The 144,179-nt window shown below is 33.6% G+C and overlaps 2 protein-coding genes across 2 annotated transcripts; one reads left to right on the forward strand and one right to left on the reverse strand.

Moving 5' to 3' along the window:
* Positions 1-929: 929 nt before the first annotated feature.
* LOC143235531 (RYamide receptor-like) lies at positions 930-73,194 on the forward strand. The gene is made up of 6 exons (XM_076473767.1): positions 930-1,781; positions 52,746-52,846; positions 63,628-63,718; positions 65,789-65,827; positions 70,237-70,368; positions 72,905-73,194. Exons 1-6 carry the CDS (start codon positions 984-986, stop codon positions 72,992-72,994), a joined length of 1,251 nt encoding a protein of 416 aa, XP_076329882.1. The 5' UTR covers positions 930-983; the 3' UTR covers positions 72,995-73,194.
* Positions 73,195-75,591: 2,397 nt separating this feature from the next.
* LOC143235695 (protein FAM200B-like) lies at positions 75,592-82,526 on the reverse strand. Its single transcript, XM_076473910.1, has 5 exons — positions 82,512-82,526; positions 80,497-80,674; positions 80,173-80,333; positions 79,308-79,902; positions 75,592-75,698 (listed from the first exon to the last, which is right to left on the reverse strand). The coding sequence occupies exons 1-5, from the start codon at positions 82,524-82,526 to the stop codon at positions 75,592-75,594; spliced, it is 1,056 nt and encodes a 351-aa protein (XP_076330025.1).
* Between the last annotated feature and the right edge of the window lie 61,653 nt (positions 82,527-144,179).

The following is a 144,179-nucleotide window of genomic DNA, read 5'->3' on the forward strand; positions in this document are numbered from 1 at the left end:
TTTTTAATAACCTGTAAGACGAGGAGAATAACATCTTGTTATTTAAATATTTGAAGTCTACTTATTGAACTTGTGAACATAGAGGTTAAATATTTTTAGACTAACCTACACATTCTGTACCTTTGAACTGGAAGCTATTTTGCAACTTGCTAAAACTTCGCAACTAGTTCAGTGTTGTTCAACATTAACTTTAAGAACTTTACTTGCCTCAGTGCAAATTTCAAGACATAAATGAAAGATAGAAACATGAACACATGAAGCATTCTGTCCCACCATAAAATGCAGACCCGGCAAAGCCAAGTAGTTTAAGCACTTGACTCATCATGCAAGGGTCATTGTTTCGAATCCCCGTCGCACCAAACATGCTCGCTCCTTCAGTCGTGGGGGCGTTATAATGTGTCGGTCAACTACACTATTCATTGGTAAAAGAGTAGCCCAAGAGTTGGCGGTGGGTGGTGATGATTAGCTGCCTTCTCTCTAGTATTACACTGCTATATTAGGGACACGTAGGTTAGATAGCCCTCGTGTAGCTTTGCACGAAATTCAAACCAAGCCACTTTGTCTTCTTCTGAACTCTTTAGTTATATAACAAATAAAGCTTAAAATATAGCCATGAAAATTAAAACATATTTAAGGTCTGGTACTTGTTTCAGGATTATGCATTCTTATATATTAAATTTCTTCGTTATCAATAACGCTAAATGAAGAGTTTGCCTGTTACTTCTTTTGAATCGATTACCTTTAAATAGCTGATCAACTCTAGAAACGACAAACATCGTCAGCCAGCCAACCATATACTATTTACTTTCCAATCAGCCAACAGAACCAGTAATCATCAGTGGTAACGTGCATGCGTTGATCTTAAAGACTGTAGGCGCTCTCGTTACAAGACAGTTGTGATCAGTCACAGGGAAGTGGCACTTATTGAACATACTTGTCTTGGCACTCTCTCAGAACTTCTACTCACTAAACCAGCTGATATCATGAATACGCTTCTATCTCATGAGTATGTTTTATTGAATGAAACTTTTCTCAACAGTAGCGAAATTGTTATAGCTATGTCTCCGAACTCTTCTCTTCCACCAGAGGCCTCTATAGAGATTTACGATGTCCCACTTTCTATAATCATTCTCTTGTCCTTCTGCTATGGAACAGTGTCACTCGTGGCAGTAGTAGGTAACTTCTGTGTACTGTGGATTGTTGCCACAAGCCGCCGTATGCAGACGGTCACCAACTTTTTCATTGCTAATTTAGCCTGCGCTGACATAATTATTGGGCTATTCTCTATTCCCTTTCAGTTTCAGGCCGCTCTTCTTCAGCGCTGGGTCTTGCCTAACTTCATGTGCGCCTTCTGTCCATTTGTCCAGGTCCTGTCAGTTAACGTAAGTATATTCACCCTTACGGCCATTGCTCTTGACCGCTATCGAGCCGTCGTATATCCGCTGAAACTTCGCACTACGAAACTACGAGCTAAGCTGATTATCGCCAGCATCTGGACATTTGGAGGAGCCGCTGGCATTCCCTATGCCCTTGCTCTGCGCGTCAGGCAAGTTTACGATTCTACTACAAGTAACTACACCAAACCATTTTGTGACAACGTGGAAATCTCACCAACGGCTTGGAAAACCTACAAACATGTCCTGGTTTGTTTACAATACTTCGTACCTCTTTTCATTATTAGCTTTGCCTACGGCAGAATGGGGCTCAAACTCAAGGGTGGCCAAGCTTCGACATGTTCTCAGAGAGTCAGAGACAAAGGAATCATGAAAAATAAGAAAAAGGTAATGCTTACATTGTATGTTTAAATCCATTTTTTTAGGTTTTAACAATTTCTAGCTTTAATTCATGGACAAAAATTTTAATAGTGATAATGGTAATCAGTAAGTAGGTTGCTCAAAAGAAACCGTGAAATTTAAAGTATGATCGAATTCTAAAATTTGAATTAATCATTTCATAGTATGTTTGATATTTCTTTACTATAACAGTGTTCAGTCTTGTAATTACGTATGTATATATACATTACAGATTTCTTTTCTTTTTCGCCGAAGTAAAACTAAAAAGATTATTTTTCACATAGAGCCCAAATGCATATATTCATCATCAACTCCTCGCAACGTGAATTTATAGCAACATTCGTTTCTTGAGGTAAAAAAATTTAAAATTATCTTCATTTTCAACGTTTCAAATTGGCGTTTTTCCATGTTTAGTAAAACTTCATAAGTAGTCTAAAGGGAAAACAGCTACTATTTATTTGTAACCATGTTCAAAGGTAGATGCTGTGTTTGAAGAAAGTAAATAAATAAATAATCCTACTAACAAACACTTGATTCTTTAACATAATTCCCTGTATTTAATTGTAACCATATATCAAAGATAGATGCTGTGTTTGAAGAAAGTAAATAAATGAATAATCCTACTAACAAACACTTGATTTTTTAACATAATTCCCTGTATTTAATTGTAACCATGTTCAAAGGTAGATGCTATGTTTGAAGAAAGTAAATAAATGAATAATCTTACTAAAAACTCCTGATTCTTTAGTACAGTTCCCTGTATTTAATTATAACCATGTTTCAAAGGTATTCTAAAGTCGAACCTTGAAATAATTAATTGTCGATGAACTACGAAACAAAACCGAAATGGTTCTGCAACCCAAAGATGAAAATGATGTCTGACGTCTTTCCACATTCAAGGTACGTTCCATATTTACAACAGCAATCAAAGTATATGACAAACCATCTATAACTCACTGTCACAAAAGCGCACAGGGACTGAAACATGAATGTTAAATCATTATAAAATATTTCACCAGGGAAAAGACGAAACTAAAAATAAGGAAAGGTGTATGTGACTAGAAAACGTAGGATTATGATGGCGCATCACAGTTTAACTCTTTCATGCGGATTTCTCGTGTTTTACAAACGTACTGTTTGTAAGAAAAGTTCATCAGTGAACCAGCGATAGATTTGAGGAATACAACAAAAAAACCTTGGGTTTGATTCCTATTGAATAGAGCACTGATAAAACAATTGAAATGTATTTGAGAATATTCCTCTCCATTCCTCAGTCGTAAGTTTGGTGGTTTATAAGGATAGAAATGTTAATACTCGTGACCAGCACAGTGCAGATGACCTATTTGTGTAGGTTTGTGCTCAACAACAAATTAAAAACAATATAAATCGAATATAAAAGAAAACTAGAATTTTGTCTTAACGTTTTGTAGCATAGTATTGTAATATCTGCTCTATATATTTGCCTTCTGGCTCAGTCACCTGGCTGTATAAAGTTCTTGGCTTACAATAATATAGACCGACCCTAAACTTGTTGGGGTTAAAGTCGTTACAGAAAAAAAGTATTGTAACATAAAAAACTTATTGTTTTCCTATCACTTGAAATGTTATACAAGCAATAAGAATTCAAGATATTTTTTGTTATTTGTAGTTAACTTAAGACAAGGATTTTACACCCTAATACCTTACGTATTACTTTACTTATAAGTGAAATAATTCGAAAAAATTATGATAATAAGTAAGAGATTCCACATTAATACGTTAATATTAATGTCAAATTACCCTGTAAAAAGTGTTGTATTTTTGTCATGAGAATTAAGGAACTCCTGACACAAATTATAAAAATAAACAATTGGTTGGTTACCGATATTTGGGTAAAACTTACGGCAATATGTGCTAGCCGATATTAAGTTAAGATCAATACACTAGAGAGAAGACTGGTAGTCAACAGTATCCACTGACAACTGTTGGGCTGCTCTAATAGAGCATTAATGGTTCTATGGCCCGAACTTGTGAAGCACGAAATTTTCATATCAACCAGAAACGAACCAAAGATTCTCAGATTTACAGTCTGGAACGCGTACCACTAGACCGCCATCAATCATTTTGCCAGTAATAAACAGTTCTCTACTATGTATTGATAAACATGGACACACTTATTAGGACTTATTCATCCATGATGCTCTTTGGAGGTCAGAAGCAGGCTAATTACAGTTTGTATAAATTGTGTCTCTCGGTGACAAAATAGTGCGCTTATGGACTTATTACTTTTATTTTCTCGGTTTTGATGTAAATTACAAAAATACATGTTGTTGTTTTTTATAAGTGCTTCTCAGTAAATTAAAATATGCTATTTTAAATTATTAGTTAGTTAGTTTAGTTATCACCATTAAATTCCATCTAGGAACATAGGGCCGCAATCGCTTGCGGATTCTTCAACAAGTATTTAAGTTTCAAATTTAGATTGTATATATGGCAAAGTAACGTGATAAAGAATATATTCTCCTTGACAACAATATATCTCCTTAAATAAGATTCATCATGCACATTTTTCAACTGTTTTTATACGTTTTAGTTAAAAATAAAAAATATACTTTGCTTAGAATATAAAACAACTATCCACTATCCTTATTCTGTTTGACCCGGCAAGGCCACGTGATTAAGGCACTCGACTCGTAATTCTAAGGTCACGGGTTGGAACCCCTGTCACACCAAACATGCTCGCCTTTTCAGCCGTGAGGGCGTAATAATATGACGGGCAATCCCACCATTCGTTGGTAAAAGAATAAATAGCCCAAGAGGTGACGGTGGGTGATGATGACTAGCTGCCTTCCTTCTAGTATTACACTGCTAAATTAGGGATAGCTAGCGCAGATAGCCCTCGTGTAGCTTTACGTGAAATTTGAAACAAAACTAAACCACAAGTGACTTTCTGTTTTTCCTAAGACAATATTTCTGTTAGTAGTTCAAATATTATTTTTGAAAATTGCTATCAAGATTTCTTTGAGTGTTATGGAGAATGATTTTCACATTGAGCATTATTTATAGAAAATCGTTGAGCCCAAAAGCAAAATTTATGAGCCACCCTCCTTAAGAAGGAAAATCAAAACTTTGTCCTTTAAAATATTTAAATGTCCATTTTTACTAGTAGAATATTTTTGAAATACGCATAAAAATAATACACTTCTGAGAACACTCAAGCTTGCTTATGACAATATCAAGTATGATTTCTTAAAGCACAGAGACTAATCTAGAACATTTGTCTATATTGTACAACTTGGTCATAAAGTAGCTGTTATGAATCCAAAAATGTTTTTGTTATTCGCAAATATCAATATTGAAGGAACAAGCCTACATGTATGTTTTATTTGTGAACTGTAAATAAAATCCTTTAACTCATACTTTATGAAAGAACAATATTTAGTTATTTTATAATAGCAACGTATCGGAGTTTATTATAGAAAAAAATCAGTTAATATTATAAAAACAGTATGAGAACTCTTTCATAACTTACTATACTTTTCGAATAACGTACAAACATTTAAGACAGTTATTATAAGGGTTAGTTCAGAGTAAAGTGACTGGAACAAACTTATTTCGCTAAGGCCTAGCTTGTTTGTATTGATTAGTAAATATAAAAAAATGCACTAATAGTAACCTTTAACCTTAGGAAATTTTAAACATTATCTAGAAATGGTGATTTAAGAAGAAGAGTCGAGTCGTATTACGTGCAGTTATCTGTTTGATTTTAGTTTTTCTGATGTCTTTAGTAATCTTATATCATTGCAGTAATGCTATACAATAGATTAGAAAAGTTAGTAGTCTTGGACAATCTTAACACGTCGTACCGTATTATGTTTTAGATATTTGTATTTATTAACATTTAAATCACTATAAATAATGAAAATATTCTAGTGGTTTTGCGCGAAATTTCAAACACAAACAAACAATTAATTCAAAATTATTTATAAAAAAATATCTTAGAAGGAGATCGTAAAAGCTCCATGTAATTGCAGGTACATTTTTTTTTTCATATCCTTATTTTTATTGATAGGAGGAGCTACTTTCTTCTAAGACAACTGCCAAAAAAGGAAACACAAAATCTTAATAGCTTCATCTAACTGGGTTGTGTCTTCAGGCTACGATAGTTAATTACGATAAGCTAAAATTAATTTCTATCATTTATTGCGAGACTGGAGCTCTGATATTTCTTGAATACCCTATATGTCATTTAATAAGCGTAATACAGTTAGTTGCATATATTTGCTGTTTGTTACATAGAGGAACAAATAAGTTATGTTTAAAGGAAACATATTTCCAATCGTATTTAACGTAACAAAAGTGGAAAAACAAGTAGACACGACATTCTAATTTATAACAACGTTAAAGAACACTTCTAAAGATCTTAATGAGTTAATTTCTTTAAAAAATTTGGTGTTAAAAATATTAATTAAAAGTTGGATTAATTTCACTACTTACGAAAAGCTTCAATGAAATAAAAATGGTGGACAAAATGATAATTTTATATTTCTACCGTGTTTATTGTAAAATACCTTTGTTTTTTTTGTGTACCTTATGAAAAATAAAAAGAATTGCTAAATGAATGTAGCCTATTCTATCTTAAAGGTGTTTTTCTTATAGCAAAACCCACATCGGGCTATCTGCTGAACTCACCAAGTCGAAACGAGCCCCTGTAAATCTGTAAACTTACCGCTGTAGATATTATTTATTCGCACTGCTTTTAATTAGTTTGTTTATTTGTTTTTGAATTAAACACAAAGATACACAATAGGCTATTTGTGCTACGCCCATCACAGGTATCGAAACCCGGTATGATTCTGCAGACATATCGTCGTACCACTGGGGGAGCTTTAAAATTATAGTTGTGTAATGTGTTTTTTTTTTGTTAGCCACATCGAGCTCTCTACTGTATGCACAGAAGGAATCAAACCTCTCACTTTAGCGTTGTATATCTTTAAACTTATCGCTGCCTTAGCAGGGGAACGAGAAGTGTGTTATTTATACCTCATAATATACAAATCATTGTCTAAATGGCTTTCATTAATTCCAAACCATACTAACTTAGCCATACCTGTGGCAGCGAAAAGCATATTTGAAATACTACTGAGACGTTGAATTCAACTAATTTACTTAATCCGTTATGATTTCAAAATTTAAAAAAAGGAATGTAAATAAATATCTCAATGTTCAACCATCTTTGGAGTTTTGCACCAGTGCATTAAAAGCAGTTTAATGAAAACTTATTATAAAATTATGTTAAATACTACTTTAATGGGTACTTCATCGCTGTGTCTCTCGAAATGGCACGAAAACTAAAACTTCTAACTTGCTATAATTACGCAGTTTACGATTCTTGAAGTTTTTCTGATTTCATGTATTTTTCTTCTTTAACGTGAAAGATGGTTTGTTTGTTTCAAGTTAAGCACAAAACTACACAATGGTCTAGCTGTGATCTTTCTACCACAGGTATCGAATTCAGCAGACAAATTGCTGTACTACTGGAGGACGTAAAAGATGAAAGTTATCTTTATGCAGTATACAAACATAAACGAGTCATGACGAACTTCCCTACAGCTAAACTAACGACTTCAATTCTGTTTTGTTCTTGAGACTTTTCGTGTGTTGATTATCACGTGATCTGGTGTCACGAACAAACTCACTCCAGCTGGATAGTTTTTGCTGGAGAATCAGTGTGACTTTACGAAATCTAAGCTAAAAATAATTAAGATTTTTTTTTTTTTCGCAAATACATCAGCGAGTCATTTGGTCCCTAGTTCCTGACCTGCACAGATTTGCTTTTGGTATCTGTTTTAGTATTCATAAAGGTGACAAACGCTTAATATTTGTAATGTCACAGCGATCACAAAATTGAGATTAATCATAGAAAACAAAGAAAAATACGTTGCTGTGCAACTCGTAGTTTTGCTATGGCAACGTACTAGTATAACAAAAAGATCATTGTCGAAAATAGACTATGAATAACACGTTGAAGGATCTAATAAAGAAATCAGTCATATAGCACTTACTATAGATAGTTTAGTCAAAAGAGGGTGATTTATCATTTTCGTATTTTCGTACCCGTACTAATCAAATCCCTAAAACACATACATGTTTTGTGGAATAAAGGAAACATAAATTATTTCACAGATAGCAGCAGTATCGCAGTGGAAAACAGAACTATTCCTGTTGACATAAGCTTTGTTATGTAACTAAGATGATTATAATTAATTACATATGAGACTTGTACTACAACTTGAAACATAAAAATTTCATATGAAGCTTTGTTTAACGGAAAACGAAAGCTTTATGATTAAGTTAGGTTCTTAAAGGAAAACACAATTATTCTATCAGCATAACGAAGACAGAACATCCCCATCTGATACCAACTTCGTTACATATTCTGTCTGATTAACATCTTCACTGAGTGATGGAAGACGAAAATATTCCTTAAGGTTTTCTGCGTTAACAACAAAGGGAAGTCAACGTTACACAAGTTTCTCCGAGTAAACAGCGTAGAGTAGCATTCCATCTAGAAACGCGCTAACAACAAGTGCCTCCGTTCGTATTACACTTGAGAACATCTGAGTAATTTCTATAATATAAACCCATTTACGCAAAAGCCAGATATATATATTAATGTTTTGCTTTCAGCCGCGACATAACAACTCATAGGATGGTTCCGAGTTATTTATAACAACTCACAGGATGGTTCCGAGTTATTTATAACAACTCATAGGATGGTTTAGAGTTATTTATAACAACTCACAGGATGGTTTAGAGTTATTTATAACAACTCACAGGATGGTTCCGAGTTATTTATAACAACTCACAGGATGGTTCCGAGTTTTTTGTGTGTTGTTTTTTTTCTATATACAAACATTTAGCTCAGAGCTGCGTCACTTTTTGATCGGTTTGAGATCCAGTTACAGTTTTGAACTCAGCAGGTTAAACCTTTCGATTAGTGTATTTAACCATGCTCTAAGCTTCATAGATTAATTTTGTCTAATCTTGCCTAAAACAATTTTAATTTGAGGGTAAGTTTAGAAATCTTAATGAGTAATAGAACCGAATTAGGTATATGTGCTCTCCACCCTTGATGTTGCTGGCGCACAAAATCTAGCTAATAAAAATGGAATAAAAACGTCGTATGTATTAACTTATTCTAATCCTGCCTAAATTAATTTCAAAGTGCAGAGGCTATTGAATGTTCCCTCTTGTTTAAGGTATCACCTTGGATTAATAATGTCAAGTTAAACTGTGTTTAGCATGAATTATATTACTTAATAAGTAAATGATAAAGGATATTTCGTAAAATCATTTTCTGAGGTAAAAATAAAACACTCTTTGCAAGTGTGTTAAAACCTATACATGAATTTTAAACCTAATTTATGAGTACGTTTAAATAGTTGTAAAATAAACGGATTTACAACCCTAAAATGAGAGGTTCGATTCCCCTCGGTGGACTCAGCAGATAGCCCTATGCGGCTTTGGTATAACAAAACACACACACACACACACACACTCGTAAAGTAAAAGAATTATTGTTAGTAAAAGAAGAATATGTTATTGTAGTTTTAGACAATATTCATGATAACATAATACGGATACGTCTCACTAGTGAGTATACAAAAAGAAAATACAAAATTTGGATACAAGATAAAAAAACACACAACGATATCCGATCTGAATTTTTATTGGACTGTGTATTATAACTTCAACCATTACAACTTAACTGATAAAAATAAAATACGAGTTAAAGTGTGATTATTTTAAAACAGTTACCCTGATCGAGATAATTTACGAGTGATAAAATAACGAGTGATGTCGTTTACTTTACATCTGAAGTCAGCATTATCGGAGCACAGACGTCTCAAACCTTGGAATTGATCCTTAGGAATGGCGTGTTTGTGCTCAGAGGGATAGAAATAATTAAAATATAAATAAAAATGGTTGTTAGCAGCTTTGTAATTTATACTGTTGGTAAATGTAGATGTGGAAAGGTCAATAATGACGTCTAAAACTGTTAGCTTTCTCACTAGACAATTGGAAAGTAAAGTTAAGGGATGGGTGATAAGTTTTGGCATAGTGAATGAATAGGTCGAGTTTGTCTTTGGATCCAGGAAAAAGACCCAGAATATAGTCGATGTATCTGATAAAAATATAGAAAGTTTGTGGATGGAGGTACTGACAAGTTGTACTTCTACACAACCAACAAGAAGGTTAGTATAGGGTGGATTCATTTTGGTCCCCATGGTAACACCTTATAAGTGTTAGTATGTTTTTCCACGGAAATCTAATAGCATTTAAAGTCGGTACCAAGTCAGTCAGTCAGTCGAAGTATGGTGTTTATGGAATAATATAAGTTTGAACTACAACATTTTTCTTTTATCTAGTCACGATACTTGCTGGTTAGACGATCAAATTATTTTTACATAAAGATTGGTTTGGTTTGGTTTGAATTTCAAGCAAATCTACAAGAGGCGTATCTCCGCTAGCCGTCCCAAATTTAGCAGTGTAAGACTAGAAGGAAGGCAGCTAGTCTTTACCACCCACCTCTAACTCTTAGGCTGCTCTTTTACCAACGAATAGTGAGATTGACCGAAACATTATAACACTCTCACAGCAGAAAGGGCTAGTATTATTGGTGTGATTTGAACTCTCAACCCTCAGACTACGAGTTGAGTGCTTTAATCACCTAGCTATGCCGGGTCGGCCCAGTGGTACATCTGCAGACGAAAAACGCTATAAACCGAGTTTCGATACCCGTGGTGGACACAAAACAGATAGCCCAGTGTGTTGCTTTATGCTTAACTTCAAAAGAGCTTCCAGTGGCACAGCAGTATGTCTGGGAACTAACAACGCTAGAAACTGGGTTTCGATACCCATGATGGGCAGTGCAGAGATAGCCCAATGTATTAATTTGTGCTTAATTTCAAACAAACAGATCAGGAAGACAACAATAATATTTCGCACTTCATGGTTCGTGCAGAAAGTTTTCATCTAATATATTCAAAATTATTTATTAATTTAAACTGTATTACTTAAATATGGATAAATTTAGAAACAGTATTGAGATAGTTCTATTTCGTCGGATTCTTATTCTCTCAGACAGTAATCGTTGTCAAAATTGGTATTGGTTGAATTGGATCTGTAGTTTTTATCTGAAAGTGCTATTTTCAAAACTCTTTTCTTCTTTTTCTTCGTACTGTAAGTTATACAAATACTTTTGTATTTTCTATATGTCAAAGTATTGTATTAAGTGCTCCATTAATAGCATACATTTTAAAAACAGAAACTGTAGCAACTTGGTATTGATAAAATTATATCTCTGGAAACTAATTTGCAAAAATACACGCCTAGAAATATTTTATTTCTCATTTTGTGAAACATTTTGTATTTAGCTTGTACACAATAGAACCAAATTTCGTTACGTATTCAAATGTTTTACTGGTTCTATTCTCAATTTTTATTTGATCTTGTTTCCAAAGTCGATATTATTTAAACTAATATAAAATAAAACCAAATACAGAAAGATTGTGATAAAAACTGTTATTTTTCACTTTTAACACTAGTTGTGTAGCCGACAGATTCACATACAATGTAAACGTAGGTTTAATAGTATACAAAGCTTAGTTTATCCTAACACTTATATCCATTTGCATAGGACGAAATCTTGGTTTTTCTCTTGCAGTCACCATTGAAGTACATTTAAATACGTTCTTTCATTTGGTGACCTCTCGTAGACTCGTCAACACTGGGGACAAATTATATGGGCGTTCATGAGTTAGAATTTATTCCTCAAATGAAAACATTTGAACTAAACGGAAAAAAGGCTTCGTGGAAAATTTAAAACCAAGTTGTATATTAGTTTGTTTGTATATTTTGTTGATAAACCATCTTAAAATGTTATTAGTGAAATGGATGAGGAATTAGCTCTTTGTAACATCACTTCTTAACGGATTTCATATTATTAGTTTGTTTTAATATCTATTTTGGTTTCAATTTAATGTATATTTAGAAATGCATGTTACTTGTACTGTTAAATGTGTTTTGCAAAAAACACACATGTTCTCTACATTTATAGAAATTTTCGAGGATAAAAATCAACAGTATACGATCTGTGTGTGTAAAATAGCAGTATTGGTACCAACTGAACTTTTGAGAATATCGTCTTGATGTTTATAAATCGCAACACTTGGAGAGACAGTTAATATTGTTGGTTTTCTACAGTAAGAAAACTATAAATCTCGGAAGCCGTAATTATGATAAATGCTTATTAAACAGAAAACTACACATATTTAACCAAGAACGTTTATATATTTCGAACATTACAAAAAGTTCAACTTCATAGAATTAACTTCGGACGTTAGATATTTTTTCTCAGGGAAAAGTGAGCTTGAAAACCGCGTGAGGCCAGCAAAGAATATATATAGCCAGTCGCGTCAGGAGAGGTGTACCTGTGTATCAACATAGAATTAATTCACTCTCCATGAACCGTCGATAAGAGATTCAGTTCCAGACCAGATGGAAAACTAAGTAATATTTGTAAGTTTGTAAGACTTTTATGTATAAACCATTATTTGTGATATATATTTTTAGCAACCGTTATTATAAATTGCATTGTTGTTTGTAAATTAAAATATGTTTTTTTTAAGAAAAAAGACTGTGTGTATTAATCTTTGTTTCTTTGTTTATAAACAAGTACAAAGCTATACAAAATGCTAGCCCATCACGCGTATCGAAAGTCCACTGACATACCATTCTACCACTGGAGGGAGGAGTGTATCAATTTTCTTGGCAAATATCATATATTTGATACATATCAATATTTAATTAACTTCTAAAATTTAGTTAATTTTAATTAATTTGATTTCAACCCACTTGAAATCGTAAACTAGTCCGAGATAAATCATAATACATACCAACTTTTATGTTTTGTATTTCTTTAAAAAATTTAATAAGTCAATTTGCAGGTAATACACATTATATATAATACCATATTGCAGTCCAGTGGCAAAGCGGTATGGCTATGAACTCACACCGCAAGAAACCAGCTTTCGATACCCCTAATGGGCAGAACACAGATAGCCCACTGTGTGCTTAATTCTAAATAGGCCCAGCATGTCCAGGTGGATAAAACACTCGACTCATAATCCGAAGGTCGCGGGTTCGAAACCTCTTTGCATCAAACATGCTAGCCCTTTTAGCAATGGGGCGTTATAATGGTACGGTCAATCTCACTATTTGTTGGTAAAAGAGTAGCTTAGAAGTTGACGGTGGGTGGTGATGACTAGTTGCCTTTTCTCTAATCTTGCTGAATTAAAAACGGCTAGCGCAGATTGCCCTCGTGGAGGTTTGCGCGAAATGCAAAACAAACAAACAAATAATTCTATACACACACACTTGTAATAAAACGGTAAGTTTACAAGATTTTTAGATTATTGCTTTTCAACTATGAATGTAATATTTGGGGGTGATTACTTAAATACTTCAGAATTAATTGATGAACTACTCAATTTCTAAATGATACAATTTGTCATTTATATTTCGTCTGATGAATTCCGACCTATTGTAGATATAACTGAAATGAAGGCACTTTAGTTAAGTATAAGCCACAAATTGGTTTAGTCTGCTCACTAGAAGGTATCGGAACCCGGTTTCTATCCGCAAACATAGAACTATACCGCTAGGGGGACAGGAAGATAGTGAAATAACACAAATGTTGATTAATTTACTGTAATTAACATCGTAATATTAAAAAATTATTCAAAAAATTTCGCATCATTCGTAATGCTTATAATGCAATATTCCTAACAGAAATATAATGAAAATTTAAATAAAAAATTTAAAAAATACATTGTGAGACTAATAAGTAATTTGGTAAAATAGTAATTAATAAAATTAGTTTTTTATTTATTTGCTAATGTTTCTACGTAATTCAACTTTTTTCAAACATTTTAACTTGTTAAAATACTATTTTGTTTTGAATTACCAAAATATTCTCAAGTATTTAGTTAAATTCATGTTTATAATTATGTTTTAGTCTACATAGTAATAATATAATTACGTTTAGTGTTTCAATAAGTGAATAACATTAGTCAGTTAAACACATAAGGTTTTTAACAGAATATCAAACTTTTTATCGTTTTATTCTACACTGGCTTCGAAGTTATAGGTGTTTAATATTTATGCATTCGGATTTGAGAACGAAGATGACGCGTCGGTTAACATGATTAAAGTCTTATTAAATAAGGATTTCTTTTTGTTTGCTCTTCAAGGTGTGATAACAGTATCATTACTTAGCACATGTTTCAGTAAACAAGAAATCTTATTTTTAACATGTTCTTTGCAGCTGTTTATAAATAATGTATACAGTAATTTAAACTAGCAAACTGTAAAAATAAGCATAAACTACTAAATGTTTAATTAAATACGAAAACGTATCTTCCATGGAAATCTTGCTTTCAGAATGTTGTCGGATGTATGTTTCTAATTCTCTTTTATTTTTTTCACTGTGCAGAACTTCGTAAACCAAAAGTAGGTTGTTGTTTTTTTCAGAAGATAAGGTGAACTTTGTTTTATCATTATTCCGCTGGTTTTAGAGAGACGCTATCTTTTCATAGTTGAAAATAATAACGAAATATTTGAAATACATTACAATATATCTGACAGATCAGATGATCAACAAAATGAAAATTCCAGGAAAATGTTTGAAGTCGCTAATTATTTTTTATGGAGAAATTTCATCCCGAAGATCTACTTAATTTTCGATTATTTTCAAAATTTTAAAGAGTAAACGTGGCGACAATGAGAATAAGCTGATAAGGTGTAGTAATGAACCATAAAAGGAAATTACACAAAATTACAATAAGATTACATAAAAATAGCTTCATATATTCGAAAAACTGTATTTTGTGATTATAACGACAACTTCTGATTCATGCATAATTATTTTTATATTATATTCGCATAAGTTTCAGTTCATTATAATAAGGCCCAGCATGGCCCGTAATCTGAGGAACAAAGGTTCGAATCCCGTCACACCAAATAGGCTCGCCCTTTCTAGGGGGGACTTCTCTATTTCTCTAATTGATTATTTTATTAATAACAGTATTTTGCCGTTTAAGTTCAGACGTGAATTCCTCGAGTCGTTTACATACCTTGAACGTCTAGTTAAAAAAAAACTACAACAACAACCTCTTGAGTAAAGCAACAGCCTGAACGAGTAAAGGCATTTATTAAATTTTTGCAGCGTTCCTTTCCTCTCGTGCACAGGCAAAGGAAAGATGGAAAATTCATCACGATAAAATTATGTGTTCTAATGTCGTGTGGATATATCATATTGTTTGTTTTTTTATCTCTAATACGTTAAAACTAGAATATCCATAACAACCAAATGGGCAAGTCGAGGTAAGGCTGGCAGTGAAATGATTATACCAGAAAAAAAGGTTCTTACTGTTAGGTAAAATTTGTACCGTGTGTAACTAGACTCGAAAGAGAAAGACCTGAGTTTCAGTTCACACAGGCTGCATCATAGTGCTATGGTCACGTGGTTAAGACACTCCACTCCTAATGTGAGGGTCGTGAGTTCGAAACACACCAATCATGCTAGAGCTTTCAGCTGTTGGATCGTTATAATGCGACGGTCAATCCCACTGTTCGTTGGTAAAAGAGTATCTCAAGAGTTGGTTGTGGGTGGTGATGACTAGTTGTCTTCCCATTAGTCTTACATTGTTAAATTAGGGACGGCTAACGCAGATTGCTCTCGTGTAGCTGTGAACAAAATTCAAAACAAACCAAATCTAGTAGTACAGCGGTATGTCTGCAAACTTACAACGTTAAAAACCGGGTTTCGATACCGGCGGTGGGCAGAGCACATGGAGTTCATTGTGTAAATTTGTGCTTAATTTGAAACAACATAAACAACCACACAGGCTGACGAACCAGTCCTTTGTCCAGGCTATAATCTTTAAATATCTTTAAAATGTATGTGAATGTTATAATAAATAACACAATAATCCTACCTTTCACACAATTTATTTACAATTTATTATTACAATATTCAGTATTACCTTACACAATGTTTTGTTTAAGCTTTGTATCAGAAGTCAATATGCATATAATTAAAACATGATATACAACTAAGTGAGGGTGGCTTTGTAAAACGGGTAGTGGCAAGGTGACGCTTGTAAAGATGCAACGCGCTTTCAGCACACAGCTCCTAATGTCCTTCCGCTGTGTGCCAAGTGATTTAAATGGTCGCAGACTCGTCTTACTGACCGTAGTTGAAAGGTCGCAGGTCAAGGTAGGGAGTTGATATAACTCAAAACACGGCTCTTATGGTGGCTGTTAGAACAGAAACGTCAGGTGAGTATATGTGTTATTGTATTAAAGACAACAGTTTTCGAGTATATGTGTTATTGTAATAAAGGCAACAGTTTTCTTCATTGCATTTTTACAAAGAGAGTGCTAGCATACTCTTTATGATATATAAGAGAATTTTACGAATCCTCCTCACACTGTGTATATGTTATGTTTTAGTTTGTTTTTTCAGTGTAAGATGTGGCGCTCACTTACATCAAATATATTACACGCCTGACAACAGTAATAACGGAGTAGAGGGGATGTGAACCTCTGATAACATCCCCTATTGTTTCAAAACATCATTCCATAAAGTTTGTCTAAGACTGTTCTAGTGACCTAGGATTAGTTAGATAACGGGTAGACAATCAGACACGGATATTTGTGCTTTGTATATACACATATCCATGATGAGTAGGTATGGGAAATGTTGAATCTGAAAAATTTATATAATTCAATAGGCGTAATCTGAGGGTTGCGAGTTCAAATCCCCATCGCACCAAATGTGCTTCCATTTTCAGCCGTGGGAGCGTTATAATTTGACGGTCAATCCTACTATTCGTTGGAGCCAAAGAGTTGGGAGAATGATGACTATCTGCCTTCCCTCTGGTCTTACACTGCTAAATTAGGGACGGCTAGCGCAGATATCCCTCGAGTAATTTTGCGCGAAATTCCAAACCAAACCAAACAATTCAATAGGGATTATGTGTATTAGAAAGTAACTGAACTCTCTGTGCCTAACAAAGCAAAGTATGTCGTATAAAATGTGTAATCTTGTTATGAATTATAAATTAATTTTATAAAAATAATTTTGCTGACATTAAATTTCAGTAAAATTTATGTGAAATTAACATTTGCTTGAGCTAGAATAGTCAGCTGTAATGTGTATCTGCATAATTATGACACTTAGACACGACTGATATTTCAAATGATGTTGGAATTATAATGAAAATTTTGTATTTAAAATACCATTCGTTACATTTTTGGTGTTCTACTCTTTGCTCTGATATAACATGTTCTATTTTACACTGAAAGGTTACTCAATAATGTATATAAAATTCTATATACAATGCTTAACGCGTATAAGCCAAGATACATATTGAAGAGTTTGTGGTCTGAAACGGAATAATGCTAAGCACATGATGCACTTTCATCGACGGGTGCATAATAACATTATAAATCGTTCCATTATTCATTTTCATGCGTAAAAAAAGGTTTTGATGCGATAGATGTTTCTGGTTTATAGTTTTGTTTTTTATCTCTCTCTGTTAAGAAGTTCAAAAATGTGGGTTCTATGTTAACAAATTCTAACTCGAAAATTTAGCTCATGTGGGCATAAAGATTGCAGATTAATTACCATTAACGTGTTATTTTGTATTACTACAGAGTTTTGAACTATATCAAAATGATTTCGAATATATACATCAAAAAGTCGAATAAAAAAACCCACCAAAACCGATATAAAGTCACAGTGGAACGGAATGTATCAAAACTACGTTTTGAGATTCTTTGTTGTTTTGTAGATAGTATGGTGCCATCTATAATATATTTATTGTTCATAACAAGTAAGTCATAAATATTGATTTTAAGATACTAAAACTTTTCAATTCCTTATGTTAACACAAGATCCATGAAACAAAAATATGCATTACATTAAATTTTGAAAGAAAAATAAAAAAATAAATTACATTTACTATTCTGATATTCGAATTACCATAATTTTATGATTCTTTCACATAAATAAAAAGAAACTTCTTACTTCAATACCAGACTTTCCTAATTAATAAAATTCTCCGATATGTCATCGATAATACAACGGTCTTTACAAACTAAAACATGGGGTTAGATTACTCGCAGTGGACACAGTAGATAGCCCAATAAAAACAAAACAACCATAACTTATAAAGAAGTACTTTTAGTTAAACTGAACATTGGTCCCTGGGGAAGGAAGACAGCTAGTGGCGAACCGGCGTTAAGTATCTTTCTAGATAAGTTGGTGGCTATCTGATCATCTTAGCTTAGCTGCAACGTTCATACTAAATTCTTGTAACTCATTTACTGGCTAGCATATAATAAACACTTTTTACCGCATTAAACTAGTTATTCCAGGTGTGAGATGATGTATGATGTGAACTACAAAGTTGTCCATGAAATTTGCACAAGAGTTTATGCCATGATATATTATTCTAAGTACATGTGAGCAGAAACTTTGATCATTAACTGTTCGTTTAGCTAGCATCTTTAAAACTGACGTAAACCTAACAACTAAGCATTTGCTTTCCTTCTGTTATATACTTTCTCAAACTTTACTTTGCAACTAGTCTCTTTTCTGTATCAGTCGCTTTTCAATTCAATACTTTATCGGGCTATGTCAACCAATCTTCGACTGTTTATTTAAAATGCTGTTCCGAGTCTCTGATAACATAAATGATTGTGGAAATATCACATCTATAAACAGTGACCATACATAAATTTTTCAAACCAGGCTCAATATGTAAATATTTCTTCTGTTGTTTTTTAAAGCATTTTCCTTGACCCTACTTCTCTAAAATGAAAGAAAGGTTTATTTTTAGAAATAAATAAATAAGGTAACTCGTCACGTAATTAACGTGGGATTAAAGAAAAACGAACATTCATTAATTAAACTTCCTTCTTATCAAAATATGTTTACAACAGTTTTCACAATAAGCTCTTCATTATTTGCCCTGAATGGCCAGATGGTTAGTGCGCTCGACTCGTAATCTGAGGGTTGCGAGTTCCAATCACACCAATTCTTTTCAGCCGTGGTGGCGTTTTAATGTGTCGGTCAATCCCACTATTCGTTGGTAAAAGAGCAGTCTGAGAATTTGCGGTGGGTGATGATGACTAGATGCCTTCCCTCTACTCTTACATTGTTAAATTAGGGACGGCCAATGCAGATAGCCCTCGTGTAGCTTTGCGAAAAATTCAAAACGAACAAACAAACAAGATCTTCATCATGTTTAAATTCTTCTAATGACTATTTCCGTAAAAGACGGCCCGGTATGGCCAGGTGGTTAAAGGCATTCGACTCGTAATTCAAGGGTCACGAGTTCGAATCCCCGTCGCACCAAACACGCTCGCCCTTTCAGCCGGGGGAGTGTTATTATGTGACGGTCAATCCCACTATTCGTTGGTAGAAGAGTAGCTCAAGAGTTGGTGGTTGGTTGTTGATGACTAGCTGCCTTCTCTATAGTCTTAAACTGTTAAGTTAGGGACGGCTAGCGCAGATAGCCCTCGTGTAGCTTTGCGCGAAATTCTAAAACAAACCAAAACCATACCGTAAAAGACAAACCTATGTATCTTCAATACTGAAAAACATAACATCGTTACCTTCCATAAGACATGATACGTAAGTACATGTAGGTTATCGTATGTTTTTGAATTAATTTGATGTAGACAATCTAAATCAAGGTAAACTATTATTTAACGACTGTACTTTTAAGTCCTCTTTGTCTTGAGGCTGAAACTTCAACTACTTTGGGACACAAAATGTTTTCACATTTCATATGTTAGATGTAGGACTCCATTCCCCTTTCTAAATTTTTTTTCCACACATAAATAATACTATTCGTACTTTTCTTCTAGAGGGCTTTACAGTCACCATTTGTCTTGTGGTTATCCTCTATAGCTGTATGCATTATACAAGTCATATGCTCTTCAGCCTTACACAACTCAAAGGTCAATAAATGTGCATTCACAATGAACTGGAAAGTCAATAGGCCTATGTCGTATCATTATACGAAACGACTTGCTCGAGACCTAATACATAAAACATATCAGTTTTTAATCTTATACAAAGGAATCAAAGCATAAAGAACTAGCTCTGCTTTATGGAAACAGCAGCAAAATACGTATTAATTGATAGTCTTTGTTCAAACCATATTCGTAGCAATTGCGTCTATGAAAGGAGCAGGTATACTGATGACGACATTATGTATTTGTACAGTTTCGCTGTTTCACATGACTTTTGCATTTGTGTTTTAGGGATGACTTTAGTTCTTGATACAGATGTTTTATCTTCATCTCGGCGTTACCTCTTCCCCCAGTGGCACAGTGATATGTCTGCGGACCATATACAGCTAAAAACCAGGTTTTGATACCATTGGTGGGCAGAGCACAGATAGTCCTTGGTGTAGTTTTGTACGTAATGATAAAAGAAACAAACTTCTTGGTATCCCAACTTCCCATACAAATACTTTAATTTATCAGCGAGCGACACAATCTCACTCTGTATATATATATATTATATAACAAAAAATGTGAAATAAATTTTGAAAATAATACTGGCACTACTTTTTGATACTTGTAATTGGAACATGCTCATATTTCGTTGGTCTCAAGACACTTGACATTGAATTCATTAACGAAGTAATTAAAAGCTATTTAAAATCCTTCCCTGTACATTAAAGTGGTTATTTATGGATGTTCTTGTTTAGCTACGTCATCGGCAAGAGCTCTCAAAATCCGTCCATCAAATATGGTTGATTATTCTGTTACTGCGACTTGTTTTCAGTGAATTAGTTAGTGATGTTCTCCATAACAATGTTTTCTGATGGCGGAATAGTTACCATTGCATGTGCATTTATCATTACATTTGTCTTTTATTTCTTCTAACATATAACAATATTTAGCTTTCAGCAGGACCATGTATACATACGCTTTCCTATTAGTTCTATATTGTCAAACACGTTCTATTGAAAATGTTGCTTGCAGTTTGTAGTCCACATGTTTCGGTTTATTGTTCCACTTAATAACAAGAGAACATTAATTTCATGATATGCTTTTCGTTCAGATATGGGTGTTTCTGAGCAACTAATACTTTTCAGTATTCCAACATATTTATATTTTACTATCCTTATCTGTCAGTTGTTCCTGTAGAACTTCGGTTCCATATGAACAAAAAATTAACTATTTCTCTTATTGTGATCATGTGATTTATCAAAAGTCATTTTCTATTTACATTATTTCTCTTTCAATTTTTATTTACTCCCAAACAATGGATTTCCTGTTTTCTCAAACTGTATTCTCCTGTATTATCAAAAAGCCGTTTGGCTTTTCCATGGAACCGATACAACAGTGTGCTTATAGAATCAGTACTAAACACAGTGTTATTGATATTTAGGTCGCGAGTTTCATTGAGTTTCTAAAATATTTTGTCTATGACTTTTTAGGCTTACTCACACCTCACCGAATTATTTAATTTTTAATCTTGACTTATCTGGAAGTAAATGCATTGTGTTTCCCAGTGTATTTTTAATTTTTTAGAAATCTGAAATATATCACAGTGTTTTAAAGCAAATTCGTTTTCCTGTCTCTTTAAACAATTTCATTTCTCTTGTGTTTGATTCTGGGATTGTATACTTAATCCTAAAACTGGAAAGTCAGTTTATACTTAGGCCGCGGGCAGAGCAGTTTCTAACTAATTTCAAGAAACCGCTTTTTTACCTTTATTTTGATTATTATTTTTGATCGATAGACAAATTAACATGCATTTTAATATGGGTAGATAAACGCTATTGATAATTAATGTTGAGCAGTAAATAACCGTATATCTTGCATTTGAGTTCTATAAAAGTAAAACAGCTGAAGGTTATTTTGTTTCTCTCCACAGTTAATGTTTTATCCCGTATTCACTTAAATAGCAGCACATAATAGCATTGGCATCGAATAGATATTTGAGTTTCGATTAAAAATTCTAATAGACCCTTCAATATAGCCTAGTAAATTATTTTAAATCATTTATAAGCGTACTGATCGCTTGAAATAGCTAAATAATATTTCTCGAATCATGTTACATACATTAGGAAATTGTTCATTTTAACTGACAAAGAAACAGTTCTATATAATTTAGATAATCTGTTGCTTTTATGGGTATTTCACTAAACATGTTCAAGTGGCTATTCTGTGTATCAGTCCAAGTATAATTCAGAGTTATATGATCATTATAGCTCAGGCTTTCTTAAATGTCCAATTTGATGTCGCCAGTTTTAAGGGGTCAGGAACATTTATTTGAGTACGTACATTATACAATTTATAACAATTTCTAAATGGTAGACGTAGAACAAAGCTTTCCAAGGAAATACATAATAGTGGAGTGTTAAGAGCAGCATGTCGCCACAAGAAAAGAATAATAATTTCAAAACAATAACGCAGACACAAAGATTATAAGTACGACTCAAGACTTTATTGTAATCGATTAGTAAACCTTTATGTTTTGAAAACTAGTTATAAGTTGATTGTCCCATTACTTTTTCACAAAATAATGTATCGACGTAATCATGTGTTCTTATTTATTCTTTCTTATTTTCAACTGTAAAAACATTTCGAGTAAATAAAAAAAAAGACTAGAGTGTAAAATCAAAGCGGGGAATAAATAATTAGATTTTATCATACTCGAACAGGGGATATAAAAATATATTGTGAGTATATGCATTTAGAGTTTGTAATAAAATTAGTTTTTAAATTCGTGATATATTTAGTATTGATGTTAAATGTACGTGATTTTATTATATCACTATACGCAACATCTTAGACGTTTGTTATTGTCAATAACTGGAACGTGAGAGTAAATTGCATTCTACAATAAAAATCACTGAACATGAAGTTGGGTGAGCTTCTGTATGTGTTCTACCTTGTTTCAGTTTTATTTAGGAGGGAAATAGAGTGCCTAATGCTTTTCCCACCATAATTTGTTTCATCACGCGCAAATGATTAGGGTGGGTAGGATTTAAAAGCAAGAAAAGTCTTTGAATTTGGGATTACGTAACAGATGGTAGTTTTACGTTTAAATGACTGATATGTTAAAATATAACTGAGGGCATGGTGAGATATATATTTGTGTGTGTTTTCTTATAGCAAAGCCACATCGGGCTATCTGAGCCCACCGAGGAGAATCGAACCCCTGATTTTAGAGTTGTAAATCCGTAGATTTACCGCTGCACTAGCGGGAGTCCATGATGAGATACATGTAACGGAATTCACTGAATGGGCAATAGAGATTACCATTTTAATTCAACTCCATATGTACGACGTTCACTATATTATGATAAAAGCCTAAATTTATAATCTGTGAAAATAATTTTATAAAAACGTAACTATTGTTATCAGCCAACTGAATTTATTGTGGGAATATAAAGGAGCTCACATTCATTTCTACACCTGGCTTTGCTAATATATAGAGGTAGTTTGTATTTGGTTATGGTTTTATATTTGTGTTGTTAGAATGAATGCTAAACAAAGTTTTCAGGTAAAATACTATTACAGAATTAAGGCAGCACGTGGGAAACCTTCCAACTGTTTTTTTTTTTTTTTTGCTTTTTGCCACTTTATTCTACTAGGTACAATATAATCTGATAAACGAGAACATGTTAAAAACAGTAACCATCTTCATCAGGGTGGTAAAATATGACAGAATATAGTCTGAGTGGTAAATGTTTGACATAAAAATCGTGTATACCTTACTTATAAGTTATTTTTTGTACTTAAACACAAAGCTAGACAATGGGCTACATGTGCTCTGTCTGCCACATGTATTGAAACCAAGTGTCTAGTCGTGTAACTCTGAGGGCATTTCGCTGTGCCACTGGGAAGGTCATACTAATAGGGGAAGTGTTTTTCCTAATATTTTTCACTTCAAAGCCTGGCTCGTACTTGTCGAGGCGACAGACTGTAAATGTGGAGTATGCCTTTCAGATTTGTATTGTATCTTACTGCGTTTTATGTAACAAATAATTTGAACCCAGTTTCTTCTTGATATTGCATCAAGTTTTTGTGTTAACTGAAATAATTCCGTTCAACGTTTGCTTGTTTTCTTTGTGAATTACTAGTTTTTGTGCCGGCCGTATAACTGACTTGAAATAATTAATCCCTAGTGTTGTTTATTAATGCATTCTATACATTCACAATTTCCTTATCCTGTAGTTCTATCATTTAACTCAGGAAATGTGTTATAATTGCCTCTTCACCAAACATATGCACCATTTCTTTTGATATCTATATTCTCTTAAACCCTTTTACATTCTCTGATGTAGAAATACCAATTTAATTTTCAAAATGTCTCATCCATCATCAGTCAGTCCTCTTGTTCATCTATGTCTACCCGAAATGGACGTAGTATTTTTAATTCCAGTAGAATGCCGTCTAGGTTTTGTTTGTTTATTTGTTGATTTTTTTCGCAAAGCTGCGTAAGAACTAATTTTGCTAACTGTCCCTAGACTAACGACAAAGCAGCTAGTCGACACCATCCACCGTCCGCTCTGGGACTGCTACCTAGTAATTATTAATGTTATTAATCGCCACATTATAATATCCATATTGCTAAAACGGGTTGATCATGTTCAGCAATCTGCTTCAATCCCGTGAGCTGTATTTTGCGAATTGAACGCCATAACCGCCATGCCATATCAGCACTCACATCTTTGTGATATACTCCTGGGTTAATGGCATATAAGTTTCTTTTAGTGCTATTTTGAGCTATTTTCATCGCATATATATCTAAAATTCCTGTATGTGTGTAATTACTTATTCATGTATTTGTCAATTTCATCTTGTATCTCTACCAAATGACAACCTATAAAGTATTCATTCTTTGTTTTATTCAGGCGGACATATTGTGGAAATGTTCCACATTATCTACTTGTCTCTTTATAATATAGAACTTCTCCCTCAACAAGTGCTATTTCTATCTTATTCTTTACAGGATAAATACCTAAGTTCACTGCAGACTTTATTAACATTAACAAGACAAGTATGTTCTTATCTTTGTTAAAGTCCAGTGATGTCACTTAGCGGTCTTTGCTTTACTTATTCCAGTGTGTACTTTAGTACATGTTTCCATTAGTATGTTTTTGGAATGTGTGTTGGAAGGATCATGGATGTCTGTCTTTCATTAAAGTTTGCTGGACCTTGTCCGTATACTCTACTTAGACCAGCTGTTTCGCTCAGGGGTGTACGTTGTTTGTCACCTAGACACTTAAACATAGAGCAATATGCTTGACTCGTCCATTTCTACTGGTTCAATCAATATTTCTTTATTTTAGCTTGAATAACAGAGACATATTTTGCCTATTCTGTTTTGTATAGTGATCTGACTATCCCATATAGTCACTTATACGTTCGGTATGTATTTTATCTCTCGTGACTTTATTACCATTTGCTGCTTTATTTTTAGCTAGTGGTTATTTGCTTATTTTAGTTCTGACCCCTAATAAGATCGGCGTTTTTCTCTTTACTATCAGTGGCTTTACCTTTCTTATGACCCATAAATTAACTACTATTCTGACTACAAAGGGGCCCGGCATGGCCAAGCGTGTTAAGACGTGCGACTCGTAATCTGAGGGTCGCGGGTTCGCATCCCCGTCGCGCCAAACATGCTCGCCTTCTCAGCCGTGGGGGCGTTATAATGTGACGGTCAATCCCACTATTCATTGGTAAAAGAGTAGCCCAAGAGTTGGCGGTAGGTGGTGATGACTAGCTGCCTTCCCTCTAGTCTTACACTACTAAATTAGGGACGGCTAGCACAGATAGCCCTCGAGTAGCCTTGTGCGAAATTCAAAAACAAACAAACAAGACTACAAAGAGCTGAGGGGCTGATAAGTTTTCACTACTGGCCAGAGAGTCTTTCTGTTATACTCACTACAGTCTTAGTCAAACGCTAATTAAGGTATCTTAAGGCCTTTAAGCTGCGTCGGCCTAGACTGCTCACGAGTTGCTACATTAGCACGTACGTAAAGCCTCTATTGCCATACGTAGCTCACCTCTGATAACGTACCTATCATTGTAAAAATTTCTTAAAACCCAACCTTAACCTACAATACCATCTGACTTTCAATTTATCTGCATGCAGATATAAATCTCTTCTTAAACACTATTTTTATCCCTATGTGTTGACTGTGTGCTCCATAATAAAGGAAAATATACTCTTGAAATTAAGATTAGGACGATACTCGTTTTCGCACGGATATGTGAAAGAAATAAAATAAACGCTCTATAGTACAAAATAAATTCCAGTCTCGAAATACAGTAAAAATAGTTTTACTTAAAAGTTTTCCTGTGTAAAGATATTAAGTGAAACAATTTGTATGGTGCCTTGAAAGTAAGATAGCATAATTTAAAACGTATTGTGTACAATTTCACATTGTTTCTTTAATCCAGCTGTGTGATACTGTTGGAAACTTCTTCCCATGCATTATTCGATAATGACAAATATTACTGTATTAAGTGTTAACGTAGCGTTGAAGTTCAGAGGTCCGTGTAAGCTAATAGCCAATGTTATATATCCCTTAGATTAACTTTTGGAGTTATCTCACTAGTAAAGTGAATGCTTGACCTATTATTATTCACTCCCTAAACTACTTGTGTTTCCTTGCATAATCCCAGTTGAATTTAGATTTCTTGTTACTACTGCTACAAACTTCTTTGCTACCAACTATCTATGTGTTGTAAAATTCGTGGACGTACACATACGTGAAAAACAAATGTAAAATATTCTACTTGTATGTTTTATTCTTCCAGCTCTCTCCCCGCAAGCATGTTTTCCACGAAAACTAGATTTGTAACATACTCAATATTTTCTTTTTTTGTTTTGCTTTAATACCTCCATTCTTCTATATTGCTAGTTTTAGTTACCTTTTAATCTGATTTTATTAGGCTTATATATTTATTTGCTTTTATCTAAGCTCTTTTCTCGTAGTCACCTCTAATAAGTTTATGCATGTATCATGGGGAATGCTAGCCTCATTTATATATTTAAAATCATTAGGTTACTATTTAAGCCTCTTTCATAATCCGACTTTCATGGATTTTATGTCATTAGTTTGTTAGGGTGTATGTAAGTTAAGCTTAATTACTTTACGTTCGTTACTATATTTCCAATTCTTGAACTTATGCCCAAATGAGCAGACAGATATACACTTTTGTTGAGTTAGAATACGTCCGTATTTAACAGTTGTGTTGCACATTCTCGTGTTCTCTCAATTATCTGTCCCTTAGGAACCAATAGTCACGGATTATTTTTATCACTCCATATGCCTTAATAACACGCTTTGCTCGACTACAGCTCTTAATATTAGTATGTCTGTAGTCTGAACGTCTGTTTAGTCGGTAATATGAGCTGCTTCACTATTGCATCTAAAATATCTTTGAACGGCTTCCTTCAATTCACTATAAATGTCACAGAGGCACTTCCTTACAAGCGCTCTTGTTTTTTTCGTAGATATAATTTAAATAACTTTCATAGAAAATCACCATTTCAGGTTTCTGGTATTTTATTTATATCGAAGAAACTAATTAAAGCCAATCTTTTGTATAAAGTCAAAACAGAGGCATAAACGCATGTATCTTACAAGCATAGCTATCATGATCAGCGCCATATGCAACACAGCCATTAGGTTACATGATAAATTAAACAAAAAACAGCAAACATAAACATTTTAAAAATCAGTAATTAAAGCAACACCGAATGAAGCCCAAAATGGCCAGGTGGATTAAGGAGTGCGACTCGTAATCTGAGGGTCTTTGGTTCTCATCCCCGTCGCACCTTTTCAGCCGTGGGGCGTTATAATGTGACGGTCAATCCCACTGTTCTCTGGTAAAAGAGTAGCCCAAGAGTTGGCGGTGGGTGGTGATGACTATCTGCCTTCCCTCTAGTCTTACACTGCTAAATTAGGGACGGCTAGCGCAGATTGCCCTTGAGTAGCTTTGTGCGAAATTCAAATAATCAAACAAACAAAAAGCAACAGCGAAGTATCAGTTGGTTTGTTCGGTAAATACTTGAAAAAGAAACTTCTATCAAATTAAAACGCACAATTTATTTGAAAGCTTTTTGTTTGTTTCCTAAAAACCAAGGAAACTGTAATAAAGGTATTTATTTGTTGCATATTGTATTTCTTCCCAACAATTAGTGCGATACTTGTTCTTAAAGAAAATAAAAGGATATATTTGAATATTCTAAACGCAAAATGTGACTTTGTCTTCTAATGTATGATTTTTATGAACGGCATCTTATTAGATCCATTTACTTATTTGCGTTATAACAATATATCCATGTGTTAAGCTCGAAAATTTTGAATTTCTGAAAATGCAAAACATATTTTAAAGTGTTAATTATTGTGGTTTGGTTTGTTTGGAATTTCGCGCAAAGCTACACAAGGACTATCTGCGCTAGCTGTTCCTAATTTAGCAGTATAAGAGTAGAGGGAAAGCAGCTAGTCATCACCACCCACCGCCAACTCTTGGGCTACCTTTTTACCAACGAATAGTGGGATTGGCCGTCACATTATAACGCCTCTACGGCTGAAAGGGCGAACATGTTTGGTGTGACGGGGATTTGAACCTGCGACCCTCGGATTACGAGTCTAGTGGTTTTACCACCTGGTCATGCCGGGGCTTACTGATGTGCTTGAGAATTCTTCACAATAACTATCTTTAATTACTTTTGGAAGTGAGTAGAAGACAGATACATTGTCATAGTACAAAGAATAAATTTGTGTTCTCTTCACAGTTCATACTTTATTAATTATTATGAAATGTATGAAGCATATGTCGATACTATGATGTGTGACCATGATTGTTTGTTAATGTAAAAATCTTTTCATAAATTAGTTTATAATGAATGTTTATTGGTATGTAATTGATAAAAATTTATAGCTTTTCATGGAGTTGAGCTGCTTGCAGTATGACAGTCCTATTACACTGAATGTTTAAAGGTCGTAAACATGTAATAATCCTTTTAATCAGGTAGAACTTGGTAACGAGAAAACAATTTTAAGATTAACTGTATATATATATTAAAGTTTAAAAGAACGTTTGAATAGATAAGAAGAAAGCATTTATACAGATTTAACATGATAATAAATCCATAGTATTTCGACAAAGTTTTTTTCTACATTTGTTATCGTGTTAAACTTGTAATATAGCTTATTCGTTAACCAATAAAGTGCCTTTAAATATTATCACGAAAATATGCCAATGGCTATAGCCTCGTGTTACTTTTGCTCTATGTCTGTCATCCCTAGGAAAAGGCGAGCCAATCTTAAGGCGTGACACAGATACTTAAACAAACTGGTATCAGTTATGAATTTTTATTACTGTAAATGTTATTTTAAGTAATTGGTAACGTAGGAAATGTCTGATTTTGCTACAAAATATCTATTCTTTAGTCTGAATTTGGGAAGTAAATAATACTTCCTCTATGTCTTTGTATTGTGTGAATGTTTCAAATAAACCATCTCAGCTAGTATTACAGAACAGAAAGCTATAAGCCAGTATATGAGATGGAGAACTATTATGAATATAATTTTATTTCAGTTGTTTACTTGTGTTTGCATTATTTTCCTGTATTGTCCGTGTTCGATACCATCTCTATGTAACATTTTAAGCATATTTTACAGCTAATACTCGAGATATTGGTAGATTGTAATACCACACCTTTGTTTCATGAACGCTTTGTAATCAATATGTGAGATATCGTTAGAGCTAAATACCACATTAGTTTCTCACACTGCCAGTGTTAGTGACATAACTTGAGGGCTAAAACGTGTTTATTACTAGAAGCCATACCCATTCGCTTTTGTATTGGCTCTTCCCAAAACTGATTACGTGTGGATCAGTTCATGAACCTGCTAACTGTAGATATCTGTGGTATCTATCAGTTTTTCGATTAGAGATATTTTGGAGTTAAGTTTCATATCCATAGTTCCGTTACTACAGGTACGTTAGAGGCATGCTGAACATACATACATAAGAGTTACATCAGTATCACATGCATACAGAACCATGTATTGAATTCAATTTTCACTTAATATACAGAAACAATTTTGATAAATAATTCAAATAAATAAATAAACTCAAAGGGTGCTTTTCTTTTCTTAGTTATCTGCTATTTATAAAGTAATTTGATTTTTAGTATGGCTTACATATCAATTTAACAATTAATCCCTGACGTATACTTCTAAAATTTGTATTCTACTAAAAAATATAAATGGCGGTTTTCGTCTTATAGCCACTGTACCTTGAATTTTTGTCTCTGTTCAAAGGTCTTTGCCAACTTTCCTCCAATTTAAACGATAAAAGTCAAATACCCCCTACGAGATTTTATATGGGGCCAATTGTGTAATAAAGTACCAATAATTAATCATTTTTCCTCCTCACTAGTCCTTACATCAGAACAATATATCTATTTTACACGTGAAGAACACTTTTATACTGTCCCTGCTTCATTAGAATAATTATGTAATTATACATAACTGAAGCTTCTCATCACCGTCTGTATGTAATTATACTTTAATAATTACGAAGTGTTTTCGTCAGTGAAAAAGAACGAATCCTTATTCACATTCTTTCAATACATTTCAGCGGTAGTTTGTTGTTCGAGATGCATCGTTTTCGTGTAAAAATAAAACAAAACACATTACACCGTGATCCTATATTTCACTGGTGTATGCGTCAGGATGATTTTTCTCACTTTACATTAATAATTTATCTTCATTAATTAAAAATAGCTTTTCTTGATGACGAGAAACCTACTTGAAATGAAAATGTATATCAGAGCTGCTGGTATGGGTATTAACACTTTTATTGATAAGCAGAGAACAACGTTTCGACCTTAAACAAAGATCCTGAAGATGACCAAGGAAGGTCAAAACGTTGTTGTCTGCTTATCAGTAAAAGTAGCTTTTATGTTGCATACGCCGAACAATAACGTAATAAAAACAATAATATTAGCATAACATTATGAATTTTAGTTCAATGCCAGTAAAAAATAAAGCAAAACTTCAGCTGTTTAAACCAGTAATAGTAAAACATTTTACTCATGAAAAATGTTCCACTAAAATCTTTATACACGTTAAAAGTGACGGAAACATCATAAAACTTTTCTCAGCAACCTTACTGAGGACTGATAAAACGTATTTATGTTATAAGAAAGTAAATACGATGCAACTAAACGCCTGAAAGTATTATTTTAAAAAATGTTTACGTAAAATGTTCGCCATTCAAATAACTAACAAGAATGAAATACCATAAGATCTATTGTGTATAGAACACCAATAGAGTACTTACATATTTATAATTGTGTAATGTGTGTTGTTTATCATCTTTTTTCTTTTTTGTGATTTTTTTTGCAAAGCGACACCATGCCTATCAGTGACATCTGTCCTCAATTTAGCAGTGTAAGACTTGAGGGAAGGTAGCTAGTCATCGCCACCCACCGCCAAATCTTGGGCTACTCTTTTACCAATGATTAGTGGGATTGATCGTAACATTTAGCGCCCTATGACTGAAAGGATGACCATTTTTGTGTTACGGGGATTTGAATCCGCGACCATCATGTGTAGTCGAGCAGCCTAACTACCTGATCATTTCGGGCCATGTAACATTTAATGCATAAAAAACCACTTCAGTTATAAATATGGCCGAATGAAATACCATAAGAACCGTTGTCTAGAGAAAAGCAATGAAGTAATTACATGTTTACAGTTTTGTAATGTGTTTTGTTTAATGCTTCTTTCACATTACAACCATAAAAAATGGTTGACGATTGAATCTATTCTTTCCTGTAAAATACATAACTTCAGTCTGTATCTCAAACAGTGCAAATACCATTGACTCCTCTGTAGATTAAATACTCTAAGAGAGATTCGGCTACCCGCTAGTATAGCGGTAAGTCTACGGATTTACAACGCTAAAATCAGGGGTTCGATTCCTCTCGGTGGGCTCCGCAGATGGCCTGATGTGGCATTGCTATAAGAAAACACACACAAAGAAGATTTGTATTTGAGCTTCGATTAAAAACTATTATGGGCTTTCATTGGATAACTTTCATATATTTTCTGATTATGAGTTTGTATTTAATAAAATAACATTTTATTGTTAAAAATCTTGGATCTCCGCTATTAAAGTTAAAGTATTTTTAAAAAGCGTTATTTTATTGCATATTGTAAAAATAAGAAGATATTTAAAATCTACTAGTTTTATAAATTTCTGTTCACTCTGGTAGATTGTGTTCAACATGGAAGTATTTTTCAGTTTCCTGATGTGTTGGAAACATCACTCTATAGGTTTCTATGCTTATACCTACATAACAGTGAGTTTAAATGCAAAACTAAGCTGTTGTATTAACCGTACCTGGGCGTTGTTTTTGGTTAATAGTTTATATTATTTATTTCAGCTGGAGCACCCGTTCCCTTGAATTAAATTTTATAAATTCGTGATTAATGAAAGGTTATCTTAAAACATGAAAAGTTGCTTCCCTTTATATGTTAATTGCAAAAAACGCACACAAAAAGCTGAAAACCCCAAAATGTGTAATCGCACGTTCATGCCGAATTTGATAAACATCCATTAACAAAGAAAAAGTAATAGTAGAAAACGCCAGTAAAAAACACAAAACATGTATTTCCACAAAGATCCAACAAACGTTCATGCCAAATATAGTGAAGGTTAATTGACAGGAAGAGAATTAGTGGCATAAAACGCCTACAAAAAACACAAAAACGAAATTGAAAAATTTTATGCACCTCCGCGTGGATCCAATGAACTTCCATACCAATTTCGTTACGACTCCTTAACATCCTGTGAAGTCCTTACACGGGTATACAACAGACAGTACTTTTATATTTATAATGTTCCCTCATATACTGTAAAAGCACACTTGTGTAATAAGAACACGACTTGCGTGGAACACGAATCTAATTTTTGAACGCTTACATGTTTAAATTAAACGTAATACAATCATTGTCGCTTAATAAAACAGGGTATACACCATTTTTGTGTAATTTCTTACAGTATTCCATAACATTAAAATATTGGCACATTACAACACAACAACGTACTTAAATTAACATACTTTTAAGATGAAATTTGTGATAAACATTTGGTAAACTACATATTTATTTTTTACATTTCTTTCAATTTAGCCATATCGGATTCAAAATGAGAGACGTACAAAAATAGCATTTCAGGTTAGTCTTTTGATTTTCAATAGTTACTACTCAAGAGGACTTTCGTATAATACCAGAACTCGTCAGTTTGGCTTAACGATGACTCAATAGACTTTCACAACAGCAGGTTTTGGCATTTAAATTGTAACCAGTAAACAATCAGTTATGTTACAGTTCAAACAAATCTGTGTTTGAGGAACATAATTTGTGTTGTGTTCTCAGGGCCACTCTGGTGAAAATACACATAGAATAGGCAAAAGAACATTCCAACGAAATATGTTTCTGTTGTTGAAGCTAAAGCATACGTTCCTTTCAAGTAAATAAATTGCACACGCGTAATAGTCGTTTTAGGCTCCGTGTTCACACATCATAAAATGCTCATATATGTTTCAATCTCTTTTTGTCTTTAGTTTTGGGAACGATTTTGTATTACTTGGGGAAAAAAAAAGTTATCTGTGATCCAACCTTCATTCAGTGTATACCGCTGTTGTATGTACTTCCTTGTGTCAGCAATATTTTATTTGTATATATGACGTTCACTCCTCTGTTCAAGTTTCTCATTGTATTTACCGCAGTCAAAGTTTGTTTGACATCAAAGATAGGGTTCATGGAGAACTTCATTTTATGAACTATTTTGTTAAAACACCAGAACGATAATATCAGATAGATAATGCACCGTGTAATCAATCACTATTATAATTTTTAGGCTAAAAATAATAAATGGTGACGATTTGTTGTATAAATTATGTGAATATGTAGAAATTCAAAAGATATGTTTTCTCTTTTTTTTTTCTTAAAAATGTAACAAACTAATCTCTTACTTAATCAGTAATCATTATGTGAGGCCGGACGTGGCCTGTTGCTCACCGTATTAAAAGTTTGGACATACTATGCATTTTCAAGTATGGATGTGTTACAGATGTGATGGTCAGTACCGTTACGTCTCCAGTGGCACAGCGGGATGTCTACGGATTTACAACTCTATAAACCGGATTTCGATATCCGTGGTATGAAGAGCACAAATAGCCCATTGTGTTGCTTTGTGCTTAACTTCAAACAATTAAAAACAATCCTGTTTTGCTGTTCAAAGCTTATTTGGCTGTGAATGCTTAGAACTGACCACTTTGTCTTCGTTAGTAATTTAAAATCACGAACCGAGTGGTTTTAACTCACTAATGTAGCACTCACGCTCATAATTTAATATTTAGGTTAAAGATACCCAAACCTGACATGTGACTAATAAAGTTTGGTTTGTTTTGAATTTCGCGCAAAGATACACGAGGGCTATCTGCTCTAGCCGTCCATAATTTAGCAATGTAAGACTAAAGAAAAGGCAGCAAATCATCACCATCCACTTGGGCTACTCTTTTACCAACGAATAGTAGGATTGACCGTAACGTTATAACACCCCACGGCTTAAAGGGTGAGCATGTTTGAGGTGACGGGGATTCGAACTCGCGACCCTCGGATTAAGAATCAAGTACCGGGCCAACTAATGAAGTAGAGCAGGGTCGTAATTTAATTGAATGTTTAAATAAAAGATTTTTTATTTGTTTGTAGTTAAGCACATAGCTATACATTGATCTAGCTATGTTATGCTCACCTAGGGTATCGAAACCCGGATTCCAGTGTTGTTAGTTCTTTTATAAATTGTTGTGCCACTAGGGGATTAAGAAACGAGCAAGAATAAAATCTCGTCAAATTAAAACAACATTCAACCAAGTATTGCTGTTATTGATCGCTTATTTTCTTTGACGTAAATTAACACCAGCTGCACCCGTAGATAGCGCTACACTAAACATAAACTTCATCACATTTTTTCGTCCCACATTGGTTCAGCGATAACTCCTCGGACTTACGACGCCAAAATCAAAGGTTCGATTCCTCTAAGTAGACACAGCAGATAGATCGATGTGTCGTTTCCATAGCACAACATACACACAGTGTAGTAAGGCACACAGCCATCTTATACATATCAGAGAGTGCGCAAGTATTCTTTATGAAGGAATGCAAATAAAAAACACGGCTGCCATGGTTACAATAATACATAAACTTAGATGAAGTTCATACTACAACAGCCACCATAATGCTGATTGTAAGAGCCGTTTCTTAAAGTATACCAACTTCTATTTTGATCTCTAATTTTACAACCTGATCTCAAAAGACATTTCTGTGGCCAATGACCGTCAATTAATTAACAACATGAAGCAGTATGGAAGGTCATTGAAAAGACGGATCTTGAAAGAAGAATCAGAAAGCGTTCCTACCGCCACAACTTCTTCTGCTTCCTCTTCATACAAAGTCACCCTGACCACCACACTGTGCATATCGAGTTTCAAGCATGTATTTATAACGAATTCTTAAATCTTACACAAAACTATTGGTGATATAACAATGAAATCTGTAATAATATGTTATGTTATAAATACTTTGAGTGAAACTTGAGGTTTTATGTTATTTATCATATCATTCACCATTCTTCAAGTACCTTACCCCAAAAAAAAAACCGGCATCTCAGCCTTTGTGTGTATGTTTACACTACAAAGTACGGATATATGAGCTTGTATTTACACGTTTGTTCTAAAAACATTTTTAATACGGATCTAATGTATGTATTTACTCTTCTGTGTGGACATTCTGTGTAATAGGGTTTCTATTACGAAGTTTTCCGTTTCTTTACTTATTTCTAAGTAAACTCAAAGTCAACAACTATGAATGTTAGATTATTCCATTTGTACCTTTTATGATGTATTCGGTATCGGACTTTTAAAGTGTATTAAAATTAATATTGTAACTCAGAAACATGAATCATGTAGCAAATATTTTACGTCATGTTATCATACATTATCAGCTTTTGTTATTTTCTGGGAAACATTTCTAGAAGTTATCATTCTCAGACTGTTTTAGTGCAAATATAATTTATATTGATATAACAGTAATGACAGTTTATCACTGGAATGTTAATGTGAAAAGTGTTAATGTAACTAGTCCTGTTACTGATGTCCAACTTGCGTAAAGACTAACGATTTCTTATTAACAAGTCCTCCGGAGGGAAGGCGGTAATAATACGGAGTACAGTGCTAAAGTCCGGTGTTTGGTTCTCCACAGAACACAGCAGATAACTGAATGAGGAGTTTTCTAAAGATCCAATCTCGAATATAATTAGAAACAAAGATACAGACTATTTAATATTTTAAAAATACACTATTTATTTATTGCTTTATTATATATTATATAAAAAACACTGCTTGTGAAAGTCATTAAAATTAGCTGTCATAAACAAACATAGATGATTCATATGGATGAATAAATATACACTTTATTTGTACTTGTGTGAACATTACATATTGTTATGTGTTAAGTATGTCATTCTTTAAATAAAATTATTTAGTTTAAAGTCTTGCAAGAAATAGAGATTCAGTTCAGTGAAACATTAATAAAAAGAAACTAATAGCTAAGGAGAGATATCTAGAAGAATTGTTTATATACCCTGTATCGCTGCTAATAGACCAACTCAAGCCTTGTGCTAGAAGACGTATAGTGAATACCAACATACACCAAGTCTATTTTCTATGACTTTCTGAAATGAAGCTAATGCATGTATTACTGAAACGTGATTACAATTTGTTTTGATATTAGACACTTTTAACCTATGAAGATTACTTTTCATGAACTAATGTATTGCGATGAGTTTCTCTTTGAAAACTATTTGAATATTTACAAAATGAATGCAGAATCTGAGCAGTTTGTTACAATTTTAGCCAAAGTTTGATATTTGTGTGCTGACATAAGTGGGTCTTCTGGAAATGTTATTGTCGATATATTGTTTTTATTTTGTCTTGGTAATGATAACGAGTCATTCCACTAAGTTTCGAATTTGTTCACTTATTTCCGCGTTTTGGTAAAGATGATCGCCTCTGATATTCTAAATACGGAGTGTTATTTGTGTATATTACTATTAAGTATCTGAAAATACATTTGGTAATCTTGATAATTTCTAAGCATGATTTTACATGTATTTAAATGCAGAATGTAAACCTTTTACGTGTTAATAATAACTAAGCGAAAATGTTATTTATTGTAAATGGAATTTACTTTAAGTCTAGTGTAATAGTGAATACATGTTATATAAAGCGTAACTTACGTATATAACTTTATGTTTATCAGATTTTAGATGCTTAAATAATACAATATGTAAAAATACTTTCTCTCATATCTAATGAGAATAACCTAGAGAGACACAGAAAGATAATTAGAGTCATATAACGATGTACCTTATTGGGTGATTATTATTTGATGAATCACTTTGTGTACTAATATTTTCCACTCTTTATTACGTATAAAGTAATTATATCGTCTTCAGATAATTTTCTCCTATTCATTTCTATCCTTACCTTAACAACCTCATTTACTTGTCCAAATGTCAACTGAAACTATACATACGCCCAAATACACACATATGCTAATTTGGTAATCTGTGTTTTCCAAACTCTAGGTGGAAATGTAGAAAGTTGGCACGGTAGGTTAATCCGTGATTGTCAATTTTTATTATTCCCTGACTAATATACATATTGGGCGGCTCAGCTGTGAGTTTTCGAACTGACGACGCTAAGATCTTGGGTTGATTCTCTATAGTGGTCAGAGCACGCTCGGCTCTTCGCGTTGCGTTGCAATAAAAACAACTGTTTCTCCTTGCCTATTACAAAATTATTATCGAAATATTGATACTGTAGGATTTAACACATTGTAAGTAAATCATGCGGCAATGATCGTAGCTGATCTTTGACTGCTTACGACGCAAAGAGTCAAGTTACATTATCACTGAGCTAGTATGTACATTATTTAAGGTTCTTTAAACACACATAGATAACATACTTGTTAATGCATAGAAACTCTAGTTCTAGGACGTATTAAGCATAGTCACTAATGCACGCTTTGTGCTTCTTTTGAAATGGAAGCGATGATAGTGATATACAAAAAAGATTTGTTTTTTAACTTTACGCGACGCTACATGAAAGCTAACTGTGCTAACCGTCCCTAGTGGGATTAACCGTACCTTTGTAACGCTTCCACGACTGAAAAGGCGAACCCGTTTGATGTGACGGCGATTCAAACCAGCAACCCTAAGACTGGGAGTCGAGCGCCTAATCGGCTGGCCATGCCGGGCCCCTCCAGTTGTTTTGGTCACTTAATGTTAATGCTGCAGTTTAGGCACACAATATAAACTTGGAGTTATGTGGAGTGAACATTCTCCTGTATATCCGTGATGACGAGGAATCAACTAGAAGTAAAAATGTATTTTCAAGACGACCAGTATGAGTATTAACACTTTAATTAAAATAAAGTACAGAAGAACGTTTCGACCTATTTAGGTAATCTTCTGTACTTTATTATAATTTAATACCTGTACCAGCCGTCTTATATATTATCCTGCATTCCGTTGTTTTATGACTGATGCTTATTTCAGACTATTAGTTTTGGTATATTTCTGAGCCAATGGTTCAGTGGTTTTCTTGGCAGTTACACGTGAGCTGGAACGTCTTTGTGCTAACGTGTCTCTTACTGTTCTGTAAGTAACAATCACGGCTTTTAATTATACTATTCGATCTTAACGCTATATTATTAATGTTTTATGATATGATCATATCAATGTTTAATTTCACGAAAAACTTGACATAAGCTTGCCTTTGATGTGCTTAGAAACTGTATTATGACCACAAGAACCAACATAATGAAAACCAACTTATATGCTTTCTTCAATAGTTGATATCTTATCCCTGTGGACAGCACATTTTAGTTTTCAAAATGTGAAAATACTATTTCGCTAAGCCCTTGTCTTTATATAAAATTGAAAAAAATGATAAATTTGGAAATATTTTATATTTTTAGTTATTACATTTCGCTATAAAATAAAAAAATGGTTTTACGGTAATTTCGGCAAAATAAATTAGGTGAAAAACTGTAAAAAGCATACATTCATTTTGGTTCTTAGGCTTAAGGTTAAGCACGCTTTTGTATACACCATTGAGAAACTTTATCATTTAAATGTTTGGTTTATTGTGAATACTCAACAACTGATCATGCAATGTCACTACAAATAAACGATCGGTTGGAGGATCATGTAACGTTTTTCAAGGAGTGACATTCGAAGATGACGTAGAAATAAGATAAAAGCCCCACAAGCTCACATTTATGAAAACTACAACTAGGTAATCATACACCAAACCAATATGGAGCATCATCCTTCTGTGCCTTCTACTAATAGATAAAGATCCAGAACTGACAGCTACTTACAAGTTTCCAACCACATTTTGATCGGACTGGTTATTTTTATGACAAAAATGACCCAAAAAAACGGAAATCAAAGTAATTTCACTTGACCGCGTAACTGTTACGTTCTCTGATGTTTTGGTCTGATTAAATGTGGTTCTGGAAGGCGAAGTGAAAGTAAAGTGGTGGGGTTGTGGAAAACATGTCAAGAGGTATGATTTAAGAGTGACGTATCTGCTCTTATAGAAGCTTGTTACAGATGAAATTATGATGATGGGAAATGGCGCGTGATCATGACCACCAGGTTACCACAGTAGACGAAGGAAAAAATAATTTCAAGAGCATCACATGATCTGAAACATTGTTCTGATGAAGATCGATTTGGAATTAAGTCGAGTAAAATAGTAAAGATGCCCTATGAGAAAAAATATTAAATATCTCTTAGAGCATATATTAATTCATATAAGTATAATTTATTCTGCAACTTCCAGCTGGACATACGGTAAATATAATAACCATAGGTTGGTTACCTATTCTGCATTGTTCAATTTTATAATCGTGCAAAAATAATGCACCTAAATCTGAATCTTACCTTGTTTAAAGCCTTTGTTTCAGAATTACAGCCCCACTAAGGATGTTTTTTATAAATGGCGCACATGTTCTCATAATGTTTTCGTAACTTCAACATTATCAAATATTCTGAATATTGTATGGATATCGCAATATCACGCTTTTAAAAATATCCAAACCATAAGATAAAGAATATTAATTTCTTACCAATATTCTGTTTACTGAATTCAGAGTTTATATAATGAATGTTTATGTTAATATAATGAAGTTTCTCATATTATTAATTAAAAAGTAAAAAAAAAATATTTAAATTGTTCCAATTTAGTCGTATATTTATCATATCTTGAAGACCTAATCATCATATGATTTATTTCTATCGCAAAACGATCCACGCTAGCACAGCGGTAAGTCTCCGCATTTACAACGCTAAAATCAGGGGGTCGATTACCCTCGGTAGGCTCTACAGATAGCGCAATGTGGCTTTGCTATAAGAAAAACACACAAACACTATCCCACAATAGGGTTTAAAAACTTGGGGCTTAAAACAAGGAACCCGTTTAATTATTTCTCCTTCAAATATGATTTGTATTTCAAATAGAAATGATTTTTACAACATCTGTAGAACGTATAAAACTAAATGTTTAATAATTATTTCTTCCTTTATTCTATTTCTCAGTTACAGTTGATGTGTTCTAAGGTATTTTCTTGATCTATTCTCAGTTTCCGTTTACACTGATGAACAATTCTTCAGGATGTATCTAGAAACATAGTCTCATAACCGATATAAAACAGGCTTGAAAAATTATTAAGAAACGATGTCTAAGTCACTCCTTAACGTTACAATGAATAGAAGTTCCCTTAGGTGTTACTTATAGTACGCTATATATTTTTAAGCTAACTTTCGATGCTAATTTGTATTTAAAATTGCCTATTTAAGCCAAATTGTAATTAAATATTTCCTGGTAATAGATTAAGTGAAAAGATAAAAAAGATGAACCAGGAAAAGACCCAGTTGTTGTTTGGAATTCGTAAAAGAAGTTAGAGCTGTCGATTCTGTTATCAACAGTGCTAACGACGCGAGATATATATATTTTAAAATCTGATACTTCTAGTTTACAAAAAAAGAACAGGACACTGACGTTAATTTTCGATATGGAATCGTGGTAAATGTTTTTACGTCTCTCTCTCAACGTTTCGAACGTGAATATAAAATAAAATAAAACGAGGTGATCCTAAACGAATTGTCTCTTGATGTATTTGTTTTCTGTCTTAAAGTTAAACACAATCTTCTATTTTTACTTACGCCTGTGAATATCTTATTAGATCAGACAAGTGAAATAGTAAAATCAATATTTTCAACGGCTGTTACATGAATTATGTTTTATATTACATTCGAATCTTATTATAATATATGTGTTTCACTGGCAGTGTTATGTTTTGTTCTTTTTTAAAATAATAAGTCACTAAGCAAAAGAATAGAAACATCAAAAGCAAATGAAAAACGTTTGTTGGATATACAAGACTGTTTAGTATAATAGTTAATATTTAGTTTATTTAATGAGTTAATAGTTAATGATTGTTTAGTTTTTTTAACAAGTAGTCCACTGCTGGAACAGCCGTAAGTCTACGGATTTACAAAACTAAATAAGTGGCTCGATTCCGTATCAATGTGGCTTTGCTATAAGAAAAACAACACACTTAATTAGTATGTTAAAAGTTAATTATTTTAAAAGTGATAGTTATGACGAGTTTCGTCAAGTAACTTTGAACGAAGTTTTTTTAATCTTGTTGACATCTTTTTACTCAAAGCTTCTAAATGTCTTTATTTATGTTTAATATTGTTGTCACTAGAGGGCTAGATATTTCTAGGTTTTTTTGACGTTTGTTATAAATACATGCAGATAAAGAGAACACGCTAGGTAAAAAAGTGAAAATAAAAGTGTAGTTAAGCTACGTGTGAGATGAGAAATAACGATCGATATCTAAAGTGAGTTTTACAATTTATATTGAAACAACAGATATGAAAAGGAACAATTTGTCTTGTCAAAGGTAATCAGAAGTAATTGAACCAGTCTGTGTGCACTTTACATGTATAAAAAAATATTTAACGTTATTAGATTTGACTTTGAAAACCAACAAGATAACGAAAGTGAATTTATCACTGATTGTATTGTGATAATAGAGAAGAGAAGAAGTAATTCGTTTTGTCAATTAGATTCTAAACTAATTGAACCATCCTGAGCTTTTGATGAAAGAATTATTTAATGCTCCAGATTTAACAATACTGTAAAGAATGTTTGTATTTACGTTTGACTTGTTTTAAATATATAACAATTACTGTGATGAAATGATTATTTAAAGCTCCAGATTCAACAATACTGTAAATAATTTTTGTAGTTACGTTTAACTTATTTTAAATAAATATTATTTTAAAGCAAATGGACCGTGCGCTGTTCGTTTAATTTCTAAATTTATCGCTAGGAAGTGATAGACACCTACTGTAATAAAATCCGCAGCCCTATAAAAACCTGACAAAGTTTTCGACAGTAAAAAACTCAACATTCAACGTACAAGTTGAAATTTTGTTTTGCATTGGCGCATTAATGCTTAATAATGTGAGACAAGAATTACAAGCACTTAAGTTATTGAAGTGTATAATGGTAGAATCTAAAGTCGAATAGAAATATGAATGATTATCAAGTTTAAGAAAATAATTTCATCAAACTGTACAGTTTGCCTACTGTATCAGCTTTAATAACAAGTTAGCAACTTTCCGGCTATTGGACCAGTTGCATGATGCGCAGCACCTCGATTTGATTACTTTTATCAATTTCTAGTGTACTAAATAATTTTCAATATCACTTAGACCTGTTATTGTAAATTTTAATAAATTTCAATATTACAAAAAATTACATTAGGATACAACATACCTAGCTTTTCCATAATCTTTATTTCTCACCTACGAGTCCCCTCCCAGTGGTTCACCAGTATGTCTACGGACTTACAACGCTAAAAACTGGGTGTCAATACCCGTGGTGGGCAGAGCAGAGATAGCCCATTGTGTAGCTTTGTGCTTAATTCAAAACAACAACAAAACATATCACCTACGAAAATCTCAATTTTTTCAAAGATATAATTTTGGAGCAAACTACGCCTATCTGAGATCAAGTGCAAAATACAACTTTTTTTTTTTTTACTTTTGGTTGGTAAAGAAACTAACCTGATGTTATGTGAGATATTTGAATTGTATTCTTCTTGACTATGGGGGAACACCCTACAACTATAACATAATGCACACATGCCTTCATATTTCGATGTCCTTTTTTTCCCTTATTGTCAGCTCCAGAGAGAACATGTAATGAAAATGTATTTTTGGGGGACACACGCCAGATTTGTCCCAACTTTCTAAGACGATTTTCTGTCTTTGATCTGAGAAAGTCAGAATATGTTATGGAGGTCCAGTTTTCGTATCGCCTTATTTCTACTGCTTAATTGTGTACATTTCATTTTAACACCATTTCCTGCCCTTTCAGTGTTATTTCGTCGTTTCAACTTGCAACACATGTCACACAGGCGTAAGTAGAGCGCAAAATACTTCATTGTGTTCGTCCACTTGTTTGTTTCATCTCTTCTGCACTTGTTCTCAAGTTTTTTTAAAGTTCATGGTTTGCAGCCATATGACGCAAAAAAGCGCGCTCCGTTCTTTACAACAGGGTAGTTACTAAAAGAGTGATGGTTAAACCTGGTTTTCAGTCAAATAAGTGTAGCTATAACGTTGTCTGTGGAAAATGTCTTTCCTTCAGATTATCATCTACAAATTTGAAATAACTACGTGCAGACATCACTTTGTTTATCTAAGCTTAAAAATATTGAATTAAACTGATAATATATATATATATATACATTAAAGCGAACAACCGATAATGGTATTTTCAACCTCAAACACATTATACGACATACGTGCTAAACAACTGGTCAAAGAACTTGTAAGACTTAAGTATATCTAATTAAAAATCTGATCAAAGGGAGGACAACCAGTCAGCAGCATTTGCAGGTTATGGAGCAACACTTAATAAAATAAAAGGATTAACTATCACGTTTATAACTTACCCTACAGCTTAAGCTATGGAGAGTTTACAGTAGTATATCACGACTGGAACATTGGACTTTTCGATCTGCAGTCTGGTATGTTAGCTATTCGACAACGACCAGCTAAGGACATTGGTATATCGTTACATTTGTCTAGAACAGGGGTCACCAAACTACGGCCCTCGAGGTCATTTTGTCCAGCCCGCCAGCAGCTAGCCGCTTGGAAATAAAAAGTGACATTTCATCAAATGTTTGACTGTCATAACAAAATAAATCACACCGATGGCCGCTTTAAGCTGCCAAACACAAGACGTTATGATAAAAAGAAACAAGGCTGTCACGCGCATTTTTAACCAATAGGAAAATTCTTTCGTCCTTGCTGCCCGTTTATTCATATCGAGGTAGGTATCTATGAAAGCATTAGGATTTCGAAAACAAGTACAGACTTAACCCTCGTCCTATCGACTCGTCTTGTAAATTCAGCGGCCTAGGGTTATCGCTTCAGCAAGCTCATTTCTCTTAGTAGTCGGGTTATGCGCTTTTCGTAACTCGTTCTTAGATAAGTGTCATGGCAAACGTACGTTTCAATATATTTTGTTTGTGCGTTCTCGGACCAGTACAATACTTTTCTCACAGCGTTCTGTGTTTTTCATTTTCAGATCCTATTTCTTTTCACCCATCGTTATGGCTGCTTTTAAAAGAAGAAAAGTGGACTCTGAGTGTCGTGCTTTCAATGAAGAATGGGGAGAAAAGTACTTCTTTATGGAAACAAAAAACCAGAAAGCTACTTGTGTGATATGCACCGAAAGTGTTGCCGTTTTGAAAGAGTACAATCTTCGGCGTCATTATGAAACAAAACATCTATCAACATATTTGAAATTTTCAGGAAAGTTCCGTTCTGAGAAATTTAAATCCATGAAACGTGTTTTTGAATCTCAAAAGAATCTCTTCACGAGAAAGTTTGTTGAAAATGAATATGTCACTCGTAGAAGTTACAAAATAGTGCATAGGATGACAGAGCGAGGAAAACCTTTTACTGACGGCAACTTCATCAAAGAGTGTATGATGGAAGCAGCAAATGAGCTGTGTCCTGAAAAATCCAATTTCTTTTAAAGTATCAGCCTTTCAACAATCAGATACGCCAAAGAGCTAGAAACTTCCTGTGGTATTCTCTGGCACTGGATGAGTCTACTGATCTCTCGAGTACGTCACAACTTCTCGTGTTCATTCGTGGAGTTAATTTGGACTTTCAAATCACGGAAGAGTTGGCATCAGCTAGCAGCATGCACGAAAGAACAACTGGAAAAGACATTTTCATGGAAGTGCATAAAACTTTGCAAGACTATAACCTTCAGTGGAATCAGCTTAGAGGTGTAACAGTTGATGGAGAAAAAAAACATGGCTGGAGTAAAGACGGGTCTGGTGGGGCTGATCAGGAAACAGATGGAAGATCTTCAACTCCCAAGCGCTCTGTTCATACACTGCATCATACATCAGCAAGTACTCTGTGGAAAAGACTTACATATTTTTTGCGTATTAAAACCAGTCATTTCTGCAGTGAACTTCATTCGGGGTCATGCACTTAATCATCGCCAGTTCAAGGTGTTTCTTGAAGAAATTGATTCGAATTTCTCTGACTTGCCTTATCACACAGCGGTGAGGTGGCTTAGCTGCGGTAAAGTCTTGTCTCGTTTATATAAGCTGAGAAGAGAAATAGATATATTTCTTATCGAGAAATATAGAGCCGATCCACTTCTGTCGGATCCAGCATGATTGTCAAAGTTGTCATTTTTGGTTGACATCACATCCCATATGAATGAATTGAACTTGAAACTTTAGGGGAAGAATAACCTTGTCTGTGATCTCTATAGAATCATTAAAGGATTTCAGAGAAAGCTGTCATTGTTTGAAGCACATTTGGAAGGAGGAAACCTCTCTCATTTTCAGTGTTTCAATGAGTTTCATGCTGGAATGATAGAAGATGTCAACCTGGAGTTTCAAAAAAAGATTATTGGTGATTTAAATAAGCATTTTTAGAGAGATTTTTGGACCTCGACAGAATTGAAAGTGACATTCTCCTTTTTCAGTATTCTTTTGATTGTGTCATTGATGACGTGCCAGTGGAACTTCAGCTGGAGGTCATCAATTTGCAAGGAAATAACTTGTTGAAAGCAAAACACAGAGAGGGACAACTTATTGAATTTTACAGCTGCACATATGAAGATGATTTTCCAAAGCTGAAGCAGTTCGCATCTGGTATGGCATCAGTGTTCGGAACAACTTATGTCTGTGAACAAGTATTTTCAAAAATCAAGTTTGTGAAGTCGGTACATCGATCAGGGTTGATTGATGAACATTTGAAAGCAATTCTAATGATTGGACTCAAAACCGAACATTGAAGATATTTTGAAAGCCAAACGCCAATTTCATAAATCTCACTAACTTTTTTGCAGCTTAGTGAAATTCAGATATGTACTCACTATGTGTGATGTGACAATTGTTTTTGCTAATGTCACCTTCTTTGATAACCTTTTGGTAAATAAAAATGTTGGTTGTATTTCTGTTTGTTTTTTATTATATGTGTGTATTGCATGCTACTCTCACATGACTAATGTGGCATCCTAAACTTAGTGTTAAGTCTTTTACAGAGAGCTTTCGTTCTAACTTATGAGTATTGAACATAATGATCATGTGGCCCGTGCTTCTCATTCCCCAAGTAATCTGGCCCCCTGTGAAAAAAGTTTGGTGACTCCTGGTCTAGAACCAGAATATATAATTTTTTAGCATCCTCAGCAAACGAACAACAAAAGAAAAGAAAGATTTGACAACATTTTGTGTCTGAAAGACCTTGGACCTGAAATTAAAGTCGATACATTAAACAAGAGACAGAAGTATAATAATATTAGGTATAGTACAATAGTTTGAAAAATATATGATTCTTTTAATTTACTCTCATTTTCACTTACTCAACTGCGCCAAAACTCGTTTTTTAAAAAATTAACAACATTTATATGTTTATCTCTCTCTTTCTATATATATATATATATATATATGTATATATACACATGCATTAAAATACAAAAATTATGATACATTAAGAATATGTTAAAGCTCGAGTTCATCATAACATTATCATTTCAATTTGTCAATAAACAAGAACCGGTAATAAAAACAATACTGTAAATCAGAAGTAGAAAATCGTTCAGCTATGTTTGATTTGAATAGCTTTGCATCTTATAGCAACTAAACCCACATCAAAAACAATATTCATTGCCTAATCACAACGTAAAGTCGCATCACGACGTCATGCTAATTTGACAAACTGTAGCATATTATTTTTGAAAATAACCAATGTAAATAGTTCATGTTCATACAAAATGACGAAGATGCATTTTTTTTCTCGCCCGTTTCAGAGTTCTCCAATCATACATCAAATAGATTCGGTTATTTTCAAAGATGGGGCTATCTGTGAACTTTGAAACTACTCAGATATTTGAAATTCGATTTTTCTTTGAATGTGAAATATATAAAAGACAGAATAATATCTTCTTCGTATTGTAAGTTGAAGTGTGGATTAAGACTTGATTCAGTTGTGTGTGTTTTTTTCAAGTCCTAGAAATGTGTATTCGAAGTTTAATACTCAGTGCATTTGTTTCTTTCTTTTTCCAAGAAAACGTTGGACATCAGCAATACCTGAAAGACGTTTTTCTAAAAGATTCAACAGATACACTAACATTGCCAAGAGATTCGTCACATATCTCTTGTATAAAAAAAGTTCGTGCAGGCTTATGTTTTTCTTATGTCAAATATGACATAATACATTATATGTTGAAATGAGTGTACATTAATAATAATAAAGACATTTTGTACCTTTATAGAGGAAATGCAATTTTATAAAGTATTTTCAAAGTAAGCTGTGAGGTTAAGTTAAGACTTACAGTAAGTCTTTCAGTTGTTAGTTTCCATTTTTTATAGCATTACCTACTAAACATTAATTTAGTACGAAAACTCCTTTAGCAAACTTTAGAGATGGAGATAAAAATATTAATTGTTAATAGAGTGTAGCATTTAATTAACAAAATATCTGTCCTTTTAAATTACTACTGTCACTGAGACCTGTAATCGAATGGTGTTAGATGTATCTGAGAACGACTGGTATGGATATTGACAGTTTTACTAATAAAGCAGAGAACAACGTTTCGATTTTCCTAGGTTATCTTCAGTGTAAAAATCAGCAGTTGAAGTAACCCAAAGAAAGTTTAATTGAAAGTCTTGAGTTACTTCAACTGCTGATTTGTACATTGATTGTGGACTGTCGATATGACCAGAACTATATACCTGTAAGTAAAACCTAACTGTTGACCAATCGACTACCGTCACATAGTTACAACAAGGCTTGGGCGTGTGTGTTCTTTAACACGTGTTTTGTTTATTTGTTTGTCCGTTTCGAAAAACCATGAAGAGCTACATAAAACGATAAATACAGATGCGCTAGTTCTTAATTTTGAACGGATAGACCAACTAGTGAAACTGATATAACTGAAATATAAAAAAGTTAAACGCCCAAATAATTAATAATAACTTCTGATCGGAACAAACTATCTACGTAAAGCGAAACTCAAATGTTAACATGGTAATGACAATGTCCACTTAAAAATGGTTTCCTTATTTTTCTTTCTTATAAAGTTTAGAATTCATTGCTTCACTAGTTTGGAATCACCGCTGCGAAAGATATTTTCTCAATAAAATGTCTGTAAAAATGCAGTGATGATATAAAAACAAATTGATTTAATGTAGTGAGTTCAAAGCAATTAGTGTTGTCAGTCTTATTGAAGGTTGGTTTATTTCTTTGTATCTAATCACACTCCCCAGTAACACAGTGGTATGTTTTGGGACTCACATCGCTAAAAATCGGGTTTCGATACCCGTGGTGGGCAGAGTAAAGATAGCCCATTGTCAAACCAAAAACCTAAACACAAATGTACACAATGTACACAAATGGTCTGTGCTTCAAGCAGGTATCAAAACTCATATTATAGCATCGTAAATCTGCAGTCATACACCTGAGCCACTGGGGAACGTGAAAGCAATACATTTATTTCTGTTTCAGTGTTGTGCTTCTACAGAGATAGTATTCTGTTGAATTAATTTTCAAACGTTGTGATCGTCTGGTGACATTTTTGGTCTAAAACCTAATAATATCTCACAAAGTTCGGCCAGGAAAGGAAATTTGGCTTATTGCCAAATACATATATTAATATAAAAATGCAAGACGGTTTATATACTAAAATAAATTATACACGTTAATTATCTATATTCTAACATTTGTTTGAATTATATACCACGCGCTCAATCTTGAACTAGCTGCCTTCCCTCTAGCCTTACACTGCTAAATTAAGGACGGCTAGCGCAGATAGCCCTCGAGTAGCTTTGCGCGAAATTCAAAACAAACAAACAACCAATCTTGTATTCTGAAGGAATATATACTTATACCAACGCTCAGAACAGCTGGTATGGGTATAAGCACTTTTACTAATAAAGCAGAGAACAAAGCTGTTAACCTGAAGATGACCTAGGAAGGCCAAAACATTGTTCTCTGCTTTATTAGTAAAAGTGTTTATACCCATACTGGTCGTTGTGAGATACATTTTTACTTTAAAAGACTTTCTCGTTTTCGAGAAAAACCAATGCTCTTTTTAGCTTTATCCGGTTTGGACAGCGATAAGTTTGCTGATTTACAACTTTGAAATCCTGCGTTCGATTCCCCTCAATAAATACAGGACGTAGCCAAATGTGACTTATCTCTAAAATAAATAAACTGACTTTACAGCTTAACATCTAATGTATAACTTAACAAATACTAAAAACAATGAAAAGCTGTACACAAAAGGCGATTGTCTTTAATTTTACAAATCAACAATTATTTCATGTTTTCCATAAGCAAATGTTGTTTCAAAATGTTTCTTATTATTATTTCCCAAGTTTTATAGTAAGTATTTTTATTCTTAAATTGTTATATTCTTTGTTTATAATAAACACAAATCTACACAATGGTTTATCAGTGCTCTGCCCACCAAAAGTATCGAAACCCGGTTTCCAGCGTTGTGAGTCCGCAGACGTACTGATGTGACAGTGGGTGTCAGCAATTACATATAAGTATTTCGAAATAATTAGAGACATATCATTCACAGACTAGTGTCACTGTGTATTTGAGAAACCTACATAGTAATTAGCGATTTACAAACCGAACATTTTATCGCAATTCAAAAAATTGTAATTTTTTATCAGTAAAATTAAATAATAGAAAAAATCACTCCCATTAAATCTAACAAGATGCTCGGTAGGTGGGTTAAGGCATGCTCGCTTTTCCAGCTGTAGGTGCGTTATAATGTGTCAGTTAATCCCACTATTCGGTGGTAAATGAGTAACCCAAGAGTTGGCGGTAGGTGGTGAGTTTAAGAATGTACATCAGTAACATCTGATGCTCGATTTCCCACAGTAGAAAGAGCACAGATAACCAAATTTGTAGTTTTACGTTAAAAAAACAACAATATAGGTATGATTAGCGCTGTTACTTTTCATTACAATGAATGTGTATTACGCATGGTATAGTAATGTCAAGTGAAAACAACTGTTGGGAAAGCTTTCATTCTAACGTCACAATGACGCGAAACGTTGATAAAGGGATTTCACGAAACGCATTGATGAGATTGACATGATAGCAAGCGGTAAAGACAAGGATTTCGAATAAATTTGTTTGTTTGTTTTTGATTTCGCGCAAAGGTATAAAAAGGCTATCTGCACTATCCATCCCTAATTTAGCAGTGTAAGACTAGAGGGAAGGCAACTAGTCATCACCACCCACCGCCAACTCTTGGGCTACTCTTTTACCAACGAACAGTGCAATTTGCCGTCATATATTAACGTCCTTACGGCTGAAAGGGCGAGCATGTTTGGTGTAACGGGGATTCGAACCCACGAATATTATTTGGTATCCTGAAGAGAAAGGTCAATAGTCCATACGTTGTTCTCATCACCACGTTTTAAATGCAACCCTAAATAGTTTGTTATTATTAGCAATTCTTAAAGGAACGATTATTATAACAATTTAAAAGCTTTTAAGCATTGACAATTCAATTTCTGTAAAATTCATTATTTAATTTGGATTTGATATCATAATGTATTATTTTAGTAATTACAAAGGCTTTTAAATTTAAATTTCATAAAAGTTATTTTGGTTTTAAAAATGAATGTTTTTCATAATTCATCTGTAGAGAGTTCGAAAATGATATTTATTCTTTCTAATCAATTTTAAGTTGTTGTTTTTTTTTACAAATCGGAAAAAAACCTTTTATTTAGATCAAATTTACAACAAATATAACAGAATATGTTTCAGTCACTTACATAACCTCTTCTTGTTAAAAAGACGAATAAATAATATTAAAAAGAAAATAATGATAAAAAATGCACGCACAAGCAAATACTATCCAGAACTGAAACATCATGCTGTTTGTTACTAGTTTATATACTAGTGGCGTGTTCTTAATGGGTTCTCTAACGATCAATAAGACTTTTACGTCGCGATTGTTCTAGAGAAATCTATAGCCAGTGATTGTGAACGTTTTAAGAATAACAATATGTGAGCAGATTTCAATAAAAATTGTTCACTTATGTAAAAGTACATATGACGTTTCGTGAAAAAGGGTACAGTGGATATCATTTTCGGATTCAGTGTGCAGGAATTACTGTGGAATATATAAACATTTCACGAAAATAAAACCATCGTGGACCTGTGATATTAGTATTAACACGATTTAAATAAAAAAACTATTAACTTATTTTTGGAATATCGTAGAATAATATTTTGGCATAGCAAAGACAAAAATGATACCTTGGATAAAATGATTATCATAATATGTTTTATTAGTATCTGAAAATAAAAAACTGTTTTCATTAATTCAATAAGGCTTGATGGGAAGAAAATTTTAAAAAATTAACCTGCTTTCAGCTAGTTTAGAAAATTAGTTTTGGCATAACCCAAGTATTAAGTTGAGGTTAAATATAATTCTTGACTGCATATTCGATTTTTTGTATGCAAACGTCGAATTTAACATAGTGTTCGTGGTTAGTACTAGGCCCCCGAAATACTGAAGTACCTAAAATACTAATACCTAATAAAATACTACTTAATACTTTAGTATTTACTATACTAAATACAAAAATACATGGCTCGATACATGCAGTGCACACGGCACACATAATTTTGTTTTTGAACAACTAAAGTTTGGTTTGGTTTTTGGAATTTCTCACAAAGCTTCTCGAGGGCTATCTGTGCTAGCCGTCCCTAATTTAGCAGTGTAAGACTAGAGGGAAGGCAGCTAGTCATCACCACCCACCGCCAACTCTTTGGTTGCTTTTTTACCAACGAATAGTGGGATTGACCGTTACATAATAACGGCTGGGAGGGCGAGCATGTTTGGCGCGATGGGGATGCGAACCCGCGACCCTCAGATTACGAATCGCACGCCTTAACACGCTTGGCCATGCCAGGCCCAACAACTAAACTAAAAATACAATATATCAGTGCTTGACATACATCCATTAAGTTACTGGTTATTAAAACTTGATGTTAACAATAATTTTGTACATTACATACAATACTGTATATGATGCTTTTTTTATTTAGGTTATCAAGATGCTGTTTATTGTCGTGGCCATTTTCGCTTTTTGCTGGCTTCCATTTCAGACATACAACCTTCTTCAAGAGATTTTCCCTAAAATAAATGAGTAAGTAAATCAATATTTTGGTATAATATTGATTAACGCTCCTTAAACCGTTTAAGAATTTTGAACCCAAAATTTTATTTTTGGCAATCATTTGTATAACTATAACATTACTTAATCGAGAAAAATAAGGAAACTTATTAAGATAAGTACCTGTGCAACATTCTAACTAAATATATGTACTTAGATTAAGTGTTATGACGAACTTTGTGCAGAAATATAATACATTTTATTTTTACTTTATATATCTCATGATGGCTGATATGGGTATTATACATTTTTTTTACTCTATATATCTCAGGATGGCTGATATGAGTATTAATATCATTTCTTTTTTTGTTAACCCGAAAATAACCTTAGAAAGCCAAAACTTTGGTCTCTGCTTTATTAGTTAAAGTCTTAATAACCATATCAAACATCCTGAGTCATATTTTTACTTCAAGTGGGTTTCTCGTCATCACGAATTTTTTATTCTGTCCAATGTAGATATAACAAGAGCCAAACAAAAACTTTTTCGGTAGAATACAATCTGGTTTCAGATCACTTGTAAACGAAATGATTTAATGTATACTTCCATCATGCAGTTTTGATAATGGGTACTTATAAATTTAAAAATTTTAAACGCAGAATTTACATAGCTATAGGCTTTATTAAATTAATACTCAAAATTAAAACTGTTCTCCAACCAAACCTTTATGATCTTAACCAAAATACCACGGTGCATGATCTAATATTTACATAGAATTATATGGCAGTAGGTTAAATAGATAAACAACAGAATATTGTATATGTAACGAATTATCATAAGCTAAAAATTTGAGCTTCCAGGCAAACTTCTTCCATAGTAAATATTCCATAATAAATAAATTGTTTGAGGAATACTTTATTATAATCTTCTTGAACATCTGCGCTTGTTTTAGGAAATATACACGATATATATATATTTGTGTGTGTGTGTGTGTGTGTAATATATGTATGTATAGTTCTGAATTGAACATATCATCTCAACAGAGAAACTAACATATATATGCAAAACCGGCTCGTTTGGGTTAAGAAAATATTGTACATAGAAGGTCGAAACGTTGTTCAACCTTCTATGTAAAATATTTTCTTAACCCAAACGAGCCGTTTTTGCATATATATTTCTCTACAAGTGGGTTTTCTCGACATCACGGAGAGAAACTGACAGAAAAACGTGCGATGTGAAACGTTTCTCTAAAGTTTTGGTGTGAGTCAGTTCATTGAGACAAAACATCGAAGTGAGGCTCAAGTAATTATTTTCTTTTAACTCACTGACTGCTCTACATATTACTGATCGATAACCGTGCTGTAGTGTTTTAGTACAATTCCTTTTGTTTCTAACCTTCACACTATAACGCCGTTCAAACTATAACATGTTTCAGACCCGCGACTCTCATATTACGAGTCGAGTGCCTTAATCACTTGGCCATGCCGGGCCCTAAAATTGAGGTTGAGATCTATTTTAATTATTAATAAAAATTCCAATAAGATTTTTCAGCATATGATTTTTAGAAATAATCAAAGTTACGTGTAGAGATCAATGAATGTGCAAACGTGTGTGAATTATACTGAACAATATAAACTACCACAAGTAAATATTAAAAAAAAACAACTTTTCATCCATATGACATCCTAATCATAGAACAAACTCATATGATTACAACAAATATACGATTTCAATTACGGATTTAACCAGAAGTTTTGTAATGTCGCTGCGCGTTTTTCAGGAAGTTTAAATCTTTGTGTGGCATAATTAGTTTCAACAAACCTTACAAAAATAAGTGAGCGGTATCTCTTACACGTTTTTCAAACTTACCTCTTCGATTCACGTGGTGTTCATATTTATGACTGCTTCAAATAAAATATTTATATCAGTTTAGAGCAGGTGTTTTTCGAGATAAGCTAGCTGTTCATACTTACTCCGACCTAACGTCATGGTGTTTACTCTCGTATTATAAACCTGAAAAATGGTGGGAAAAAAAGGCTTGTTTATACAGAATTGCTATCGACAAGCACTTGAGCCTTCCGTTACAAAAATGTGCACTCATTTGTGTCATTGCCAAGTAATGATGGTGCCATGTTATAGAAATAAACGTCCAATAATTCACAGTAGAACTTGGAATTGAAAACATTTATAATATTTTCTGAAAAAAAAAATACAGTTGGACGAAACATTCAGCAGAAATGTATAAGTGGCTTCATTGAAATTGAATCCTAAACTGCCTTAGTCCATATTTTTTTTCTTACCATTTATCTGCTGAGTCCATCGAGGGGAATGGAATCCCTGATTTTAATGTTCTAAATTCGTAGACTTACTGTTCTACAAGCGGGGGACATAAAAACTGTACACAAATATTTAGATTTAAAATCAAAGCTCTATCTCTATTTTTTATGACGCAGACAGTTTAAAGTCAATTTTGTAATATTTTGATATTTTAAGTTTAAAATTTTGTAGGAGAGTTTTGTAGTTTATATACGCGCAAGATGGCCGGCATGGCCTGGTTAAGGCGCTCGAATCGTAATCTGAGAGTCGCAGGTTCGAATCCCCGTCGCATCAAACATGCTCATACTGTGGAGACGTTATAATGTGACAATCATTCCACCATTTCTTGGTAAAAGAGTAGCCCAAAAGTTGGCAGTGAGTACTGATAACTAGCTGCCTTTCTTCTAGTCTTACACTTCTAAATTAGGGGCGTCTAGCGCAAACAGTCCTTGTGTAGCCTTGCACAAAATTCAAAACAAAAATCTCTCTCATTCCGCAATTGCGAAGACTGCGGAGCAAAAGTATGGTGTTCATAACTACTGTGGTGCTGTTATGAAATGAAACTTCAACGATAGTATAACGCAACTGCTATACTTGTTGACTGAGTTCTTATTCACTATTTATTTATGTTTATATCCTACAGCCTAAAACAACTATTAACATAACGTATCTATTTAGTTTAGTAACTTTAATTGCAAGAAATTCGTCAAAGAAGCAAGCACAGGTATTACTTTCTATTTTGAATATTTTGATTTATGTTTGATATAATCCTATTTTATTTTACTACAAGTATTCTTAGAATAATTAGAATTTTCAATTTATCGTTGTTTGCAGATATAAATAAAATTGACTCTAGAAGCTTATGTGTTGTTTACTTAACATCACTACATATAAACTGTGTTGTTGAAAGGGAATCAACTCACAGCTAATACAGATTACTAGCAACTAATTTCAATACTGACATATGACGCCGTTTCTAAAGATAAAATTAATAGTCACTGCTTAACTAATGTTCATTTGCGATACTTCTCTCGAAGTTAAGCCTACTACGGATGGATATATACAACTCCTGGGTTTGTTTCCTTAATGCTATACCATCTATGAGACACGGACTGCATGATCGAACATGGAAATGTATACTTATTATAAACCTTCAAAGTTACTGCTAAATCACCTGAAGATGGTTTGTGGGAACAACTCTGCTTGTAAATTAAACCTTGTTTAACAATTTAAATAAGATGACAGTAAGTTTGGATAGAAATGTATATTTCTATATATATTGCCCAACTGTTTATTGAATAGGCACAACATATGCTTATCAGCAAAGAGAAATGAAACATGCATGTTATAGTATCAGGAAATTAGTTCTATAAATTATTTCTTGTACACATTGTTTGTTTATTATTGAATTTTGCGCAAAGCTACACGAGAGCTATCTGCGCTAGCCGTCCCTAATTTTGCGGTCTAAGACTAGAGAGAAAGCAGTTGGTCATCACTACCCACCGCCGACTCTTGGGCTATTCTTTTTCAACGAATAGTGAGATCGACCGTAACTTTATAACAACCTCACAACTGAAAGGGCGAGCATGTGTGATGCTACGGGGATTCGAACCAGCAACCCTCAGATTACAAGTCTAGCGCCTTAACCATCTGGCCATGCCAGTCATCTTTTGCACATATAAACTATAAAATGTACCTACAAAGTTTTAAAATTAAAATACCAAAATATTATAAAATTGACTTTAAATTGTCTGCGTCATAAAAATATAGAGATAAAGCTTTGATATCTCCAGCTGGTATAGCGGTAAGTGTACGAATTTACAACACTAAAATCAGGGATTTGATTCCCCTCAGTCGACTCAGCAGATATCCTGATGTGACTTTGCTAGAACAAGATAACCACACACACAATTGTGACATATCTTTGGCATCGTTACAAAAGCTTTGCGAATAATATACACCGTAGAATACTGAGATGTATAGAAATATTTTTTTTATTTATTTCAAAATTTCCCGTTATCAAAACCATTAAAACAACTGTCTTGGCTTAGGAAACTTACAAAAATAATATCTTCAGATTTGAGTTTTGATGGGATAGAAGGGCAATTAAACCTCAGTAAGTAGTATTAATGATAAGTAGAAATGAATTGTACCTATAATAATTAAGAAATAAGTAACTATTAAGTGACCTATGAGAAAAACATTCATCAGATTTTTATTGCGTGTCTCATAATTTTATAGATCATACACTGTTCTTTTTATTTATTTAGTTTTAATATTATATTTGGCTATAAGGTTGACATAACGTTTGTTAATTAAGAACTTCAACCACATCTTGATGGCCATGAAAAACAATATAATATAGTTCTAAATCACATTTTTATGTATAATCATCCAGAGAACGACATGGTCAGGTGGTTAAGGCACTCAACTCGCAAACCGAAGGTCGTGGGTGCTAATATTTGTCACTCTAAACATGCTCGCCCCTTTCATCTGTGGGGCGTTATAATGTGACGGTCAATTCCACTATTCGTTGGTAAAATAGTAAACCAAGAGTTGGCGGCGGGTGGTGATAACTAGTTGCTTTCCCTTTAGTCTTATTCTGCAATATTAGGGACGGCTAGCGCAGATAGCTCTCGTGTAGCTTTGCGCGAAATTCAAATCAAACTGAACGTTAGCTAGAATGTTTATAGTATGTATGCAAGAAAAATATGTAGCAAACCAGTTGTTACAAAACTGCTCACCATGCGGCGTTAATGCACAGAGTATATGTGGCATATAAGCAACAAATAGTTTCAAGACATGGACAATGATTATCTCACAAACATTTAACCCGTTGCATTATCAAAATAAACAAATTTAGAACATTTCATTACAACTATATTTTATTAATCAAGTTGTATGACAGATCCAAATCACATCCCCAGTGCCCTCGCTCCTCCTACTCCACATGCATACATAATAGTATCTCCATTGCACCGGTATAAGACTTCTACTAAACCTACTTATCTGCAAACCTACACAGAGGCAATCATTATAATGGTAATGGAAGCTTATACATTTAAAAACTAAAGCTCAATCAAGTACGCCCCTTTATTTAACATGATTGAAGACTGTTTTGGTAACTGCACTGTTATGTTACCTTTTAATGAGATGGATGAGCTTGATGCATTGATATAAGTTTCTTCACATCAGGCTGCAAGGTACTGAGAAGAAGCCTGAGATCTTACGTTCAGTAATTTACAGTCTGGTTCTTTGTTTGGAAAGAAGCAGAGCTACTGCACTGAAGCCACGCTCTACTAAATACGATGTCAGGAAAGCAATAAAGTACATCTTGATTTCATTCTACAGTATAGTGTTCAGAAACTTTTTTCTGTATCCAAAACACTTGATATGATAGTTTGAACTTTGGCCTCAGTTCAATGTCATTTTGTAGCGAGATCAGTTCTTTCTCCACCCTTCCTGTTTGCTTGATGTTGATGTCCAAGAATGGATTAATCACCCAGTCTGGTATTTCGAGAAAAAGAAGACAGTGAAAGTTTTCAGACACGTCTCTGTGCTGTTTCTCCAGGTGTGTACAATACGCTTGAAGATCATCATCCGGTATCCTTTTTTTTTCTTCCAATTTGGAGAGACTCGGGAACTGGAAGAGCTCACGACGGTCTATGTTACGCTTAAATAAAAGTATCTTGGACTGAAACGTGGAGATGACTGATTTTATTCTTATAAGGTTCGTATATTTTCCTTGGAGTTGCAAATTAACTTTGTTAAACTGCGCAAATATATCTGACAAGTCGACAACGTCATGTTTGGTATTTCTGAGTCCCTCACTGAGAGAAACATCGGAATCTTGAAATAATTCTACCACCATTTCGAAAAATGATTAGAAACGTCTCAGGCAGTTTCCCTTCAACAGCCACCTGACAGCAACATGTGTTCAAAGTCTTCATCATTCTTAGTGTAGAGCTGTTGAAACAATTTGACATTTAGGTCATGTGCTTTGATTTTATTTATCGCTGTAATAACATGGATTTGTGAAATCGACCAATTAGATTCTTTGTGACTGGATATTACCGGTGAATTACACAATGGACTGTAAATACACTAGGCACAGCATTTTTCAGGAAAGTCTTGAAGCCATTGATGGTGCCCCGTCAATTGCACGAGCAAGAATGTCGGCTAGTGGGATTTATTTATCCTTTTTTAAAAAACAATTGTTAAACAACATATGGCTCCACTTTTGTATCTGTTTCTAGTTGTCTCGCAAAAAGTTGCACTTGATTCAAACTTTCATCTTTGATGAAGAGAACATAAACAAGAACCAAAGATTCATTGTTTGGTAGAGACGACTCATCCAGCTGTGAAACAAATTATGTTGTTCTAAATATGTTGCACAATGCATTTTCAACGTTTCTAGCCATTTCGTCCACCATCCTTTGGTCAGAGTTATCACTGAGAGGAATAGATTTAATAATTTGGTCAGGGGACCTGTGTAAAACGATACTCAGATCCTATCTTACTGCAGGCAGAATCAGTTATTCCCCAATTGTATGAGGCTTACAAGTTCTGGCTATCAACAACGAATTGTTGTACGAAGCATGGAAAATAAGTTATGTTTTTGTCTGCTGTGTCTAGTGAAATTTTTTTCAAATGTTTATAAAGCCTGAATGGTTTTATTGCATCATTTGAGAGAACACTCTCACATGAAAGGCACATTGGTTGTTGTTGGTTATTTGGTGCTGGTATAAATCCATATTTGACATAGTTACCGTTGTATTGTCCACATTTACTTTTGTTTTGTTTTTTGTGCTTCAGCTATCTTTGTTCTGGAACAAACAAAAACTTACAATACAAGACAGGATATCCAGTGAAGGAATTTACAATCTGCTGAGCCCACCGAGAGGAATCGAACCCCTAATTTTAGCGTTGTAACTTCGTAGACATACCGCTGTACTAGCGGGAGGCAAATTTACCAACATTTGAGCACCAAGCTTTTACTTTTGGCACTTCTCTTACTTATTCGGTTTGGATTAAAAGGTTTTACTCGCTTTTCAGGTTATCTTAGTGACTATAACAAAAAGCGCATTATTGTCATATGAAAAATAGTCATACACTAAAATCTCGTTCACTCAAGTTTACTTGTTCAGTACAGAAAATACGTTATAATTGTAACATGGTAAATTCACTTTCTGTGATCCATCATAGATCTGTGTTGGCCCGGCATGGCCAGATGGGTAAAGGCGTTCGACTCGTAATCCGAGGGTCGCGGGTTCAAATGCGCGTCGCACCAAACATGTTCGCCTTTTCAGCCATGGGGGCGTTAAAGTGACGGTCAATCCCACTATCCGTTGGTAAAAGAGTAGCCCAAGTTTTGGCGGTGGGTGGTGATCACTAGCTGCCTTCCCTCTAATCTTACACTGCTAAATTAGGGACGGCTACAATTAGTTTACAGTGAAATATTTTAGTTCATATACATATATTTATATTAGCATTTCAGACTTTTATGCTAAGAAAGTATTATCAAAATTACACTGTTTTATAATATAAATATATTTCAGCTTTTAAATACACTGTTTCTAGAGTGAAATCATCGATCTTAGCAATTTTAAATATTTGATATTAAACTCATTTCATTAAACACGGAGCAAATCACTTTTAATACATTTGGTTTATTTTATCTAAACAGTGAAACATGAAACTGATCATACCTATTTTATAATAAAAAAATTATATGATTTTTTTTAGAATTATTTGAAACAAATTATTTAAGCTTAATTGTTTGCATCTAATCATTATCTGTGGATGGTTGTGCTTTTATACAGACAGTTGTTATAGATGTAATATTAGATACTTTGGAAATAAAGTTTACTATTACAGGAAACGGTTGACTATGTTATTCCTTGTTGGGCCTGGCATGGCCAAGCGTGTTAAGGCGTGCGATTTGTAATCTGAGGGTCGCGGGTTCGCATCCCCATCGCGCCAAACATGCTCGCCCTTTCAGCCGTAGGGGCGTCATAATGTGACGGCCAATCCCACTATTCGTTGGTAAAAGAGTAGCCAAGAGTTGGCGGTGGGTGGTGATGACTAGCTGCCTTCCCTTTAGTCTTACACTGCAAAATTAGGGACGACTAGCGCAGATAGCCCTTGTGTAGCTTTATGCGATATTCAAAAACAAACAATGTTACTACTTATCTGTAAATGATGACTTGTAGTGAAGCGAATTGAAAACAAAGATCAAATTATGATACTTAAGCATATGGTTTCAACTAGTTTCAAAAATAGTAGACATAATTAGGTAAAAGCACAAAAAGCAGAGCGGGGTTCTATGTTTATGTATTCAAAGCATAATTTGTAGTCTGATAATTATTATTTTCAGCTAAATGTTCTTGCCTTGTGGTTTTAATAACTGAAATTTATACTATATTTTTTATTAAAAAACAGTTTCTGAGATTTTCAACAGTATCTGGGAAATTTTGAAAAATAATTTCTTACAAGGAAATAGAACCTAAACTCATTTTATCTTCATATCAATGTATCTTGATATATTGAAACTTTCTATAAAGATAATGCTAATGCTCGTTCTATGGTATTTCATGTATACTTCTTTTCGTACCTGCACTAATACTGGCAGTATATTCATAATGTTACTCTGAATCAGTGATTGGGTAAGCACAACTTAGCAACGAAGGAACATGTTATGTTACTGGTATTTTCGTCTCTCTTTGTTGAAGATTCTCTATGGCCCTATACATTGTAACTTCGTTCAATAATCAATCAGTGATAATTGGTGCTCGATCCTGAGTATTTTTGTTTTTATGCTAAACTTAAAAACTGGTAAAACTTCAAATACCATAAATAGTTTATTTTTGTGTGACTTTCATACGATATAACAGGAAATACATTCCACTTACGTCCTAAACTTTAGTTTTAAGGGAAGAAATGCATCGCGAAAAGATAAGCTTTTTATGTATTTTTCAATTACACGTGTTTTAGTTGAAATAACCTGTTAGTCTAGATCTTGTACGACAGTTAGATAGAAAGGTATTTTACGAGCAACGGTTAGAGGTTGAAGCTGCTCAGTTGACTAGTTTATTCTGCATATTCGACAACAGATGTGCTGATGAGCACGAAGTTTTAGCGATAACAGACAACTCATTTCAAGCAGCCGCATTAATACTATGATAAACAGAAGGCACTATTACAATGAAAGGTGCTGAGGGTCGTGAGGTGTGATAGGGCTGCAATGAAAGTTAATGAAGTACATCCCGCGCCCATCTTGAAACGATTGTTGCTGCTTCAAGTCTTAAATTATATGTAGAACTTATATTGATCATCGGTAATGTGTAAATAAGGATAGAGTAAGTAAGGCTCTGGTAGAATAAAAAGGCTCTGGTAGAGTAAGTAAGGCTCTGGTAGAGTAAAAAGGCTCTGGTAGAGTAAGTAAGGCTCTGGTAGAGTAAGTAAGGCTCTGGTAGAGTAAAAAGGCTCTGGTAGAGTAAAAGGCTCTGGTAGAGTAAAAAGGCCCTATTAAAAACTACGCATTTCATCATCGAGCCACTGCCCATCTCTTTAATGATTTTGTAAACACCAAACAAGAGGACAATCCCCAAGATGTGCCTCAGGAGGAAATCCTGGGTGGATAGGTGCTTTAAAACCACCACTGAAATAATTCGTATTCTTCAGGTCTGAGACGACTCAGTGCGGAATAAGCAACTGAGATCTGTAAGAAATCAACCTAGATAAAAAAAATGTTGAACTAGGGCAGAGTGTGAAGTAGGAAAAATCACAGAAAAACAGCGATGGTTCAACATTAATAGTTACTTGGCTAAACAACAACAAAAGATAAGCCTATTTATCATTTTCAACAAAACCCTTCCAACCAGATATCGGTCTTCTTTTCACTAGTAAAGTGCAAACAGTGATCTTGAAATAGCTTGATTACCGTTCATGTGGAATGAAACTTGTGGCAGTAAAATGGATAATCGATAGTAGAGTACAGACTCAGCAGGCTACTGGTTGTATCAATGGACTTCTCTCCATCTCACCTCCTGTACGGTACCTCATGAAGGGACAGCGCGACACCTTTAGGAATATTACACGTGCTTAACGTAAATAAACTTAAAACAGACGACATTTTTTTTGAAATAACTAATCTCAACATTAGATTACTTTGAAAAGTTTTATTTAGGAATTGTTATACCAAAACGACTAAAGTCTTACTTCCGTCTAAAGGTGAAATAAGCTTGAGCATCTTTAAAAAGCAAACAAGTGCGGATAACTAAAATAAACAAGTTAAAATTACACATTTATAATGAAGTGCGCTTTTATTTGTACGTCATAAACGGTCACCAACTTACACTTAAGACAATTTATTGGATAAAACGATAAAACCTTATTCTCGTTTTTCTTCAAACGATTGAAGAAAAAAAGTGGAATTTGGAAAATAGTTTTCATAAGAGAGAGAAAAAATATGATAAGACTTTTCTTTGTTCTATTACAGATACAAGTTTATCAACGTCATCTGGTTCTGCTGTCATTGGTTGGCCATGAGTAACTCTTGTTATAATCCATTTATTTATGCCATATATAATGTAAGTATGCTTTAAACGTGCGCTGTCGTATGCGACCTTAAAACTACAATTTTGCTCCGTTTATTACTTTTGGCTCTTATGTATAGAATTACAAAATAATAACGTTCAAGTCTTTGCTGCTGTTTGTCCTACAAAAATACAGTTTCTTAAAAAAGTGCCCCTAAGTAGTTCAGCGATACGTTAGCAGACAAAGCACGCGGTGTAGCTTTGTGCTTAGCAATGTGTAAACCAAACCAAATTTTTAAAGAAAATATATAGAACAATGTTTTAGTTTTCGATCAGCGTTGAGTGGAATCTGTATTCATAAACAATGTCAAGAGTGGTTTGAGACAAATAGATTTTAAGGTGGTTATCAAGATAATTATTCCTGGAAATAAATGTTACAAATAAATATCAGTTATAAGAGTCATTTTGTGAACTCTGATCTGTTCTTTCTTCATTTTGTAAGTCGCGAGTTCGAATCCCCGTCACACCAAACATGATCGTCCTTTCAGCCGTGGGAGTGTCATTATGTTCGCTCAATCACACTATTCATTGGTAAAAAGTAGCTCAATAGATGGCAGTGGGTGTTGGTGAATAGCTGCCTTCCCTCTAGTCTTACACTGCTAAATTATGGATAACTAGCGCAGATAGCCCTCGTGTAGCTTTGCGCAAAATTCAAAACACAAACCATTTGATATACCAACATGAATACAAAGTGTATAAAGACTCAAACTGTTTAAAGAAATAGCATGGGAAGGTATGTGCTTATACACTATACAAACATTCGTATCTAAAGCTATTTTAAAATCCCTGGCGTAACACGGGCCAAGCTTGGTTAAAGAAACAACAAAGTTCCCGGTATAAGCTGCAGTACTTAGCTGTGTTTTATCAAATATAAGCTGAAGTTTGCCTGATATAAAGTGAATTATTTATGTAAACGAAGTTCCCCGCAGATACAGTGGTAAGTCTATGGATATTCCCTGGTGGGCTGAGCTGATAGCCCGATGTGGCTTTGTTGTAAGAAAACACACACACAAACATAAAAACGAAAAGCAGAATGTAAACATTTCTATTTAATCCACGTTATTAAATTTGTTTTAATCTTAGGGAGTGCTTGCGTATTACTTCCTTCAGAAAGATCATTAAATATAAGTTAAAACTACCTTACCATTAAATGATAAATCCCATGTATTATGTTTAAGTTATTATAAATAAAATCAAACATTTTAATGTAGTACCTGTCACATCATAAAAGGTGTTTAAATTATTTCGTTTTCGTCTTACGTTATCATGTTTCTTTTTAGACTAATAGTAGAACATCTACATGTGTTATTTGTAAGTTAAAGTTATTTTCAAATATTATTTTCCAGGTATTTTCAACGTACTAGTTTGTTTATAAATGAAATTTTGAGCTACGTAGTTTATTTACGGTCGAAGCCGTATAAAAAGGTACATTTTTATAGATCAAGTTGATATAAAAAGTAATAACTACAAACATATCAAAAGTGGAAAGAAATTCACTAAATTACGTAATGAGTTAATTTCAATAGCTTTATATTTTCCTGATAACATGACACAAGCCACATTATTAATTTAAGACTGCTTTGATCGTTTTTTAATTTTAGCGTGATAATTCCAGAAACTGTTATTTTTACCAGATGTTAATTATTTTTACAGCTTTAAATTGCATTATCCACGTCCTACAAAAGCTGCCCTATTAACCAATGGTAAAGATGTTTAAACCGTTTATTTAAATAGTAATATATTTTTTATATTTTATCACAAAAACCAGTTTATAGTGAGAGAAAATGTTTCTCAGAGTACGGCAGTAACTTTTTTATGGCGTGGATTTTTCCTTATATTTTTTTATATTATATTTCTGTTAAATACACGCACCCCATTAGCACAGTTAGAAATCGGGTTTCGATATCCGTGGTAGGCAGAACATAGATAGCCAATTGTGTTGCTTTCTGCTTAATTTCAAACGACCACCATAAAATTATAAATATAAAAGTCTATATTTTTCAAAATAGCTTAAAACTCAATTTTTGTTTAGCTTTGATAAAAAAATACGCATTTTTTTTTCAGGTGGGGCCAATACGGAGAACAAACAGATACAAACGACCAGTACGTTTGTTTTGAAATCTGATAATTTTCATAGAATATTTTAAAGAAATAAACGTTTAGAAACGAAACTGTTCCTAGTTTTAAAATATAATAAAAATCAATAGTTTCATTTTGAGTCCACTTCCTGATTATAAGTATTATTTCATTTAAAGCTACTGCTTTTACAATAAAAATATTTTTTCCCTATGAGTTCATTTACTGATTACAAGTATTATTTCATTTGAAGCTACTGCTTTTACAATAAAAATATTTTCCCTATGAGTTCATTTACTGTTTACAAGTATTATTTCATTTCAAATTACTGCTTTTACAATAAAAATATTTTTCCCTATGAGTCCACTTACTGATTACAAGTATTATTTCATTTGAAGCTACTGCTTTAACAATAAAACTATTTTTTCTCTATGAGTTCATTTACTGATTACAAGTATTATTTCATTTGAAACTACTGCTTTTACAATAGAAATATTATATCCTATTATAAAGTCGTAATGTGCAATGAAGTAAAATAATACAAAATTGTTTTACTTCATAATTTTAATCGATGATGACGAAGTGCGTCATTAAAATATGATGGGCGTATGAGACCGTTCCCATTGTTTTATATTACCTTTAAACTGCATAATTATTACGTAAAACAGTTTTATTGTATTTTGAAAATATAAATATTTTTAAACATTTATTGTACACTGTTTAACGCAATTGTGTGAAATCTTACATAAGTGTTCTCATAGTTGCTTGATGTAGAAATTGCGTTTATGTATATTATTTCTGATTGAAAAATGTCAACTTGTAAATAAAACCTGGTTAGAATTGCATAATTATATCATTTTATTTTTAAATAAAAATTGTACATTTAGCATATTTTTTATCTTTTTTAGTATTCAACGTAACTTGTTTAATTCTGTTATAAAATAGACTGTCGTTTACTCTTTTCGTATGTACAACTTACTAGATATATTTAACTTACACAGTCATTATATGCTAAAAAAATGACCTATGTGTAAAACATCTAATTTAAAATATTTGGAAATAAAATATATTTTAGTCCATGTTAGATTCTATGAAGACTCTATTTTACTGATTGCAAAATCCAGGTTTGAGAATAAAAGTATTTGAAAAGAGTTTTTTTTAGTTACTATCTCGACCTTTAAACTGAACTAGCTAGCTTAATTAAAAAACTGAACTAGCTAGCTTAATTAAAAGGGTCAAGCATTTCCTATTGCTTAGTGAGGCAGACTATAAAATTAAAGTTCTGTATTTCGCGTTCCATTCCCGCTTTCCTTTTTCCAACAAAAGGAGAAACCGCCCTCTGCTCATTGGGGGGACACGTGTACTTTATAAGAATGAGAGAGAAATAGTAGCTCAAGTGTTGACGGTGGGTGGCTCGATTAGCTGTCTTCTCTCAGGTTTATCTTATCAAGATTAGAGGACGGCTGTTGCAGGTAGTTCTCTTGTGTGATTTTGCGAGAAGTTCCACAAATAAAGAAAAAGCCGAAGCTTTCAAAGCCCAATTACAAAATACATCTAAAACTCATTCTGATCCAGACATGAATACCTATTTATATAATAAAGTTACCAACTATACACTAAACAGTAAAAAAACAATTTGAACCAATTTGCCCAACGAGTATATCTGAGAAAAATACAAGACACATCACAAACTACGAAGACACGATCCTAACGAAAAAAATATCCATACATGAACTTCTTGAAGCAATAAAAAACACAAAAACAAATCTCCGGGTGAAGATGAAATACAAGTCATCCTTATAAAAAAAAGGGCAGTTTGAAATTGTTTAACCACATAAAAGCGCTTTTTGATCTATCACTATCCTCAGGATACATACCAGTTTTTTGGAAGCTTGTTGATATATCAATGTTCCATAAGGAAGGAAAGCAAGCCAATAAACCTAATAACTACTTACAAATCAGCCTGACCAGCTGTGCAGGCAAAATTCTTGAAAGAATAATCAGTAACAGACTATCCACATAACATCGAAATTACCAGAAGAACAAAATGGATTCAGGATATTTAGACAAACGACAGATCACTCAAACAGATTAACCGAAACTATAATAAATAGCTTCAATAAAAAAAGAATGCACTGTCGCTTGTTTCTTTGATATCGAGAAAGCATTCGACACTGTATGGCACGATGGTCTAAGGTTCCGAATGAATGAAATGGGACTACCACGTGGAATTATTCGCTGGTTATCTAACTTTTTGGAAAATAGAAAGTGTAGAGTGAATGTAGAGAGTACCTTTTCTGAATACTTTACTCCAGAAGTTGGTGGCCCTCAGGGAGGGGTGGTTAGCCCTATACTCTTTATCATGTATGTAAACAATGTACCATTGAAGGATCCTAATCATGGATTCTCTTCACAGTTCGCTGATGATGTGTCAGTCTGGAAAAGTGCCACAACACCAACAATAGCAGCCACAACATACAACCGCAACTAAATAGAATAAGCAAACACTGTCAAAAATACAGAATAAAAATAAATACAGCAAAAACACAACTGGTTGTCTTTACAAAATTGACAAAATACAAAAAACTACATCCTGAAATATATATGAATGGAACACTATTTCAGACTGTCACATAGACAAAAGCTTTAGATCTAACCTATGATTCAAAATTAACTTGGATTAACTATGTAAACGAAATTAAAAACAAAGTCTGGCAAAGAACCAACTGTGCTAGGAGTCTAACTGGCAAGAACAGTGGAGCATCAACAGACAATATACTAAAAATCTACAAAACATCTATTAGACCAGTAATCGACTATGCAGCTCCAGCATGGAAAACTGTAAGTGACAAAACAATTATAACCAAACTACAAACAATCCAAAACACACTCCTCACAACAGCATACAGAGTTCCTAGAGCAACATCATCCCAATGTCTACTTAAATATTCTAACATACCAACCATACCAGATAGACTCCTACGTAACACAATAACGTATTGTTAAAAACTGGATGATAAACGAATTACTATGCGAACTAGACAGGTACCTCATACATGATGAAGACAGTCCTGAACATCTCTCCCCGATCAACATATATTCTAAACACAAAAATAAGTAAAATGATAATAATAATAAAATAAAACATATACATATGAAAATATAATGTAATAAAAGTGTCACCAACAAATTATACATCTTCCGGATAGGGCAAAACAATATCTATACATGTATATCAATACATGTACATTGCCCTGATAAGGGTCGGAGTAAATTCAACTCACTCTGACCCAAAAATGCAGTAACTACCACCATCAAACACTGCACGACAACACAAGTACAGGAAGGAGGAAGAGGTCAAAGAGCACCTGACCCTCCAGGGTACGTACATATCATACCCAAACCCCGAGAGAGAGAGAGAAGTTCATCAAATAAGCTAGGTTAGTTAGTTTAGGACATTTTAGGCTTGTGTATTTATAGTGCAGAAAATAATTACGTTCTAAGGCTCTAAAATGATGTATTATTATATGTTATAATAATCAAAGATAAGATACAATGTTCTAAAACAACACTAAACTATTAATTAAAGAAACTTACAAATAATTTGGCTTTTTCCATGAACATCAAACTTTGTTACGTTTATTTTATGAATGATTTTCTTCTATTATTCTCATTGCAATTACTGACTTTATCGCCCATAAACTTTATCGATCACTTATCTTTAATTAGGTCTTCCATCATCTACCCTTTATCTAATTTAATTTATTTGCACTAACATAATTACATATACCATCCTTAGTTGTCTCGTGTATTTTTACACACACCACATTTAATTTGATTAAATATGACTACACATAGTAAACTTATTTGTCTTAAAATCCTCAAACTTTTAAACTATAAATTTCTGTATTTTTTGTACAATTCTTCAAATACAATCCAGTAATTTTGGTTATGTGTTGTTAATGCATTACAGTTTCTTGATAATCTTTTGTAATCCAAACATCCGGGTATAAAATTTTGTTTTATCTTAAATCTAGAATCGTAAACTCATTTGAAAAGATATTCTGTTTCCTTCTTTAGAGAGTTATTATAAGTATTACTTCTCTTCCTACTTCTATTGAATCTAGTTTTAAGCTCATTAACTTTTCAGCTATCTACAAACTTTATCAATTTTCAGTTAGCACTGAACATATCAGATTTATTTTTACATTATTAAACTTACAAATGCTGAACTGTTTAACCTTTATATTTTTTTTTTTTCGACTACTTTACAAATCCCATCTTTTCTTATATTTAACGCCCTCACATTTACAACACTTTTTCCTGATTCAAAATTTTAAATGAAGTTTCAGTTTATGTCTAGTCTAATATTTACTTGTTCTTCTTTAACTAAGTGATGAAAATACATTTATTATCGCTTATTGGCTCTTATATAGGAAAGGTTCAGGCGAGAATTCAGAGACAGAATGAATCAAATTAACCAATGCCAAAGTCTCGAATTGCACGACACCAATTCTTTGATTCTTCAGCCTCAACGGCCAATCCGTGGATCGAAAATGGAACCAAGTGTCTGTCATTTTAAACGTTATCTTTTACACTTGTCGTGATAGTAAACTGCTAATAAAATATTGTAATTATAGTGCTGTATATAATTATCATTTATCACAGCTTGATTCTACAGTATCGTTCACTTGTTTTTATAATTATAATACCACGATATGATGGCTTAATAACGTGTTTTTTTTAAATGTTATTATGCTATCTTTAATTAAGTCGTCTTCATGTATTTCTCTATAATGTTAGACTTGAATTCTTCCATTGCTTAAACATAAAAATGTTTATTTTGTTTTTGAAAAACAGCTCATTTTAAATCACAAATACGTTTATACATTATGCATTTTTATAAGTTTTGTTAATATATAATTATATTTCATACTCTAAGATATGTGCCATTTAACACTTCATTTGAACTACTTAAACTTGAATGCCAGTTGCTACGTTTAACTGGTGTAATTAGAACACTGCTTAATCTAGTCTTAACGTTAAAATATCTCGTCAAATATCAAAAACTTGGAAGCATAAATGTGTCTATAGGAATGTGAAATAAAGTTAAGTGTGTGTTTGATGCATTTGTTGCTTAATCATTAAGTAAAATTGGTAACAAAACTTGTATGTTTGCTTTGTAAGCGTGATAAATTGCTGCTGAGCCACAGGGGAGCAAGAAATCACGTCAAGACAGTTTCTATTTCTTTTCTTACTCAAAGGATAGTGGATATAAATATAATTGTACTATCAGTGGTCTGTTGTATATCTATGTAACTGCTCCTAAGGTTGTAAGTGGATCTTCACCACTACTAAAATGGAGGTTCAGTTGGTCCATACGTGGTTACACATAATGTTTCAGTTTGCATTTTGCCGATTTAAAGGGCGTTTTTGCATATTTTATTACTACCTCACCTCACGTTGGAGTATCTTTACCAAACTTGGCGTGAAGGTTTGTTGGGGTCATGCGGAAAAACACGCTAACTTGTTATTTCACATTTTGTGTTTTATAGTTTTTATGGGCGTTTTCTTGCATTTATTTACATGTCCTAAGATAATCCTTTATTAAACAGGCATTCACATAACTTCCGTCCAGGGACGAGTACTCAAATAGTTTGTAATAACATATAGCTGATTAAAGATCATCGTATATAAGTTATTTATACATTTAAACGTTGTGAATGAATTTCTCTGTTTCTGAACTCGTTTCTGCCTTAGTACTTTGAATTAATATTATGTTCGAGAAAACAATCACTATTTCTATTCTTCATGTTGTACACATTTTACTTACGAAACTAAATATAAATTCAACTTGTAGCTTTGTAAATATGTATGTCCAACTAGCTTTTCTACATTTCTGGCGCTAATAGGACCAAGTTCGGCAGACAGACTCAGAATGGTATTGTGTGGTTTATCTATATGGTGTAGTTCTCTTTCAAAGAGGTGTCAGAGGGGGAATAAAACACATCTGGAATGGCACACAGGTATGATGATGGTGTAATAGTAGTTTTACAGGGTTGCCTAAATCGAATCTTCCGTCGGATTTTCTGTTTATGGTTCTCGCTTAAGATTCCGAAGGCGCGCCATCTTTGAAATTGTGTTCACACCATCGCTAACAAGTTAGTCGGACCGAATTTGATGCACGAGCTCAGGTATCACTGACGGATGCCCTCATGAGACTTTTCTTTTTAATATGTGCTATTCTTATGCTTCACCTTTCCTTCTCGTGTTCATCAGCTTTATTTACGTTGTACCTTTTTTTCTACTATGAACTGACTCATACATTTGTAAAAAGAAAAGACTTGTTATTTATTACTTGTAATTCGTAGCATATAGATGAATAAATATGTTTTATTTCTTACTGGAAATATAATACTCCCTTTCTTTCTCTCTGACCTCATTTGTTAGTCTCTCTCACATCTCCCGATCTTTTCTTTCCTTTATTAAACTACTGTCTTTTATATTCCTTTATTAAACTACTGTCTTTTATATTCCTTTCTCAAACCCACACTGAACGATACCCTTACTTTCTGACCTTACATTTGTTATCCGTATAATAAATGATAGTATTTCGCAACCATAGAGAGTCATATGGACTGAAAATAAAAAGGCGGCTACTCCTTAAAATATATTTTTTAATTCCTTAGGGCCTGGTAATAGGCTATTCTCTTTTTCACTCCTACAAACTGCAACGATGTCCCTTACACGAGCTTTTCATGTTAGTTCTTGTAGCTCATTAAAAATATTATTATTACGTAAAGTTGTAATTCATAATCTCCGTTTGGTAGGCTTGAAACTTCGTGAGTAGTTTCATTTCAGAAACGTGAAAAATGTTTGTAAAAGTCTTATAAAAGTTAAATAACTTATATTTCTGTTTAACGACAGCATTGAGTTTTATAGGAAGTCATTTTATTATTCGACTTTAATAAATTTCACACAAAGTATCATTTTCATTTGTAAGGAAAATATGTGCGTATAACATCACGATTGTAAAGTATGTAGGCTTGTATAACACTAGAACATTGTAGCGTCCCAGCTCATTTGAACAATTTAATATTGCAGGGTTCCAATTGGAGGAATACAACCCTGACACACAGTTTCAACGACTTCAAACAGAAACATCTTTCAACAAAGTGTACCAACGACGTGTAGAGATGTATCTACCAAATCAAACCAACAATTCCGTATTATGTTCTACCAAATCGTTTAACGAGTTTATGTATTCACCTTGCCAGAATGTACGAGAGATGCAGTCTGCTTAAACGCAGACTGGATTATAAAATTACCTTAATTGAAATGAATTTGTAAGGATAGTTTTCAAACTCACCAAGCTTGTTAGCATTTATTCCAACTATAACGTCTTCTAATAAATTATAATATTATAAAAGTTCTAAAGAAAGATGCTTTTATGTAACTTAAGCATTTTGGCTTTCTATCAAATTTAGTTTTAGTCAATACAAAGATTTTCATAAGCATCACAAAAAGTTGTTTCTTTTTATTAGGTACTCTTATTTCAAAGGTAAAGTGAAAACAAAAGAATGACTTGATAATTTATGACTAAAAGTTAGTAAAATCATATATAATAAGAAACAATGTATCGACACTCTGAAATATGTGCACTAGAGAGACAACCTGAATAATTGTGCAACTCGGGAAAAGTGTTTAAAGCCAAGAGTATTATTGACTAATAGCTCTAATAAAGCCATCATATCATGATATATGAGATCATATATTTATATTAGTTTGTTATAACCAAAAATAAGCCGAAACAAAATACATTAAAATTAAAAAAATCTTATGTCCCACAATATAGCCTGTACTCTGGGATCCTTTCAATTGGGGCAGCGTTTTTTATTTTTTAACTTATTGTTGTTTCCGCTTGCTTTTGATTATAACAAACTAATATATTTAGTCAGAGGTTGGAACTTGCTGTTTTTAAAGCAGTCCTTTTGTTTTTATTTTGTTCGTTTAGCTCTATCAGTGTTAATTTTAGTTTAAAATATTATGTATATATGTATGATTTCATATCATGATAAATGATTTTATTGACTAGATATTTTATGAATAAAAGTCAATAAAATTATATGTCATGGTAAACATTGTATCAACACTCTGAAATATGTGCAATAGAGAGACAACCTGAATATCTGTGCAACTTAGGAAAATTGTTTAAAACTCATAGAGTATTACCGAGCTGTTTACTTTATTAACCACAAGTTATAAAGGCTTTATAGTAGCTCATAACCAAGTAGAAAATTACGTTAATTTATGAAAAATGTATTGAGTGGTGAAAAATATTTGTTAAGCTTTTAGTCACTATTCACAATATTTTTACTCTGTTATTTATTAATTCTTTTTAAATGTTCGCAAGTTTACAATACAGGTTTGTATTACCTTATTGAACATGAAGACTATAACGTTTCTGCCTTACATAGAATGAACCATATCTACTGTTTTAACATATTGTGATGATTCACCGGTAACGAAGGATTCTAAACTATAAAAAAAATGTTAACCAAACTTGTCTTAGAACTACGTCCAAGTTTTACTATGAACATAAAGTACGAACTTTGACCAGTCGTGAAGTGATATTATGGTTGCTCCGATATGGCTATCATAATCTGGCACATAGCTACTTTGAAAATATATCAGAATTGTTTATTAATAAAATTAAAATTAGTTTAACGTACGATTAAATTAACAAAAATGCATACACTTAATTACATATTAAACTACAGTTAAGGACGACAAATACTACATTTTGTATCTAAATTTCGTGCAAAGCTACTCGAGGGCTATCTGCGCTAGCCGTCCCTAATTTAGCAGTGTAAGACTAGAGGGAAGGCAGCTAGTTATCACCACCCACCGCCAACTTTTGGGCTACTCTTTTACCAACGAATAGTGAGATTGACCGTCACATTATAACTCCCCCACGGCTGAAAAGGCGAGCATGTTTGGTGCGACGAGGATGCGAACCCGCGACCCTCAGATTAAGAGTCGCACGCCTCAACCCACCTGGCCATGCTGGGCCTAAATACTACATGGGATCAGTGTTAAAACTAAAGCCAGTCTTAGCTTTTTTGGAATATTAAACTAAGAAATGTTTTTTTTTATTAACTTTAGTTATGTTTTCCTTTTTTGTATATAAATATACTAGATAATAATGTAAAAATATTTTTAAAGAAAGATATTAATGTGCGTAGCTTTGCACGAAATGAAAAACAAACAAACAATCATTAATTTAAAAAATCAATTGACTTTTGAAATGGCAGGAACATCAGCGCCCTCTGCAAAGATGAGCTATATATGCTGATTCGCTATCCAGATACTTTATAGCGATAATTATTCCATTGGTTTATGCAGTGTACTTTTTCCCTTATAATAAGGATATTTAAAAATTATCCACCAGTTTTCTAGTATAAAAGAAGTCCCAAAATATTTTTGAGGGGGAATGGGGAATACTACCATATTAGGAAAGAAGAAAACGAAAATTTACCATGGACTTTTTTTTATATTATTAAGGTAAATTACTACTTCCACATACTTTAAACATGAAAAAAATCTAAGTAAAAATGTAACATTAGTTTTTCCACGATTTTCTTTAAAACGTATATCTCAACAAAAGACATACATTTTTAATCTTTCAGAGTAAAAGAAGTTGCCTAGGATTTATTTTGGAAAACTAAAGCCGCGATTCAAGGTCAAGGAAAGATAAAACAAAATTTCAAAGTGCTACAGTTTGAGAAACATTACTCAAGGTATACGCAGTTGAAAACAAAATAGATATCAACCATTACCTTAAGTTCTTTGTCTCGTTCATCACACAACAGTGCCAACACTATACCCCTATCATCTACTAGAGTATATATAAATTCTTAAAATTCTAAGTCTAAAATATTACCTTGTCATTTTTCTTTTATTGTTGTTAAAATATGGTGTGTAGTAGTATTGTGAAAACGTGTCATATGTTGAACAGAGATTTAAAACGACGTTTATTTATTATACATCCTCGTGGTGTTATATTCAACAAGTCCTTAACGTGTTAAGTTTTGAATTCTGTCCAATATATAAACACAAATCAACTACAGTAACAGTGTTCGTGTGTGTATTTTTTTGTTTGTGTATATGTTCGTAGTATAAATCGTGTTTGTTTTTGTGCACAATGAAACGTGAGGTGAAAAATAAACAGCAAAATATTAAATAAAATGTTTGTCTATTTTACGCGTTTAAACTACAATTATGTCAAAATATTTTTAATGGAATATATTAATATATCTATTTTTTAGTTGACTCTTACTTAAAAGAGTTTCTAATAGTAGGGTTCTGTATCTCACAATGGCTGGTACGGGTATTAACACTTATTGATAAGCAGAGAATGTGAACTTCTTAATCTGAAGATGACTTAGGAAAGTCGAAACGTTGTTCTCTTCTTATCAATAAGTGTTAATACCCATACCAGCCGTTCTGAGATACATCTTTAATTCAAGTGGGTTTCTCGTTATCAAGGATAGTAAAGTTAGGTTTATGTCATTTTGTCTGTCTCATACCATCACTCTTGTATTTTTCAAGTTCATTTGTTTGTGTGTATATTTCTAATATAAATCATGGTATTATTTGTGCACAATTAAACGTGAGGTAAACACATACTACAAAATATTAAATAAAATTTTTGTCTATTTTCTGCGTTTTAACTACGATATAATACTGACTGTAAGTGAATGTTATAGATGTTTTCTTCTCGAAATATTTATATATTAAATCATTTTCTTAATGTATGACTTGAACATCTCAATACTTCTATGTACAACTACTATGAATAAAGCAAAAATGTAAAATTTCAACAAAATCTGTGTTACCACGCTTCCTAACTCAGAATTGTTCCTCACATAAAATTATCCAAAAATATCAATAAAACTCTACTTTGATTAATTCTACCTTGTTAAAAGTACATTAATTGTGTTATTCGTGATTATGAGGAAAGACAACTTCAAGTAATATATATATATTAGAGACGGCTAATAAAAATAAGACGGCTGGGTATTAAAAACTTTCATTTGAAAATATAAAACAAGTTTCAACCTCCTTAGGTCATCATCAGGTTAGGGTCATTTTAGAAATATCTCAGAGTCATTTATTGGTAAAATAAAAATTAGTTTAACATGCGATTAAATCAACAAAAAATGCATAAACTTTATTACATATCAAACTACAGTTAACGACGATAAAAACTACATGGGATCAGCATTACAACTAATGCCAGTCTTAGTTTTGTTTTGAATGTTAAACTAAGAAGGGTTTTATTTTTTTATTAATTTAGCAGCGAAAGACAACACTAGAACGAAAGCAGCTTAGTCATCGTCAACTCTTTTACCAACAAATAGTGGGATTGAGCGTCACTTTGTAACGCCCCCACAGCTAAAAGACTGAGTATGTTTTGTGGGACGGGGATTCAAGCCCGCGACCCTTCGACCCTAACCACCTGACAATGCCAGGTCTGCACGGTAAAAACAACGATTAAATCACGCTATTCGATCAGACAACAAACATTGGCGATGGGTGATATCGATAAGCTGCTGTCCCATTAATTTATTACTTCAAAAGTATAGTTTATTTGATTTAGCGTAAAGATATACAATAAAAATATGCATCCTGTCCACCATATAGAATCAGTTCCTAGACTCTTTTTCTAAAAGTCCATAAACTCACTGGTGACGCACTAACATCAGCACTAAGTTTGGCGGACACAAACGTAGGAACACCTACGTGAAAACAACGCTTGCATAGCTTTATAGGAATAACCGAAACAATCAGTCATGAACATAAAGGCACTAGAATGGGCATCTTACTATAAGATGATTCATTATGGGTGTGTATTAGCATCCATTACTCACAGCTGGCTGGCTGGATTATAATAACTTGTTTATGGTAAATGTAATGTGTCAGACCTTGTATGTTGGCTTGCTTGTTTTGAGATTTTATTTTTTTTCCGTAAAGGGAGATTTAAAAAAAGGCATACTGAAAAACAACAACTCTATTTTCACTTTATTACAGACTTTTGGCGTTGAATTTAAAGGCGCAAGTGCTCAATTAGTTAAATGAGTCAATTAATTTCCAAGTGCTTGATTAGTTAAATTAGTCGTTTATCAACTTCCACAAAGCAGAGTATGTAATTAGCAGCTAACGAGACCACTGGGGATTTAATAGCCAAGAATTAGTAACATTGCTCTAATATACAATATTTGCCTCTTTAATGAGTACCCATAATTATTAATAATAACAATAACAATTTGGTAGCAATAACGACAAAGCAAAAGTTTGAGATTGTTTTAACTGCGAATTTCATGAAAAAATGATATTTTCTGCTCTAAAATAGTGTTTGAAAATATTGATTTAGTTCATTTTAGAACCGTTGAATAAACTAATAATAGTGGTTCAAGCGCTTAAATCATAGTTGTGATACTGTAAGTGAGATGTTTATTTGTTTCTTTCATTTTAAGATAGAAAAATAAAAAAATCCATTTCAGTTCGTTTTATTCGTACAAAAGTGGCTGGTTGAAAAAAAAATGTTCTAAATCTCGAAAAGCAATGAAAAGCTGATTTGGTATTTTGTGACACTTGGATTTATTTTACACTGCTAAATTAGGGACGGCTAGTGCAGATAGCCCTCGTGTAGCTTTGCGCGAAATTAAATAACAAACAAACAAACAAGCCTATTCCTCTAAATCAGTGGTTCCCAAACTTTTTCAGCTTGTTACCCAATTTAACATGCCACATTAAGCATGTTACCCCTTTCACAAAATGTTTTCAACATTGATACATATGGCTAAATTAAACTAGAGATATATTGCACTTTATTTATTACACTTTATTTATTTACAATTTATTTATATAATTTATTTACACTGAATTACACTTTTAATTATTGTATTTGATCATTGTGCATTTCTAATGAATATTGCCAAAGATGTCAAGAACATCAGTGGGATGGATGGAGTTGCATACTTGAAGCTAGTTTAGGAATTATTGGCTTTGTGGTTGAAAGTGCCAGCCTGGTATCGTTTGCAACATTCAAGCGAGTCTTTTTTTTTGTTTTCATCCCCAGCACGGTTGAGAACCCCCTTCTCGCACAGATACGTTGTTGAGAATGATACCAACAACTTCAATGTTCTCTTGGACAGAGTTGGCGAGTCAGCTAGTTGTGAAATCCAAAAGGAATCTGCATTTTGGTTTTGGAATTTGACTTTCAAGGCTTCATTTGCTCGCATTGTGATCCACTCCTCCTTTGCAGGGAAATCATCATCATGAATGGCCTCATCAGGTACAGAAAAGGGATGAATGATCCACTGAAGACTGGCTGTTTTTAGGTCACTCTCTGGAAAGTAGTGCTGCATGCTTGTTTCAAGCCCCTTCAAATGGTCGCTCATCTCTTTGTTGATGGTTTGTAAAAGTGATCCAGTATCATAACTATTCTCCTCAACAAACTGGTCTAGGGTGGGAAACTGAGCGATCACTCCTTTCTCCAAGCGTCGAATCCAGAGTCTCAGTTTTCCCAGAAATGCAGTCACAGTGTGATGGGCGTCAATGACAGTCGTGTTTTGGCCCTGGAGTTGCAGATTATCACTGTTCAGCTCCGCAAATATGTCAGCCAAGTAACAAAGTCGAGCAGACCACTCCTTATCAGTGAACTTGGTAGCAAAAGGAGATTCTTCTTGTTTCAGAAATTCCTGAAGAGCAGTTCGGAGCTCAATGACTCGACGTACAACCTTGCCTCGTGACAACCAGCGAACATCGGTGTGGTAGAGCAGAACTTGATACTGCTCTCCCATTTCCTTGCACAGCTCCCTGAATATGCGCGAATTCACATCCCTGGACTTGATGAAATTGACGATTTTCAACACATCTTCAAACACTAATTTCAGATTACCAGGCAGGCTTTTTGATCCAAGAGAGTACCGATGAATGATGCAATGATCTACAGAAATTTCTGGATTCACAGCTTGTATGAGGCCCCGTAATCCACGATTACGACCCATCATCGACGGTGCTCCATCGACGGAGACCTAGATTAAAAAAGAAAAACTATTATAGATTGCGTCAGTTAGTCATTCTTACTTATCTTTTGCATTATAATTATATGGTTTTAATTTAATTTAATTTATTTTGGTACTTTAGTATTTCAGTACGATAGGCACGATACTTTTTTGTGAATTATGTATAAAATATTAGCTACACTACAGCTACTTGTACAATAAATAAAACTATATGACTATACGCCATGTAATTCATTGTATTTATACTAATCTAGACTTTATATAAACATCTCTCCCTACCTGTTGAACGCTGTTCCAATCCATTTGTGGTAAAGAAACTGATGATATTGAAGATATCTCTCTCTTCGTGGTTGTCAGCAGATCTTCGCATAATAGGAACTCTTCTTTGATCTTGTCCTGGTGGACGTAACGAACGAACCCAAGGAGAACAACACAACTGGCTACGTCACACGATTCATCAAATTGCAAGGAGAATTTGCTATATGAGCTTTCCTTGACCTCTGTTGTAACTTGGGACAGAATATCTGATGCCATGTCATCGACTCGTCGGCGGATTGTGTTGTTTGATAGAGATATGACACTCGCTTGATCCTCCCCACATACCTTGCTTACCATCTCGTATGCATAAGGCATAATCAGATTCTCTGCAATGGTGTGGCATTTTTTGTTGTTCGGCAACTTTATATGCAACAAAGTAAGATGCTTCGACCGCAGCTTGAAGCTTTTGGTCTTGAATTCCAGATGAACCGAACTGGATATTCCTCAGTGCTACAGCCCGGCGCTGAAAATAAGCCTGATCCTCATTTTGAAGATTTGGATGGCACTTCTGGAGGTGAGCTGAGAGTTTTTATGGCTTGAGGCTTTCATTTGTCAACACTTTGTGACATACTACACATTGTGGCCGATCCTCTCCACCAGAAGGTAAATTCACAAAGCCATAGCGAAGAAAGGCGTCAGAGTAGGTGCGCTTTTTAGACATTTTATTGTTTAATCTGCAGAAAAAGAAAAAGAAAAACTGCATAAAAAAGTGTGAACAATGTGAACTTATTATTTATTTTTTCATGGCATTCTAGATAGCATTACAAGAGCTTATTCAGCATGGGAATGATGTAATAGTAGGTAAATACTAACTATACTGCACAGGGCAGTACACATACATACCAGGTTTTGTCTACCTCGGCTGGTGCTCACATAGAAACTGACAGTGTGAAATAGAGGCAACCTCAGGCAGTGAGTGACGCGTACTGGACACGTGATGAGTCATCAGGGTTACTGAGTGACTTGTGTTCTGAAGCATACTTGTCAAAATACTTTTAGGTTACCACACACTTAGATACATATTTTTTCTTTTCTACTACTGTATATTAGTTTTTTGATGTTTATTGTTATTTGGTTTAACTTTATTACATACTTAAAATAGGTTTAATTTACAACTTTACATACTAAGACTAAGTTAACATTAATCCTTATACCAGCTACCTCAATGTTTTCTTGATGTTCAGAATTTTAACTCTTTTTCTGTCACCCCTCCATTACCCCCGATATATTGTTAAATTACCCCCAGTTTGGGAACCACTGCTCTAAATAGTATACAATTACGTACATTTGTGTATTAGTTTATTTATTAGCTACTAGATGGCAATGATTACTACTTAAGCCTCATTTCCTCATACAAAAACACAGCAGTGTTACTTTTTCTAAAATATTTAAATAAAGAAAGGAAATTTTATTCAAGTTTATTTGCTTGATAAACCTCTCCTGGTAATGTGCAAATAATAGTTGTTTTTAATCCTTAACTACTAGGGGGAAATTATTTGTATCGTAAGTCGTAGGTTGGGGTCACAATGGCACAAGTGTAATAAAGTTCATTTCTGTAATCCGGTGAAGCCATAATGGCCCCCACAAATAAAAATCGAACTATTACAGTGGTGAGAAAGAAAAACACATCCACTTTGTTTAACATTCAACAACTGTTTTAAGAAAAACTACAGAAAATATCAGGTACAAAACATCACTATCTGAGTTGGAATGTTGGCTTGCAAAATCAACACGTGTCTTCCTAGCCCCAAATTGCTAGTTGAGGGTTAAGTGTCATACCATCACTTAACAGAAGTACCAACCGGAAAAGTATTTATGTTGTCATATTATAAATGTTCATTTTATCAGGTTACAAGTTTATTGCTGGCATAGTAGAAGATAAATATCTTAGAGTAAAATAATTCTTCTTTCCAAATAACTTCTTAAAAAAGCAAAATAGTTTTCGAAGAATTGAAGATCCATTCTGCATTAACAGTATGTTATCATTAGAAGGTTTTCGGTTTTACAGTTGATTATAAAAAACTAATTCTTTCCGAAGTATGTATAGAAAAAAAATTTCCTCAGTTGGATCAGGTTATTTCATAATGATTTCTTTCTTAGTTTGCGTTCTAAGTAGCTGTAACTTAGTGATCTATCATTTTCATGTTTAAAAGTTGACTCCGTCATAAACATTTATAACTATTACCTCTTCTCTCTGAGGGAATTCTTAAATACTGGATAAAAAATTGATTATAATTGAAGTATTGAAAACATCACTATTTGTTTTAAAACATAATTCATTAGAACTACTCACAACTTACATCTTCTAAACCCATTACTATTAATTCATACTTTTGAGTTGATGGCTACTGTTTTATGGTTATCGATCTGTTGGCAAAATTGTCACAAGAATTGAGTAACATAAATAAATATTTTTCTGCGACATTTAATTTTCTTTAATTAACAAAGAAGTATATATGTTATTAATAGTTGTACATATCTGTTAATTCATTCACCCCGCTTCAATACCCCAGTGGCACAGTGGGTAAGTCTGCGGATTTGCAATGCGAGAAATCAGCATTCAATGCTCGTGGTGGCCAGAGTACAGACAGCCCATTGTGTAGCTTTGTGCTTAAATAACAAACAGTAACAATCTTCACATTAATCGTAATGAGAATTGCGTATTTTTATTAAATTTAGTAGTGATAAAAAATTTGACTTTTTGTCTTATTAACTGACCTTTAACAGTGAATGTTCAGAAATGTTAACTAATAGTAATCACACGAAAGAACTTTCTTTCGTTTTAATTTTTCGTTAATTATTGTCTAATTACTAAAATGAGTATGGCTACACTAAAAACTTATTTCCTTTCCATACAGTTCTTAACTAAGTATATAATTTAATAAAATGTTACCTTTTTTGTTTTCAAAAAACGTAAAATGCTCGTTAACTTAACATAGATTTTTGTACTAATCTCATAATATCTATATATATATATAGTTCAATTGTTTATGAGAACGTGTGTTTAATTTACTCTTGTTCGTGTAAATCTAGTCACTTTTTGGCATCTCAGAATATATCAGAACTTTCGTCCTCGTCTTAAATGACAAATCAGATACAGTTTGATTTTGATGAATCTATCACAAATGAGGTAAATACGTCTGTGATTAATCGAAACACCAATAAACGGTTTAATCACATAAAAATATCTTAGTGGATAAATAAAAAAAAGTTATGAATGAGTAAAGAACAAATATAACTTGCTATTGTAGTTTAACAATTAATTCATTTGCTATATTACTCTACAATAATATACGAAGCTAAAAGGAAAATTACGATGATTTAGTGGTAATTGGCTGACATTCACTCGTATTGTCTTTTATACGTTTGTTTAAAATTTCACAAATATGTATATGTAATGTACTAATAATATTTTTTAAACCAAACTTCAATGTGGACATCAATACAAGAATTCATTTTAAAGAAAGAAAAAGGACAATAACAAACATAACAAGACTGAGTTCAATTTCCCAAGTTGATAAGAGTTGCACCAATACAAAAGGATTACGCTTTCGGCCAGTTTGTGAGTTTGTTTGTTTTGGAATTTCGCACAAAGCTACACGAGGGCTATCTGTGCTAGCCATCCATAATTTAGCAGTGTAAAACTAGAGGGAAGGAAGCTAGTCACCACCACCCACCGCCAACTCTTGGGCTACTCTTTTACCAACGAAAAGTGGATTGGCCGTCACTTTATAACGCTCCCACGGCTGGGAGGACAAGCATGTTTGGCGCGAACCCGCGACCCTCAGATTACGAAGCGCACGCCTTACGCGCTTGGCCATGCCAGGCCAGCAGTTTGTGAGACCGAAAATAATGAAAAAATACTTACTGTAACTCAAGTAGTGTTTTCGCGCCACTATTTTGGTTGAAATGAAAAGTGTGGCTAAACGTTGTATAAACTGTTTCAAAAACGTTAAAGAAGGTGGTGGAAAGAGAAACAGAAATAAAATTAGGAGTACAATTTATATGTTAAATACATTCGTGGATTTGGCTAATTGGATATGTATATATCGTTATCCACAATCGCGGTACTGAACAAATTAAGTGATTAGAAGTTGTGTCTCATTGAATTACATTGTCTGAAAAATAGTCTAATATGGTAAAATGAGATACTGTTAAAAATTGGACTTACTCCTTGCTATTTATAAGTTACGCTTCGAACCAGTGAGAAGACGCCATTTTGAAAGAACCTGTCATACTCATCAGGAAGTGTAACACAAGTTTTCTGATACTGGTAGCATCGGGTTTGAAGTACAATGTTCGAAGAATATTCTAAAAGGACTGACTTTATGATGATTACCTTACAACGGCTAATAATTTCTTGCTACAGAATAAAATCTAATCTATTGCAAAGTCATTAAAATTGCCTCTAAAATATATATGTATATTGAAATCTCCTCGCATTTATGTGTTAGGGAAAACAGAATTTAAGATGTAAAACTCCGTGTTCTATCAATCTATAGATGTTTAATAAATTTTCAGTAAATTAAAGATAAATAATTTACAGAAGAAGCAGTTTTTTAAAATATCTCAGATTTAATAGAAATTAATTTGATCTATAATACAATAGCAATATATGTTTTCCTAAATTATTTCGCAATATTAAAACTTCAAGTTTTTTTACATGTGAAGTCTCACGAATATTGCCTAGTATATCTAACAATATATATATATATATACAGAATTGTATTTATTGTCTCTTCTTGCGTACATTAAGTTCATTGTTTGTTTGTTTTGGAATTTCGCACAAAGCTACTCGAGAGCTATCTGTGCTAGCCGTCCCTAATTTAGCAGTGTAAGACTAGAGGGAAAGCAGCTAGTCATCACCACCCACCGCCAACTCTTGGGCTACTCTTTTACCAACGAATAGTGGGATTGACCGTCACATTATACACCCCCACGGCTGTGAGGGCGAGCATGTTTAGCGAACCCGCGACCCTCGGATTACGAGTCGCACGCCTTACGCACTTGGCCATGCCAGGCCACATTAAGTTCAATAAATTTTCTGGTCACATATGTTCACTGTTTTCTAATCAAGGGCAAACAATGTGGATGTTACTAGTAAATCATGTTCTAGAAACGTTTTCTTAACTTTATTTGTCATATATGTTAAACTGAGTTTAGAAGATACTTATATGGCATATTGTGTTTGTGGCTCATTCCAAAGAATTATGTTTGTTTTAAAAGAAAGCCGCATTGGACTATCTGCTTAATCGAAAGCAGCGAATCGAGTCGCGAATGTTAATATTTTAAGTCCATAAACTTCCCACTTTCCAAATATTCAGTAACACAATAGTTTACTATATGAAAAACGCAGAACAGCTCATATTATTGTGTTACGTTATATCATGGCAATAGTGTAGAAAAGTAACGTCATAAATATGATTTCTTAACAAGCATTACGTACACAGGAGAGGTTACGATAATATCATGTCGGAGAGGTTACTACAATATTATGTCGGAGAGGTTACTGTAGCATCATATCGAAGAGGTTACTGTAATATCATATCGGAGAGGTTACTATAATATCATGTCGGAGAAGTTACTATCATATCATGTCGCAGAGGTTACTATATCATGTCGGAGAGGTTACTACGATATCATTTTGGAGAGGTTATTATAATATCATGTCGGAGAAGTTACTGTATCATGTCGGAGAGGTAACGTTAATATAATGTAAAAGAGATTACTATAACATCATGTCGAAGAGGTTACTACAATATCATGTCGGAGACGTTACCGTAGTATCATGTCAGAGAGGTTACTACAATATCATGTCGGAGCGGTTACGATAATATCATGTCGAAAACGTTTCTGTAGTATCATGTCAGAGAGGTTACTACAATGTCATGTCGGAGCGGTTACTACAATATTATGTCGGAGAGGTTACTGTAACATCATGTCGAAGAGGGTATTGAAATATCATGTCCCATAGATTACTATATCATGTCGGAGAGGTTACTATTATATCATGTCGGAGAGGTTACTATAACATCATGTCAGAGAGGTTACTACAATATCATGTCGGAGAATTTACTACAATATTATGTCGAAGAAATTACTGCAACATCATGTCGGAGAGGTTACTGTAATATCATTTCGGAGAGGTTACTATAATATCATATCGGAAAGGTTAATATAAAATCATGTCGGAGAAATTACTACAATATCATGTCGGAGAGGATACTATAATATCATGTAGGAGAGGTTACTATAACATCATGTCAGAGAGGTTACTACAATATCATGTCGGAGAGATTATTCTTATATCGTGTGGGAGAGTTTACTATACATCATGTCGGAGAGGTTACTACAATATTAAGTCGGAAAGGTTACTACAATATTAAGTCGGAGAGGTTACTGTAACATGATGTCGGAGAGGCTACTGTAATATCATGTCGCAGAGATTACTATATCATGTCAAAGAGGTTACTACAATATCATGTCGGAGAGGTTACTAAAATATCATGTCGGAGAGGTTACTATAACATCATGTCGGAGAAGTTACTATCATATCATGTCGCAGAGGTTACTGTAGCATCATATCGGAGAGGTTACTGTAATATCATGTCGGAGAGGTTACTATTATATCATGTCGGAGACGTTACTGTAGTATCATGTCGGAGAGGTTACGATAATATCATGTCGGAGACATTACTGTATTATTATGTCAAAGAGGTTACTACAATATCATGTAGGAGAGGTTACAATATCATGTAGGAGAGGTTACTATATCATGTCGGAGAGGTTATTGTAATGTCATGTGGGAAAGGTTACTATATTATCATGTATGAGAGGTTACTGTAGTATCATGACGGAGAGGTTACGATAATATCATATCGGTGACGTTACTGTATTATTATGTCAGAGAGGTTACTACAATATCATGTCGGAGCGGTTACTAAAATATCATGTCGGAGAAGTTACTGTATCCTGTCGGAGAGGTAGCGATAATATTATGTAGGAAAGATTACTATAATATCATGTAGGAGAGGATATTGTGATGTCATCTCGGAAAGGTTACTATATTATCATGTAGGAGAGGTTACTGTATTATAATGTCGGAGAGTTTACTATAATAACATGTCGGAAAGGTTACTATAATATCATGTTGCAGAGGTTACTATAATATCATGTCGGAGAGGTTACTCTAATATCATGTCGGAGAGGTTACTGTAATATTATGTAGGAGAGGTTACTATAACATAATGTCGCAGAGGTTACTAAAGCATCATGTCGGAGAGGTTACTACAATATCATGTCGGAGAGTTTACTGTAATATCATGTCGGAGAGGTTACTATAATACCATGTCGGTGAGGTTATTATAATATCATGTAGGAGAGGTTCCTACAATATTATGTCGGAGTGGTTACTGTAACATAATGTCGGAGAGGCTACTGTAATATCATGTCGCATAGATTACTATATCATGTCGTAGAGGTTACTAGAATATCATGTCGGAGAGGTTACTATAATATCATGTTGGAGAAATTACTATAACATCATGTCGGAGAGGTTGCTATAATATCATGTCAGAGAAGTTACTATAATATCATGTCGGGGAGGTTACTATAATATCATAAAGGAGAGGTTACTATAATATCATGTGGCAGAGGTTACTCTAATATCATGTCGGAGAGGTTTACTGTAATATCATGTAAGAGAGGTTACTATAAAATCATGTCAGAGAGGTTACTGCAATATCATGTCGGAGAGGTTACTATAACATCATGTCAGAGAGGTTACTACAATATCATGTCGGAGAGATTACTCTTATATTGTGTGGTAGCGGTTACTATAACATCATGTCGAAGAGGTTACTATAATATCATGTGGGAGAGGATTCTTTAATATCATGTCGGAGAGGTTACTGTAATATCATGTCGGAGAGAATACTATAATATCATGTAGGAGAGGTTACTATAACATCATGTCAGAGAGGTTAGTACAATATCATGTCGGAGTGATTACCCTTATATCGTGTGGAAGAGGTTACTATAACATCATATCAGAGAGGATACTATCATATCATGTCGGAGAGGTTACTACAATATTATGTCGGAGAGGTTACTGTAACATCATGTCGGAGAGGCTACTGTAATATCATGTCGCAGAGATTACTATATCATGTCGGAGAGGTTACTACAATATCATGTCGGAGATGTTACTATAATATCATATCGGAGAGGTTACTATAACATCATGTCGGAGAAGTTACTATCATATCATGTCGCAGAGGTTACTATATCTTGAGGGAGAGGTTACTACGATATCATGTTGGAAAGGTTATTATAATATCATGTCGGACAAGTTACTGTATCATGTCGTAGAGGTAACGTTAATATCATGTAGGAGAGATTAATATAATATCATGTAGGAGAGGTTATTGTAATGCCACGTCGGAAAGGTTACTATATTATCATGTAAAAGAGGTTACTGTAGTATAATGTCGGAGAGGTTACGATAATATCATATCGGAGACGTTACTGTATTATTATGACAGAGAGGTTACTACAATATCATGTCGGAGCGGTTACTATAATATCATGTCGGAGAGGTTACTGTAATATCATGTCGAAAGGGTTACTATAATATCGTGTAGAAGAGGTTACTATAGCATCATGTTGCAGAGGTTAGTATAATATAATGTTGGAGAGGTTACTATAATATCATGTCGGAGAGGTAACGTTAATATCATGTAGGAGAGATTCCGATAATAACATGTTGAGGAGTTTATTGTAATGTCACGTCGGAAAGGTTACTATATTATCATGTAGGAGAGGTTACTGTAGTATCATGTCGGATAGGTTATTATAATATCATGTCGGAGACGTTACTGTATTATTATGTTAGGGAGGTTACTACAATATCATGTCAAAGAGGCCACAATAATATCATGTCGAAAAGGTTATTATGATATCATGTTGGAGAGGTTATTATAATATCATGTCGAAAATGTTATTATGATATCATGTTGGAGAGGTTATTATAATATCATGTTGGAGAGGTTATTATAATATCATGTCGGAGAAGTTACTATATCATGTCGGAGAAATAACGTTAATATCATGTAGGAGAGATTAGTATAATATCATGTAGGAGAGATTAGTATAATATCATGTCGGAGAGGTTACTATAATATCATGTAGGAAAGGTTTCTATATCATGTCGGAGAGTTTACTACAATATCATGTCGGAGAGGTCACTATAATATCATGTCGAGAAGTTACTATCATATCATGTCGCAGAGGTTACTATATCGTGTCGGAGAGGTTACTACGATATCATGTTCGAGAGGTTATTATAATATCATGTCGGAGAAGTTACTGTATCATGTCGTAGAGGTAACGTTAATATCACGTAGAAGAGATTAATATAATATCATGTAGGAGATGTTATTGCAATGCCATGTCGGAAAGTTTACTATATTATCATGTCAAATAGGTTACTGTAATATAATGTGGGATAGGTTACGATAATATCATATCGGAAACGTTACTGTATTATTATGTCAGAGAGGTTACTACAATATTATGTCGGAGCGGTTACTCTCATATCATGTCGGAGAGGTTACTACAATATTATGTCGGAGAGGTTACTGTAACATCATGTCGGAGAGGCTACTGTAATATCATGTCGCAGAGATTACTATATCATGTCGGAGAGGTTACTACAATATTATGTCGGAGATGTTACTATAATATCATATCGGAGAGGTTACTATAACATCATGTCGGAGAAGTTACTATCATATCATGTCGCAGAGGTTACTATATCTTGAGGGAGAGGTTACTACGATATCATGTTGGAAAGGTTATTATAATATCATGTCGGACAAGTTACTGTATCATGTCGTAGAGGTAACGTTAATATCATGTAGGAGAGATTAATATAATATCATGTAGGAGAGGTTATTGTAATGCCACGTCGGAAAGGTTACTATATTATCATGTAAAAGAGGTTATGTAGTATAATATCGGAGAGGTTACGATAATATCATATCGAAGACGTTACTGTATTATTATGACAGAGAGGTTACTACAATATCATGTCGGAGCGGTTACTATAATATCATGTCGGAGAGGTTACTGTAATATCATGTCGAAAGGGTTACTATAATATCGTGTAGGAGAGGTTACTATAGCATCATGTTGCAGAGGTTAGTATAATATAATGTTGGAGAGGTTACTATAATATCATGTCGGAGAGGTAACGTTAATATCATGTAGGAGAGATTCCGATAATATCATGTTGAGGAGTTTATTGTAATGTCACGTCGGAAAGGTTACTATATTATCATGTAGGAGAGGTTACTGTAGTATCATGTCGGATAGGTTATTATAATATCATGTCGGAGACGTTACTGTATTATTATGTTAGGGAGGTTACTACAATATCATGTCGGAGAGGCCACAATAATATCATGTCGAAAAGGTTATTATGATATCATGTTGGAGAGGTTATTATAATATCATGTCGAAAAGGTTATTATGATATCATGTTGGAGAGGTTATTATAATATCATGTTGGAGAGGTTATTATAATATCATGTCGGAGAAGTTACTATATCATGTCGGAGAAATAACGTTAATATCATGTGGGAGAGATTAGTATAATATCATGTCGGAGAGGTTACTATAATATCATGTAGGAAAGGTTTCTATATCATGTCGGAGAGTTTACTACAATATCATGTCGGAGAGGTCACTATAATATCATGTCGAGAAGTTACTATCATATCATGTCGCAGAGGTTACTATATCGTGTCGGAGAGGTTACTACGATATCATGTTCGAGAGGTTATTGTAATATCATGTCGGAGAAGTTACTGTATCATGTCGTAGAGGTAACGTTAATATCATGTAGGAGAGATGAATATAATATCATGTAGGAGATGTTATTGCAATGCCATGTCGGAAAGTTTACTATATTATCATGTCAAATAGGTTACTGTAGTATAATGTGGGAGAGGTTACGATAATATCATATCGGAAACGTTACTGTATTATTATGTCAGAGAGGTTACTACAATATTATGTCGGAGCGGTTACTATAATATCATGTCGGAGAGGTTACTGTAATATCATGTCGGAAAGGTTACTATTATATCGTGTAGGAGAGGTTACTATAATATCATGTCGGAGAGGTTGCTGTATTATTATGTAGAAGAGGTTACTATAATATCAAGTCGGAGAAGTAACGTTAATATCATGTAGGAGAAATTACTATAATATCATGTAGGAGAGGTAACTGTAATATCATGTCGGAGAGGTTACGATTTTATCATGTCGGAGACTTAACTGTATTATTATGTCACAGAGGTTACTATAATATCATATCGGAGAGGTTACTGTAATATAATGTCGTAGAGGTTACTATAATAACATGTCGGAAAGGTTATTATAATATCATGTTGCAGAGGTTACTATAATATCATGTAGGAGAGATTTATATGCAAAAACGGCTCGTTTGGGCTGAGAAAACACTTTACATAGAAGAGCGAACAACGTTTCGACCTTCTTCGGTCATCGTCAGGTTCACAAAGAAAGAGGTAACTCACCGGAAGCTGACCACATGTTTGAAAGGGGTTGTGTAACTGTGTGTCGAAATGTAGAGGGCGGTATTAGATGTTTGAATATATAATTTATTATATTAATATAGGTATAAAGGCGTTCCTTTATATTGGTTTATTTTGGGTTTAAGTTGTTGTATAAGTAAGGCTTCTTTAATTTTACGTTTGTTTATGTTTGTTTCTTTATTTAATATTTGAGTGTTTTCTATGGTTATGTTGTGTTTATTTGACTTGCAGTGTTCGAAAACGTGTGAAGGTGACTTTTATGTTCTTTGAATCTGGTTTCCATTTTCTACTTGTTTCTCAATATAGAAGTCGTGGCAGTTATCACATTGTATTTTATAAATAATGTTGGTGTGGTGTTTGTCAGTGTAGTTTTACATAGTATAGACCTCAGTTTTGTGCCGGGTTTTTGAATAAATTTGGTATTAATTGGAATGTCATATTTTGTTACTAATTTTTGCCAAATGTTGGTTATTTGTTTGCTGATGTCGGGAATATATGGTATACAGCAGTATATGGTTTCGTGGTTTTTTGATTCGTGAGCTGTATTTACTTTAGTTGGTTGATTTTGCTTTCTGTCTAGGTGTGTGCGTATAATGTTTTCTACGGTTTGTGGAGGAAACTTATTGATGTTGGTGAAGTATTGTTTTATTTTGTCTAATTCATCGTTAATTTTATCTGGTGAGCATAGTTTTATGGCTGTGTTTATTTGGTTTCTTAGTATGTTGAGTTTTGTGTTGTTTCATGTGCTGAGTCCCAAGGAATGTATAGTCCAGTATGGGTGATTTTTCGGTGGATTTCTGTTTGAAATTGTGTATCAGTTCTTGTAATTTTGAGGTTAAGAAATGATATTTGATTGTTTTCTTCCTGTTCACATGTGAAGTTGATGTTGGGATGTATAGAGTTAATGTGATTGAAAAATTAAGTATGTGTTCTGTAGATTTGAATCCCGCAACCGTGTCATCTACATATCTATACCAGTATAGTGGTGGATGTAATGCTGTGTTAATTGCTTGTGTTTCAACTTGTGTCATAAAAATATTGGCTAGAACTGGTGATACTGGGTTGCCCATGCTTAGGCCGTTTGTTTGTATATAGTTGTGGTTGTTGAACATGAAGTTTGTCTTTATCGTGGTGAATTCTATGAGGGTTGCTAACTGGTTACTGGGAATTTCTATAGTTGGGTTAGGGTCTCGGATATAGAGTTCTAAGGCTATCTTGCAGGCTTCAGTGGTTGGAACTTCTGTAAAGAGGGATATAACATCGAAACTGGCCATTAAGGCTTTATGATTAAGTTGATTTAGATTAGACTTGAAATTAAAAGAGTCTTTGATAAATGAGCTGGCTGATGTTACATATTTGGAGAATGCCCATGCTATGTATTTACCAAGGTTGTAATTAAACGATTCATATGTGGACATTATTGGTCGTAATGGACAATCTGGTTTATGAGGTTTGGGGATGCCGTATATTTGTATATTTGTACTTACCTGTTACCTGTTACCATTATGTCTGAACAAGCATACCGTACACCACTATTAACAGTACACGCTCACACGATCGTTAAGAAACTAAGAAATTTAAACCAACGAATTATTAATAGAAGAAATGACATTTATTTTATTCAACAATGTAGAAAAGAACAACTAACCCCTAATTTTGTAAAGGTAAAACTTTCAAAAAATTTTAATACATACACAAACATTATCCAAAATTTACAGAAAAAACTACTGAAAGCCATGTTGAACACAAAATACAAAGAACTACATGACTTACAAAAACAAAAAATGAATCTAGACCATCAACTGGCATGCTGCATTAAACCAGAGATTTACGGACTTATACAACGAAACATAAACCAAATCAGTACTAAAAACGACAGAGACAAAAAGATCTGCCACAACAAAAAAACTAGAAAAACTAAGATGCAAACAACAGAAAAGACACCAAAACGACAAACCGTTGACTAACCTCATAATTAACAGATCCGACCGTCAATTAAACACAGACGAGATACATCTACTTAACAAAGGACTCAACTTCGCTATAGCACCTAGGTACATTCCAACCATAGAAATCAAAACATGTTTAGAAGACCTAGCCAGGAGACTTGTGATACTTTCTACAGAGAACAAAAAAACAAGGAAACAACCAAAACAACCAACAGAAAGAAGACAACTTAGATAATTTTATTGACATCCAACAGCCAACCTTCCCAGGTAAAATTACAAATTTATATTTTCCAGAAACACCTAAAAACAACATCTTAAACGATTTTTCAAAGAATTTTCTCACAAAACCATCAACATAATTTCACAAAACAGAAAACTGAAAACAACCTTACAAAAAAGAGACATTAATTGCATAAAAACCTAAAACAAGACAAAACATAAAAATTCTAAAAGCAGATAAAGGTAACGCTATAGTCATATTGAACACGAATGAATACATCCAAAAATGAATAACATCCTATCAGACACGAACAAATTTAAACCAATACACACAAATCCAACAAAGACACACGAGACGCAACTGAACAAATTACTACTACAAATGAAAAAAGCCAACACCATTTCACAAACACTTTATTCCTACCTACGTAAAACCGACTCACGCACACCGCAAATATACGGCATCCCCAAACCTCATAAACCAGATTGTCCATTACGACCAATAATGTCCACATATGAATCGTTTAATTACAACCTTGGTAAATACATAGCATGGGCATTCTCCAAATATGTAACATCAGCCAGCTCATTTATCAAAGACTCTTTTAATTTCAAGTCTAATCTAAATCAACTTAATCATAAAGCCTTAATGGCCAGTTTCGATGTTATATCCCTCTTTACAGAAGTTCCAACCACTGAAGCCTGCAAGATAGCCTTAGAACTCTATATCCGAGACCCTAACCCAACTATAGAAATTCCCAGTAACCAGTTAGCAACCCTCATAGAATTCACCACGATAAAGACAAACTTCATGTTCAACAACCACAACTATATACAAACAAACGGCCTAAGCATGGGCAACCCAGTATTACCAGTTCTAGCCAATATTTTTATGACACAAGTTGAAACACAAGCAATTAACACAGCATTACATCCACCACTATACTGGTATAGATATGTAGATGACACGGTTGCGGGATTCAAATCTACAGAACACATACTTAATTTTTTCAATCACATTAACTCTATACATCCCAACATCAACTTCACATGTGAACAGGAAGAAAACAATCAAATATCATTTCTTAACCTCAAAATTACAAGAACTGATACACAATTTCAAACAGAAATCCACCGAAAAATCACCCATACTGGACTATACATTCCTTGGGACTCAGCACATGAAACAACACAAAAACTCAACATACAAAGAAACCAAATAAACACAGCCATAAAACTATGCTCACCAGATAAAATTAACGATGAATTAGACAAAATAAAACAATACTTCACCAACATCAATAAGTTTCCTCCACAAACCGTAGAAAACATTATACGCACACACCTAGACAGAAAGCAAAATCAACCAACTAAAGTAAATACAGCTCACGAATCAAAAAACCACGAAACCATATACTGCTGTATACCATATATTCCCGACATCAGCAAACAAATAACCAACATTTGGCAAAATTAGTAACAAAATATGACATTCCAATTAATACCAAATTTATTCAAAACCCGGCACAAAACTGAGGTCTATACTATGTAAAACTACACTGACAAACACCACACCAACATTATTTATAAAATACAATGTGATAACTGCCACGACTTCTATATTGGAGAAACAAGTAGAAAAATGGAAACCAGATTCAAAGAACATAAAAAGTCACCTTCACACGTTTTCGAACACTGCAAGTCAAATAAACACAACATAACCATAGAAAACACTCAAATATTAAATAAAGAAACAAACATAAACAAACGTAAAATTAAAGAAGCCTTACTTATACAACAACTTAAACCCAAAATAAACCAATATAAAGGAACGCCTTTATACCTATATTAATATAATAAATTATATATTCAAACATCTAATACCGCCCTCTACATTTCGACACACAGTTACACAACCCCTTTCAAACATGTGGTCAGCTTCCGGTCAGTTACCTCTTTCTTTGTGAACCTGACGATGACCGAAGAAGGTCGAAACGTTGTTCGCTCTTCTATGTAAAGTGTTTTCTCAGCCCAAACGAGCCGTTTTTGCATATAAATTTCTCAACAAGTGGGTTTCTCGTCATCACTGATTATCATGTAGGAGAGGTTACTATAATATCATGTCGGAGAGGTTACTTTAATATCATGTCGGAGAAGTTACTGTAGTATCATGTCGGAGACTTTACTGTATTATTATGTCAGACAGGTTACTACAATATCATGTCGGAGAGGTTACTATAATATTATGTCGGAGCAGTTACTATAATATCATGTCGGAGAGGTTACTGTAATATCATGTCGTAGAGATTTGTATAATAACATGTCGATGAGGTTACTATAACATCATGTCGCAGAGGTTACTATAACATTATTTCAGAGAGGTTACTGCAATATCATGTCGGAGAGGTTACTGTAATATCATGTCGGAGAGGATACTATAATATCATGTAGGAGAGGTTACTATAACATCATGTCAGAGAGGTTACTACAATATCATGTAGGAGAGGTTACCATAATATCATGTCTGAGAGGTTACTCTAATATCATGTCGGAGAGGTTACTATATCATGTCGGAGAGGACACTATAATATCATGTCCGAGAGGTTACTATGATATCATGTTGGAGAGGTTATTAAAATATCATGTCGGAGAAGTTACTGTATCATGTGGGAGAGGTAACGTTAATATTATGTAGGAGAGGATACTATAATAAAATGTCGGAGAGGTAACGTTAATATCATGTAGGAGAGATTACTATAATATCATGTTGAGGAGTTTATTGTAATGTTAGGTCGGAAAGGTTACTATAATATCATGTCGGAGAGGTTACAATAATATCATGTAGGAGAGGTTTCTATATCATGTCGGAGAGGTTACTACAATATCATGTCGGAGAGGACACTATAATATCATGTCCGAGAGGTTACTATGATATCATGTTGGAGAGGTTATTAAAATATCATGTCGGAGAAGTTACTGTATCATGTGGGAGAGGTAACGTTAATATTATGTAGGAGAGGATACTATAATAAAATGTCGGAGAGGTAACGTTAATATCATGTAGGAGAGGTTATTGTAATGTCATGTCGGAAAGGTTACTATATTATCATGTAAGAGAGGTTACTCTAGTATCATGTCGGAGAGGTTACGATATTATCATGTCGGAGACTTTACTGTATTATTATGTCAGAGAGGTTACTACAATATGATGTCGGAGAGAATACTATAATATCATGTAGGAGAGGTTACTATAACATCATGTCAGAGAGGTTAGTACAATATCATGTCGGAAAGGTTACTATAATATCATGTCGGAGAGGTTACAATAATATCATGTAGGAGAGGTTTCTATATCATGTCGGAGAGGTTACTACAATATCATGTCGGAGAGGTCACTATAATATCATGTCCGAGAGGTTACTATGATATCATGTTGGAGAGGTTATTAAAATATCATGTCGGAGAAGTTACTGTATCATGTGGGAGAGGTAACGTTAATATTATGTAGGAAAGATTACTATAATATCATGTAGGAGAGGTTATTGTAATGTCATGTCGGAAAGGTTACTATATTATCATGTAAGAGAGGTTACTCTAGTATCATGTCGGAGAGGTTACTCTAGTATCATGTCAGAGAGGTTACAATATTATGATGTCGGAGACTTTACTGTATTATTATGTCAGAGAGGTTACTACAATATCATGTCGGAGCGGTTACTGTAATATAATGTCGAAGAGGTTACTATAATGACATGTCGGAGAGGTTATTGTAATATAATGTCGGAGAGGTTACTATAACATCATGTCGCAGAGGTTACTAAAACATCATGTCGGAGAGGTTACTTCAATATCATGTCCGACAGGTTACCATGATATCATGTTGTAGAGGTTATTAAAATATCATTTCGGAGAAGTTACTGTATCATGTGGGAGAGGTAACGTTAATATTATGTAGGAAAGATTACTATAATATCATGCAGCAGAGGTTACTGCAATATCATGTCGGAGAGGTTACTGTAATATCATGTCGGAGAGGTTACTGTAACATCATGTCGGAGAGTATACTATAATATCATGTAGGAGAGGTTATTATAACATCATGTCAGAGAGGTTACTACAATATCATGTCGGAGAAATTACTCTTATATCGTGTCGAAGAGGTTACAATAATATCATGTCGGAGAGGCTACTGTAATATCATGTCGCAGAGATTACTATATCATGTCGGAAAGGTTACAACAATATCAAGTCGGGGAGGTTATTATAATATCATGTCGGAGAGGTTACTATAACATCTTGTCGGGGAAGTTACTATCATATCATGTCGGAGAGGTTACTATAATATCATGTAGGAGAAATTACTGTAGTATCATGTCGGAGAGGTTACTAGAATATCATGTCGGAGCGGTTTCTATAATATCATGTCGGAGCGGTTACTATAATATCATGTCGGAGAGGTTACTGTTATATCATGTCGGAGAGGTTACTATAATATCATGTAGGAGAAATTACTGTAGTATCATGTCGGAGAGGTTACTAGAATATCATGTCGGAGCGGTTTCTATAATATCATGTCGGAGCGGTTACTATAATATCATGTCGGAGAGGTTTGTGTAATATCATATCGAGAAGTTGCTATAATATCATGTCAGAGAGGTTACTATAATATCATGTCGGAGAGGTTACTACAATATCATGTCGGTGAGGTAATGTTAATATCATATAGGAGAGATTACTATAATATCATGTCGGAGAGGTTACTATAATATCATGTCGGAGAGGTAACTATAATATCATGACGGAGACGTTACTGTAATATCATATCAAAGAGGTTACTATAATATCATGGCGGAGAGGTTACTATAATATCATGTCGGAGAAGTTACTATCATATCATGTCGCAGAGGTTACTATATCATGTCGGAGAGGTTACTATGATATCATTTTGGAGAGGTTATTATAATATCATGTCGGAGAAGTTACTGTATCATGTCGGAGAGGTAACGTTAATATAATGTAAAAGAGATTACTATAACATCATGTCGAAGAGGTTACTACAATATTATGTCGTAGACGTTACCGTAGTATCATGTCAAAGAGGTTACTACAATATCATGTCGGAGCGGTTACTACAATATTATGTCGGAGAGGTTACTGTAACATCATGTTGAAGAGGGTATTGAAATATCATGTCCCATAGATTACTATATCATGTCGGAGAGGTTACTATTATATCATGTCGGAGAGGTTACTATAACATCATGTCAGAGAGGTTACTACAATATCATGTCGGAGAATTTACTACAATATTATGTCGAAGAAATTACTGCAACATCATGTCGGAGAGGTTACTGTAATATCATTTCGGAGAGGTTACTATAATATCATATCGGAAAGGTTAATATAAAATCATGTCGGAGAAATTACTACAATATCATGTCGGAGAGGATACTATAATATCATGTAGGAGAGGTTACTATAACATCATGTCAGAGAGGTTACTACAATATCATGTCGGAGAGATTATTCTTATATCGTGTGGGAGAGGTTACTATACATCATGTCGGAGAGGTTACTACAATATTAAAACGGAAAGGTTACTACAATATTAAGTCGGAGAGGTTACTGTAACGTGATGTCGGAGAGGCTACTGTAATATCATGTCGCAGAGATTACTATATCATGTCGGAGAGGTTACTACAATATCATGTCGGAGAGGTTACTAAAATATCATGTCGGAGAGGTTACTATAACATCATGTCGGAGAAGTTACTATCATATCATGTCGCAGAGGTTACTGTATCATCATATCGGAGAGGTTACTGTAATATCATGTCGGAGAGGTTACTATTATATCATGTCGGAGACGTTACTGTAGTATCATGTCGGAGAGGTTACGATAATATCATGTCGAAGACGTTACTGAAGTATCATGTCAGAGAGGTTACTACAATATTATGTCGGAGAGGTTACTGTAACATCATGTCGAAGAGGATACTGAAATATCATGTCGCATAGGTTACTATATCATGTCGGAGAGGTTACTATTATTTCATGTCGCAGAGGTTACTATATCATGTCGGAGAGGTTACATTAACATCATGTCGGAGCGGTTACTATAATATCATGTCGAAGAGGTTACTGTAATATCATGTAGGAGAGGTTACGATAATATCATGTCGGAGACATTACTGTATTATTATGTCAAAGAGGTTACTACAATATCATGTAGGAGAGGTTACTATATCATGTCGGAGAGGTTATTGTAATGTCATGTGGGAAAGGTTACTATATTATCATGTAGGAGAGGTTACTGTAGTATCATGACGGAGAGGTTACGATAATATCATATCGGTGACATTACTGTATTATTATGTCAGAGAGGTTACTACAATATCATGTCGGAGCGGTACTAAAATATCATGTCGGAGAAGTTACTGTATCCTGTCGGAGAGGTAACGATAATATTATGTAGGAAAGATTACTATAATATCATGTAGGAGAGGTTATTGTAATGTCATGTCGGAAAGTTTACTATATTATCATGTAGGAGAGGTTACTGTAGTATCATGTCGGAGACTTTATTGTATTATTATGTCAGACAGGTTACTACAATATCATGTCCGAGCGGTTACTATAATATAACGTCGGAGAGGCTGCTGTATTATAATGTCGGAGAGTTTACTATAATAACATGTCGGAAAGGTTACTATAATATTATGTTGCAGAGGTTACTATAATATTATGTAGGAGAGGTTACTATAATATCATGTGGCAGAGGTTACTACAATATCATGTCGGAGAGTTTACTGTAATATCATGTCGGAGAGGTTACTATAATATCATGTAGGAGAGGTTCCTACAATATTATGTCGGAGTGGTTACTGTAACATAATGTCGGAGAGGCTACTGTAATATCATGTCGCATAGATTACTATATCATGTCGTAGAGGTTACTAGAATATCATGTCGGAGAGGTTACTATAATATCATGTTGGAGAAATTACTATAACATCATGTCGGAGAGGTTGCTATAATATCATGTCAGAGAAGTTACTATAATATCATGTCGGGGAGGTTACTATAATATCATAAAGGAGAGGTTACTATAATATCCTGTGGCAGAGGTTACTCTAATATCATGTAGGAGAGGTTTCTATATCATGTCGGAGAGGTTACTACAATATCATGTCGGAGAGGTCACTATAATATCATGTCCGAGAAGTTACTATGATATCATGTTGGAGAGGTTATTAAAATATCATGTCGGAGAAGTTACTGTATCATGTGGGAGAGGTAACGTTAATATTATGTAGGAAAGATTACTATAATATCATGTAGGAGAGGTTACTGCAATATCATGTCGGAGAGGTTACCGTAATATCATGTCGGAGAGGTTACTGTAACATCATGTCGGAGAGTATACTATAATATCATGTAGAAGAGGTTATTATAACATCATGTCAGAGAGGTTACTACAATATCATGTCGGAGAAATTACTCTTATATCGTGTGGAAGAGGTTACAGTAATATCATGTCGGAGAGGCTACTGTAATATCATGTCGCAGAGATTACTATATCATGTCGGAAAGGTTACTACAATATCATGTCGGGGTGGTTATTATAATATCATGTCGGAGAGGTTACTATAACATCTTGTTGGAGAAGTTACTATCATATCATGTCGCAGAGGTTACTATATCATGTCAGAGAGGTTATTATGATATCATGTTGGAGAGGTTTTTATAATATCATATCGGAGAAGTTATTGTATCATGTCGGAGATGTTAATATAATATCATGTCGGAGAGGTAACGTCAATATCATGTAGGAGAAATTACTGTAGTATCATGTCGGAGAGGTTACTAGAATATCATGTCGGAGCGGTTACTATAATATCATGTCGGAGAGGTTTGTGTAATATCATATCGAGAAGTTGCTATAATATCATGTCAGAGAGGTTACTATAATATCATGTCGGAGAGGTTACTACAATATCATGTCGGTGAGGTAATGTTAATATCATATAGGAGAGATTACTATAATATCATGTCGGAGAGGTTACTATAATATCATGTCGGAGAGGTTACTGTAATATCATGTCGGAGAGGTAACTATAATATCATGACGGAGACGTTACTGTAATATCATATCAAAGAGGTTACTATAATATCATGGCGGAGAGGTTACTGTAATATCATGTCGGAGAGGTAACTATAATATCATGTCGGAGACGTTACTGTAATATCATATCAAGGAGGTTACTGTAATATCATGTCGGAGAGGTTACTATAACATCATGTCGGTGAGGTTACTATAATATCATTTCGGAGAGGTTACTGTAATATCATGTAGGAGAGGTTACTATAACATCATGTCGCAGAGGTTACTATAACATCATGTCAGAGAAATTACTAAAATATCATGTCGGAGATGTTACAACATTATCATGTCGGAGAGGTAACTGTAATATCATGTCGAAGAGGTTACTGTAATATCATGTCGGAGAGGTTACTGTAACATCATGTCGGAGAGTATACTATAATATCATGTAGGAGAGGTTACTACAATATCATGTCGGAGAAATTACTCTTATATCGTGTGGAAGAGGTTACAATAACATCATGTCGGAGAGGATACTATCATATCATGTCGTAGAGGTTACTACAATATTATGTCGGAGAGGTTACTGTAACATCATGTCGGAGAGGCTACTGTAATATCATATCGAAGATAATACTATATCATGTTGGAGAGGTTACTACAATATCATGTCAGAGAGGTTACTACAATATCATGTCGGAGAGGTCACTATAATATCATGTCCGAGAGGTTACTATGATATCATGTTGGAGAGGTTATTAAAATAACATGTCGGAGAAGTTACTGTATCATGTCGGAGAGGTAACGTTAATATTGTGTAAAAAAGATTACTATAACATCATGTCGCAGAGGTTAGTATAATAACATGTCGATGAGGTTACTATAATATCATGTTGCCGAAGTTACTATAATATCATGTTGCCGAAGTTCCTATAATATCATGTAGCAGAGGTTACAATAATATTAATGTCGGAGAGGTTACTCTAATATCATGTCGGAGAGGCTACTGTATTATCATGTCGCAGAGATTACTATATCATGTCGGAAAGGTTACTACAATATCATGTCGGGGAGGTTATTATAATATCATGTCGGAGAGGTTACTATAATATCTTGTCGGAGAAGTTATTGTATCATGTCGGAGCGGTTACTATAATATCATGTCGGAGATGTTAATATAATATCATGTCGGAGAGGTAACGTCAATATCATGTAGGAGAGATTACCATAATATCATGTAGGAGAAATTACTGTAGTATCATGTCGGAGAGGTTACTAGAATATCATGTCGGAGCGGTTACTATAATATCATGTCGGAGCGGTTACTATAATATCATGTCGGAGAGGTTTGTGTAATATCATATCGAGAAGTTGCTATAATATCATGTCAGAGAGGTTACTATAATATCATGTCGGAGAAGTTACTGTATACTGTCGGAGAGGTAACGATAATATTATGTAGGAAAGATTACTATAATATCATGTAGGAGAGGTTATTGTAATGTCATGTCGGAAAGGTTACTATATTATCATGTAGGAGAGGTAACTATAATATCATGACGGAGACGTTACTGTAATATCATATCAAAGAGGTTACTATAATATCATGGCGGAGAGGTTACTGTAATATCATGTCGGAGAGGTAACTATAATATCATGTCGGAGACGTTACTGTAATATCATATCAAAGAGGTTACTGTAATATCATGTCGGAGAGGTTACTATTATATCATGTCGCATAGGTTACTATAATACCATGCAGGAGAGGTTACTATAACATCATGTCGGTAAGGTTACTATAATATCATTTCGGAGAGGGTACTGTAATATCATGTAGGAGAGATTACTATAATATCATGTCGGAGAGGTTACTGTAATATCATGTAGGAGAGGTGACTATAACCTCATGTCGGAGAGGTTACTACAATATCATGTCGGAGAGGTTACTGTAATATCATGTAGGAGAGGTTACTATAACATCATGTCGCAGAGGTTACTATAACATCATGTCAGAGAAGTTACTAAAATATCATGTCGGAGATGTTACAACATTATCGTGTCGGAGAGGTAACTGTAATATCATGTCGAAGAGGTTACTATAATATCATATCGGAGAAGTTACTATAATATAATGTCGGAGAGGTTACTATAATATGATGTACGAGAGGTTACTATAACATCATGTCAGAGGGGATACTACAATATCATGTCGGAGAGATTACTATAATATCATGTCGGAGAGGTTACTACAATATTATGTCGGAGAGGTTACTACAATATCATGTCGGAGAGGTTATTATGATATCATGTCGGAGAGGTTACTATAACATCATGTCGGAAAGGTTACTATAATATCATGTCGGAGAGGTTACTACAATATCATGTCGGGGAGGTTATTATATTATCATGTCGGAGAGGTTACTATAACATCTTGTCGGAGAAGTTACTATCATATCATGTCGCAGAGGTTACTATATCATGTCGGAGAGGTTATTATGATATCATGTTGGAGAGGTTATTATAATATCATATCGGAGAAGTTATTGTATCATGTCGGAGCGGTTACTATAATATCATGTCGGAGAGGTTACTGTTATATCATGTCGGAGAGGTTACTATAATATCATGTCGGAGATGTTAATATAATATCATGTCGGAGAGGTAACGTCAATATCATGTAGGAGAGATTACCATAATATTATGTAGGAGAAATTACTGTAGTATCATGTCGGAGAGGTTACTATAATATCATGTCGGAAAGGTTACTGTTATATCATGTCGGAGAGGTTACTATAATATCATGTCGGAGATGTTAATATAATATCATGTCGGAGAGGTAACGTCAATATCATGTAGGAGAGATTACCATAATATCATGTAGGAGAAATTACTGTAGTATCATGTCGGAGAGGTTACTAGAATATCATGTCGGAGAGGTTACTATAATATCATGTCGGAAAGGTTACTATAATATCATGTCGGAGAGGTTACTATAATATTATGTAGGAGAGGTTACTGTAACATCATGTCGGAGACATTACTGTATTATTATGTCAGAGAGGTTACTATCCTATCATGTCGCATAGGTGACTATATCATGTCGGAGAGGTTACTACAATATCATGTCGGAGAGGTCAATATAATATCATGTCAGAGAGGTTACTATGATATCATGTTGGAGGTGTTATTATAATATCATGTCGGAGAAGTTACTATATCATGTCCTGTCATGTTGAGTAGTCTGGCTTGTGTTTGTACTGCTTTAGGCAAGCTTTGTACTTAGAAAATATCAATTTCATTGTAACTGAAAGCCATGTCCACATACACCTAGTCTACAATGATTGTGTAATACAGTTGTTTTAAAGCAATCTCGTCTTTCGCTCAAAATAAGCCTATGTTGATGTCAACATAGACCACGTCTATTTTAAATAACAGGATCTCTAGGGTGGACAAAAAGCCTGAAATATCCACTCCCCTTTTACATTTAAAGCTCTTGCTAAAATGTATTTATTTTTTGCGTTTTAATAATCATCATGGCATAGGTTTGGTTTGTTTTGAATTTCACAAAGATACACGAGGACAATGTAAACAGATGTCACGAAACCTTCCGTAAGCCTTTTTGACAATTGAATTGGAATATCAGAAGCTAATGCAAATAAGAAAGGTACAAATTGCCTATTGAAAAATCTTTCTTAACAACTGATGAGAACCACGAAGCTCCAAAACAGGAAAACTGGCTACATTCTTCCTTGCATGTTACACAAAAAAACAGCACTTTTGAAATAAACCACACTGAAAATGAGTCTATATATTGACCTTTTACTGAGCTAGTAGTTATGCGAAGTCACAGATGTATGGGTAAATGGTTATTTGGATAAAAAGGATCAGTGTTTGTAAGTATTGGAGACACTTTTCTGTCAAAAGTTGTTATTTAAAAATTTAAAAAACAAACAAATATAAATGGATTTAATTACAGTGATTTATTACGATATTGTTCTCTCGCTTTCCATTCTTCTCTCTCCCAGTGGTTTCCAAAATGGGGGCCGCAGAAAAGTTTCGGTGGGAGGGGGGTCGTAGCAAAAATACATTATGCTGTTAATCCGTGATAACAAGAAAAACCACTTGCAGATAAAAATATATATGTAAAAACGGCTGGTATGGGTAGAGAAAACTCTACCTATACCAGCCGTTTTTACATATATATTATGCTGTTAAGGTACTTAGTATCCATAGATTCATTGGTTTGTTAGGGCTTAATGTGGAATGTTATCGAGTGTTTCATGCGAAGAAATTTTGGTACCTATGCTATATCCTATAAAACACGCCTCATTTATTGTATAGATCTAAAAGGAAGCTTTAGCGTCTTGGAAAAAATAATAAGGTTGCTCCACTTTAAGAAGTGAACACGTTAATGTTATTATGCAAACTACATCGTTATCAAAAATGTCCAGAAAGAATAAAGGCATATATGCAAATATAAAATAGAAGAAAAGAGCGACCAAATCACGTATTTAGGCTTAGATGTATAGTTATCATAAAAACGTTGTTTAAGAGTTCGATAAATCTTTAATGTAAACAAAAACCCAAACTTAATTATTAAACTAACAATAAGCAGGATTTTAGAGTTAAATGTACAAATATTGGAAGATATTTTCTTAATGTTTAAAAATATAATCAATACTTAATCTGGTGTAAAACACACGAAACCGTGTATTTTAGCTAATTAACGTTTCATTTGTTTTGAATTTCGCGCAAAGCTACACGAGGGCTATCTGCGCTAGCTGTCCCTAATTTAGCAGTGTAAGACTAGAGGGAAGGTAGCTAGTCATCACCACTTACCGCCAACTCTTGGACTACTCTTTTACCAACGAATATTGGGATTGACCGTAACAATACAATGCCCCCACGGCTGTAAGGGCGAGTATGTTAGGTTGCGACACTTAGATTACGAGTCGAGTGCCTTAACCACCTGGCCATGCCGGGCGTATATGCATGTGCTTTTGTTGTAAAGCCACATTGGGCTATCTGCTAAGTCCAGCGAGGGGAATCGAACCCCTGATTTTAGCTTTGTAAATCCGTAGACTTACCGCTGTACCAGTGGGGTACGTTAATTAACGAAGTAAAACATCACAATGCTGAAAACATATTAATAGAACGACTGGGAAACTATTTTAGGCGCTTTAATGTGCTTTTAAGTCCTATAGGATCTTTTTTAAGACTGAAGATTAACCGCTTCGTTTCAGTATGGTATTGAACTCTTGACCAACTAGTATTTAGGCTAATTTCATAGTGTTCACATTTTCCCTATTAAATGCTAAAAACGTTTTTATATTTTTATTTTCCCTTTTCTTATTTTCATCTTTCAAAGCTCTACTCAAATAAGTGGTTGAGTTTAACAACGCAAAATGCATATTTTTTCTTTATGTTCATTGGCCTTAAGATTTCGGCCAGCAGTGTATAAGCTATATATTAGCATAAGTGGTATTCAAACTTAGTCTTTAAATTAATTACATAATGCAGAATTGAGCACGGATTAACAGTTAACATTAGAGGTTCGAGTGTGTAAGGGACGAGTTCTAGACGTGATGCTACAAAACTCGTTTTGCATTTACACCTGTGTGTCATTATGAGAATGACAGTCGCTCCTTCCTTTCCGTTAGCAATAGCCAGTTAAAGTGGAGAGTGCTGCGCATTTGTTGCCTTCATTCAAAGCTATAAACAGCTATGCATGAGCCTTAGGGTATGTTTGTTTTGAACATCTACTGCAAATCAGAGACTAAATCCGTAAACTTACCGCTGTACTAGCGGGAGACTACTGATGTGAAAATTGGTTAAAGCCAGAAAAGTTATTCCTTTTTCATTAAATTTTACGCAATAAACTCTTGTCGATTAAATTATTACTTTTAAGGCTGACAAAGAAAACATAAATCAAATGTTTTCGTATTAAAGTAAATAATAATGCTGTTAAAATTTAATTTGAAATCATAAAGTAAATTAATATCATTTAGATGAATATATATTACTGTGTAACTGTAAATAGTTCGATACGTCTGGGAGAATAATCATATACGTTATGCAAATAAAGGAATATTAACAAGAGGTGTTTTAATTAAATATATTTAGACGATAGTTTTATTGGTAATTGCTACTTACACCCAGCTCTACAATATACGAGTTTATAAGCAAATTATAAATTCTATAAACAGATGATAGAATTTAATCTATGTTGGTGACATAAACACTGATTTATTAGAAGGAACAACTTATGATAGTGAGTATATAGATTCAATGACTGTTTGGATTTGAGCCATACATAAATGAAACAATTGAGGAAGCGAACAAATCAATTTCATGTTTAAATCGTGGCTTTCTAAAGCAAAGTAAAAGCAAACGTTAAATGCATCAATTATAAAAATGCTCATAGAAAATAGTTACCCTATAATTTTAAAAGTAAGTAGTGATATAAAAACACAAAATATTTTATTATATGAAAACGTTTATCACCAAATAAAAAATAAAGTAATATTAATCGAGAAATATTTGTATAAATATTTGTATGGATATAATGCGTATGAAGTATATATAGAAGTCTAAATGAAAATAAAATCACGTCACTTTATAAAACAATATAAAACAAACATATTAAATATCATGGATCACTAATGTAATAATAGCATTGATAATTGTTAGGGATATAATGGGAAAAAAGTATAGAAGATATTGCTTTTAGAAAAGACATGATGATAATTTTACAAACTATGGAAATACAATTAATTAAAAGCTGTAAATACTACAAATATATATTTTTTTTAATTTTGTGGTATTTTGTTAGCAGTCTAATTGATATAGAAAATAAGGAAATAATATACTTACTACCTTACTATGCAGATGTTGGCGCAGAAAATGATAATGAAGTACGTATAGATTCAGTCAATAAAGTTAATAATTATTTTACCCATTTAGCAGAAAAAATATTAAAACAAATCTATAATGAGCTATATAGAACATTTGATATAAATAGAAGTAATAATTTCACGTTTTACTTCCTATTGAAGATGTGGAAACTGTAGTCATGAAACATTAAAAAAAACAATCTGGGAATTCTAAGGCTTGATGTAATTTCTTTCAGAACAGTAAAATAATATATTTAATAATTAACGAATTACAGCGGGAATGTTTCCCAAAAACCTGGATAGGGCGCTCGACACGCACTTTGCAGTCGAAGTTTTGAATCATGCTCACCTTTTCAGCCATTAAATCATTATATCAGATTTCTTTTTATTTGAAATAAATGCTTCACAAATCATTGAATTTTATTATTAGATCATTTGAATAATCGTTTAAATTCTAAATATGACGGAAATATACATCATTGGTGAACGGTAAAACAGCGTTGTGGATGAAACGTCTTAAATTAAGCCACTCATCATAAAGCGATTTCATATTGTGCGAAATCAGATAACTTTAATCTGTTTTTCTTGTAATGAAGTACCTGGCTGGCTTTAATAGCAAATTATTTGAAATCCACAAAATGAATTTTCCTAAAATATCTACTTTGCAACCATAGAAAATTCAAAGATCCTTTCTTAGCTTAAAGTTGTTCAAAAACAAATGAGAGCATAGGTAGCGCTTTGATCATTCACATTTGGCCTATCATATGGTGCGTTTATACACGTGAACAATTTAATACAGAAAACTGACATAAAATAGTTTTCTTAAGCAGTATTCTAAAGAGTATTAATCGTTCATTAATAGTATTCTAATGAAAAAAAACTAATTTGAACTATAATTTCTTTTTTCAGAGTGTACAATAAGAATGTGATATTAGATAATTTTTACTGTTAGTTACATTTCTTTGTTGTGTGAACTAGTTGATTCTTTTGCCCCATATTTGTCGCAGTAACTTCCAAGTTAAAAATGCTATTCATCATTAAATACAACATTAAAGGTGGGTTAAGGCGTTCGAATCGTAATTCGAAGGTCGCGGGTTTCGAATCCCCGTCACACAAAATATGCTCGCCCTTTCAGCCGTGGGGGCGTTATAATATGACGGTCAATCACACTAAAGAGTAACCCAAAAGTTGGCGGTGGATGGTGATGATTAGCTGCCTTCCCTCTAGTCTTACTCTGCAAAATGAGGGACGGCTAGCGCAGATAGCCCTCGAGTAGCTTTGCGCGAAATTCAGAAAACAAAAATTTAAGCTCATAAGTCTGCCTACTACGAGTATCAACACCCAATTTGTACCTCAGAAAAGCTGGTATGGGTATTGACACTTTCGTTGATAAGAAGGGAACAACGCTTCGACCTTCCTAGGTCATTTTCAAGTTCAGAAAGAACAACACCCTTGGAGTCTGCTGGGAGTAGAAAAGGACAGTTGCAACGATATTTCCAGAAACAAAAAGCAAAATGCGAAAGAAGTTCTTTCTTAGAAGTTTTCGTTCAATTGTTTTTCGACGAAAAGAGAAATTCTTCCTGAATTTGTTGACATCTACTGAAATCGTCTTTGAGGAGAGAAAAGATGGTAAAAAATTAGGTCCATCCGTTTCTTTAGTTCCATTTCACCACTAGTACCGTACGACTTCAGCCACTTGTAGTAACTCTATCTGCATAAAACAAGGTAATTCATATTAACTAATGGTAAGTTGTGTAAAAAATAAGATAAAATAGTCAATTTCAGAGACTAATGACAGATATTTTCTTTGCTTGCAGCGCCACCTTGTACTTTTATATATTGTTTTTTATATTCTTTTAAAATATTTATTTACGAAAATCAAAGACGAAAATACGACTTTCTCAGATGTTTAATATTTACTTTTGTATAAAAATATTCTGATATTTGAAACTGTTAGGTACCCGAAAGTGTCGCTTAAGCAGCGACAGGTTGCAAAAGTTGACTTAACATTCTTTAATCTAAGTAAATAATCATGCGCAAAAATAACTTTTTTGAGTGTATCGTAGATTCTGAAAAAAGTTATTTATCGGAAATTGGTATTTAAATATGTGATTAGAATATAATTATTAAGAATAGTATTACTATAAATGTTACTTTCTGCCTTCAAATCTCAGAATATGAGACGTTTCTTTCATTGTTACACGAGAGTCACTCCGAATTTAAAAATAAAATGTTACATCTTTTACAATATTTATTTTGTTTTGTTTGTTTGTTTTTGAATTTTGCGCAAAGCTACACGAGGGCTTTTTGCAGTGTAAGATTAGAGGAAAGGAAGCAAGCCATCAGCACCCACCGCCAACTCTTGAGCTTGTCTTTTATCATCGAATAGTTGGATTGATCGTCACGTTATAACACCCCACGGCTTAAAGGGCGAGCATGTTTGGTGCGACGTGGATTCGAACCCGCCCTTTTACAATATAAACAGCGTAATAACTATACAATGATATTCAGTGTCTATGCTGTAAATATATTTTAGGAACTCGCACTAACTGAAAGAAATTGCTTAGCGCGGGTAAATTACAAAAAAATAGACAAAATGTTAACCATATCAAGAAATGGATATTGTACTTCAGAGAAAAAGATGTGATTATAAAAATGAAAAAAAATAGATTCGTAGTTAAAAGTAGTTTAATTTTAAAGTACCATAAACCGTGAGATTCTCGAGGTGTATACCCAGTATTGTTGATTTATATTGACTGATTATATTTTATACAAATTTATTAGCACTCTCGTCTGTAGAGATGAGATGTTACAGAAAGACACCATCTTCCGTTAGTAACGGGCCTGGCACGTTTATTTATGGCGATTGTCTCCTAATCTCACTGAAAATACTTGTCCTTTGGGACGTAAGGGCGTTATAATGCTACGAGGCAGTTAACTGTTTGAAAAATAAAACAAACGATTTTTTTTGTATGCGGGCAGCTGACTGTTGAAGTATAAAACAACAACATAAAAACAAACAAACAGACACATATGTATATGTGATGTGTTCATTGTGCACGACTGCTGAGTAGGGAGAATTTATAACTGAAATTTCTATAGCGAAAACCGTAAAATGTATCTCTTTTTTTATATGATGAAAGTAAGTGTTATGTAGAGAGTAGAGGAGCAAGTGTTGATATAATCAGTAAGATAATTATATACGTGAGAGAGATCCGAAACTGTTGTGAACGTTGTGAGCGTAGACGAATCGTTCTATTACTAATACTGCTCTTTACTGTCAGTTACAGTGAGATACGAAATTCCAGTCGCAGTTAGATCAAACATGCATGGTAGTTTCAACTCTTCAGAACTCAAGCAAAGTCTCTGATGGAGAAAATAACTGTTCTTGGAGTAGAAAATCAGCTGTTTTAAAGAGTATGATGCTATTTATATTTTGTAACGAAAAAATTAGAAGACTGAAACTCTATATAAATGCGCTATACGTTTTGTTTTGGTTTTAAAACTTTCAGAAGCGAATATAGTTAGATTAGGCCTCTTTGGTTAACTTTCTGTTCAATTAGGTATAACGAACTGCACGTAAGCAAAGCTTGTAAAGTCTGACATTTCAAGAAATTTTCCCTTCAAGATTAAAATATAAATAATTTTTGTAACTCGATAGATCTAACGAAGGACGGTCACGCTAAACATTATTTTTCTAAATTAAATTAAATGTTGCATATGGATTTATAACCTTTCTCAAGTGCAGTGCTAATTTCTGAATTCATACAATTATTAAAACCAAGTAGTATTAATATGATACACGGATCATCTGAGACTTGTGGGTTTTAGGGGTAAGTTATAATACCAATTTTTCATCAGTATGTATCTGTGTTTGTTTGTAATTAAACACAAATGTACCCAATGAAATCTGGTGTCTAGCGTTGTAATTCGAAAGACATAACGCAGTGCCACTGGTGGGCTAATAATTATAAACAATGTTCCCCGCTTGTATAGCGGTAAGTCTATGAATTTACAACGCTAAAATCAGGGGTTCGATTCCCCTCGCTGGACTCAGCAGATAGTCCGATGTGGCTTTGCTATAAAAAAAACACGCACACAAGTATAAACAAGAAATGAGAACAATGAACAAGAGGCGACGACCTGTAGATACTTTTCTCACATAGAATAATTGATAGTAAGTAATGTTTATTTAAAAACGCATCAGTGTTTTTAGTGAAAAATGACTTTAATAAAGTTACCGGCATTAAATGTTATGCAGACGAAAGCTTAGGATGTGAATAAAGGTGACGTAGTTACAATCTGGCAGAAACCTAACAAACCAGATCACTATGTGTCAAATATTAATACTTTTCAAGAAACTTTGATTATCGTTTTAAGTTATAGTGAAGAACGTAAGACGTTTCATTACGTGTAAGTAGGGCTATATATTACACATATATACAAACATTAACAAGAATAAAGCAGATCATTTCTAGTGATGCTCGTGTTAAAAAATAGAAAGAATAAATCCCTTTTGAGTAACGATCTTTTAAATTCCATAATGTTGATGCGAAATCTATAGTGTCAACTAGACGTCACACCTTGTACAGTTCTTTTGGGATTCTACTAGCATAATATCAACATTACATAATCACAAAGGAAAACGTTTTTACTTTTTTTCTTATCAGAACACTCTATCAAACTATTTATTTTAGATGTCTGGTAATAAGTAAAGATTGTTTTTATCTTCTTTGACATATAAAACGAATAATTATATTATTCTTAAGACGACAATATTAAAACAAAAGTATTTTAAAGAAACGTGGAAGATGTTTCATTCACAAGATGAAAAGTGAATTTCTCTGTCTAACACTTTAGTCATATTATTTGCTTTCCATTTTCATATACAAGGCAGATTTATCTCTACTTTAAATGGGCAAGAAATCCAAGACTTAAAATCAACTAAATATTTTCTGATCGGTGGATAATTATATATATATATAATTTATCTTATTTACTGCTTATATTTGATTTGTTGCTTTTTTCAGTTATCTTATCGTAATTATTGAAATATGTAATTCTATAGTATGAAATATCGGTTACCTAATTGTTTTTAAAGATAAAACATGTAAACTTTTAACATAATCAGTTTAACGCTGAAATATATGTAGGATTTGTGAACTAATGTGATATCTGATACATTTTGGGTTTGTTAAAAAATATTGAATTAAATGTAACTACATAGTCATCCTAGCATCAAAGACAACTGAAAAATGAATAAGATAAACAAACTACACCATTCCTCTAGAATTCTTGCATATTTCTTGTAGTGAAAGTACTGTGTAAAATGAGAAAAAAATATTTCCCCACTTATTACCAGTTCAGTCTTTAATAGAACCGTATTTGCTTATTCGAAGACAATTTGATTCTCCAATTTTCCCAAAGAAAGCAATACAGTCCAAACTTTGGCATGTAGTTTGTTTGCTTAATGGTAAATGCGAAGCTCAGGTGAGAGACATAAAGCCTCTAAATGAATAAAGACAATTGTTTTGTAGTTTCGATTTCCTTCATTTTCCACTATACATCATATGATGAACGATTACAATGATTAATAGTGTAGCATTAATGTGATAATAGAATCAGTGAAGACAACAGAAATACATTTTTTGAAGATCACGCAAAACATAAAATTACGAATACTTTAATTCTAGTAGGTTTTATTAATAGTGTCATTTCGAGTTTACTTGCTGAAGATTTTGCCGAAAGGGGTCACCTGTTTTAACCACTATAACAATAGAATGTGGTCTGTCTGTCACTCAGTCAGTATACACTAAAATAGCATCACATGCTTGAACCACGAGAAATGTTATGAGCTCTGTAGGTTACAACACAGCAAAGTATGAATTTTATAAGCTGGAAATGAAAATATTTGCTACTCCTAATTTTGGTTTTATTTACTCTTGAAACCAAACACTTTCGAGGATTCCGCAGAAACACATCTAGTAAGTATTGTGTTATTACAAGTGGCAGATCTGACGGTAAGAAAATATATTTTAGAAACAGATACGATGTTAGGTTGTTGAATGTTGATTGACGTATCAAAACCCTCTTTACCATTAAAACCTACCTGTTTCAAAACTGTTCTCCCTTGATGTAAAATCTGTAATTGTATTAACATAATACTAACGGTGTTCAAGAGACGTACGAAATGTATACACGAAATTACCTCATGTATAGAAATTAATAGTAATGTTGTGACATGAAGTACGAAATGTAAACATGAAATTATTTCATGTATAGAAATTAATGGTAATGTTGTGACATGAAGTACGAAATGTATACATGAAATTATTAATTGTAATGGTGTAACATGACTGCAAAACTTTATATACTCGTGCTTCCAATATTTGAAACAACTATTGAAAGGTAGGCTTAATAAAAGCCAAAGAAAACATTTATATGGTAAAAGTTTTCAGTGACTGACTAGATTATTATATTTTATAATTTTGAAACCGAGTCTTATTCAGCGGGACTCTTCAATAAAAGCAACCAATCACTATAATTATTTTGTATATTACTCCTCAAACATTTATTAGGGTTACTCTAAATGAAAAAAGCTTCTAAACTTACGTCCAATGTCGTAGCTTTCTTTTCTTATTACAGGGTATACATTATTTCATCTACTGGAGCAATAAATATCAATGTACAGAGAAAAATACACATACATGGTATTCAGTATTTCTTTCTGTTATAACCACAGTTATTTCTTTCTGTTATAACCACAGTTATTTTTTTCTTCTTTATAACAAGACTTTACAATATAATTGGATTTTTTTCATCTGGAAAAAATCAACAGATTTTATATATAAATTGGTCATCGTCGTCTCATTTTTCTTTTATTTACAAACGGGTTTCTGCTTGATGTCAGCCGTACCTACAGGACAAAGAATAATCAAATTCCTTCTTGTCCTGTTGCTGTCCTCTGAAGGATCTCGTACAGCAAGTGAAGCGATTTTTGAATTCTGTGTTGAATCTTTCCTGAAATAATTATAACAATATGTCAAGGTACAGACTTTTATTCGGTACTCAAACACAAGTACTTAAGGTACAATGATTATAACAACAGTAAGTTGTGTATATTAACTCTGATGAAGTCGTAAAGGTGAAACGTTGGTTTGAAATATTTATACATATATCTCTGGAGTATAAAGGTGATTTTTAAAGCTTTATAACAATAATATATCACGGCTGTATTGAGTTATATTGTAAATCCAATGACAAAATCAGGTTTGTATATTGTTGAAGTTGAACTAATAATGTAATAGGAAGCCTAACCTTTTACATTTATTGAATGATTCTGATATTACTTTATTTATATTTGCTCTGAAAAGAAACTTCGATACTTATGATATCCTACAAAAGTGAGTGTTATAAACAGTTTATAATATTAATAAAATTGTTTTCCTCTTCTCATTTGTGAAACAATAAAATGGTAAGTTTTTTATTTTCCTTATCACGCATACTTTATAACTTAAAAAAAGTATACAAAGCTATAACGTTGCTTAAATATGATTATCTTTTGTTTGTTCCGTTAATTACATTTTGTCTAGAGTTATTATTGTAAGATAAAAAATCACTTACATTACTGTCGTAGAAGGAAGAGGGGATTGGTTAAAAAGAATGTGAAAATTATATTAAAACGACTTCCGATACGCACATCAGCACCTGACCACCACAGTCTACATAAAGTGTCGAAGAAAGACACGTACCAAAACCTAAATTTTGGCATTTTTTTATTGCTACGTAGGTTGTGTGATGTAACAGAAATTGTCGCCAAATATTCATACACTCAAATCATAAAAATGTGTTAGAATTTCCAAGGCGGAGATAGGCCTCGTACAAAAAAGCATTGAAAAAGGAAAGATCAAGTGAGAATCCATGAACTCTAAAATCAGAGGCAAAGATTTGCTCAAGTACATCAGGCAACAACACTACAGAGCATCAGGAGGGATCTTAGAATGGGAAAGCGACAAGTCAACGAGCATTGAAGCTGCTTCAACGACGCTTCCATTCAACTGCTGCGTACTTCATCCAGCTGTAGAAAGAAATGGATGTCTATGCTGTTTCATTCGTAGGTATTCCAGTAAAGTCGTTTGACACAATGTTTGTGGATTTCTGCGCGAACGGATACAGGGAAACCGTCGTTTTCGTACACCAAAAATTTCGTAAGCCTACAAGGAGAAATGGTGTGCTTTGAACGCGGAAACCTTTCGAATGATCCTTTTGAAATTGAAACTGAGTTGTAGAGCTATTGTCAAGCGCATGGTTGCATGTGTCAATTTGGGCACGTGATGACGCATGCTAATCGTTTTAACATAACGTACTCAACGACTATACAAAATTTTAAGCGTCTTTGTACCATTTCTGTAAAAACATTTTTTGTGCATTGCTATTGTTCACCAATCTCTTTATAATCTAGACTTACATTGTAGATAGCATAGACGAAAGGGTTGTAACAAGAATTGCTCATGGCCAGCCAGTGACAGCAGAACCAAATGACATTGATATATCTGTAGCTGTCAAAGAGAAACAAACAATTGGAAAATAGGAAAAGAAAAAAAGACAAACTACTTTATTTTAAACATTTATTTAGACTGCTATTTTTTAATAAACACCTTTTAGAGAAAAGAATGAAAAGAACAAGACAATATGTTAAGTAACGTAAAAGATTATAATACTTCTCAACCAACAGGGTAACATATTTCACTTTTTATAACCGTACAGCGGGAAGTTTAATTTTTCACGTGCATATTATTTAGTTCACTACAAAACTGTCAAACAATATCAGTGCATTAGAACTTGAGCTCTTATGAGTGTTAAAGGTAAAATATTACATACTATGTTCGTACCTAATATGGAATAAAATTGAAAGACTCATAAGTAACAACTTAGGTTTTTGAAAGAGGATAAGCATTATATAGGTGTCCAGGGAGAAGAAATATAAAATCATAAGATAGCTATAAATTTCAATATTGGAGCAATGACAAAACCAATCATTATTATATTATAAAGTAATGGTGATAACTTATTTTATTATCACGCAACATTCGCTGATCACTTATGTAGCCTAAACTGTAAATGACTGCTTCTTCGCATATTCTTTATACAGTGATCTCATACAGACGGCCTTCTTTCATCGGGTAATTCATCACTCTGATTAAAGTGTTTTTTAATTATTAAAGAACTATGGGTGAGCTTTTAATAATATAACAGATATTTCAATCACTTTAAAAGCTACAGAACAAATGGAAGCCGTTCAGTTCATGTAGATTTAAATACAGGAGTCTCAAATTGTTATTAGCACAACAGAGAATGGCTTCCAAACCGGCTACTCAAAGAATTCAACTGGATAAGGCAGACCCACGTTCATGACTGAAGGTGATTCCTATTAATCTGTTATGACTTACTGCAATTGCAATCTGAATCAACATGTTTGAGAGCAGTGGAAACCATGTCATTATAAAAATGATTAAAATAGATTTTACAAATGCCACACGACCAGTGATATTATTTCTACTCCCAACAAATCATAAAACAACTCCTCAACTCCTCTGCATAGTGCACGTCTATTAAACCAACAATATGAGAAACAATATTGCATTGGTAACAATAATATAGGTAAATAAGATCAACAATATGTGAAACAGTATTTCAGTTGTATCAATAACACGTATCAATTGAATTAACCATATGGGGAACAATATTCTAAATTACAATGATACGAATAACACGTGCATAGATCAACAATACGTACAACAATATTTATTTTCACTTCACCTTGTATACGAAGGGAACTGCTCGCACGCTTATCATAGTTTATTCTCATCAAGAATGCATGACGCGTTTTTGGAAGACACTTCACACTTCTTCAAGTGATTGCAAAAACTAAAGATACCTTTGGAAAGAGCTCCCTCAAAAAGTGATCGAAGATACTTCAATGTGCCACTTGAGGGCTTAGCAGTAACCCTCAGTTCGATATCCGCAGTTGACAGCAGACGGATACGCATTGTGCAGCTTTGGGATCAACAACAAACAAAGAAGTTTTTACACTTTGTGACTGCGTTTTAAATGTTAGGCCATTTGAATGAAAGAATGCTGTACTTGGTATTTAAAACTGAAGTGTTATTAACACCAATAACCTATACACAAAAAGGTGTATTTAATTAAAAATAAAAAATCGGTATTTAAAAATAGTTATATATAGCAAGTTTTTCTAGCGAAGTTATTTAAAGAAACCTGTATATGTTTTAATATTTCAGAGGTTGCCTTAGTTATAATCTTCGTTTTCATAGATTATATTATAAAGAAAAGTAAAAATCTAGGAATATATTAAGAACCAACTGTAAAATTAAATATTGTATTGGCTTTACTTTGTTAGACAGAGTAATAAAGTGCTAACATTAAAAGCTGCTCTTATCATAAATAATGCCTCTCAGTTTTTTACTGTTTCAGGTGTATAAGAATTAGTATTTTGACGAAGGAAACACCAGGATCGCATGCAAATTCGAGTTATGAATAACTAACTACTCATTGCATTAAAGGATCGAATAAATGCAAGATAAAATTTTTAATGCTAATCTTACAAAATTCGATAAATAAAGAATAATGATTATATTATTATCAAAAATTACCTTAAAATGCTATATTGAACAGCTCATTGTATTATAAATTCCACAAAAATAACCACAGAAGGAAAGACTAATCCCTCCGTTAGAAACTTTTAACATATCTTAGTAAAAGAACGTTTCTGAAACTGAGTGTATTTACGTCACATTTTTTACTCTTTGCGCAGATTATAAAACGCGGTAAAAATATAGCGTCGATTATTTCAATGCATACTTACTTGTTGATTGTGGGATAGACTTCTTGTAAGATGTTATACGTTTGGAATGGTAACCAGCAGATGGTAAAAACAGCAACAACTATAAACAGCATCTTAATGACCTACAGTAAAAAATAAAATAAAAACGGATGTGTATAAAAATTGATTATATTTATTATAATTCAACTTAACACTCAACATTTTATTTTGCAATAAATCATTATCTTAATTTCAAACGTAGATCATTAGCTTTAGAAGGTACTGCACATGAGACAGTTCAGGCAAATCTGCTAAGAATAAATAAACTGATGAGACATTGGAACGTTCTGCACATGTGAGGTAAGCAGTCAGGGATTCCTGCCTCGGAGATGTAATCGTTTCTAATTATGAGCTAGTGAAACGAGGAAAGATAACCTTCCATCAACAAATAAGCCCGGCATGACCAGGTGGTTAAGGCGCTCGACTCGTAGTCTGAGAGTCGCGAATTTGAATCCCCGTCACACAAAACATGCTCGTCCTTTCAGTCGTGTGGGCGTTATAATGTTACGGTTAATCCCACTGTTCGTTGGTAAAAGAGTAGCCCAAGAGTTGGCGATGATGACTAGCAGCCTTCTCTATAGTCTTACACTGCTAAATTAGGGACGGCTAATGCAGATAGCCCTCATGTAGCTTTGCGCGAAATTCAAAAACAAACAAACAAATTTTATTCTCATAAAAAGAACAGTGAATTATTCGAAAGTGCTCGAGTTTTGGTTCACGTTAAAAACTATTACAGATATTGTATGTGATCCTGTGTGCTAACTTTTTAATCAAATTTTCGAATATTTAGTTGGATAAACTTACTCTGAGTCTGAGAAATTAGAATCGCAATGAAATTTAATATATGCTGTGAAATACTAGAATGAACTTAAATTTTAGTTTTTAGATGATTTTCCTCAAAACATTGTACTTAGAAATTGTAATATTTCTAAATTTAATACGGGATTCAGAATTACTTTTTAAAAAACAAATATTTCAACGTGTTTTTGCAAACTGAGTTTCATATTTGTCTTTTTTTTTAGAACAGAATATTTTCAAATCGATTTTCGGCTCTTATAATTTGTTGGTTTTTATTATTTTTGTTTTGTCAGTTTTCATTTTCTTGTTACGGTTTGCAACGTTTTTATTACAACGGCCACAAATTCGAAGTTATATAGTTAAATGAAATCGAAGCAAACTAAAACAAAATTTCACTTCCAAGGGGATTGAACATCGAATTGATCGTTGAAATTCCTAGAGATTAATGTTAGTCACTGAGAGTAATTCAGAAATGGATACTGAATAACTAAGATATTCACATAATTTGTGATTAGTGTTCGATATTTCCTTCAAAAAATGTAACCTGTGTCGAATGAATCCGCCATCTTTCCTCTACCATCTTTTCTAAACTCATTGAAGATCTTATTAAGACGAGATTGTAGAAAAATAAATTCGTTTCCAGATATATAATTTCACTTTAAAGTGTTGAATATTTTAACTCCAACATTTCCACGTAATTTTTTGTTGTAAAGTAACTGTGCTGTGATAAAATGTAAAAAAATGATAAGTATTAAAATGTATAACTTTATGACATAATTAGAATTTAGGCCAATTAGGAATGTTATAAACACTGTATTATAGCAATAGTTCTATCAACGCTCTTTAATCATTTTATATAATAGTACAGTTCGTAAAATTTCCCTTCAAAATGTGCAGTCACAAAAGAATTAGAAAGGTTTTGGTTTGAATTTCGCCCAAAGCTACACAAGGGCTATCTGGGCTAACTGTATCTAATTTAGCAGTGTAAAAGTAGAGGGAAGGCATCTAATCATCACCACCCACTACCAACTCTTGGGCTACTTTTTATCAACGAATAGTGGGGTTGACTGTCACATTATAACGCCTGAAAGGGCGAGCGTTTTGGTACGACGGCGATTTAAACCCTCGCCCATTAGATTGCGATTTGGTGGCCTTAACCACCTGGCCATGTTTTGCGGAATTGGAAAGGAATACAATTATAAGTATAGATTAACTAACTAACGAGCCAGTGAATGTTAGTATTTATAGTTTCTCTTCTTATTTATGTTATACACTTTATTATGTTGGTTGTTAATAAGGGCAAAACTCAAAAAAGGACTATCTGTACTCTTCTCACCACAGATATAGAAATTCAGTTTTTAGCGGTATAAGTCTACAGACATACCACTTCACAATTCTTGGGCAATTTATTACGTTCGTACTTCATCATAATTTCAATATGAAAGCCAAGTTTTTGCAATTATAAATCACGTTTACCAACGTTATGCTTTCATTTTTATGTTGATTAGGAATTAAACATAGAAGAGAAATATATTCAAAGCATGATTACCTGTTCTATTTAGCGCAAAGCTTCACAATGGGATTGTGCTCTTTCTGTTGCAGATAATCCACGAGTTTAGCATTGCATGTTCTGAAAGTTACCACTTAGTCCACGCTCCACAGCACGATTAGTAAAACCGTTTGAATTCGCATAAAATCATTGTAAGTTTTGAAACAATTGTTAATCTACAAGTTTAGGCTTTTGGTGCTTAAGAACGTTAAGAAAAAAATCAAATTTTCAAATATTTTGTTAAAGCTCATACAGAAATTATTCACACTCGTAAACATTTTTAGTTGTTTGGGGCAAAGTCACAAAATCGTGAATCGAACATTGGATATTAGTGTAGTAAGTACAGAAATTTAACTCTGACCTTCTAGTGGACATTTAAAAAAAAAAAATATGTTTCTGCAGAAGTTCGAAAAATAATCCAATACTTGCTTTTGTAAACTTAAATTGGACAGATTTATATACCCTCAATAATCACCCTTGAGTTTTCGGACTTTAAAAAATACTCAATGAGCTATTTTTGGTTAAGAAGAGGTCATTTAACAGCGTGACACTACGTTATGCGGATATACAACTTGCCACAAAACAAGGCTTGTTTAGAGCGTGATAGTCACAATCCTCAAAATATATAAAGCTTATGTTCGCTCCCTATTATAAGACGGTTTTCTGGTTACATAAGATATGTCCAACAATACATTACACAAGATTTAAATACAACAGAACAAAGTACTAAGAGCAGTAACTCGACTGTCAACTATCTACTCAAAATCAGCAACGTATCTACCCTCAGAATCAGGGTAACCGAATTAGCACACAAATACTGCAAGAAAGAACACAGAAATACAACAATTGCACCATTAGGCAAAATAGCCAGTGCTCCCACAGAATACGCATTACCATGTAACGTATTTCAACAAATACAAATCACTTAACACTCACAATACACTTTTCTCCAATAACACATAAATGGCCTCCAAAAATTTTTAACATAACAACAAACACTAAACAAATTGTTGTCTATTAATCTTCTATAAAATGTCTTTTTATTTATCAATTTCAGCTTCGGGCACAGAACAGGTAGATTATTCGGTGCCTGTCCTGTAAAAGTGGATATTCTCGGGGTACTCCCGTTCCTCCCACAGCAAATTCTTAGGCACTTGAACTTATTGACCCCAGCCGTGGCATTAGATCCCAAGATCCCAACCACACCATGACCCTGATCATTGGCCATTTGAGAGAAAAATAATTTAAAAAGATATTCGTTTACCACCTGACCATGCCGGGCCAGGTGGTTAAGGCACTCGACTTGTAATCCGAAAGTCGCACGTTCTAATCCCCATTGCACCAAACATGTTTGCCTTTCAGTCGTGTGGGCGTTATAATGTGATGGTCAATCCCAGTATTCGTTGGTAAAAGAGTAGCTCAAGAGTTGGCGGTGATTGGTGATGACTAGTTGCCTTTCCTCTAGTTTTACACTGCTAAATTAGGGACGGCTAGTCCATATAGCCCTCACGTAGCTTTGCGCGAAAATAAAAAACAAACAAGTATAGCATATCCTGCCTTGTTTCTTCTTGGTCTTCCTTCGTTGGTCAAATCATCGGTCACCACAACCAACGACATGCCATCGGCCCTGCTGATCTTCACTCTGCCACCCTAAACCGACTAGACAGCTCAGACTTTGTCAAAACTAATCGAATAACTCATGGTGAAACACAACTAACCAAAACTTACTAAGCAATCAAACAGAAACCAACAAATAAAAATAATAACTAACCCAAATCGCGAATGGGGCAAAAGGGGATACCGACATCTCCGATCCAAATTGGGAAAGCCGATTTTCCTTTAAAATTTAATACCAGTCACAATTTCCTTGCGTAGCGGTTAACTCAAAATTCCAGAGGAGGGTTTGAAAAGGAACAAGGAAATTCCTGAACGCCCCATTTGGGGAGAGAAGTCCCCTGGCATGTCTCTCTTCAAACTAAACCCCTGCCACAAACGTGTAGTTGTATGAAAGTCATAGTAGACTTGAACGGTTGGGACATATGTTAGTTTGGACAGCTGGATGAGATGCTTCATGCTGGTATAGTTCGTTTCCTGTGCTGTCAGTTAGTACCTTTCTACCATAATGGGGGCTCGAATGGTAACATCAAGAGATAAGTTTTCATCTTACTTAACCCAGAATGGTAGTACTTTATTTAGTTACTTACTCTTTTTTACAATTAATTCTTTACTTGGGAGAGCAGACACTTTTATACAACTGTCTGCAGGCAGTAAAGGGTGATATAGATGTGGGATTTCTATTTCTACTTCTAAATCTATTTCTATTGTTATTCTTTATTGCTTATAAGAGACTGGCAAATGGAAGTTTAGGCTGATAGACGGTGTATCCTTACCGCTATGTGGGTCCTATTTCTGTTGTCACCTCCAAAATCTAGGATACATTTTATAATCCCACATTGTTTTTTGTACTCTGGGATATTTTCAGTTGATACAGCGTTTTTTCTTTAATTTATTTTTGTTTCGGCTAGTTTTCAAGTTAAAATAACAAAGTTATATATATATATAATAATAAATTTATTAAGCAATAAATTAGACACAAAAATCAAATATCAATATAAAACCATCAACAAAGAGTTAACTCGTCCTGTGATGGTTAAACACATAATAATGTAAAATCAAAACTTACAAAATCAATATAAAGTTCCCAGAATATTATCATCAGTATTTAAGATCCATTGTTTTAAGTATTTCTTTTGATTAACACGATTAATAGAAGATCTTATACTATAAGGAATAAAATTATGAATACGAGGTGCCAAATAAAGATATTGATGAAGTGTAACTGTTTTACGTGGTGTGGGTACATTAATTGGAAAAAAAGATTGAAGTCGTGTAAAATATGAAGTGACTTTAAAAGGCCTATTAAAAGAAACATGCAATGTAGATAAAGCTAAAAAATATAAATAAAGTTTATCATATGAAAGAGGGGGAGTTAAATTTACTGAAATCAGTATCAAGCCTATGAGTAAAAATAAGGGAGAAAACACTTTTTTGCAACTTGTGAATAGGAATTAAAAAAGTCTTATATGTGCCATCCCAAATTGAAATACAATATTGTAAGAAAGATTGAAAGAGAGCATAATATACACTTAACAAAATATGATAAGGAGCACAATGACTAAGTTCAAAATTAGCATAGAACTATATTTTAATTTATTAACTAAAGAATTAATATGAAATTGCCAATTTAATTTTCGATCTAAAATAATTCCTAAATATTTAACAGAGGAAACTTGAGTCAATTTGGGACACTTACAATTAGGGTAAGTATAACAATCACTAGAATGATAAAAATAGAAGGAAAAGCTGGAATGACACCATAAAGGTTAAACTGAAGAAGAAAAGATTTAGATATATTTAAGGATAAGTCATTACAGAAAAGCCAATTTTAATTTTATTAAGATCACTAGAAATAATGGCTTCATTAATTAGATTTGGCTTACTATAAACAACAGCAATATCATCGGCATAGGCTTGGATATCTCCAAAAAACTGTTGGTAAAGAATATCATTTATATAAATGAGAAATAATAAAGGACCCAGAACAGAACCTTGTGGTACTCCAACATTAATTGTAAGCCAATCACTATAATTATTATGGATACAAACTGATTGCTTTCTATTGTGAAAGTAAGAAAAAAACCAATCAAAAACAATGCCTCTAAAACCATAATAAGATAATTTATTTAACAATATTTTATGATTAACAGAATCAAAAGCTTTGGCTAAGTCAAGAAAAACAGCAATTGGATGAAGATCAGAATCTAAAGCTTCTGTAATACTTCCCACAAGTTTAGCAACAGCAACCTCCGTTCCAAGCCCAGGCCGAAAGCCAAATTGAGAAGGAGACAAAACTGAATGTCTATCAAGAAATGATAAAATTCTAATCTTCATAGATTTTTCAAATAGTTTAGAGAAATGTATTAATAAGGAAATAGGTCTATAATTCGTAAAATCAGAAATATTACCAGATTTATAAATAGGAATGACCAATGATAACTTTAAAGCATTAGGAAACTTCCCTTGAGTAAAAGATAAATTAATTAAAAAAGTCAAAATTGGTGCAAAAAGATTAGCATTAGCTTTCAAAATCTTAACCGAAACACCATCTACACCATTAGAAGCTGAATTTGATAAGGAGAAAATATTATTCATAGTTTCAGATACAGTAACAGGATATAGGTAACAAGAAGAAGAAGGAGCAGGAGGCATGCCCTGAGAACAAAATTTAGGATTGGAGCAAGTAGATTTAGCAACATTAACAATAAAATAATTCAAATCAGATAAATCAGTAGTACCAAAATTACAAAATTTCTTTTTTTTTTTTTAACATCAATAATAGAGTTAACAATATTCCAATTCTGTTTAATAGTTTTAGCATTCTTAAACAGGTTATGATAATAAGTCCATTTAGTCTTACGGGTCAAGCTAACAACATAATTCCTTAAACACTTAAATCTAATCTTTAGATAAATATCATCAGGAAATTGATGTACTTTCTTTTTTAACTTATCTCTTTTAATCATTAACAAAACCAATTCACTGGTAATCCATGGCTTAATTTTTCTAAACTTTCGTGACACAGAAACAGTAGTAGTACAACTTTGAATACAATCAGTTAACACTTCAGCAAAATTATCATAAGCAACATTAACATCAGAACAATTCATAACACAGGACCAATCTGAAAAATTCAAACAAGAACTCAATTCATTAAACTTAATCTTTTGAACATTTGAGACATGTTCTAGATCCGATAAAATGTCTATACATAAAACAATTGGAAAATGATCGGTCAAAAAACTCTCAACAATATAAGAATAACAATTTTTAATAGTATTTCCACTAATTAAAAATGATCAATACAAGAATTAGTAACATTGGTTATCCGTGTAGGAGAAGAAATAATAATACGAAGATTGTTCTCAGACAAAAACTTAAAATATGCATTTTATAACAAACATCATCAAATGCCAAAACATCTATATTAAAATCACCAACAAGTATATTAATATCATATTTGTATAAATTCAATTCTAATGAAAGCTCATCAATAAATTTCAATACAGGCAATCTAGGAGATCGATAAACAACAAAGAGATTAAATTTCTTATTTTGAATCATACAAAATAAAATTAAAGCATCAGACTTAATGTACTGCACTTCTTTTATCATAGTCAGTATCTCAAATTTAACAAAACTGCCACTCCACTAGCCTTATTTAGACCAGAAGATGAAGAATAAAAGGAGTAACCTGGAATCGAAAAGGAAACAAATCCATCCTCAACAAACCAAGTTTCAGAAAAAGCTATTATATGAAATTTAACAATGCTTGATTGTAAAAAAAACAAGAAATTGGTCAAAATTTTGAGTAAGACTTCGAATATTAACATGTATTAAATTTAAATGACCAACAGAAAAAACATTTGGTAAATCAGAAAGAAGACAAAGTTGGTGTAACACCAACAATATCATCAAAATCATCAGCCATTGCAGTATTTATAAATTATTAAGATCAATCAAGCAACGTAAAACAATGGGCTGAGTAGTTTCTGATTTCCTAATAAGAATATTACCATTCGATACCCAAAGAAATTTATAGCCAAGATCTTTCTGTTTTCGTTTTGCTTGCATGAAAATATCACGATAATATGGGGAGAGATGTTCGTTAACATAAACTGGATAAGATTCATTACAGACCTTAATATCATTAGTATTAAGAGAGCGAAATTTAGTTTTCTTAAGTTTAAGCAGATCAAATTTAATTTGCTTACGACAAAACTTAACAACAATCTGTCTCGGACTCTTATTTTCAGTTTTTTTCTTTCCTATACGATGAACAGTGTCAATATCTGTAGGAGCACAGTCAACCCCAAAAGTAGTTGTAATCTTCTCCACAACTTCTTGCAAATTCTCATCAGGCTTCTCTGGAATACCTCCAATCAAAACATTATAGTTATAAGAATATTGTTCCGCTTCACACATCTTCCTCCGAAAACTTGCCATCTCCTTCCACAATTCTTCATTTTCATGCTTTAATGTTTTATTTTCCTGTTTACACTCCTTAACTTCAGCTCTCAAAGTTGTGATATCCTCACTCATAGTTTCTACCTTCTCTGAATAATATTGAAAGGAAGTCACTAATTCTTCGACCTTTACTTTAATTAAGTGAAAGTCATCAAGTCTTGACAAAATTTCAGTAACTTTTGTCTTAAGCCACTTCATATCTGCCTCCCCCATATTTAAATCAAGCTCACTATTCTCAACAAGATTAACTGTCTCCCCCTCTAACAGAAATGGACACAGTCCTTCTTAATGGAGTTTCACTATTTAGGCTTAACTTTCTTTTCTCATACAAAATCACATTCATAACTTTTCCCAATTTCATTTAAATATTCCAAATCCTGTTCAGTTAAGTTCTTACATCTTAAATGATACCATTTTTGACACTCACCAGAGCAATGAAGGGCTTTATCACCAACTTTAATATAAACTTTACATTGAGCACAAAATCTACGTGGCATACTAGTCAGCCATATATATACTAAACTTTAAAAAAATCAATTTCAATAATAATTTTCAAACACATTTTTTGTTACAAACATGTATTTGAAATTTCCTGAACTTATTGAATCAATGTTTGGGGTTTACATAGAAAGAAGACAAGATGACGACATTTAATTGGAAAACAACTAAAAGACATTGGCCTAGCCGATGCAAAAACGAGGAAAAATGATTCAGTTCACATTTTGTTTATGAGAATTTTCAAATAAGCACTCATTATGTTACATGACAAAAACAACGAATCATTAAACCAAAAGATATTATTAAACACCAAAACAATCTAATATTATTTGAACACTTTTCTTGAAAACTCGCTCTACATTCTTTGGGCCAATTTAGTGTAAGCTCGCTTATAAACCTACTAAAATGTCTTTGCCAGTAGTAGCTTTTGCCGAAAGATGCAGTTAACCTAAATATTATGCGTGCACATTTCTTGCTGGAAACGTATCAACACATTACTGTGATTGTCGGCTTCAAAGTGCTACGTTATAGAACTGCTATTTGCTGTTAGTAAAGTTTTATAAAGACCTGAGAACATAAAGAAAATTTCATGATCCACCGCTCTCTCCATTAAACTAAGAATTTTATCTTCGCCGGAATAAACGACTTCTTAAGAAAACGCTGTTATAACTCTAATATTTAAAGTAGTAGTGGATAACGCCACAGCAATCATTGTACTATACACCAATAGATAAGACCTAATATTTTAAAATTCAGTTATCATTATTCTATGAAAGATGGCCTCCTTAGAAATGTAAATAGCTTGTTTTTATGTCGGCAGATCTCAATTTTAGAATATATAAAGTATTAATAAGTTAACAAACTGATAATTTAATATAATTTGATACAGAGTATAACCGCCACAAAAATACACTCGGCAATTTCTTTATATTAAAAGTGTTTGAGTAGTAAGGACGTTATGTGGAACTTTGTTCTTTTGACACAAAGATAGGTATGTACAAAAGAGTCTTTTCCGCTATTCTGAATAGGATTTACTAAATTTATAGGCAATAAACGTTGGTTCATGAGAAGTTAAGAGGTACCAATAAGGCAGAAGATAAAATCTCAATAAGTTCTTAAGATTTATTTGAATGAAAAGCAAGAATGTAAAGTTCATTCTTAAAACAAATTTAGAACAGCTATTCGTTTAAGATGTTATAAGAGACGTTGTCTAATTTTCACTGATACGATTCCGTCACATATAAAAGTCATAGTTTCAGTGAACGATCTCAAAGAGTTATTTATTTAACAACTACGAAATAATTGAGATAATCAATATCCAAGTTGAGGTTTAAATATAAAAATTGGATTTTGGGCATATAGAAATATTATTTCTGCATATAGATTTTATTCTAAGCCTACTGTTGAATGTGAGGGGTCGGTATTTCTGTAAATATATATATATATATATATATGCCTAATTAATGTTCAATATCTATTTTGGAAAATCTTTTTCTTCGGAACGTATCTTTTAAATTTGAAATTGAAATCAACTGAGTGAGTTTCTCTTATCTATAAAGATTTTTGTGATAACTGAAGAGTTTTATGGTTGTTGATCGTGTGAAATGAAATACAAACATGGGAAAAGTCCTGCATAAATAATAACCTAATGGCGTTGTAATTTTCCTTTCCCATGAATTTAACTTTCTCTCTTACAGACTAAAAAAAAAAAAAGTGAAAACCGAAGAACAATTAAAACGATACTTTTATAATGAACCATAGAACATGAAGATCGTTTTTCCATAGAAGTTGTTTAAAATCACAGACAATAAACATAGACAATCATAGCAATAAAGTTATCGTTTTTAATTTTCATTTCGGTTTGGCAAACACATTTCGTCGTTTAAATTCAGATGATGTCAGGCACGCCTTCTTTAACCTGTTGACTGCCAAGTATTTCAGCTGCTACGGCAACTCCGAACCAAGTTCAAAATACAACTCTAATGCTTCTTCATTTGGTAACTTTTTCGTGACACCATTTTGGATCTAAAGTGAAACAATTTGTAAGTAGGTCAAATGCATGTATGGTGCTGACATATTGCGTTGAAGTTAGGTATTGTTGAGAACGAATTAACTCATCCATGGCACTGTGTTACCGATCGGCTTGGACGAGTTATCTCGTCTACAGAACTGAACAGGTTAAAGCAAACTTATCTGTAATTCTACATTTTTAAGAAACAAACAAAAATCATTATTCATAAAACGTTATGGAACAATTTTGGAGCATCTCAGATTTTGTTTTCAGCTTAAGCCAATGAAAGCTTAGATGACGTTTTACTCTTGATGACGAGAAACCCACTTGAAATAAAAATGTATCTCAGAACGGCTGGTATAAGTATTAACACTTTTATTGATAAAGAGAAAACAACGTTTCGACCTTCTTAGGTCACCTTCAGCTTAACAAAGAGAGTTTGCAACTGATCGTTGTCAGACACATCTCTTAGAGACGAGAGTATAAAGAGGTACGGAATTGTAGGGGGCATTGCAGTTGGATGCTGGATTATTAATTAGTATGGTATAGAGGTGTTCCTTTACATTGATTTAATTTTGGTTTTAGAACTAAATGACCAGCAGAAACAAAAATTATTCTAGACTGGTCTGCTGGATTCAACCAGACATTTATGGGCTCATACAACGCACAACATCAACCAACTCAATGATAAGAACGAAAGGAAAAGAAGGTCCGCCACAACAAGAAACTAGATAAATTAAGGTGCCAACAACAAAACACGACGAACCACCAACAAACTTCGTAATTAACAAATTTCACCGAAAATTAAGCAATGAAGAAATACATCTACTGAACAAAGAACTCAACTTCACTGTAACACCTAGAAATATTTCATCCATCGAAATGAAAGTCTGTCCGATAGACCTAGCTAGAACACTGGTGATACACTCTACAGAAACTGAAAACACCAACACAACAACGGAAAACAACCACCAGAAAGAAGACAACTTCGACAACAGTTACATCGACAACCAACAACCTATCTTTCCAGGTAGAACTGAAACATCTATTGACCTGAAACACCTCAAAACAGTATCTTAAATAATCTTTTCAAAGAATTTTCAGACAAAACTATCAACATAATTTCACAGAAAAGAAAACTAAAAAACAACCTCACACGAAAAGATATTAATTCTATAAATCACTTAAAACAAGAGAACAACATCAAAATTCTAAAAGCAAATAATTTGTTTGTTTGTTTGTTTGTTTTGGAATTTCGCACAAAGCTACTCGAGGGCTATCTGTGCTAGCCGTTCCTAATTTAGCAGTGTAAGACTAGAGGGAAGGCAGCTAGTCATCACCACCCACCGCCAACTCTTGGGCTACTCTTTTTACCAACGAATAGTGGGATTGACCGTAACATTATAACGCCCCCACGGCTGGGAGGGCGAGCATATTTGGCACGACGCGGGCGCGTAACCATGACCCTCGGATTACGAGTTGCACGCCTTACGCTCTAGGCCATGCCAGGCCTAAAAGCAAATAAAGGCAATGCTATAGTTATAATGAACATAAATGAATACATTAAGAAAATGAACAACATCTTATGAGATAGAAACAAATTTAAATTACTAAACATAAGTCTAACAAAAACACATGAAAACCAATTAAACAAAACACTACTGCAAGTGAAAAAAACCAAGGCAATCTCAGAAATCATTTATTCTTATCTACCAAAGACCGACTCACGCGCACCACAATTATACGGGAACCTCAAACCCAATTGTTTAACTATAAGCTCGATAAAAATATAGCGTGGGCATCTTCTAAATATGTAACATCACCCGGCTTCTTTTACAAATATTCTTTTAACTTTAAATATATTCTTAATCAACTAAATCATAAATCCTTAATGGCCAGTTTGGATCTAATCTCCCTCTTTACAGAATTCCCCACAACTGAAGTCTGCAAGATAGATTAAGAACTTTATATCCAAGACCCCAACCCATTAATACACATCCCCAGCAATCAATTAGTAACCCTCATAGAATTTACTAACCCCGAAACTAACTTTATGTTCAATAACCAAAACTACATTTAAATAAATGGCCTAAGTATGGGGAATCTCGTGTCACCAGTTCTAGCCAACATTTTTATGACGCAGATTGAATCACAAGCTATCAATTCAACCTTACACCCACCACTATACTGGTACAGGTATGTTGATGATACAATTGCTGGAGTCACATCTACAGAACACACACTTAGTTTTTCAATCACGTTAACTCGATACACCCTATCTATCTAAATTACCTATCTAAATCCCAGCGTTTAGTTCACCTGTTAACAGGAAAAAACTAACCAAATAGCGTTTCTTAACCTCAAAATAACTTGAACTGATGCACGATTCAAAACAGAAATTCATAGAAAAATAACCCATACTGGATTATACATACCATGGGACACTGAAATGAACAAAATAAAACAATACTTCATCAACATCAACAAATTGCCTCAAAAAACCGTGGAAAGAATTATACACACACACCTTGACCAACAAGAAACAAACCACAATAAATCCCAATATACAACAAACTACAAAACCTTATACTGCTGCATACCATATGTTCCCGACATCAACAACAAGATAGTCAACATTTGGGAAAACTTATAACAAAACACAACATTCTAGTGAACACCAACTTTATTCAAAACCAGGTACAAAACTAAACTCTATATTATGTAAAAACTACACTGACAAACACAATACCAACATAATTTATAAAATACAATGCAACAAATATCACGACTTCTATACTGGAGAAACAAGCAGAAAAATGGAAACTAGATTCACAAAACATACAAAAAAAAACCTTTACACGTTTTTAAACACTGCAAGTCAAATAAACACAACATAACCATAGAAAACTCCCAGATACTTAGTAGAGAAACATATATAAACAAAGGCAAAATCAAAGAAGCCCTACTTATACAGCTACTAAAACCAATATTAAACAAATGTAAAGGAACGCCTCTTTTCCTGTACTAATTAATACCCTAACATCCAACTGCACCGCCCTCTACAATCCCGTACCTGTTTACACACTCGTCTCTAAGACGTGTCCGGCAACGGTCAGTTGTAAAGTTTCATTGTTAACCTGAAGATGACCCAGAAAGGTCGAAACGTTGTTCTCTGCTTATCAATAAAAATGTTACTTCCCATACCAGCCGTTCTGAGATACTACGTTTTATTTAGTTTTGTTGGTCAAACAGCAGAAGGAAACTTCTGGTTCCTGTGGTATAAATGTTGTCGACTATAATTTATCAGATATTTAAGATTTATCTTCAATGTTTCAAGAGTTCCTTTCAACTTTCTAAACTTATAATTGTAGTTTCAGCATGTGAGATTTATAGATACTTATTCCAGGTTATTCACTTATAATAATGCCATTCGCTTTTGTAAGGTTCGCATACTTAAAGTTATATTTGTTTCTAATTTCTCTTTTTCTCAAAGTTAAAATATAACTTTTTCGTTTTAGCTTGGAAGGTAAATTAACAATACGATCTTAATACACATATTGTTGTCGTCTCTTTAAGCTTATAAATATTTAATCAAGATGTAACAAAAATGGAAAACTGAATAACACAACAATGTCTGGTTTAATAAACGGCCTAAAGCCTGGCATGGCCTAGCGCGTTAAGGCGTGCGCTTCGTAATCTGAGGGTCGCGGGTTCGCGCCAAACATGCTCGCCCTCCCAGCCGTGGGGGCGTTATAATGTGCGGTCAATCCCACTTTTCGTTGGTAAAAGAGTAGCCCAAGAGTTGGCGGTGGGTGGTGATGACTAGCTGCCTTCCCTCTAGTCTTACACTGCTAAATTAGGGACGGCTAGCACAGATAGCTCTCGAGTAGCTTTGTGCAAAATTCCAAAACAAACAAACACACAATAAACGGCCAAGTGGTTAGGGGGTTAGACTCGCAATCTGAGGGTCGCGGGTTCGAATCGCCGTCACACTAAACATGCTCTCCTTTCAGTCGTTGGTCCGTTATAATGTGACGGTCAATCCAACTAATCGTTGATAAAAGAGTAGCCCAAGAGCTGGCGGTGAGTGATGATGATAGCTGCCTTTCCTCAAGTCTTACGCTGCTAAATTAGGGACGGTTAGCACAGTTAGTCGTCTTATTTTGAGCTAAATTCGAATCAAACAAATCGTTCTAATAAGAATTCCGATAAGTCCTTACTTATTCGCTCTTCTCATAAATAGTCAACATGGAGCTTTTTTTAATTGTTTCTATCTCTCTGTCTTGTAAACAGAGTTTATCCATATTGTAAAATAACATGATAAGAATGAAACATTACCATCAGGGTTGCGACTCAGTAATCTACGAAAGCTATAGTGGGCCAATAAGTAAAATTCTGATTTACCTTTTAATTATTTCTGCGTGTTATAATTCACAACTTTATAAAACAGTGTGAGTTCTCAGAAGGCATTGCAATTAATATAGTTAGAAGAACAATTAGGTGAAAGGTTTTTGTCACATTTTGGTTTGTTTGTTAAGCACAAAGCTAAAAATGTATCGTATACATACAATATATGTATCGTACTACCCCGAAACTAACTTTATGTTCAATAAGCAAAACTACATGGAAATAAATGGCCTAAGTATGTGGAATCTCGTGTCACCAGTTCTAGCCAACATTTTTAAGACGCAGATTGAATCATAAACTATCAATTCAACCTTACACCCACCACTATACTGGTACAGGTATGTTGATGATACAATTGCTGGATTCACATCTACAGAGCACACACTTAGTTTTTTCAACACCATATTTTGGGTATCGAAACTCGATTTCTTAGATTTTAAGTCCTCAAAAGTACCACTGTGATACAATCACGTAAGTTTTGGAAAAAATGCTTTAACAGTTTTGTTAATATCACAATTCTAACTAAGTCAAAAAATTATAATTTTCTTCAATGAAAATGTGAAGTATATATTTTATTTATGTACACTGTATACAGAAACTTAGGTAGCTTCATTTGCGCTTGAACCCTACATGAACGTATCGTTTACGATAACAGTTTTGTTAAAGATAACAGATTCATAATTTCTTTTCAGGCATATTATGCTACTGTGTATTTAAAGAAAAAACAACAAGAACTCTGTTGTTGGGCATAATGAAAGATAAAGTTTTTATTCAGTATTTCAGCCGACTTGTTTCAATAACACAGTTATTAACCATCAACTGCGTTTGTATTCACCAAGACTTATATCATTAGAATCTTTGTGGTGATGACTGAGTCGCCGAAATGAATCGGTTGAAACGACTATAAGGACCTTATCTTTAATCGTACCCAAAAAAACGTGGTTTTTGTGTGTGTGTGTGTGTTGATTTTTTTGTTATATAACAGATCGTTTACGCCATCTATATAAAATTCCTTTACAAGTCTTGCAAAAACGGTTTTCGAAAGCTGAAAGAACTTTTAGATAAAACGTTAATGAAAAATAAATTTCCTTGGAGGGGCGAAAACTGAATATACAATTTAGAGATAAGTTTAGCAAAGATATTTCATAACGATTTTCTTTTTCACAAAAAACATTAATAATTCAGTATTCTTCTGTACCCACCCGTTGACTGAGTGCTAAGTTTGAGGATTTATAATGCTAAAAATTGGGTTACGATACTTGGGGTGGGCAGAAACAGATAAACTACTGTGTAGATTTCTATTTAATATCAAGTTAAAGCAAAATTTCATTATTTTACTTAAATCATAAGGTTAAATAATATTAAACTGTTTTGATTTCAATCGTTTATTTTATTGGTTTTAACATAAATTTTCCCTGGTGTTTTAGCAAATGTTTTAATCCCATAAGTTTTATATTTAAATATTCTAAAAACTTGATCAATTAACTTGATTGTACTTTATTATACAATATTCATTTATTAATTTCGAAATAGGGTAGTAAATATTTAATATGATGAATAATATTTCACGTACTCTGTACATAAACATGACTAAAATTTTGTGTCATGCGCAGTAAAAAATACCAGGAAAAATAGGGTTAAAAAAACATTTAGTTTTAAGGATTCTGTTTTTTTTCCTTACAGTACCTCTCAGAGCTCGTAACATACCTACCTTTCCGCAACAATACATTTTGTTGATTTTTTTTATTTAAAAATGATTCCCATATAAAAATACAACAAATAACGTAACCAAAAAATGGATCCTATTGGAAAGGCAATAAATAACGTCATAAAGAATGTGCAATACTTTTTCAGATACTGAATTTAATATCTTTGGAGCTTATGCCATTTAAAGACAGAAATAAATAACATGCCTGATAAATTTAGTTTTTCAATTACAAGTGTGTTGAAGCCCTAACCATATTAATTAATTCGGATTAATTCTAGCCGGGTGGTTAGAGTGCTCGACTAACAATCTGAGGGTCGCGGATTCGAATCCCCATCACACCACACATTCTCGTTCTTTCAACCGTGAGGGCATTATAATGTGACAGTAAATCCCACTATTGGTTAGTAAAAGAGTAGTCCAAGCGTTGGCGGTGGGTGATGATGACTATCTGCCTTTCCTCTAGCTTTACACTGCTAAATAAGGGACAGCTAGGACAGATAGCCATCGCATAGCTTTGCGCAAAACTCAAAGCAAACAAACAAACTCGGATGATTTGAGACCGAGCAATCCAAGAAAGTTATCTCCTTCAGTCTTGGTCCTAAGTAGCTGACAAAGCTCCAGTAAATAACCATATAATTCATTCAGTCGTTTCTTACACTTGAATATATTGAATCTTTTGACTTAGCGCCACTACTTAATGCTTCTCAGATTCATTTCTATTGTTTTAATCTTTGTTACATGTAATTTATCTCTCCTTTATTCTATTATCTTGTTATCTGTTATCTCCAAACATCTGTTTAGGAGTTGTTAAAGTAAGGTCTTCTTTCTTCTAGTATGTTTCTTTCTCTTTTAATTCTTCCAGTTTCTCAGTTTTTATCCTCTTCTCATTTCTCTTTCGGTTTTCAGATGCCGAGGTTCTACTGTTGATTGTATCAGCCACGGTTGATACATCTTGTAATCATTTGTTCTTCAGTAACTCTGAGGGCTTATTGCACTTAAAATTGGGTTTTGATACCTACGTTTAGCAGAGCATATATAACGTTTTGCTTAACAGCAGGCAAATAAAACACAATTATGCATGCATCACTTTTTCTCTTAATTTAACGGATTATTCTCAATATTAGGTTCTTATATTTCTAACGTTTTCTCCTTCCATCATTTATATTCCATTATTCACTTTGCAATACATTATTCTTGGCATGTTTAGGCACGATTTCTCTTCCACATCGTATAATTATATACGATATAATTACATAATATAATCACTTCGTGTGATTTTTTGTTCTTTTTACCATTCACTTTTTTGTACAAAATCCTGTATTATCGTCTTTCGTGTGAGCAAAGTACATACCAAGGCCGATAACATGTAGATAGTGATTTTGAAATCCTTTAATGCGCCATCAGACTTACTTACAGGGACTGGTGAACGGATTCAGTCTTAAAGTAGTGAAGATAGCATAATAAGCATATACTAATCTTCGTTTTCCACTTATGCCTCTCCATTAACAATGATAAACTTCTTAAATCTGTGCCTGTTCATCTGTTTCATAAATTGGAAAATATCTAATAACGAACATTGTGTTATCACTGTTTTTTCCCTGACAAAACGCATTAATGAATTGAAAACTATATTTTTTGTAGTTTTACCTAAGAGAAGAATGAGTTTTGTCAACAAATTGCTTGTGTAGTCAATACTGCAATTTATTGTCTCTTTCTGTATCAGAATGTTCTGTGTTACAACAGATATGCATGTTAATGTATTTAATGAGCAATGTTATTATCACAAAATGTGGAAGTTTTGTTTAATAAGTCGAAGATCAGGCCCGGCATGGCCAGGTGGTTAAGGCATTCGACTCGTAATTCGAGGGTTGCGGGTTCAAATCCCCGTCACACCAAACATGCTAGCTCTTTCAACAGTGGGAGCGTTATAATGTGACGGGTAATCCACCTATTTGTTGGTAGCCACAGAGCTAGCGGTAGGTGGTGATGACCAGCTGCCTTAGTCTTACACTGCTAAATTAGAGACGTTTAGCGCAGCTAGCCCTCGTGTAGCTTTGTGCGAAATTCAAATCAAACCAAAACTCGAAGATCATCTATTAACTAAAATGAAGTCAGTTAACTTGTTAAACCAAGAGCTTTGTTACCGTCACTTTTATCGTGCGTCTGTAGGTGAAAGTCTAGAGCGCGTTATTCGACATATTTTCTTGAGTCTTGGACCCTTCAACCAGCAGTTCAACACACCATATTCAGCCCCTTTATGGTACGTGCACTTATATTTTATGAGCATGTGAAAATTATTGAAAAACAACCCAACAAACTTCAGCTTTGATATTTATAAGTAAGTGATTATATTAAAAGGAGTCCAGGATACATTAATTTTCCAATGTTTTATCTGTAGTTTTGTAATTTTCTCTTTTATTGATAGCTGAAATCGCGACTTCATTAAATATGTTTCCTATTTTTAACTACAGCATAGCGACTCATGGAATGGCTTTGAGTTTCTTTTTGTTAATTCGTGTACAAGCTTTTAGCTTATAGCTCCGTCATCTCTTGATTGATTTGAGATCTAATTACAGTTTTGAACTCGGGAGATCAAATCCTTTTGATTTATGTATTCGCTCGTGCACAAGCAATCACAGATTAATTTACTCTAATCATGCCTAAAATAATTTCAATTTAAAGATAAACTGTTACAGATTTTAATGACTAATAAAAGAGAATCGAGTATACAGGTATAGTATTGATAGAGAAGAAAATTATCTAGCACATAAAGATAAGTTCGTGTCTGTTCTGTCGCACCTTTCAGCAACCTATAATGGTAGGCCTACAAATATAATGAATCATCGCAATCAGGTTTATTGTCTGTAATGTCATATTCTTAGTGTGGATGAAACCTTTGTTATTGTTTTCTACAAAAGGTGGGGTGTGACTAGCCAGGTTTATATGAGAAAGGTCATGAGAGGGTTTCATCCCTAGCTAATGAACCCCATCTAATCTACAGAAGTAAACGCCAACATTTGCATGTGTGTATTTATTCATTATACATTTCCATATTTGTTGATCGATCAGTACCAAACTTGACACACCAATACAGAATGACATAAAGGAGTTAGACCCCCATCAAATTTCGTAAAACTAACAAATCAGCACATACAGTGATTCATGCTATTGAAGATTCTCTGTTTCTGTTTTTCATATCTAGTTATGGACCAATGTTTTCTAAGTTAGAACTTTAACACAAAAGAAAGTTATACCATTAAAATATTATTATAATTTTGCCACTACGATAATTATATGGAAGTCGGGAAGGATTATTTATAAAAATGTCCAAATTGGCTACTATGCATGATTGTAGAAGTAACTGATAAGGCATGAATAGAACAGTAATGTGATTATATAAGTAACTGATGAGACACAAATGGAACAGAAACGTGGTTATATAAGCAACTGATAAGGCATGAATAGAACAGTAACAAGGTTATATATGTAACTGATAATGCATAACTAGAGCAATAACGTGGTTATATAATTAACTAAGTTACTCTCTCTTTTGGCAGTCTTACTCCAACGGATTTTCGAATAGTAATAATAAAGAGGAGACAGAAAAAGATGAAAAAATAAACTGTAGTAAATTATGAAGTCGAAATGACTTTTGAAGAAAATTTAAGTTTTTTAATATACAGCAGAAGAAAAAATAAATAAATAAAACTTACAAAGTATAGTTAAGGAACAAATGAACGAAAGAGGACGTAGTATTAGACGTAGAACTTGAAGCAAGATGTACTTACAATCAAAATAAAGTAACAAATATATTTCACATTTTAACACCCCCACTGTTGATAGGGCAAGCATGTTTCGTGCGACGGGCATTCAAACCCGCAACCCTCAGATTATGAGTCGAGCACCTTAACCCACCTGGCTATGAGGGGCCTATACGAAATGTCGGATTTTTAAAGAAAAATTTGAAACAAATACATCTTTTTATTTTTTACGTTATTTAATCAAAATAAGCCCCTTTATACTCGATACTATTCCTCCATTGGGTTGTAATTTTGTAAATATCATCTTTAAAGAGTTTGACGACCTTATATGCAATGAAATCTTCGAAGACACTTTCAATTGACTTTTGGTTTGCAATAGTTTTTTTTTTCCTTTAAAAATGTCCAACTATTTAAAAAAGTAATAATCTATAGGAGAAAAACCTCGTGAATTTGGTGATGAGGTAAAGTTTCATACTGAAGTTATTTAGCTTTGGACAGTAACACGTGAGATATGAGGCCTAGCATTGTCAAGAAACAGTATGTGTCCACTGATTGACTGCTGCTGGATGTTTCCGTGATAATTTTTGATGTATAATTTCAAGTTTACAACAATATTTCTCTTCTGTGATTTTTTCTTCTGAGTTTAATAATGAATACTGAATCGCTCCTGTTGACGACCACTAAACACTGACCATGAGGGTAAAGAGCTGGTTTTGGTCTTCTTCATAGTCAAGCTGTTGGCTGAATTGTCGTAGATTCTTTTAAAGAATCAGTTTTTATCACAGGCGACAATATTGAGGAGAAAAGAGTCGTTTTTGTTGCGAGTAAGGAGTGAGGAACAAATATAAACCCCTCTGTTTGATGGTTTTCAGTCAATTCGCGAGGTATTCGTTTATCGAGCTTTTTCATCTTACCAATTGAAGCAATTAGAAACTGTGAAGAAATGAACATTAAGTTTGTTGGGGTGTCCTCTCACGGTTGTCTGATTCAACTGAAACACTCAATTTTTTCTCATCAATGACTGTCTGAGGGGTACCCTGAGGCTCATTTTCAAGGCTTGTGTCACCAGAGCGAAATCTCCTAAACCAACGCTGTGCTGTGCGCTTATTAACTGTGTCATCACCAAATGCATGATTGATATTCCAATATGCTATCAATGCACTGCGACCAAGCTTGATCTCCTAGAAGAAAATTACACGAACATGACGTTTATCCATGGCGACAAAAATCCATGTAAATATAAATACGTTTTAGTTTCTGAATTAAGTAAAAGAAAGTGAACTAGAAATGAACCAGACAATTTACTCTATTATTCTGACAAATTTCGATAATTCTTTTCTTTTGAGTTTGAAATTTGCACATGAAAATTCAACATTTCATACGCAACAACCTGATACATCTGCAAAACATACTAGCAAAGGTAAGATTGGAGTGTATACGAATGCTAAATGGCACGGAATTAGAAGTATTTAGCTTTCTCCCATATCTTTGCTAAAAACCTATTAATTGGCAATTCAGGTATATTAGAACATCAGCAGTCTTACGATTCAAACAGTTTTTAATACGTGATGAATTAGTGTGTGTGTGTTCTTATAGCAAAGCCACATTGGGCTATCTGCTCAGTCCACCGAGGGGAATCGAACCCATTTTAGCGTTGTAAATCCGTAGACATACCCATGTACTTCTATAATGAAATAGTTGTAAAATTTAAAACTCGATTAAGATAAGAAGTTAAATGCTTCCAGGGGAAGGCATGATTTAAAAAAAAAATCTTCTTTAGTTTCTATCCCTCATCAAACCTGAATGGAGATTTCCGATATGTCCCTATTTTTCACATAAATACAAATACACAGTTAAAATGCTGTGTTGATTTATGTATTGAAAATGTTTTTCCATAACTTACTCTCCAATATAAACATTGCACTGTTTTCAGAAATGTCTTAGACTTACCTCTATGGACATTTGCCAGAATTTCTTAACATCAAATGAAACTAGAAGACCTTCACAGATTAATGGAAACGGTAAGAGACGCAATAACCAAAATAGGAGTTACATTTGTATGGATACCTCAAAGCCATAACATAGTTATGAACCATATTTAAAAGATATTTATCTGAATTATCGTGATAAAAATGGACTTAAACGAGAAAAAGGAGGTTACGTTAATTTGAAGTTATTTGGTAAAGTACAGAAATATCATAATGTAGTTAGCCTCAACAATGACCTAAACTCTGGATCACAAACAACAAGAAGAACTGAAGAAAGACAGATCTGGATAAGAACGCTACGTGAAGTATTACGTGCTCCTCAGTGGTTGAGTGTATATTTAAGGGCTTAATGAAAAACAAACGAGTAATACGTCAATCTACGCTGGTAATGATTCGAATAATGTCCGTTGTGGTGAAACGCATAGATGCGACACCTCAATAACAAGTTTTTTTGTTTACTTGCTTGCTTTCAATTTTGCCCAAAGCTACACGAGAACTATCTGCGCTATCTGACCCTAATTTAGCAGAGTAAGGCGAGAGTAAAAGCAGCCATTCATCACAACCCACCGCCAACTCTTGGGGTACTGTTTTATCAATCAGTAGTAGGACTGACCGTCACAACATAACGCCCCCACGGCTGAAAGAGCGAGCATCTTTGATATGTCGGGGATTCGAACCCACGACCCTCAGATTACGAATAGGGTGACTTAACCACCTGGTCATACTTTGCAGAATTAATAACTTAAAACGTATATGCTATTAAAATAGGTATTATTACTTAAGATATCATGCTATTCCAATTAGAATAACGTAAACAAAAGGTAGTTTAATATAATTTTACATAACGCCCCCACGGCTCAAAGGGCGAGAATGTTAGTGAGACTAGAACTCGAACCCGCTACTCTTAAATTGCTACCAAATTAACGGAAGCTAACCAGGCTGAATGCGAACACCAAGATGAACGCCACCATACCAAGTTGTCAGAAGTTAAAACAGATACTTGGTAAAACTCGAACTTGTGATTCTATCCTTCAGATATTTGTAAGTAAAGTCAAGTGATTGAATCCAGTTCCTTTCGTCTCAGAATCGTTGTTTAATTTGTTGTTTAGAAGTTGAGCACAAAGCTACACAATGAGCTATGTGTGATCTGCCTACCACAGGTATCAAAATTCCAGATTCTAGCGTTGTAAGTCCGCAGACATACCGCTGTGCCACTGGGAGAGGGGCTTTTCAGAATCATTTCTTTTTGCTCGTCAAATTATGCTTCCTCTAAATTTGTTACAGATAAAAGACTGGAATATCACACATTCAACAACAAAATGCAGTAAACAGATCTTGAGAGTTTCAACTCACTGATGTGAATCAGGAAACACTCAAACTTCCATCCTTAATAACGAACGATGTATAAACTGAGATGTCGTAGGTTGGTTAGATAAAGAATTTGTTTATTAAACAAAATTTCAAGTTCGAGCTCTTAA

Source organism: Tachypleus tridentatus, chromosome 12 (assembly GCF_004210375.1).
Source record: "Tachypleus tridentatus isolate NWPU-2018 chromosome 12, ASM421037v1, whole genome shotgun sequence".
NCBI classification, from domain to species: Eukaryota; Metazoa; Arthropoda; class Merostomata; order Xiphosura; family Limulidae; genus Tachypleus; species Tachypleus tridentatus.

Bases quoted from the DNA above. Each gene is read 5' to 3' on its own strand.
- LOC143235695 (XM_076473910.1), bottom strand. The intron at 79,903-80,172 runs GTAGGGAGAGAT...TTTTTAATCTAG, and splicing joins ATTGGAACAGCGTTCAACAG to GTCTCCGTCGATGGAGCACC. The intron at 75,699-79,307 runs GTTATGATACTG...TATATACTCTAG, and splicing joins CCAGTTTGTTGAGGAGAATA to TAGATGATAGGGGTATAGTG.
- LOC143235531 (XM_076473767.1), top strand. From the start codon at position 984: ATGAATACGCTTCTATCTCATGAGTATGTTTTATTGAATGAAACTTTT. The intron at 1,782-52,745 runs GTAATGCTTACA...TTTTTTATTTAG, and splicing joins TCATGAAAAATAAGAAAAAG to GTTATCAAGATGCTGTTTAT. The intron at 70,369-72,904 runs GTCTGTCATTTT...TTAATATTGCAG, and splicing joins GATCGAAAATGGAACCAAGT to GGTTCCAATTGGAGGAATAC.